Source organism: Ranitomeya imitator, chromosome 6, assembly GCF_032444005.1.
Source record: "Ranitomeya imitator isolate aRanImi1 chromosome 6, aRanImi1.pri, whole genome shotgun sequence".
In the NCBI taxonomy this organism is placed as follows: domain Eukaryota; kingdom Metazoa; phylum Chordata; class Amphibia; order Anura; family Dendrobatidae; genus Ranitomeya; species Ranitomeya imitator.
Window position 1 is genome coordinate 399,094,281 of NC_091287.1, and position 144,179 is coordinate 399,238,459.

Here is a 144,179-nt window from a genome sequence, read left to right on the forward strand (position 1 = left end):
TTTTAAATGAAAGTGGTATTCCCATCTCCAGGATCCTAAACCAATATGTAGTAGGTGTAATAATAATAATAATAGCAAATACATCCAACTGGAAATGTAGAATAATTCTTCTCTTTCACTATGTCGCTTACCCCATGTGCAGGCTATTGCAGTGGCTTAGGTATCCATGGTTACAACCACTAACAGCTAAGTAACTGACTAACTAACTATCACTATATGAGTGGGATAGGCTTTTAGAGATGGGAATACCTCTTTAAGTCATCTATATAGAATGACCATAAAGAATTTACAGAGGGAGTCCAAGCTGAACAGCCCCTTTAAGTGCAATTGTGCAATTCTTCAGTATTTTAGTGCCAATCACTATTGCTGAACTTGGGGTAAAAATGACGGGAGGAGAACCTCTCACTGACAAATTCACATTCTTAAAGGAGGGTCAGACAACAGCCGCAAACTCCTTCAAGCCCATACCCTGATACAGAAGTCACTGACAAAATGGTAGGGAATGTTTAATTCAAGTATATTATAAAAAGTGATTAGATTATTCAATTAGACATTTAGGCTGAAATTCAAATTTTGTTTCAGAACAACCCAGAACAAAGAATTCCGATCTTACACAATTATGCCATATCTACATGTGCCATAAATGTCAGATGTGTGCTCAAAATCTTGGACAATCACCGTTAAAGGGACTTTGTCAGCATAGAATGACTGATAACACCAAGTACAGGTGCTCGGTGCTTCACGATGGGGCCAATCATTTATACAGCTTCCCACCTGCTTGTTTTCCCTCAGTATCGTCACCCCATCTCATCTTTCATTGACAGCCCTGGCATGATAGAGCCTGAGAAGGATGGAGAAAGATGGAAAATAAGCAGGTGGGAAGGTGTCGTGTTGCCAAGGGTGCAGTACCACCGGCAATTACTGGAGGACGATCGTAGCTCACCTCCAGAGGAGTAGAGGTACTGCAACGGATGCCACCATGAGATGGCCAAAGAGAAGCCAAACTAACCGGGCCGTTAACAGCCGAGAGCGCGGTGCCAGAGACAGGAGATGGAAAGAGGAGTCAGGGTACTAGCCAGAGAGTCAGAGCCGGACGAGGGACGCAGTATTAAAAATGAGAGACGGGAGGCAGAGTCACATTATGAGCCAGTAAGTCAAAAGCTGGTCAGAGAGCGTAGTATCAAAAACAGGAAACAGGAGGCGGGGTTCAAAGTTCAAGCCGAGTCATACACTATAGGGAACTCAACAAACGAGTCAGGGATAAGGAATGGGTCAGACACCAATACAGGAAGTCAGAGGCAGAAGGATCACTAGGGAATAATGGGTCAGCTGCTCAAGCCGAGGACCAGAGCTATTGCTGACAAATAAATAAATAGCCACCCAAAAATCAAAGAGAGGCAGGAAAGGTTAACCCCTCCATGACCAGACCAGAGAAGGGAAGGCAGAAAGTAATCTCCAGGCTGGATCATGACAGTACCCCCCTCTCAATGGGGGGCCACAGGACCCCAGGCTTCCCTGGATACCGAGTGAGAAAGGCCTGGACCAACTGATCCACATGGACCGACCATCTCTTTTGCACTGTGCCAGAAATGCGTGGGAGATACGGCAATATTGATTTATCTCAAAACTTGGCAATTGGAATTCCTCCTGCAGTACCTCAAAGTTCTTGATTTTACCCTGGTTCATAAGTTGGCTGCCTCCCCCTTTGGTGAGTATGACACTATCGGCAGTGACTTTGGCAAGAATCGCTGATGTGAAAGTAGTCTTTTGCAGCAGATCCGGCAGTTTTTCTGCATCTGCCACATAACGGATCACTTATGGCAACACTGCGTTTGGCTTCATTCATTCCCTATGGGATTTGCGGCACTTGCCGTGATCTGGCAAATGCAATACCATACCTCCCAACTTTTGAAGAAGGGAAAAAGGTATAAAGTTTTGGCAAATTTTAGGCCACGCCTCTGACCACACCCATTTCACAACTAGTCACACCCATATCCATGTCCCAACCACACCCATTTAGCACTGCTAATCACACTGTTTCATATACAATAATTATAACAAAAAAAAATATGGCCACACAGTGCTCCACACTGTATAATGGCCACACATGATGCTCAATACTGTATAATGGCCACACATGATGCTCAATACTGTATAATGGCCACACAGTGCTCCATACTGTATAATGGCCACACATGATGCTCCATACTGTATGATAGCCACACATGATGCTCAATACTGTATAATGGCCGCACATGATGCTCCATACTGTATAATGCCCACACACAGTTCTCCATACTGTATAATGATCCCACATGATGCTCAATACTGTATAATGGCCACACATGATGCTCCATAGTGTATAATGGACACACATGATTGCTCCATACTGTGTAATGGCCACACATGATGCTACATACTGTATAATGGCCACACATGATGCTCAATACCGTATAATAGCCACACATGATGCTCAATACTGTATAATAGCTACACATGATGCTCCATACTGTATAAAGGCCACACATGATGCTCAATACTGTATAATAGCCACACATGATGCTCCACACTGTATAACGGCCACACATGATGCTACATACTGTATAGTGGCCATACATGATGCTCAATGCATACTGTATAATGGCTACACATGATGCTACATACTGTATAATGGCCACACATGATACTCAATACTGTCTAATAGCCACACATGATGCTCAATACTGTATAATAGCCACACATGATGCTCCATACTGTATAATGGCTACACATGATGCTCAATACTGTATAATAGCCACACATGTTGCTCCACACTGTGTAATGGCCACACATGATGCTCAATACTGTATAATGGCCACATATGATGCTCCATGCATACTGTATAATGGCCCACCCCCCACCCTGTATGCATGGCTCATCTCCCCCCCATGCATGGCTCATCGGCTCCCTGCTCCCATCATGCATGGCTCATCTCTGCCCCCTCTCCCTGTATGCATGGCTCATCTCCCCCCCTCCCAGGCTGTATGCATGGCTCATCTCCCCCTCCTCTCTGTATGCATGGCTCATCTCTCCCGACTCCCCCCTCCTGTATGAATGGCTCATCCCCCCTCCTGTATGCATCAGTGGCTCATCTCACCCCCTCCCTGTATGCGTGGCTCATCTCCCCCTCCCTGTATGCATGGGTGGCTCATCTTCCCCCCCCTGTATGTGTGGGTGGCTCATTTCCCCCTCCCTGTATGCATGGGTGGCTCATCTTCCCCCCCTGTATGCGTGGCTCATCTCCCCCTCCCTGTATGCATGGGTGGCTCTGGCTCATCTCCCATCCCCCCTGTATGCATGGCTCATCGGCTTCCATCTTGCATGGCTCGTCATCTCTCCCCCCTGGCCCATATGCGTGACTCATCTCCCCCTCCCTGTATGCGTGGGTGGCTCATCTTCCCCCCCTCCCTGTATGCGTGGCTCATGTCCCCCTCCCTGTATGCATGAGTGGCTCTGGCTCATCTCCCATCCCCCCTGTATGCATGGCTCATCGGCTCCCATCTTGCATAGCTCATCTCTCCCCCCTGGCCCCCTCCATGCATGGCTCACCGACTCCCCGCCATTCCCATCTTGTATGGCTCGGCTCCCCATCCTCCTTCATCCTCCCCCCATCCTCCCTGGCTGTCATCATACTCACCTTTTCCACACCGCGCAGAATGGAATCCTCCACCTCTGTCCCGGCGCAGCACCCTCGTCCTGTGTGAGCGGTCACATGGTACCGCTCATTAAGGTGATGAATATGCGTCCATATTCATCACCTTAATGAGCGGTACCACGTGACCGCTCACACAGGACGAGCTGCAGTCGCTGAGACCAGACCAGGAATCACTGGAGTAGGTGAGTATGAATCATACTGTATGATGTGACATGTCTTCAAGGAGGCAAGCAGGTGGGCGGGGTGGGGGCGGGGTTTAAGGTGACCCCGGCCCGGAATTTATAAAAAAAAAAACCTGCTCAGGTGCCGCCCCCCCGCATCGTCCCGCCATAGGCACATGTGTTATGATCTGGTGGTTTAGGAGCAACATGGAACGAGCTCTGAAGGACGTGGTAACTGTACTGACCGCAGTCCCTAAGCTCAACACAACACTAGAAGTAGCCGTGGAATGCTCCTAACTCTCCCTAGGCATCTCGTCACAGCCTAAGAGCTAACTACCCCTAAAGATAGAAGCAGAAAAGCTATCTTGCCTCAGAGAAAATCCCCAAAGGATAGATTAGCCCACCACAAATAATGACTGTGAGTGGAGAGGGAAAAGACATACACAGAATGAAACCAGGATGAGCACAGGAGGCCAGTCTAGCTAAATAGATAGGACAGGATGGAATACTGTGCGGTCAGTATAAAACACTACAAAAAATTCACGCAGAGTTTACAAAAATCTCCACACCTGACAGGCTGGGAAAACGGAGGGAAGACAGGAGGAGAATGAGCCTGAGAAAACGGACCAGACCGGAGCAGAAAAAGATCTGAACCAGACAGGGCCAAACGAAGGTACAAACTGCACACAACAATCAGGCACCTCCATTATGGAGGCGAGGCCTGATATAGCCCAAAAAAGTACCAGATTGGAGGAGACAGGAGCAGGGAGGGTCCGAAATGGTTAACTGGAGGAAGAAGTGCACGCCCGCGTCCTAAGGCGCATGTGTGGAGCAGGTACAGGACGGGAGGGAAGAGGAGCGCGCACCCTACGCCGAAATCCCCGAGCAGCAGGAAGAGGACGCGGGGAACCGGCGCGACACTGAGAACGGCGAGGAGAAATGGAGAGAGCGGGACTGATAGGAGAAGCGGCTGCAGCATCAGAGGAGGCTGGTATGACATGCAGCATTTAGTTGTATAGGATTGTTACCGGAATGGGGGTATATATAGAAACATGGGCAAACAACTAGCTATGAACCTATAAAGGAGAATCCCTCATAACAAGCTATTGCTCCATTATTACCTCCCAGATGCCGAGTGGCATTACCATCGCTGCTGAACAGCTAATCCATGCTACTTTCACTAGATCCTATAACGGTCAAGGATCTACCAAAGTTACGGTGCAGACAAAAGTGCAATAGTGCCAGTACCTGAGGGACCGATGTGTGATGCTGTCCTGGATCCAAAACGGCGGTGTCCCTTCACCTCGACGCGCGTTTCGCCGCCTGCTTCTTCCGGGGGCGTGTCAGGGTGAGGGACAGCTGACTCTTTATAGGATGCCCTGACCAATAGATTTGGTCGGCTGCGTGACGTCCATAGCGCATGACCGCGTCGCCTCTCTCGTATGTAAGTATAATCTTCCCCTCTCCACTCCCGACGCGCAGGCGCATACCACCTGCCCATCCAGATGAGCGTGGTGGGAAGATCACGAGAAGAGGAAGACTGCGCATGCGCATAACCACACAGCCGAGACTGATATGGCTCGATTTATTCCGTATAATATGACTTATAGAGCTGTCATATCGGCCTGACAGAGGGACTATTTGGTATGGTATAGTGGAGGAGGAAATATGAATATATGGGTATTATATATAGGAAAGTAAAATATATGACCAATCTGCTTGTGCATGGGATTATTAAAAGAGAAGTGCACAAAATAAAACGCAATGAAATAAAGTATGAACAAAGGACAGATAATTTACAACGAACGTGAAAGTGAATGAGTGTATCATTGTTAATTAATACCGCTACGGATTCCATAGTATCCAATGACATGATTGGTGCATGTGAAAACTTCATAATAGACGAAATTATGATAAAATATAATAAAGGTGAGTGTAAAATTTTAAAAGAGATAATACATGCCCAAACATATATAAAACCGCAAGAAGGGTGTTATTTGATACCGAATTGAAATATCCAGTAAAAGATATTGATAGTGCCAAAGTGATATAAAATATGATAATACATTACAAAAAGTGCTCGAGATGAAATTTATTGAAAAGTGAAAAAAACGTAAAGAAGATGTGTATACGATGCAGGAGTGAAATACTAAAAAAGAAATAATAAGGAATAGTAAATGGAAATATAAATGCAGTGAATACATGCCAGTATTGACATGTCATAGAAACTCATAATCCACATGCACAATATTATTATTATTATTATTATTATTTATTGTTATAGCGCCATTTATTCCATGGCGCTTTACATGTGAGGAGGGGTATACATAATGAAAACAAGTACAATAATCTTAAACAATACAAGTCATAACTGGTACAGGAGGAATGAGGACCCTGCCCGCGAGGGCTCACAATCTACAAGGGATGGGTGAGAATACAGTAGGTGAGGGTAGAGATGGTCATGCAGCGGTTTGGTCGATCGGTGGTAGCTGCAGGTTGTAGGCTTGTCTGAAGAGGTGGGTCTTCAGGTTCTTTTTGAAGGTTTCGATGGTAGGCGAGAGTCTGATGTGTTGTGGTAGAGGGTTCCAGAGTAGGGGTGATACGCGAGAGAAATCTTGTATACGATTGTGGGAAGAGGAGATAAGAGGGGAGTAGAGTAGGAGATCTTGTGAGGATCGGAGGTTGCGGGTAGGTAAGTACCGGGAGACGAGGTCACAGATGTATGGAGGAGACAGGTTGTGGATGGCTTTGTACGTCATGGTTAGGGTTTTGTAGTGGAGTCTCTGGGCAATGGGGAGCCAGTGAAGGGATTGACAGAGGGGAGATGCCGGGGAATAGCGGGGGGACAGGTGGATTAGTCGGGCAGCAGAGTTTAGAATAGATTGGAGGGGTGCGAGAGTGTTAGCGGGGAGGCCACAGAGCAGGAGGTTGCAGTAGTCAAGGCGAGAGATGATGAGGGTATGGACTAGGGTTTTTGCAGATTCATGGTTGAGGAATGAACGGATTCGTGAAATATTTTTGAGTTGCAGTCGGCAGGAAGTGGAAAGGGCTTGGATATGTGGTTTGAAGGAGAGATCAGCATCAAGGATTACCCCGAGGCAGCGAGCTTGTGGGACTGGGGAGAGTGGGCAGCCATTTACTGTAATTGATAGGTTCGTTGGGGGGGTCGCGTGAGATGGGGGAAAGATGATGAATTCTGTTTTGTCCATGTTAAGTTTCAAAAATCTAGCGGAGAAGAAGGATGAAATAGTGGACAGACATTGAGGGATTCTGGTTAGAAGGGAGGTGATATCTGGTCCAGAGATGTAGATCTGTGTGTCGTCAGCATAGAGGTGATACTGAAAGCCATGAGATTCTATGAGCTGTCCCAGGCCAAAGGTGTAAATGGAGAAGAGCAAGGGCCCAAGGACTGAACCTTGTGGGACTCCGACAGATAGAGGGCGAGGTGAGGAGGTGGTGTGTGAGTGGGAGACGCTGAATGTCCGGTCTGTTAGGTATGATGAGATCCAGGATAGGGCCAAGTCTGCGATGCCAAGGGATGAGAGGGTTTGTAATAATAGGGAATGGTCCACTGTGTCAAAGGCAGCCGACAGGTCGAGGAGGAGGAGGACAGAGTAGTGTCGCTTGCTCTTGGCGGTTAAGAGGTCATTGGTGACTTTAGTTAGGGCAGTTTCGGTGGAATGGTGTGACCGGAAGCCAGATTGTAGGCGGTCAAAGAGGGAGCAGGAAGAGAGATGGGAGGACAGTTCAAGGTAAACGTGTTGTTCCAGTAGTTTGGAGGCATAGGGGAGAAGTGATATAGGGCGATAGCTAGATACAGAGGATGGGTCAAGAGAGGGCTTTTTGAGGATAGGTGTGATGGAGGCATGTTTAAAGCTTGAGGGGAAAACACCAGTTGTTAGAGATAAGTTGAAGAGATGGGTTAGGGTTGGGATGAAGATTGTGGTGAGGTTTGGGATGAGGTGGGATGGGAGTGGGTCAAGTGCACAGGTGGTGAGATGTGATCTTGAGAGTAGAGTGGAGAGTTGATCTTCTGTAATGGTGGAGAAGTTGGTTTTGGAGGTGGAGGGCTGTGAAATCGGGAGGAAGAGCTCTGGGGTTTGTTGACCAAAACTGTCTCTAATGCTATCAATCTTCTGCTTGAAAAATGAGGCAAAGTCTTCAGCAGAGATAAGTGGGGAGGGAGGAGGTGCTGGGGGACGGAGGAGAGAATTGAAGGTGTTGAATAACTGTTTAGGGTTGTGAGAGAGGGAGGATATGAGAGATGAGAAGTAGGTTTGTTTAGCTGTGGCAAGTGTGGTCTTGAAAGTAGTGAGGGACTGTTTGAATGCGATGAAGTGCTCGTTAGAGTGGGATCTTTTCCATCTGCGCTCAGCAGCTCTGGAAGCTCGCCTAAGTTCTTTGGTCAGGCTGGTGTGCCAGGGCTGTCTGTTGATTTTGCGAGCTTTGGTATGTGTAAGTGGGGCAGCAGATTCCAAAGCTACAGCTATTGTGGTATTATATAGAGCAGCAGCGTCATCCGCATTGTGTATGGAACTTATGCCTGTGAGGGGGAGGAGGGATTCAGAGAATGAATGTAGGTCAAGATGTTTAATATTTCTGCGAGGGTGTGAAAGTTTGTGGGGTGGGGATTGTAGACATGGAGTGGAGAGAGATGAGAATGTGAGAAAGTTGTGGTCAGAGAGAGGAAGAGGTGAGTTAGAGAGGTTAGATAGAGAGCAGAGGCGGGTGAAGATGAGGTCCAGTGTGTGACCGTCTTTGTGAGTGGCTGCAGAAGACCATTGAGTGAGGCTGAAGGAGGAAGTGAGAGATAGAAGTTTAGTGGCAGCTGAGAGGGAAGTGTCAATGGGTATGTTGAAGTCGCCCATGATGATAGTGGGGATGTCCGCAGAAAGGAAATGAAGTAGCCAGGTGGTGAAGTGGTCAAAGAAGATGGTGGCTGGCCCTGGGGGGCGGTAAATGACAGCCAGTTGGAGGTTGGTGGGGGAATAGATGCGCATAGAGTGCACCTCAAAGGAAGGGAGGGTAACAGAGGGTGGCAGTGGGATTGGAGTGAAGGAGCAGTTATCTGACAGGAGAAAACCAACTCCTCCGCCATGTTTGCTGCTGGGGCGGGGTGTGTGGGAAAGGTGGAAGCCACCGTAAGAGAGTGCAGCAGGGGAGACTGAGTCAGAGGGGGTGAGCCAGGTTTCGGTGATGGCAAGGAAGGAAAGTTTGGTAGTAACAAAGAGATCATGGATGTAGGAGAGCTTGTTGCAGACAGAGCGAGCGTTCCACAGAGCTCCCGTTAGTGGGACTGGGGAAGCGGGGGCTGGGTGAATGGGTATTAGGTTAGAGAGGTTACGGAAGTTTGTGCTAGAGCGTGGATGGGAGGTAGAAATGATTGTGGGAATATGGTGAGGAGGACCAGGATTTGGAGAGATATCACCAGCAGTAAGAAGGAGCAGAGAAAGTGTTAGCAGGTGGGAGCAGGAGAGGGCTTGAGGGGGCTGTCTGTGCTTGGAGACAGAGGATTGTATGTTAAGGAACAGTTTGGAGGAGGAGGTGAGATGGATGGGGAGGATTGAAGAGGAGATGAACATTTCCTTACTAGGTGTAGGGATCAGGGGAGGTAGCAGAAAGTGAAGGATTATAGGAGTGAAAGTGAAAACAAACAGAAACATTCTTTTCAAAGACTGTGGCCAGTTACCTTCAGTTCCCTTCAGGTTCAATTCAGGTTTTAATTCTACTGTAATCCACACTTTTAAGGACACACTTCTAAGGGATCACACTGCAGACTGAAGTCCATGCAGACTTATACTATGCAATATATGGCAAACTAAGTGCGTTCAGGTGTGAAGCAGAGAGGAGTGGTCTCTGCTCATCTTGGTCAGAGAATTAAGGGTGGACCAGATGCATACAATCAGGCCTGAGTAAACAAGGTCATAAATAACACAGGGTATGCTGGGGTTAGCTGAAAAGCATACCATGAGAATGCTAGGAGCAGAGGAAAGTCTGTGTGGAAAGCTGGGTGATGTAATTATGTGCACTTCATAGACAGACAGCGCAGGGAAGCTGGCTGGATAGACATACCATGAGAATGCTAGGAGCAGAGGAAAGTCTGTGTGGAAAGCTGGGTGATGTAATTATGTGCACTTCATAGACAGACAGCGCAGGGAAGCTGGCTGGATAGACATACCATGAGAATGCTAGGAGCAGAGGAAAGTCTGTGTGGAAAGCTGGGTGATGTAATTATGTGCACTTCATAGACAGACAGCGCAGGGAAGCTGGCTGGATAGACATACCATGAGAATGCTAGGAGCAGAGGAAAGTCTGTGTGGAAAGCTGGGTGATGTAATTATGTGCACTTCATAGACAGACAGCGCAGGGAAGCTGGCTGGATAGACATACCATGAGAATGCTAGGAGCAGAGGAAAGTCTGTGTGGAAAGCTGGGTGATGTAATTATGTGCACTTCATAGACAGACAGCGCAGGGAAGCTGGCTGGATAGACATACCTGTTGGAAGAATAGAGATGCTTGTTAGAGTGCGATGGTGGCAGGTAGCAGGGCACAGTCTGTATACATCTTTCAGGTTTTAATTCTACTGTAATCCACACTTTTAAGGACACACTTCTAAGGGATCACACTGCAGACAATATAAAGTAGCACGATAAAAATTCCTTCCAGAGCAAAAGATTACATATTAGTACCTACTATACTGCATCCTCAGATCGGGTAGATTCAAATTAAGGGTAGTATGTCAAGTGATTCCCAAATGATTATGAGGAATTACATCAGACGGTAGATTCTCATTAGGAGCAATATATAAAATGACTCCCAAGCAATTATATAAATCTGGCTATTAGGAGCAGTGCCTAGTAAAAAGGCTATAAAGGCACTGCTTGCGTCGAGAAACACGTGATGGTGTCTCCGTAGCTTCTTTACATGCATCTGCATATTTCCCATAAGGGATGGGGGCAGTGTTCTGGAATCACTGCGTTGAGAAACACATGATGGTGTCTCCGCGGTGTTGGATGTTTTGGTCTCCCCGAGGCCAATCATCTGTGCCTTTATAGCCTTTTTACTAGGCACTGCTCCTAATAGCCAGATTCCTACTCCACACTGATGAGGGGCAAAAACCCCGAAGCAGCTGTCTGTGGATGGATACCATGCTTGGCATAGGTGGCTTTCCTTCATAGGATGCTGCCCTTCCCGTGGTTGTTCCTTCCTGGGGAAAGGCCTGGCTATTCACTGCTTGCGTCGAGAAACACGTGATGGTGTCTCCGCAGCTTCTTTACATGCATCTGCATATTTCCCATAAGGGATGGGGGCAGTGTTCTGGAATCACTGCGTTGAGAAACACGTGATGGTGTCTCCGCGGTGTTGGATGTTTTGGTCTCCCCGAGGCCAATCATCTGTGCCTTTATATCTCTTTATAAGAACATCATCATTCAACTCAAAAGATGGATATATTTGAACCCGCAGTCCTCTTTGGACAATTTTTTGGGTACAGTAATTTTCTAGCGAAGTCTTGTTCCACCAGAGTTTAATCTTCCGATGTAAAGCATTTTTGTATTTTTGCATTGTTTCTCTGTTATTGGGAGCGATATCATGTGAACCACCTGTGACACTCTGCTTAAAAATATTGGTAGCTTTGGAACACCAAGTACATTCCTTGGCCTTGAGGTCCATAGTGACCGGACAAAAAATCTGTTACAAAAACAGCAACATACCGTTAATTTAACCAAAATAGTCCAACTAATATACCATAAAAAGGCACTTCATTAATCCAATTTTTTCAAAATTTCCAATCCCATTTAGGATAGAAAATATCAAACAGATCCTTAATATAAAAAATAAAGTTTATTTAAATCCAGTTAAAAATTACACATATAGCAAGAGTATGTCACAGAAAGGGACATCACCGGAATCCAAAAAATATATATTACAGCATTAATAGCCAGCAAACATTATTACTAGACAATAGTATAGCTTATATATTAATATATCAGAGAAAAAATGTCACATTATAATTATTTCCACAACGTCAGTATTATCTAATCATGCACAACTTCTCAACAAAGTATTTTGGATCTGCACCATGTCACCTGTCACACTAACCTGTTGATCACCTTGCTTAGGACTCTGCCTTAAGAACTCTGCCGATTTGCTGTATATGTTTCAAGGACTTGTTTCATTGCAGGTCACTGCGGGTAACCAGTGTATAGTTTTGGGTGTTATTGCTGTGATACAAATACACTATTTGCACTAAAGAAACCTGTCTCTGTCTGTTCATTGCCCCATGCTACTAGAATCCTCGAGTTCCTACAATAGTATTACACTGTGAGTCTGGGCAACCTCCTTGGTAGTTACCTAGACTTAGGGGTTTCCCAACACCTTGGGAGTGGGAGGACAGGAGGGACAGTCCTTCTACCAATGTCTTGGAGCACCGCATTGAAAACAAAGTTTGCCTTCCCATCGACATCTCCTCTCCCTTTCCTTAAAGGTGATGGCCCCAACTTCCATGGGCTCAGCAGCTTGTGAGGATTCTGGCTTAACCGGAAGGAAAAGAGTCTCCCGTTGCATGACTCCTGTTTCCCGTAACCTCCAATCCATACAGACAGCCTGAGTCATGGGCCTCTTCCAGGGAGCTGGGAGGAGGATGAAGAGCCAGAGTGTCCTTTAAATGATCAGACAGTCCCCTCCGGAACTGTTACCTGAGTGCTGAGTCATTCCAGGACACCTCTGGGGACCATCGCCGAAATTCCGAACAGTACCATTCACCAGAGAGCTTTCCTTGAGATAGACCCATAATAGTGTCCTCTGCCAATCTGACTCGGTCTGGTTCGTCATCTTAGGGAAAACAATAGTCTGCAACCCTCCCTGGATGTGTGGAACTTATCCTTCTCAACAGAGAAAGTGTCAGGGTGTTGCACTAAAGGCTCAGGAGAGTGCAGAGAATTGTAAGTCACCTCACCAGCCATATTGACAGAAAGAGTCCCCCCCGGGCTATTTTAACTGTCCCAACCAGCTCCCTCTGCTTCTGAGAAGTAGCCATAGCCCTGTGCTCTACAGATAATTCCTGCATCATCTGAGTAAGGTTAGTCACTTGGTCCGCCAGAGTACGCAGCCGATCCATACCACAACACACAGTGAAGGGGAGAAGAAGAGATCCCTCAAAATTAGAATGGTCAGCGATAATGATGTGTTGCCAAGGGTGGAGTACCACCAGCAACCACCGGAGGACCACCGTAGCTCACCTCCAGAGGAGTAGAGGTGCAGCAACAGGTGCAACCACGAGATGGCCGAAGAGATGCCAAACTAACCGGGTCATTAACTGCCGAACGAGGAGCACGGTATCAAAAATGAGAGACGGGAGGCGGAGTCAGATTATGAGCCATTAAGTCAAAAGCCAGTCAGGGAGCGTAGTATCAAAAACGGGAAACAGAAGGCGGGGTTCAAAGTTCAAGCCGAGTCATACACTATAGGGAAATCACCAAACGAGTGAAAAGTCAGGGATAGGGTACGGGTCAGACACCAATACAGGAAGTCAGAGGCAGAAGGATCACTAGGGAATAACGGGTCAGCTGCTCAAGCCGAGGACTAGAACTATCGCTGACAAAGGCTGCCAGCAACAGCATCAATAAATAGCCACCCAAAAATCAAAGAGAGACAGGAAAGGTTAACCTCGCCATGACTAGACCGGAGAAGGGAAGGCAGAAAGTAAACTCCAGCCTGGATCATGACAGAAGGTGTATATAAATGATTGGCCCACCATGATCCGCCGAGCACCTTTACTTGGTTTCAATAGTCATTCTGTGTTGACAATGTCCCTTTAACTAGAAAAGAGTGCCCAGACCCTTGTCCTACCAAGGGAGCCAGTCTCTGGTTGTCAAGTGTAGCTCCTGTGAGTTCTAGGGTCAGGCCATCTTTATGTACTGTGAATCGCAAGTCTTTCATTTAGCCTGTGTGTTTTGTTCCTCATATTAAATGATCTTTGTTTCCTTTGGTGCTGAAGAGGTTAATGACTTTTTGTGTTCTGGTTAGAGACATGCAGCTCCATATCACAGTTGCTCCTGACCTGCTCATTTTCTCTCTCTATAAAACCTGGCCAGACCTTCTCATCCCTGCCTGTGAAAGTTTTACTTCCTGGCTTGCTGGAGTTGTTCTGAAGTTGGAGTTTGTACTTGCTGCTGGAGATTGTTGTCTGCTGTTTTGGGGTGAATGCTCCATTATCCAATTCCCATATGGTTTGTATCCTTCCCTGTCTAGCCTTGGTAAGTGTTTTGAATGTAAGTTGCTTTTTGCTATCCCTGTCTTGCGTGTATTTACATTAACACATCTGTCCCAAGCCTCCTGAGATAGGGGACAGCTTAGGACACTACCAGGAGCATAGTAAGGTCAGAGATTTGGGCCTCTCTTCCTTTAAGAGTACCATCGGGACAGGGATAGTTTGAGTCCTAGTTCCAGGGAAACTTTCAGGCTCCCCTTCCTTACCGGAGACCATCATAGTGTGACACATACACAGCCTGTGAACAAGAATGATATGCTGCAATAATATACACAGTCTGTGGACAGAAATTATGTGCTGCAATACAATATACAGCCTATAGACAGGAAGGATTTGCTGCAATACAATACACAGTATGTGGACAGGAATGATGTGCTGCAATACCATGCACAGGCCAATGGACAGGAATGATTTGCTGCAATACCATACACAGTCTGTAGACAGGAATGATGTGCTGCAATACCATAGACAGTCTGTGGAAAGGAATAATGTGTTGCAATACCATACACAGCCTATGGACCCGTTGAAGTGTCTTTCAAGCAAAACGACCGTCGTTCTTCCCCGCATTCCTCCTGCACCTGTCTGTCCCAGGAACTTTGTCCATAGACTTACTATGGTTTAATAAAAGACTTCGTTTATACAGCTCATGGGTGAGTGCTGCATCTTTTCTGCTTTTGCATTTGTTATATAGACAGGAATGACTTGCTGCAATACCATACACAGTTTGTGGACAGGAATGATGTGCTGCAATACCATACACAGCCTATGGACAGGAATGATGTGCTGCAGTAGCATACACAGCCTGTGGACAGGTGAGCTTGACTTCCAGCCTATTACCAGAGGGAAGATGACATTCCTACTCCCAAAGCTGCATTGATCTATTGCTAGTCTTTCTAAAAATTAAATGTGGAGGAACCACACCAATTATTTGATACAAGGGGTGTTCAATAAATATTTCCCCTGACTCACTTCTCTTTATCACAGGACACTGAAAATGCACATATGTAATGATATACCGTATATACTCGAGTATAAGCTGAGATTTTCAGCCCATTTTTTTGGGCTGAAAGTCCCCCTCTCGGCTTATACTCGAGTCATACCTGGGGGTCAGCAGGTGAGGGGGAGCGGGGGCTGTGTAATTATACTTACCTGCTCCCGGCGCGGTCCCTGGACGTCCCTGCTTCTTCCACCACTGCAGCTTCTTCCTGTACTGAGCGGCTACATGGTACCGCTCATTACAGAAATGAATATGTGGCTCCACCTCCCATAGAGGTGGAGCTGCATATTCATTATTGTATTACTGTATGAGCGGTAACGGTGACCGCTCCATACAGGAAGAAGATGCAGCGGTTGAAGAAGCAGGGACGCAGCGCCAGGAGCAGGTAAGTATACGGGGAGGGGGAGCACAGCGCTGCACAATATTTACCTGCTCCTCATTCCAGTGCGGCTCCGTCTTCAGCGTTCTCTGGTAGTGACGCTCAGGTCAGAGGGTGCGGTGACGTAGTCAGTGCGCGCCCTCTGCTGAACGTCAGTGCCGAAGACGGAGCCGCACGAGGAGCAGGTAAAAGTGCCGGGGTCCTGAGCGACGGAGAGGTGAGTATGTGATTTTTTTTTTTATGGCAGCAAAAGCAAATGGGGCAAGTAGCTGTGCAGAGAATCTATATGGGGCCATAACACTTGTGCAGCATTATATGGGGCAAGTGACTGTATGGAGCATCTTATGGGGCCATAACACTTGTGCAGCACTATATGGGGTAAGTGGCTGTGCGGAGCATCTGTATGGGGCCATAACACTTGTGCAGCACTTTATGGGGCAAGTGGCTGTGCGAAGCATCTTATGGGGCCATAACACTTGTGCAGCACTATATGGGGCAAGTGACTGTACGGAGCATCTTATGGGGCCATAACGCTTGTGCAGCACTATATAGGGCAAATATCTCTATGGAGCATATTATGGGGCCCTTATTACCCTTTATGCAGGATTATATGGGGCATATTTTAATATGGACCATCTAATGAGGCCCATCAAACTTTATGGAGCATTATATGGGGCTCCTGATTCAATATGGATATTCAAAAACACTTAACCTACTGATGTCTCAATTAATTTTACTTTTATTGGTATCTATTTTACTTTTGAAATTTACCGGTAGCTGCTGCATTTTCCACCCTAGGCTTATACTCGAGTCATTAAGTTTTCCCAGTTTTTTGTGGCAAAATTAGGGGGTCGGCTTATACTCGGTTCGGCTTATACTCGAGTATATACGGTAAGTCTCTATAGGTTAGGTGCCAATTTGCAGCTCAGAACTGATAACAGTTTTGAGTTAATAGTCAAGGGCGTACCATCCTTTGTCGCCAATGTGACGGGTGTAAGTTACTCTGTATCTGGGGTAAAGGTCTCGGTCGGGGTGACTTTCCATCAAGTGGTAGTCTATGTCTCTTCGATTGACAAAAATTTTGTTTATAATTTCCTACTCTTCAATAAAGACACAGCCTTTCTTTAAATTAAAGTCAACTATTTCTCCCTGCCGTAGTGGTCCCCTGTCTGCCCGAGGGATTTTATGGGTTCGGGCCTTTGCCTGCAGATTCCTTTCCTCATACTCTGCCTGCCGGACCAAGGACTGCTGTCTTTCCTGCTCCTCCCGCCATCTGCAGTGCTCCCGCCAGGTCAAGGTGGGGATTTCCCCCTGGAGCTCTATCATATTTGCCCCTGTTGGTCCCCCTATGAACACTACGAGTTTGATGTTTAACCCGGGGCTCACTGGTTGGAGATAATGGGGCTGTCATTTGGTTAAGGCTGCTGTCCCCTTGATCCCAGTGAAATTAACGAGTCGCTCCTCCGGATGTTGGAGTCAGCGGTAAGGGACCTACCAGGGTGTCATCTGGCGCAGAAACTGCATCGGGACTTGATGCCGGAGTACCCTTAGGGTCTGGTGACAATTCACCAAGGAACCCAAAACCCTGGTCGAGAGTGTGTAGCGGTGGAGGTGACTGGGGCCTAGCCACTGGTTCTTCCGCCACCAGGGTCAGGGCCGCACCCCTTACCTTCTCTTCCAGGGTGCCGGTTCTTCTCCCCTGCTCAGGACGGACGATGTTGCTGGCAGCTGCCCGGTAAGCTTTCCCCAGGAAGGCCTCCTTCCATCCTGTCACTGCCGCCAGCTGCATCCTCATGAGCTGACAGTGAGCGCCTCTCCTTCCATGCCTAGGAGGTCCAAATCCAATGCCGGTGGCTGAGAGGGATCATCTGAGGGTCGGCTGGGGGAGTCCTCCTGCTCCACCCAACGCATCGTTGCCTGTCCTCCGTTCCCTGCCATGTTGCTTTCCGGGTGTCCTGTGTCAGTTTCGTTTCCCGCAGGTTTGCTGTACCAAGCCCGTCTTCATGGGCGGTTCCTTGGTCTAAATGGGTGGTTTATTTTTCTCTTCTTCTCGTCATCCCAAACAAGGAGGAGGATCCCTTCAGTAGATGGACACACTTCCCCACATAATAGCATCGGTGAGTGGCGGTCATGACTTTCGCGCTGTTCTTCCAAACTCCACCCACGACAGCAAACCCTTCTCCTCCTGCACGCCACATGATGCTGTAATGGCAGCAATTTCTCAGTGCAACGATTTCTCAATTAAACATAGTCTATAGCGCACAGGACTCAGTTTGCTGGGTCGGTCCATCCTGTTCGTGATGCCAAAATGGAGTGCCCGCTAGGACCGTGGGATACTCGGTACCGGGACGGCACAGGGATGGCCGATGCTGCTTAAAGGGATCCGCTGGGGCTGAAGGTAATGCAGCTTAGATGGTTTTGCTCCCCACAGGTGGAGCAGAGGCCCCAGGGCTACCAGGACAGTCAATGAGGAGTTGTAGATGTTGGAGTGCAGGAAATAATTGTAGGACACAGGGTTTGTAGTCTCTTTACCTTTTAATTGCCAGTGCAGTCTGGGGCACAGGTTACAGGTGATCTTTGAAATCCGGACAGCCTGGAAGCGGTTCGGAATCTCCCTAGCCAGGTGGGGTTGGAAGCCTTCCTTTCTGTGCTGAATTCTGGGTTCTTGATGCATTAGCTCTCCTCAAGTCCCTCTCTCAATCTGTCCCTTAGGTGAAACACTGCCCGCATGGCAGGCAGCTCAAACCTTTTTACAGGTGTCCCTCTCTCGTGACGACTCCGGGCTGTGCCTTCGGGTGTTAGTTGTGGCCAGGAGACCTGCAATCTCCGGCCCTCCGGTTTATGCTGTGGGGCATACAGTTCCCACACAACCTTGGTCTCCGATTTCTTGTGCTCAATCCTGGGAGTGAGCTCAATCGTAGCTCCACTCCCAGTTTCTCTCCCACTTGCTTCCTCTCCCTTCACTGCCTCACACAGACTGACCTCTAACTCCTCCTCCAGACCAGAACTTATAGGGAATCTACCCTGCAACCGGGTCTAGAGCTTCCCCTTCTGGCCAGGAGTCAGGAAAGTGTTGTATGTGTTACCTGCTAAGGGGACTCCTTGTCACTTTCAGGCATGGCATCACCCTCACCGGGAGGCAGGCAATACTACTGTGATAACCGGATTTCTGGGGTATCACAACTGCACCATTACACCCCCACAATTTGCATACGGAGCACTGACATCATTTGATTGACCCCTGCAGCTGCGCTTACGTGCTGTCATTGCCAGCTTGCATCACTGGCTTCTGTCTATAGTACAGTACTGATCAGCCACCGCAGACCCAAGTCAGCACTAAGAGCAGAGTTGGGGCATATAAGAGTGCTCATTATGCAAATTGAGGGGGCATAATTGTGCAATGAACCCTTGGCCTCATCAAGAGTGCACCAAAGCCTATTTATTTGCATACAAAACATTTTTTATAGTTTTTTATTCCAAATAAACCATTAAAAGTTACGCTACAGGTATTTTTTTAAAAAAATACTAAGTCCACTACATACTTGTGGTTTTGTTAGCATTTTGGGGGGTGAGAGACTCCCTTTTAATTGACCCATTTCATCTTCTTTAGATGTATGCGCTCACTGTGATTTTCTAAATTAAAATCCATTTTTCAAGTACATTGAAAATCATACATTGCTGATATTTTAATCATGAATATTGTACTTGTCCCAATTGGTGATGCATAACTAGTGGATCGCCCCCACGTAAGGGCAATGGGGTACTCGGTACCGGGTCCTTCAGTTCCCTCAGCGAGGATGTCACGGTGGCCCGACCCGGACCGTAGCCCTATGAGGGGCGCCCAATAAAAGACAGAGTTCGTAGATAACGCTAGTGTTCGTGACGCCACCTGTGGTATTCGGTCAGGGTGACCGACGCTGCTTAGGGGTCCGATGGGGTGATGGAATGGCAGCTAGATGGTATACCTTCCCACAGGTGAAGTATATCCCCAGGGCTTCCCAGAAGTGTAGATGGTGATGGTGGATGGTGCAAGGCGCGGTGAATAACGAAAACACAATGGGTGTAGTCTCTTTACCTTTACTGAAGGCTTTAGCATCCACAGTCCAGAGTGCCGGATGACAGGGTAGGCAGAGTCCGGCCGGTCTGATCGCAATTCCAGAGTCCACTTATCCAGGTGGAAATCAGTAGCCTTCCCCTTGCGCACAGTAACGTGGTAGGTCCCTACTTGCATTAGCTACCATAAGGTCCTCACTCTTGTTACTTCTCTCTCTCTCTCTGTCCCCCAGATGGATAGGACATAACCCGTATGACGGTGGTGGCCTGAGGCTATTTTATAGGGACCCTAGTGTCGCCCCTCCTCCACGTTGCCACCTTGTCTGCTTAGGTGTTTAGGTCGGACAGCCAACTTGGAATCAACTGCCCTGCCAGTCTCTGAAGTAAAGCGTAGAGTCTATTACTTCCTCGGTGTTCCGGCCACCAGATCTGCGCTTCAGGTGGAGGCAGCCTGCTTCTAGCTGGTCTCCCACTGATGTTTTACTCCTGTTGCTATGACTTCTGTGCTCACTCACTACGGCACACTTCCTTTCATGTCCTTTCTTAGGAGGCTGTCGCATGGGTTGCAGGCGCAGCTCCGTGTCCTTCTTTCCCATTACTTGGGCCGAGCCCAGTCTGCTCCTCTCCTCTCCTTCTCCTTCCGACTCCTGACTCCGACTGCCTAACCAACACACCAGTTTTACCCTTTGTGAGAAGTGGCCTAGTACAGAGAACCCTTAGCTCCCCCTGGTGGACCGGCGTGTGAAGTGTGTGTGTGGCTGTGATACCTGGCAGGGTGAACTCCTTTGGTGCCATCAGACGTAACATCGCTCCCCCTGGTGGAAGAACGACATTACTGCAACGACCAGGACTCTGGGGCGCTGCACTAGACATACAGATAATAAGACTTTTCTGAGAACAAAACATTTTGAAACATAAATAAATTGCATGCAGTAAGCTTTCGTTGACATTATTTCAATTTGACAAATGTATTTTCCCACAAAATTTACGCCCAAGTTATGATTTAAGAAGAAAGAATGAAAATGACTTAAGATGACTGTGCCACTTCAGATATTGTGCCCTGTGGCATAATGCTAATTAGCTTGACTTGAAAAATTGCTTGAAAAGTTTACAAATCCATATTTTCTTTCATCATTGAGCTCTTTAAGCAGGAGAAGAAGTGCTGAAGCAACAATAATGAAATCATGTATGAATCTGTAGTATTTTAACGAAGCTGAAACAGACAGGGTGTGTTTCCTTAACAGCTTACTCATTCAGTACCAAATTAGGCAATTAATCCATATGCTGCAGCCTGTAAAGTATTGCAAAATTAGAGCGCAAAAACGTTCAAACATTTTCCTAAATAGTATTTTTTCAGGTATACACTATTTAAAAGGGTTGTCCGATGAAAATAAGTTATCACCTATCTGCAAGATAGGTCATAATTTACTTAAAGGGAACCTGACACCTGAATTTGGCGGGACCGGTTTTCGGTCATATGGGCGGAGTTTTCGGGTGTTTGATTCACCCTCTCCTTACCCGCTGGCTGCATGCTGGCCGCAATATTGGATTGAAGTTCATTCTCTGTCCTCCGTAGTACACGCCTGTGCAAGGCAAGATTGCCTTGCGCAGTCGTGTACCCTTTAAAATTGGGGTTCCGACCACCGCAACTCGCACCGATCAGCATCAGCAATGGGAATTTTTTAACCCAAATGGGGCTTCATTAATTCTCTATGAGGCTACCACAAAAAGCTGAGCCTAGCTTTCGACAGCCCCATAGGGCATGAATAGAGTGTTGGCAAAGCATACATACTGCCACTCCATTCTATTGGGGATAAAAATGCTGTGTTATTTCAATTGGTATGGGTCCCAGGGGTAGGACACCCTCCAATCATCAAGTTATCACCCATCCTATGAATAAATGATTACTTATTTTCACTGGATAACCATTTGAAACTTAGATGCAGAATGCAGATTTAGGATTCTTTCAAAAACTTGATTGTCTCACACGGATCACCACCACAAAGCTCTTATCACCAGTGGATGCTGTAACTGGGTCCACAACTGTAACTTCACAAATGCCTTTTTCTTAAGTGAATTGCGTTTCATACGCAAGGCTCAACACCTTCCCGCCAAAGCCTGTTTTCACCTTCTTGACCAGGCCAAATTTTTCAAATCTGACCACTGTCACTTTATGTGATAATAACCTTGGAATTCTTCAACATATCTCGGTGATTTTGTGACTGTTTTGCTGGGACACATCACGCTTCATGATATTCGTAAATTTCGGTTGTTATGATTTACGTTTATTAATGAAAATATCTAAAATGTGGCAAAAACTTTGAAAAATTAGCAAATTTTAAACTCTGATTTTTTTTTATGCCAGAGAAACAGATCATACCCCACAAAATAATGAATAAATGTCATTTACCACGTGTCTACTACTTTACGTCAGCAACAGTTAGCAAGTTACAAGAGTAAAAGTTTATCAACATTTTTTCAATGAAATTTACAAAACCTACATTTTTAGGGACCATTTCACTTTTGAAGTGACTTTGAGGGGCCTATATGTAAGATGTCAGCGTGTATGTCAATCTATATGCCAATATCCAATACCTAATATGTGGTTGGAAACTACTGACTGGGCACACAACATGGCTCAGAAGGGAAAAAGCCACATTTGGAGAACAATTTTTGCAGGAATAGATTGCGGAAGCAATAAGACATTAGGAGAGACCCTGAGGGTATGTGCACACGTTCAGGTTTTTTCACGTTTTTTTTCGCGATAAAAACGCATTACAAACTGCAGACATATGCATCCTATCATTTAGAATGCATTCTGCAATTTTTGTGCACATGATACGTTTTTTTCCACACAAAAAACGCATTGCGGTAAAAAACGCAGCATGTTCATTAATTTTGCGGATTTTCTACATTTTTCCCGCTATTCTATGCATTTGGGAAAAAAACACACCAAAAACGCGTCAAAAACGCGAAAAAAGCGCATGTGGATTTCTGGCAGAAATGTCCGGTTTTTGTCAGGAAATTTCTGCTAGAAAATCCTGACGTGTGCACATACCCTGAGATATCAAAACGGCAGAAACCCCAACAAGTGACCCCATTTTGAAAACTACACCTCTATAGGAATTCATCTAGAGGTGTAATGAGCATTTTAAACCCACAGGTGATTCAGAGAATTGTATAATATTGGTCTGCCCAAATGAAAATTTGCATTTTTTACACTAAAATGTTGCTTTTGCCCCAAGTTTTTAATTTTCAAAAGGACTATTAAGAGAAAGCGGATGATAGAATTTGTTACATAATTTCTCCTGAGTTTGCCAAGTTGGAAAGTACTTTCAGGCACAGTACAAAGCTTGGAAAAGAAGGAGTGCCATATTGAAGTGCAGATTTTGTTGGAATGGTTTGGGGGTGCCTTGTCACATTGGCAGAAGCAACCATAAATTTCCCTATTTTCCAAACTACAACCCTCAATTAATTTATCCAGGGGTGGAGTGAGTATATTGACACCACAAGACTTTCACAAAATGTTATATCATTGGGCAGTGAAATATTGTTTTAGCCCCAGACTTAACATTTTCACAGGGGAAAATAGGTAAAAGTTTTTGTTTTATAGAAAACTAAATTTGTTTTTGCATCACCATGTTCTGAGTGCTGAAAGAAAGAAATAATCCAAAACACAAGTGCTAGAATCTAGCTGGCATAGCCTAGAACCTTGCATAAGAACAAAATGAGCAAATACCCTGCAGTAAGTAAATCAGTAAATGGTAATAGTAGCTGGAAATGCTTTAGTATTAACTTTACACTATTTGGATCAAAAGCAATCCCACCGGGAGCAAGGTGTACCCAATCAGGATGGTCCTTGTTCTGAAAGCTGTAGCTGTTTTACTTTTCCATTGATGTAGCTGAGTGGGGGCTTGTTTTTTGGCAGGATGAGATGACTTTGTCAAGGAGACCATTTTCTATTTACATACGACTTTTTGATTGAGCTTGATATCTTACAGTGTTCACTATAGGCGTTAGACAGTGTGAGAGCTTTATAGATAAGGTTGTTCCATGTTCGGCAATACCAAATACTTTTTTAATTTATTTCTATTGTTACAGGAATATGAGTATTTATTGCTGTAATATTTTTCCATAAACTGTTTTGTTCTTTACAAGTTTTTTAAACTTTTTTCACTTAGTGCCTTTATGGGACTTGAACTTTTACTTTTCTGATCACTACGCTAATCCATTGCAATACACGTACTTATGACAGGGTCTAGCAGGCCACCATATCTGGCAGACCCGGAGGTCATTACTTGACCCCCAGCTGCCATTGCTTACATCAGCTCACTGCGATACCATTACAGGGTTGCTGATGGGGTGAAAGATGGAGCCCGTTCACTCTCTCAATCTACTAAATGCCATGATTGCTATTCATTGTGGCATTTAGAGGGTTAAACAGTGAGGGGTGGTGCAGACACTGGCCCTGGCCGTTTAAGGAGCTTGGCTGTCAACCAAGCTGAACTCCCGGTGATGATTGTGCATGCACAGATCTTGTCCCGCTATGTCCATTTGTAGGAAGTACATGCAAAACAGGACATACCAGTCAGTCCAATGTCAGGAAGGGGTTAATGAGGAGCTTGCAGGAATAAAATGCATCAAATTCATTAAAAGACGCACACCACTTAATAAAATAGATGTATCTTAACAGTGGCATATACCTCCCTTCACCTTACCAGAAATGTTACTCCAGTCAGTGACTGAAGTAGCGTTTTTAGTGTAAGAAACGTGATTTTTGATGGTCGGCTATAGTCACGCTCGGAGCTGGTCAAAAGTGGTTTGATTACGACAAAAGTCACAATAAATTTTAACAGCTCCATTTTGGAAAAAAAAATAAAATTTTTACTCTATCTTTCTGGTATAAACACTTCTATGGTTCGAGACCTATATCTTTATGTACTATTTTAGGTTGTTTTGTCGAGTGATGCTTATTTCTTACACCACTCCCTATTTTACCAATTCATTTTATTCCTGTATATTCTTGGACTATTGATCTGTAAGTTACCGTATGTCTAGTCAGTCCAACTCTGAAATGTATCACAGTAACATTAATAAAGGAACTGCTCTAATTGACACCACTACCTGTGATTCCTACTTTTCTAGGGGGCTAGCGCCTAACAAGGTGGTCATTGCTGTATTCACAGCTAAATTGGGTAAGCTGCTGTGACTGTGGTTTTATTCGAGTAAGGTGCTCGGATAAGTTTGTTTCAGACAGGAAAGCCTCTACTAAATATAGGAAAGGTGCAGTACAGTTAAGAAAAAATACACTGTATATAAATGCATACCATGGTCATCGGGGTCCTATCTGAACATTTCACTTGTGTACCAGGAGCTTTACCAGTGCACATGCCAAATATAAACTAAGACAAGGACGTACCTCAAATTAGTTGGAAATCATGGAGCCCATATGATGTCCTTGCACAAGACTCCTCTGTTACTGGGGTTTGCCCCTGAACCCCAATTATAAATGATCTTTTTGTATATAGTTGTCCTATTTCAACCTGTGCTACCACATTCACACGTGATATAAAAAGGCATTGGACTTCAACAAATGAATCTGCAGGATCTTTCTGTACTTGACACGGATGCTTGACACTCCCACAGGAGTCGAAATTATTTAGCTAGAGGCTACAACATTCTCTCTCCATTTGTTGGGAGTTGACAAGGGAATGAATCATTCACAGAAGTGGATGGAGCTTAGTGGTGCTGAGCCACAGCATGTTGCCCTAGCCTTTGATGCAGACTGGTTGGACTTGTTTCTGGATGACTGAGGAACCGGTTTGACGAGCTTCTTATGCCAGCAAATTCTGGTATCATTCCATGTTACACAGAATGTGAAAACCTGCCCAGCGAGTTGAATGAAAGGCATATTAGGATATCCTTTGCACATTGTATATATCCGAGGTATATCTTCACACACACTCACACCAGCAGGAGTTGTCCCAGGATGGTCCAGGATCCATCCCACCTAGAGTACCTAACCTAAGAGAGGTCGCCACCACTACAGCTGACAAACTAAACAGGTAGGTGTATTAATGATGGCTTTGTTTCTTTTTTTGCTGTAATATTATAATTTTGGATTTCTTTAATTTTTTTACTGTGGGCGAATGTAAACTAGTCTAGAGAACCATTATAAGAAGACTAGTAGATAGCATTCTGCATAAACATAAAAGGTGAGCCTTAATAATATTTATATTAATCTAATAATATCTTTTAATTTAATAACAACAAAATATAAATTCTACAAAAAGATAAGTGAATTAGGACCACTGCACACTTAAAAAAAAAAATCTTATTTTGTTCATATGACGACTGAGGAACAATGCAGCCTAACTAGCTAATGGCGAGCCCAGTCAATAAGACAGGTCCACAGCTGGGTAACTTATTAACCCCAAGACTTTCCTATTATGCCTGAGATGAACTACATAGAAAGGAATGAAGACAAGTTTTATCATGCTTGTGTGTTCTGAAACATTCTTTTGTATAGGAAAATTGGAATTTGCATATCATGTTTACCATGTAGAAAAATACAGATTTCCTAGAGACAGCTTTCTCACCCTTCATAAGCTGCCATGTGATAATCAGGAAAAATAGAGATCCTATAGAAGATGCCAGTATAATGCATATTAATCAGTATTGCTAATTGATTGCACTGAAATATTATATTAAATATTATATTAAAATAGAAATAATAAAATAACATTTTTTTCATACTTTTTTCAATTGTTAAAAAAGTAAAAATTACTAAGAATTTTACAAAACAATTATCACTGCAGTATATAAAATATTACACCAGTAATCTTATTGCAGATTTACATTTGAAGCATTCAAAATACTATAATAGTAAGTAATGTACAATAGACTGGGGATATGATACAAAAGACAAATAAGCTATTAATTGCTATTTTTTTTTTTCATACTGTGTTTATATTTTTTTCCATTGTGTAAAATAAAATAACAAGTAATTGATGGCATAATGACTTATAAAAAATGAGATGATCTTTCTTTAACTTATACATAGCCCATTGTTACACGTGGAGCACACTCGCTCATCACTATTTATACCACATCAACAAATAAAAAGATAAAAACGTGGTATTAATCAAAGTAACCAATGGCAGTGCATGCATTGTTGGACCTCGGATCCAGAGCAGCCCATGAATCGTGATATGTGGTATCACTAGAGTGGAGCCAATTGAGTAGGCATGGAATTGGCGGTCCGGTCATGTGACTGCCGCAATAGCCTGAATGAGATGTGACCGCATCGCACAGGAAGACTGGCATAAAGGCAGATTAGCAAGAACAAAAGAAAAAAATGAGGAGAACAGATAGGTCCACAGGGGAAAGTAGCAAATAGCTCTTGTACCATCAAGGAGAAATAAGAAACTATACCGTATAAATAAAAGAAAAATCACAAATACACATATCATTACATCAGCCTAGGAATTGTGTTATGTTAGATATACAAGAAAATAAAGATATATTCTAAAGAAAAATTCATATACATTAGACCACTGGTGTGAAGGAACGCGAGAGAGTAAATAATGAATCAATACATGGTAAATTCAGGTTTGCGTGTATATAAGAGTACATAATAAATATGTACATATCAATACAAGGTGGTGGTATATGATAGATACACATGTTCAATTCATAATGTAATTATGACATAATTTGCTCTAATATCCCATAGTATCTACCATTAAGAGAGAAAAATATACCGTAATTGGAGAAAAGTGTGAAAGGGAAGTGTGTGACGTGCATGCAGCAAAACAAAGCTTAGCCGAAGAGCCACATATATTTATATATATGTAACTAAATAAAATGATACAATACAGATAAATTTATATGAAAAATAAAATGATACAAAAGGGGTTATGATAGTTGCCCTTATTTGTTGTGAAAGAATATAAGTATGAAGTTTAAATAAACAACAAAAAATGACCATTACCTTTCAAAAGCTTTAACATTGTACAAACTTATGGAATGATGTTAAATTTAATAGATATATTTTACGTTGATAAGAAGTACATCCACTGGATTTCAGGGCATGCTGCGGATCTTCAAATCTATAGAAATGCCCATTATATTTTAGAATGCCAAGGGTTTCAATAAAAACAAATCCAAGGCAAACCCGCATGCAACACACAATTCTGCTATGTTTGGACATACAGATGCTGCCTGTCATTCATAAACTCCTGGACAGTTCACAAATGTAGAATTTTGTTCTCGGTTCCTGAAAAAGAAATGTTGGGTGTGATTTTATTTATATTAACATGGAAAAATGTGTACAAGTCACAATAAATGCTACCAATGCGTCCATTTCAGTATTGCACGCTATAGACATACAGAATATTACTTAGTTTGTAATTTATTATTGTTTTCCCATTCATCCAAATAAGAAAACGTTAGCTGTTCACCATGTTTGAATAAATTGCCTAGAAAACATTAAGTTAGTAACCCTGACAATAATACCCAATGTTACACCTACAAAGATCCTTAAAGGGACACTGTCACCTGAATTTGGAGGGAACAATCTTCAGCCATGGAGGCGGAGTTTTTGGGTGTTTGATTGCCTTGTGCAGGCATGTACTACGGAGGACAGAGAATGAACTTCAATCCAATATTGCAGACAGCATGCAGCCAGCGGGTAAGGAAAGGGTGAATCAAAAACCCCAAAACCTCGCCTCCATGGCTGACGATTGTTCCCTCCAAATTCAGGTGACAGTGTCCCTTTAAGGCCCCCATACTCATACTATCACGAACCTGCTGATATAGGAGGGTTTGTCCTACAATATAATGTGTAAGTGATTCCGAAACGCGTTGACATTAAACCAGCAGTTCTTCATCTCATCATGGCTTGTCATTTATCAGCAGCGCAGAATACTGACATCAGCCTTGGCACATTTGTATATATTTCCTTTGGAAGCTGCAGCGACTGTGTCTCACACAACCCCATAAGGTAAGGACCCTACACTTTATTTTCTCTTTATTACTTGGATAAGACCTCATTGCGTTTTTGCATTTTTTATCTGCCTCAATAAATGAAGTCGAGAGAAAGAAGGATCTGGCGTGTCCAATGTTGGATTGCAGATCCTTTTATTCTGTAAGAGCTGATGCCAGAAAAGCTGACTCCAAAGATGTGTGGCAGCGGTTTTCTCATGGAGAACGCATGGCAGTGCGAGTGCTCTTGTCTAAGGGAGTGTCAGTGGAGATAGCTGATTGCTGAACAATTGACCAAATCATTGTTCAACCGACAGCTATCTAAAGCGTATGGGAGTTGTAGACTTATCCCTTTAAATAAATTGCTGCTTTAGGCAATAATATTTCCGAGTTAGAAACACAATACGAATAAAAATTGCTGATTATGAGTTGACCTATGTGAGGATCCAGGTGTATCAGATTTAGCCTTGTTATACTCAGCTTGTAGTCTCTGATCCAATGTGATTTATGTAAGATTTTAATTAAAGTCTGCTATAGTTAAAAATATAGTTACTACGTCTGAGGTAGTGCATTTTGTGCAGACCTGCTGTGACCATGTATAGGAGCGGTGCAAACGGTAAACGTTGACATTTTAACTTACCTATTTGCCTATTCAGGGCGCATATCAGAATTACTGTTATATTTAACCTGTGGTCTCGGATTCAAAATGATTTAAGTAAGGTTTTAATGACTAATGCAGTAAGCTCTTTCCATAAATATGCATTTACAACGTCTGTCGTAGTAACCGTATAATTTGTTTTCACCAGCTGTGACCGTATGTAGGAGAGGTGCAAATTGCATATGTTAACTATTAACCTAAATTACCCGAAGCTGCAGCTGTCACATACACAGCTCATCATAATATAAAGCATTTCACCCAAAAGAGTACGAAGTGTATATTTGGTCAGAACAATATAAGGCGCATGTAAAATCTTCTATGTTGGAGGACACTGGATCACACTATGCATTTTCCCCACAGTACTGTTCTTCAGGCATTGTGGAATGGGGAGCATGGGAGCTGACTTACTATAGGTGTTTAGCTTTTAGACAGTGCTAACTAGACTAGATGATCTTAAAATGCATCAGATTTGTCGAAGTGGTATCTGTCACCTCTAGAAACATGATTTACCTGCATATATGGTGGTTTATCGTTTATATCATGCATGTCTGGCCTACCGGGCATTGGCTTCAGGGAGAAAAGGAAGTTATATTCTCCCAGCAGCCGCTTGCTTCCAGTTGTAGGGGTGGTGCAGGGAGCTGTCACATTGATTGACAGTCTCCTCTGCACACACACACTGCAGAGCAGGTTGTCAGTGTGGAAAAGATTACAGCCTCGTCCACTGTGTAGTGACTGGTGAACGTATCAGCTTTCTGCACCACCCCTATGCCTGGCAGTGAGAGGCTGCTGGGAGATAAAAACTTCTGGAGCAAGTGCTCCGGTAAGCCAGTCAAATATAGTTTAAACACTTTTAACCTGCAAATTGCCACTATATCTGCAGGTAAATAGCATTTCTGGAGGCGATGGGTATTCCCGTCTCCATTATCCTATCCCAATATGTAGCAGGTGTAATAATAATATTAGCAAATACCTCCAGTTAGAAATGTAGCATAGTTCTTCCAATAAGTTATGTCACTTCTGCCATATGCAGGGCATTGCAGTAGCTGTCTATGGTTACGACCACTAACAGCTGTCACTATACGATTGGTCGTAACCGTAGATACGTAAGTTACTGCAATGCCCTGCTCATGGGGTAAGTGACATCAGAAGAACCACGCTACATTTCTAATTGGAGGCATTTGCTATTATTGCTTCGCACTTGGATAACTTACTTAATGACTGTGGGATTTTCCGTTTTTGCGTTTCCGTTTTTTGCTCCCTCTCTTCCCAGAGCCATAACTTTTTTATTTTTCCGTTAATATGGCCATGTGAGAGCTTGTTTTTTGTGTAGCAAGCTGTACTTTCTACATCATTGATTTTACTATATTGTGTACTGGAAAATGGGAAAAAATTCTAAGTGCAGTTAAATTGAAAAAAAAAGTGCAATTCCACAAGTTTTTTTTTTTTTTACCATGTTCACTAAATGCTAAAACTGACCTGCCATTAAGATTCTCCAGGTCATTCCGAGTTCATATAGTAGTTAGAAACACGTGTGCACAACCGTATGAGGTGCACGGGTAGGTTCCCAAACCGTAATCAGCAAATAATACAAAACCCGGCACTCAACTTTGTGGTATGAAGAAATGAAAGATTTATTATCCCAAATCAGAAAACGTTTCGGTACCACAGCTGGACCTTCATCAGTAACGTTTACTGGGACAATGTATAGATTCAAGTGGCTATATGGCCTGCCCGGAGGTTGCTACCAATATAGTATTGGATATCCAGAGAGAAAAGTTACAGCCTATATAGGTGCTGTCATCGCGGCGTCCACCGCTGAATAGTGGCATAAAATAAAAATAAACATATACTCACCTAAGTCCTGGCTCCTGTGTATGGTGCACGCGGCAGCTTCCGGTCCCAGGGTTGGTATGACTATGAGCGCAGGACCTGTGATGACGTCGCGGTCACATGACCGTGACGTCATGGCAGGTCCTTCTCCCATAGCATCCTTAGCACCGGAACCTGCCGGCGGACAGGACGCGACGTCGGAGGATGAGAATAATGGGTTTTTTTTATTATTATTATTTGAAACATTAGATCGTTTTACTATTGATGCTGCATATGCAGCATCAATAGTAAAAACTTGGTCACACAGGGTTAATAGCTGCGTAACCGGAGTTCGTTATGCCGCGCTCCGGTAACGCTGGCATTAACCCTGTGTGAGGACTGACTGGATGACTGGAGGGGAGTATGGAGCGGGCACTGACTGCGGCGAGGAAAGAGCGGCCATATTGCCGCCGGACTGTGGCCATCGCTGATTGGTCGTGGCAATGGTCGTGGGCGTTTTGCCACGACCAATCAGCGACTTGGATTCCATGACAGACAGAGGCCGTGACCAATGAATATCCGTGACAGAATGACAGACGGAAGTGACCCTTAGACAATTATATAGTAGGATAATATATTTAATATTTAAAACACATAATTGTATTGCAAGACATGTAAGAAAACATAACATGAAGAGCAAACGCACCAAAACTTGTCAGATGACAAATGCACTCGTGCTGGACAGCCCGCCTGCTAATACTATGGGCGTGATCAATAGGTTGTTCAGACACTGTGCATCACATTTACCTGTGTGAATTGTGTCTTATGCAAGCCTTACCTGTGTTCATTTTTTCCACTAGGCAGCCAGCCCTTCTAATGTTTGGGCGAGTGGGTGGTTGCTCTCATCTGCACCTGTGCTGCTTTAGCATTTATTATCAGGGGCCTGCTACACCCTGCGAGTGCATTTGTCATCTGACAAGTTTTGGTGAGTTTGCTTTTCATGTTGTGTTTTTTTGAATTTTTCTATGTTAGCTGCAAGGCATGTAAGACAGTTTTTTCTTACATAATTAAACCAGATTTCTGGTGCATGTAACTTAGTAAATGAGTCCACATATTACTGTGTTCAAGAAATAATAAATTGTCATAAACCATAACATTCTGGGGCATTTATTTACTGTTATAAATCTAAAACAAAAAATCACAGGACATTACCAAGAGAAGCAATTGGTGCACACCCATCGGTCACCCCTACTGACATGGCCATTTTAGAAAATAACAATTGTACAGTGACATTTCTTAAAACTCTTTAATTGCTATATAAATAAATTAATTATTATTATTATGTATCCTGTCTGGGAAACTTCCCACCAGCTCTTCTTTGCTTAACCCCTTTCTGACCTCGGACGGGATAGTACGTCCGAGGTCAGATCCCCAGCTTTGATGCAGGGCTCCGCGGTGAGCCCGCATCAAAGCCGGGACATGTCAGCTGTTTTGAACAGCTGACATGTGCCCGTAATAGGCGCGGGCAGAATCGCGATCTGCCCGCACCTATTAACTAGTTAAATGCCGCTGTCAAACGCAGACAGCGGCATTTAACTACCGCTTCCGGCCGGGCGGCCGGAAATGACGTCATCGCCGACCCCCGTCACATGATCGGAGGTCAGCGATGCTTCTCCATTGTAACCATAGAGGTCCTTGGGACCTCTATGGTTACTGATCGCCGGTGGCTGTGAGCACCACCCTGTGGTCGGCGCTCACAGCACATCTGATTTTCTGCTACATAGCAGTGAACAGCAGATCGCTGCTATGTAGCAGAGGCGATCGCGCTGTGCCTGCTTCTAGCCTCCCATGGAGGCTATTGAAGCATGGCAAAAGTTAAAAAAAAAGTTAAAAAAAATGTGAAAAAAATAAAAAAATATAAAAGTTTAAATCACCCCCCTTTCGCCCCAATCAAAATAAATCAATAAAAAAAAATCAAATCTACGCATATTTGGTATCGCCGCGCTCAGAATTGCCCGATCTATCAACTAAAAAAAAGCATTAACCTGATCGCTAAACAGCGTAGCGAGAAAAAAATTCGAAACGCCAGAATTACGTTTTTTTGGTCGCCGCGATATTGCATTAAAATGCAATAACGGGCGATCAAAAGTACGTATCTGCACCAAAATGCTATCATTAAAAACGTAATCTCGGCACGCAAAAAATTCAACCGACCCCAGATCATGAAAAATGGAGACGCTACAGGTATCGGAAAATGGCACAATTTTTTTTTTTTTTTTTAGCAAAGTTTGGAATTTTTTTTCACCACTTAGGTAAAAAATAACCTAGACATGTTTGGTGTCTATGAACTCGTAATGTCCTGGAGAATCATAATATTAGGTCAGTTTTAGCATTTAGTGAACCTAGCAAAAAAGACAAACAAAAAACAAGTGTGGGATTGCACTTTTTTTGCAATTTCACCGCACTTGGAATTTTTTTCCCGTTTTCTAGTACACGACATGCTAAAACCAATGATGTCGTTCAAAAGTACAACTCGTCCCTCACATGGCCAAATTGACGGAAAAATAAAATAGTTATGGCTCTGGGAAGGAGAGGAGTGAAAAACGAACACGGAAAAACGAAAAATCCCAAGGTCATGAAGGGATTAATATGATTTGTTTCTCAAGATATGTAGAAAATTGGGATTAGGGATTTACTGCAAAGACCATGGATTTTTTCTTCTCTAAATTAACATTCTTATATATTGTGGTCATCTGGAAATATGGTGCAGCTTCTATGGATGACTGTCTCTGCTTTTCCCACACTTTTGCTGTCTAGGTGTGTTCTGCTCTTTACCTGTATTCAAGATGTTGTTCCAGTTTGTCCAGAAATTTTAAAAAATGTACAATGGCAGAAATGAATTATCGCAGCTCTCTGCAGCTGACATATAACATTACTAAGAACTATATGTACATTCAGATATTTATATAAGCCATTGTACAGACAAGAATGAAGTATGTGTGGTTTTAGGAGCTCAATAGCTTTCTAAGAGTTTGTCCTGTCACTTTTGACAATGCCTTACAGTAAGTCCAGTTTACATTTCTATACTGAAAACCTGGAACTTAATATTTTCAATCTGAAAGGGTTTAAATATTCAAAAAATGTATGTTTTCAGAAATGAGAACACTATCATGCAATTATATCTGCTTATCTTGAAATTATTATTTATTTATATAGCACCATTAATTCCATGGTGCTGTACATGAGAAGGGGTTAATTTAAAATACAGATATCACTTACAGTAAGCAAACTAACAATGACAGACTGGTACAGAGGGAAGAGGTCCCTGCCCTTGCGGGCTTACATTCTACAGGATTATGGGGAAGGAGACAGTAGGTCGAGGGTTGCAGGAGCTCCGATGGTGTTGCGGTGGCCGTGTGGTCTTTACAGGCTGTAAGCTTCCTTGAAGAGGTGGGTTCTCAGGTTTCTTTTGAAGGATCCAAAAGTAGTGGATAACCGGACGTGTTGGGGCACAGAATTCCAGAGGATGGGTGATATTCGGGAGAAGTCTTGGAGGCGGTTGAGGAGCGAATAATCGTGGATAAGAGGAGGAGGTCTTCAATTCAGCCATAAGATCGCACATTCGCATATTGCCATTAGTCCATCTATACCAGGGGTGCACAACCATTTTGGTCCGAGGGCCTCATTGTCAGATCAATCCCACTCCAATGGCTGCAATATTACTAGAAAATGATGTGCTACAAATATCTAATATGTGCTGGTTCCATGTAGAGCTCCCAGCTAACAGGAAGGTAGAGGTATCTTTCTCATGGGTTTGTGGTCCTGAAAGGAGACCATGCATTTAGCTCACTCCATTGTTATATATGCCAGATGCTGAATCAGTCGAGTGTTTCCCTTCTCCCCAAGACCACAATGAATAAAATAGCACTCGGCATGGCCTCTTCTTTATTATTATTTATATAGCACCATTAATTCCATGGTGCTGTACATGAGAAAGGGGTTACATACAGGGTTATATAGTTTACAGTAAACAAGTTTACAGTGACAGGCTGGTACAGAGGGGAGAGGACCCTGTCCTTGCGGACTCACATTCTTCTTCACCTCATTTACTGTGCTACAGGAGTCAGGACTGGATGGCTGTCCCACAAATGACCACACCAGTCACAAATACCTGTCCCGATGGTTCTACGCAACACTGGTCTTCTCCATGCCATGGAAAATACATATGACCAGGCACTATCATATCTATGAGCAGATGGTTAACGGCAGTGCAGAAGAGCATCATGGGCCACATAAGGCCCCCAGGTCACATGTTGTGCACACACTGATCTATACACTCAGTCGGCAGCACGGTGGCTCAGTAGTTAGCACTGGAGCCTTGCAGCACTGGGGTCCTGATTTCAAATCCCACCAAGGACAACATCTGCAAGCAGTCTATCTTCTCCCCGTGTTTGTGGGTTTCCTACCGCACTCCAAAGATACACTGATAAGAAATCTAGATTGTGAGCCCCATTGGGGACAGAGATGATGATGTCTGTAAAGCACTGCGGAATATGATGACGCTATATAAGCAAAACATAATAAATAGTTAACTGAAGTTGGCAATGGAATGTTTTGGTCTATTCCACCAAATCTCTTTTTCGAATACCAAATGTTTGCTTACCTGGATTATTTTTTTAATTACCGTGAGTAAACACGATAAAACGAGGACATAAGATTAGGATGGCTCTGGTCTGTTATTTTGCATATGCACTACCACATTTATTTCCCTAGGATTGAATTACCTTAAATTTGCATCTTGACAGGTTTAAGGATCTTATGAAAAAAAGATTGTTTTTTTAAGCAATTGCATGTCTGCTCTAATAAGAGTAAAATAATGGCATGGAAATTAGCTGTCAGTCCATTGTCTCCCTGAAACAGAAATATTCTATATGTAAAATTCCTGGTATGTATCAAGAGTCTTCAAAGTATAGTCCTCTTGTATTAAGAGCTCCCCATTGCATGACATATGGGGTGGAACTTTACTTGTGGAGATGTGACTCAATATATAGTGTGATTCTGGGGCAGGGCATTCTCCACCTAACGCTGTGCTTCACTATAGACAGTGATGCTGCCGTAATCCCCTAAAGACATTGCAGCGCTATCAGTCAACTAGCGGAGGGCGGCATTAGAGAGTGGAGCAGCAGGGCTCAGGCAATGGAAGCTGTCTCAACCTCATTAGCATCACTACAAAATGTTTTTTTCTCAAGAGGGAAACTACAAACACGGAGATATAAAGGTGTTGATTATCTTGTAAATATCAGCAGCTAAATGCACATGTATTATATATAGATGGAGAATTACTGACAGATTCCATTCAAACCAGTCCTAATCCAACAGTTTTATGGATGTACAAAGCTTTTATTGTTTTGAATATGTTAACATTTAAATGGAACCTTAAATATACTTTTAAAAAAATGGCATCTGAGCAAGGAGCACCTGCCCATTCAGAAACTTCCAGGCCAGAGAAGTGTGTGAAGGGGGCTGGCTGATGCAGAGAGGGAGATACTGTGTACAGGGACAGTATATAGAGACAGGACACGGTATACAGAGAGGAGACATGGTATACGGTGTACAGGGACAGTATATAGAGACAGGACACGGTATAGAGATTTCAAGAAACTGACCGTCACATCCAAAAGTTTGGATGCGACGGTCAGTTTTTTTAAATGTATTCTTTAGCCTTCTGATCGAGCACTCCGCCTCCTAGCCACAGGTGTTTTAATTACAGCAGGTCCAATACGCCTCCATAGAGAGAGAGAAATTTAGTCTAAGGCCGGGATCACACATGCGAGAAACACGTCCGTGTCTCGCATGTGGAAACGAAGCTCTGGTGCCGGCACTCCGGAGCGGAGCGTGCGGCTCCATGTGTTCCTATGCGGCCGCACGCTCTGCTCCACAGTGCCGGCGCCAGAGCTTCGTTTCCACATGCGAGACTCGGACGTGTTTCTCGCAAGTGAAAACAAGCCCTTAGAAGAGGTTTCACAGGTACCCATTCAGATGGAGACATTTATTCTCAGCGAGGAAAGGCAAGTGTAGGACCTGCTATAGGAGAGATGCCGTAAAGTCGCTACCAGGTACACATAAAATTGGCCATTTTTATGCGCTAAACGCTCTCATTTTTCATATTTCTAGTGCAGTAATGCAGTTCAATTTTCGTGTTTCCTGTTTGAATGTTTAAGGCTACGTTCACATTTGCGTTGTGCGCCGCTGCGTCGGCGACGCAACGCACAACGCAAACAAAAACGCAACAAAACGCACGCAAAAACGCTGCGTTTTGCGGCGCATGCGTCGTTTTTTTGCCAAAATTAGGACGCAAGAAAAATGCAACTTGTTGCGTTTTCTTGGCCCGACGCTTGCGGCAAAAAAAACCGCATGCGTCGCACAACGCATCACAAAAAGACGCATGCGTCCCCCCATGTTAAATATAGGGGCGCATGACGCATGCGTCGCCGCTGCGTCGCCTAACGCAAACCCGACGCAAACATGCATAACGCTAATGTGAACGTAGCCTTAGCGCTGCAGTGTGCTGCCTTATTTATTTAACGGTATACAGAGAGGGGGACATGGTATACAGCAGGGGTATCAAACTGCATTCCTCGAGGGCCTCAAACCATGCGTGTTTTCAAGATTTCCTTAGCATTGCACAAGGTGCTGGAATCATTCTCTGCAGGTGATTAAATTATCACCTGTGCAATGCAAGGAAATCCTGAAAACATGACCTGTTTGCAGCCCTCGAGGAATGCAGTTTGACACCCCTGGTATACAGGGACAGTATATAGAGACAGGACACGATATACAGAGAGGGGCACACGGTGTACAGGGACAGAATATAGAGACAGAACACAGTATACAAAGCAGGGGATATGGTGTACAGGGACAGTATATAGAGATAGGACGCGGTATACAGAGAGGGGGACATGGTATACAGGGACAGTATATAGAGACAGAACACAGTATACTGAGAGGGGGACATGGTATACAAAGCAGGGGATATGGTGTACAGGGACAGTTTATAGAGACAGGACACGGTGTACAGGGACAGTATATAGAGACAGAACACAGTATACAGAGAGGGGGACATGGTATGCAACGCAGGGGATATGGTGCACAGGGACAGTATATAGAGACAGGGTCCGGTATACAGAGAGGGGGACACTGTGTACAGGGACAGTATATAGACAGAACACAGTATAGAGAGGGGGACATGGTATACAAAGCAGGGGATATGGTGTACAGGGACAGTATATAGAGACAGGACACGAAATACAGTGAGGGGGACACGGTGTATAGGGACAGTATATAGACAGAACACAGTATACAGAGAGGGGGATACGGTGTACAGGGACAGTATATAGACAGGACAGTATACAGAGGGGGATACGGTGTACAGGGACAGTATATAGAGAGAACACAGTATACAGAGAGGGGCATACGGTGAACAGGAACAGTATATAGACAGGAAACATACAGAGAGGGGAACACGGTGTACAGGGACAGTATATAGACAGAACACAGTATACAGAAAGGGGGATACGGTGTACAGGGACAGTATGTAGAGCTAGAACACGGTATACAGAGAGGGGCATACGGTGTACAGGGACAGTATATAGACAGAACACAGTGTACAGAGAGGGGGATACGCTGTACAGGGACAGTATACAGAGAGGGGGACACGGTATACAGAGACAGTATATAGAGACAGAACAGTATACAGAAAGGGTGATACGGTGTACAGGGACAGTATGTAGAGCTAGAACACGGTATACAGAGAGGGGCATACGGTGTACAGGGACAGTATGTAGACAGAACACAGTATACAGAGAGGGGGATACGGTATAAAGTGACAGTATACAGAGAGGGACACTGTATACTGGGACAGGATATAGAGACAGGACACAGTATACAGAGAGGGGCACACGGTATACAGGGACAGTATATAGACAGAACACAGTAAACAGAGAGGGGGATACTGTGTTACAGGGACAGTATATAGAGACAGAACACAGTATACAGAAAGGGGAAAACGGTGTACAGGGACAGTATATAGACAGAACACAGTATACAGAGAGGGGGATACTGTGTTACAGGGACAGTATATAGAGACAAAACACAGTATACAGAAAGGGGGATACGGTGTACAGGGACAGTATGTAGAGACAGAACACAGTATACAGAGAGGGGAAAACGGTGTACAGGGACAGTATATAGACAGAACACAGTATACAGAGAGGGGGATACTGTGTTACAGGGACAGTATATAGAGACAGAACACAGTATACAGAAAGGGGGATATGGTGTACAGGGACAGTATGCAGAGACAGGACACGAAATACAGTGAGGGAGACACTGTGTACAGGGACAGTATATAGACAGAACACAGTATACAGAGAGGGCGACATGGTATACAAAGCAGGGGATATGGTGTACAGGGACAGTATATAGAGACAGAACACAGTATACAGAGAGGGGGATACGGTATAAAGTGACAGTATACAGAGAGGGACACTGTATACTGGGACAGGATATAGAGACAGGACACAGTATACAGAGAGGGGCACACGGTATACAGGGACAGTATATAGACAGAACACAGTATACAGAGAGGGGGATACTGTGTTACAGGGACAGTATATAGAGACAGAACACAGTATACAGAAAGGGGGATACGGTGTACAGGGACAGTATGTAGAGCTAGAACACGGTATACAGAGAGGGGTATACGGTGTACAGGGACAGTATATAGACAGAACACAGTGTACAGAGAGGGGGATACGATGTACAGGGACAGTATACAGAGAGGGGGACACGGTATACAGAGACAGTATATAGAGACAGAACAGTATACAGAAAGGGTGATACGGTGTACAGGGACAGTATGTAGAGCTAGAACACGGTATACAGAGAGGGGCATACGGTGTACAGGGACAGTATGTAGACAGAACACAGTATACAGAGAGGGGGATACGGTATAAAGTGACAGTATACAGAGAGGGACACTGTATACTGGGACAGGATATAGAGACAGGACACAGTATACAGAGAGGGGCACACGGTATACAGGGACAGTATGTAGAGACAGAACACAGTATACAGAGAGGGGGATACTGTGTTACAGGGACAGTATATAGAGACAGAACACAGTATACAGAAAGGGGAAAACGGTGTACAGGGACAGTATATAGACAGAACACAGTATACAGAGAGGGGGATACTGTGTTACAGGGACAGTATATAGAGACAAAAACAGTATACAGAAAGGGGGATACGGTGTACAGGGACAGTATGCAGAGACAGAACACAGTATACAGAGAGGGGAAAACGGTGTACAGGGACAGTATATAGACAGAACACAGTATACAGAGAGGGGGATACAGGGACAGTATATAGAGACAGAACACAGTATACAGAAAGGGGGATATGGTGTACAGGGACAGTATGCAGAGACAGGACACGAAATACAGTGAGGGGGACACTGTGTACAGGGACAGTATATAGACAGAACACAGTATACAGAGAGGGCGACATGGTATACAAAGCAGGGGATATGGTGTACAGGGACAGTATATAGAGACAGAACACAGTATACAGAGAGGGGGATACGGTATAAAGTGACAGTATACAGAGAGGGACACTGTATACTGGGACAGGATATAGAGACAGGACACAGTATACAGAGAGGGGCACACGGTATACAGGGACAGTATATAGACAGAACACAGTATACAGAGAGGGGGATACTGTGTTACAGGGACAGTATATAGAGACAGAACACAGTATACAGAGAGGGGGATACTGTGTTACAGGGACAGTATATAGAGACAGAACACAGTATACAGAGAGGGGGATATGGTGTACAGGGACAGTATGCAGAGACAGGACACGAAATACAGTGAGGGGGACACGGTGTACAGGGACAGTATATAGACAGAACACAGTATACAGAGAGGGCGACATGGTATACAAAGCAGGGGATATGGTGTACAGGGACAGTATATAGACAGAACACAGTATACAGAGAGGGGGATACGGTGTACAGGGACAGTATATAGAGACAGAACACTGCAGATAGACGCGGTATACAGACAGGACACACACTCCGCTACAGCGCACCGAGTCGCCGACTCGGGACCCGGACAGAACTGAGCGCAGTGCGCGCAGCGCCGGCATACAAATACATAGTACAGACCCGGCCCGCAGCAGGTCACGTGCCGTAGCTGAGGGCGGCGGGAGCGCGCACGTCACGCAATGCAGCTTCCTGCGCTTTGTATTTCCCGCCGCACATCAGCTGTGGATGACGAGCGGTGCCGTCCGTGCAGCGTGTAAGGTACGGGGGGAGCGTGCAGCGCTCTGTCAGGGGTGAGCTCTACAGTATTTTTCGGAAACTGTTCCCTGTGCGGACAGTGTATTCTTATTACGTAGTTTTGTAAACGGTGACCGTGCACCACCAGGGACAGTGAGGGCAGAGTCCTGTCGCTGTCTGAGGCCGCGAATCATGAATTATTACATAGTTACACATGTATGCTGCACTGTCTCTGTGCGTAGGACACACAGCATTGGTGACTGATGTCACATGACCATGTCTCCATCTGAGCATGTGCGCCCCCCTGCTATTAGCACATGCGCAGTGATTGCTTTTGCACTGTGGTTGCTTCTTGCTCCACTCTGTAATATACCATTATTGAACACAACGTATTAAAGCCACAGGCACCGAGCTCCGCACACTCCGCTCAGCTCCCAATCTGGCCAGGACGCACCATCTGGGCAATGCTGCCCCAAGACTGCCCTGGGATTTAACACCATTAAGGCTATTTTATAAATGTTGCGGCTCCTATCATCCCCTGACACGAGCAGGTTGGGGAAATTGAGTTTTAGCTTATGCCGCAAATCCATCCAAAAATCCTGTGCCAATTAGGTCAGCAAGCAGCAGTATTGTGCCCATCAGAATGGCGGCTATCGGTGGAAATAACAAACCGCATTGGAGGCAGTGGGGCCTCAGAGGCCGCTGGTGTCTATGTCGCTGACGGTAATGCTGTTCTGTTCCTTTGATGGAAGTGAATAATAGAATTGAGAAACACATCCGTACGTGCTGCACGTCTGAAATTGGCTGCACAGTAACCCACCATACACATGGGACACCCACCATAAATGTTACAAAGTTGCATTGGGTGAAAAAGTCACAAATCCATCAAGTTCAATCTATTATCTTCCTACATCCGTACATGGAGTGCACAGGTTCACACTACATCGGCTGCACAAATCCCACAGATTTTTGGGACCACTATACATATTGAAGGAGCCGCTGTGATCCTGTGGGACACATCTTTGGCTATATTTATGATAAGCGCTAATATTTAACTTACCGTTTTGCCTTGCACCGTATACATCCTGCACCTCTGTTCTCCGTTTCTGGGAATTCTAGCAGTAGAGACCTCACCTGGCAGATGGATTTTGTTGTCATGTAATTGGAGTACTATTTTGTATTAGTTGTGACTTCAAAAATATATTTTTTTACCCTAAATAGAGTATCAAAGAGTCTCCTGTATTTGCACCAGTGAGCAGCGCTATGTGATTGGAACCTGTAAGAGTGAGCGATCCACGTCGTCTGTCCTAAGATGAATATTTCGGGAAGCAGCTGTGGAAGTCCAAGCTCCACGGAGAGTGTGGCTCCTGGAGATTTATTTAAGGAACTGTGGACAAAGCTGAAGGAGTGTCATGACAAAGAGTTACAAGGTAACAAAACAGTATACCGCTAATCACACTACACTGATGGTAACTTGTGTTCAGAGTTTAAGCCTATCTAATTTGTATTGAATTGGTGATACGTACTTCAAAAAGTAATTTGGAGAGGTGGCTTCGCTATGGACATTGAAAAACTCAACTCTCATGAAAATTTTACAAATACACTGTTAGGGCTGGCGGAATGCACCGAATAAATATAAAGATAGTAAAAGGTGCGTTCGCAGCCCGGGGTCCACCATGCAGAGATGGAACCTGCTGCTAGGTAATGGCGGTACTATATGGCGGTACTACGCCAGAATAAATACGGGTTCCGTCACCCGGCATGAACTGATGCGAACTCTGTTGCTTCACAGAGTCGCGGGGAAACAAAGGAAATGCTGTGCCCCGTTAGCAGTCTCAGGGTACAGCAGATGGGCACTGGTGGGATCCCTGAAACTCACCCCCACTATGCTGGTAATTGATCTCGCTCTGACCCTCGGTGGCTTTTGAGCCCGCGCCTGAGGAGGCCCTGAATCAGATGCTGAGATCAAGCGGGAGTTCCCACCCTACACTGACTGGTTGTCAGAACGGATTAAAGATTACCGCACAGAGTGCGTACAGCGCCGCTCTGGCGGACGCCACTAACCACCCTAACTAGGGCTAGGAAAGCGCACCGATTGCGCACGGCGCCGCACTGGCGGTAGCTGCTGGTTTGACACAGTAGGATCGTGTTCTTGTGTCTCGGATAGCACTGTCAGGCGCTAGGTAGCTCTAACATTTGCGAACATTCAACAACACTAGGAATGGGAATGGTTAAGGAGCAATCACCAGAACAGTCATACATCCACACACACATGATAACAGGTTTATACTAGCGCATGGCCATGCGAACCTTTTATAGCGGAAGCTCTCCAGGACCTTCCTAGTGGTCCAATAGGAGCTGCTACAGGACCTGAGCATGTGACCCCCAACCTCCAATGGGAGGTCGTCCCTTGAGCATGCTCAGAAGAAGAAAAGCAGGACTTGGTCTCAGGAGCGCCCGCTCGCCGCTGATCAATACTGGTTACGATAGCTGAGCCTGGAAGGACAGCAGTAACCAGCCGCACAGTATCAGCTTGAGCCAGACACTGGGACCGACGTCTCTGCTGAGCAGGTTCCACAGCGGCTGGAGGAGAATGGGAGACCGCAGCGGAGATGGTTCGAGATTCCCCCTGTGCAGCGGCGGGAACTCGACACCTAACATACACATGTAAAAAAAACTATTAAAAACGCATGAAATTCACGACACTTTTGCAACATTTAAAAACGCTAACTAAAAATTGTCCACTGGACCTCAAAGATGCAGCGATGTTGTGTCAAACACCTTGTGACCATATAAAACTCTAAAGATCCATTAGTCCTACCGTGAGCGAGCGTTCCTAGGAATGCTGTGGCAGTGCAACAGACGGCTAATCTCCCAAAGAATGAGAAAAACGCTCATTTGTTGGGTGAAATAATCTGAGCTGCTCAAAAGAGCATCGTTCTGTGTAAAACAGGATCAACAATGTTGAGAACAAAGGTGACTGATTTGCACTGTACAATCTATTAAATCCTTCATGCTCCATAACGTACTATTCATGCAGGTTATCAAGGGCTTTGGAGCGGGCTCAGTAGCTAAGTCTGCTTCACACAGGGTAGATGCCGACTATATTATATATCGGTTATCAGCCTCTAATAGTAGCGTTCAGGCTCACTGATAACTTCTGTTAACCTCTTAATTGCCCCTGGAAATCACTGGCGGCAGCATTTAAGAGCTGCGATCCAGACCAGACATTAGTTCAATTGCCTATTGGCGTCCCCCTTCGAGGCGATCACATGGAGCAAATAGGCTGCTGTGACAGCCGGAGGCCGGCTGAGGATCAGTGCGCATCTGAACAGGCTTCTTTATTAAAGGGAACTTGTCAGGTTTTACGTGCAGCCTAAATCATGGGCAGCATGTATTAGCCACTGGAATGTCTATGCATTGATGAATTAAAGCGGCACTCACCATTTCCTAAATGTAAAGTCCTTTATTCCAATTCATGGGACATATATATATATATATATATATATATATATATATATATATATATATGTATGTGTGTGTGCACATAATAATAATAATAATAATAATAATAATAATAATTATTTATATACATACATACATACATACATACATACATACAATGTATTTTTTTTTAATAGTTGTTGCTGTTAAATGGGGGAGAGGCAACAACAAAAAAAAATATAAATAGTTTGATCATATCCTTGTATTAGCCATGCTTCATATTTAGTCACTTGTATAAGTAATTTTCTTTGCCTCTAACAGTAAATATTATTTTGCTTTTAGAACTTCTAATGAAAATTAACAAGTTGAAGACGCAGAGATGTTTGTAAGTGTTAACAGCAGGGAATCCCTTATACCCTGTAGTACAGTATCTGGATCCCTCCTGTCGTGCGATCCTTTTTATATACCATACATGTCATTTTTCTTACTGTATACAATTTACAGAACCTCAGAATCTCAGGGCGTGGTTGTCTCAGCAAGCAGCTGAACTACAGGCTCCAGCAACCTTCCTTCATGTGGGTCTCTATGCAGCATTTAGTGACTACAGAATGGATCTAGTGATCCGCAGTCTGTCCCTAGATAACTTATCTTTAGATTATAGATACAAGAAAATGCTATGTAACCTGGCAGACAGAAAATGTAATAATATCTGAATGAATAATTGATTGTAATAATCTACATTTAGGTAAATCTGGTGATTCTACACGTTTCACACGATGAAGTCAGTCCTACTGTCTGCGGATGATGAATATTACCAGAGCTCTTCGTTTGTGACTTAATGCATACCACACCAAATACCTTAATTATTGTTTGCTGGAGCCTCTTGACAAGCGTCCCATTGTAGATACAATGGCTGTATATAGGCATTCTTGTTCTCACTGACCCTTGTTGAATACCTGAGGTTTAATATTTCAGAGCTGATAACCAGTGCGACAATGAAAGCCTTATGTTTTTCCAAGCTTTCCCATTGAATCTAATGATCTCTGAGACTGGGTCACAAACCATGATTGCCAATGTAATTCTTTGCCAAATTGTCACTCCCTTTACATGCAGCATTCGGAGAAACATACTTAAATGTGGCTATTGACAACATTCTGCTGTATATGCTATCTTTCCTAATTTATAGTAAAATCAGCCTTGTGGGTAGTTAAAATTCTCTAGTGCTTGACACGCGTTAGGCTGAGGCTACACGGTGACTTCGACAAAATTAGCTCAGGCCAGAATCGCTTTGTACTGCTACATCGCAGCATAATGCAGGTGACTGGAGCTGCATTGCAACCCCAGGGTATCGAGGCTGCAACAAGCAAATCACAAAAATATGGATTCAGTCTCATTATTATTATTATTATTTTTTTTTTTACAACTTGCTTTTCATGCCGCCATGATGTTCTCCTGCATTACACTGCAATATAGCACTGGCACATAGCAATCTTTGCCAAATATTGGCACCAAATACATTGTCAAACCTCAGTCTTGATGGTATTTTTTTCCCCTATATTGTAAACCATGATGGGAGTTTGTTTGAATTATCATGATAAATTGCTTATATAGCAACTCCCCACTATACGGTAATAGAATCATAGAATGTTAGAGTTGGAAGGGACCTCCTGGGTCATCTCGTCCAACCCCCTGATATAACAGCATTGCTGTATAAGCAAGCTACATAATTCTTTAAGTTTATTGGGTCTACAAAAGAGCCTTTCTTAGCCCACTAACCTTTTAAGCAATTTGCTGATTTGACTATGTAATTGAAGAGATACAACATTTCTCACAATGCAGCATTGCATCTCATAAAACTGCATGTACTCTTCTTTAGCTAACTGAGCAAACCTTGAATTGTATGTGCATCATACAGCCGTAGCCAAAAGTTTTGAGGTTGACACAAATTTTGGATTTCATAAAGTTCGCTGCTTCCGTGTTTTTAGATCTTTCAGCCAGATGTTTCTATGGTTACTGAATTTTAAGCATTTCAGAAGTTTTTAATCTTTTACTGACAAATACATTACGTTTATGTAAAGTTTACTGTGTTGACCATTATCTTTCAAGACTTCTGCACTTCACTCTGACAGCTGAATATCCGCTTCTGGGCTAAATCCTAACTGATGACCCATTCTTGTCTAATCAGTGACTGAATTCTATGGTTTTGTTTGTCCTGCTTTTTGAGGGTTGGCTACAGGTTCTCAATGAGATTGAGATCTGGGAAGCTTTCTAAATATGAACTCAATGTTTTGTTCTTTGAGACACTTAGTTACGTCTGTAGCTGTGTGACAGTGGGCTCCATCATGCTGGAAAAAGCATTGTTTAATCACCATATTGCTCCTGTTAAAAGTTTCTATTCATTGCAGTGTTCTTTGGCAAAACTGTGAGTGAGCACACTCCATGGATGAAAGTCAACTCCACACATGAAAGATCTCGGGCTGCTTTACTGTTGGAATGACACAGGACTTATGGCAGCGCTCACCTTCTGCGGACAATCATGAGACTATTCATATGTTGGAGCTTTTCATCCCATGGATTAAGATCACTCACAATTTTGTCTAAGAACACTATCATGAGTAAATGGGATCTAACCATCCTCCAAGAACAACTTCTCACAACATTCAAGGACCAGTTTGGTGATGAATAATACTTTTTCCAGTTCACCACCTGACAGCACCATTGGAGGACGTCCTTCTTACCCTCAGTGGGACAGGAACAACAAGCGGTTAAAAGGACCCTCTCCACCCCACCCACCAGTGTTTTTCCTGTCCCACTGTGGATAGGAACGGCAAGCTTATCCTCCGACGGTGCTGTGCAGATGGTCGGGATTGGGGGGCCCAGCCTTTCCCTTCCCTGCCGCAAGATATCTGCGGCTGATACCTGCGATGGGGGGTCCCTCAGCCTCCCCAGTGTAGCGCTGCTCCTGGGGTCGGATCCGTTCCTCCATACTGGGGGCTCTCGGTCCAGGCGCCTGTTTGCTGGGGGGTGTATGCGGGGGCCATCTCCAACACGGCGGCCGATCCCAGCATGCGCTTCTCTCAGCACGGCAGCCGCTGCTGGCTCCAGGACCAGCGGCCTCGTCACTTCCGGTGCGACGAGCGCTGGACAGAGGGATGCCAGCGACGGCCTCAGGAGAGGCCTCCCAGCACGGTCAGACCGCGTGGGACGCGGTAAGGAGGGCAGGATCAACCAGGTAAAGAACAATATAAAAAGGGGGTATGTGGATTTATGTGGCGCCGGCCATCCTGATCAGGAGCACCCGGCTATTGTGCTTTTATAATGGAGGAATCCGGCAGACCTGAGGGGCCAGAGCTGTCACAGGGGCAAGTGAGTAGGCTATTCAAAGCCATACTACAATGCTTCCTGCCTATTCCCTCCCCCCCCCCCCCCCTTTCATTCGGTGATCTCTGTATATTTTAGGGAGAGCCTCCCAACCCCGCACCTGAAAAGAAAAAGACTGGGAAGAATAAATGTCCCATTTGCACAGCTAGATTCCCGGAGAACTGGTGGAGACCGCTCTGCAAGTCATGCACATCTAAGATCGTCGGCGAAGAACAGACATCATTATTAACTAATATGAGAGCAATGATACGTCAGGAGGTTCAGGCATCCATCTCGAGCCTGAATCTTCCCCAGACCAGCCAGACAAAACCGCAAACATCGTGGAAAAGACCGAGGGATTCCAGCCCTTCTTCTGACCAAGAAATACGGAGGGGTCAGATCAGGGAGAAAGGGAAGAACCATTAGGAAGAGGAAAGAAATATCTCTTCTCGGCAGCAGATATGGATGAACTCCTACATGCAGTATGTAACACCAAGCAGTTACAGGACACTCAGGAGGAAACCTCAATCCAAGATGAGATGTTTGGCGGTCTGCATGCTCAACTCACGAAAGTTTTCCCGGTTAATAATCATATTCGTTCCATGATATTAGAGGAATGGCAGGAGGTGGAGAAAAGGCTAGTGGTACCTAAAGACTTTAGACTCCGTTTACCTTATAATCCAGACGATATAAAGGTTTGGGATTAAGTTCCTAAGATAGATGTGCCATTAGCAAAAGTGGCAAAAAAGACGGCGATTCCGTTTGAAGACTCCTCCGCGTTGAAGGATCCGATGGATCGCAAAGCAGATGGACTGTTGAGGAGAACTTGGGAATCCTCGGCTGCAATAATACGTGTTAATATAGCAGCAACCTCGGTAGCCCGGTACATGCATTTATGGATGGACGATCTGGAAGAACATCTCAGGGCTAAGACTTCTAGAGATGTTATTCTCAAATCCCTACCATTACTAAAGCTGGCAACAGGTTTCATGGCGGACGCTTCGGTGGAATCTGTACGATTCACCGCCAGAAGCGAATCTTTATCCAATGCAGCCAGAAGAGCAATCTGGATAAAGACTTGGTCAGGCGATATTCAGTCAAAGACTAAACTTTGTGGGATTCCGTTTTCAGGGGATAAAGTGTTTGGGCTTATTCTAGACGACATATTAGAAAAAGCCTCAGACAAAAAGAAAGGGTTCCCTGAGGAAAATACTAAAAAATACCAGCCCTTTCGTAGATCCCGCCCTAGTCAGAAGACAGACTACAGGGGGAAAGGAAAGACTGGGAGATGGTCCTATCCCAAGGGTGGAAAAGGTAGAGACTCCATCTTCCAGGGTTCAGGTTCAGGGAAACCGAATAAATTACATCAGAGTGGGAGGTCGATTACAAAGGTTTCTGGGGGGGTTGGCAGAAAATATCCAAAAACCCTTGGAATCTGCAGGTGATTGCTCACGGTTACAAATTAGAATTCACCAGTCCTCTTCCAGAAAGGTTCGTAGTAACCAGATCTTCTCCCCTCTTTTACTCTCCTATGTGGGCAGACATCCAGGAGTTGTTAGAAATAGAAGCAATCTTCCCAGTACCCATCTTTTTATTTTCAATAAAAAACCATCGGGAGACTCCCGGACGATTATAAATCTGAAACCCCTGAACAAATGGATAAGATACAGGAGATTCAGGATGAAGTCCACAATACCTCTCATAGACAAGGACATGGTGATGTGCACCTTGGATCTAAAAAGTGCATACTACCATGTCCCAATACACGCTTGTTACCAGAAATTCCTGAGATTCGCCCTGACAACAGAGGGGTAGTTTATCACTTTCAATTCAAGTGTCTCCCATTCGGCCTATCCTCGGCCCCAATGATATTTACCAAACTAATGTCAGAAGTAGTCACCTATCTAAGGAATCAAGGTATTTCCATAGTACCATACCTGGACGACTTTTTGATAATGGCGAGGTCAGAGAGACTTCTCAAGATCGACCGCGACTTCACACTCTCCATTCTACAAGATCTGGGGTGGATAGTGAATTGGGAAAAGTCATGACTAGTTCAAAATTCCAGAATAACATTTTTGGGGGTCATATTAGATTCCAACACCAGAACATCTTTTCTACCAGAGGAAAGACAGAAGTCGTTAATCAAGAACATATACCGGTTCAGGAAAAGCACTCCCTCTATAAGGGAAGCAATGAGAGTCCTAGTCTCAATGACGGCCTGTATTCCCTGTGTGAAATGGAGCCAATTTCACTCACGGGGGTTACAGAAGCAAATCCTGAAATCTTGGAAAACAGAAGGCAAAATTCTCTGGAGAAGATGGTTCTTTCTCCTTCGGTAAAGAAGTCCCTAACGTGGTGGACCGTCCCGGAAAACCTGAAGGTGGGAGTTCCATGGATCCTCTATCCCTGTGTCACCGTTACCACAGACGCCAGTCAGTATGGATGGGGCGGACACATAGGAAGGACATACTACCAAGGGAACTGGATTCCAGAAGTGTCGGCCAGGTCATCAAACTTCAGAGAACTGTATGCAATTTGCAAAGTGCTCTACCAGGCCCAGTCTCAGGTCAGAAACAGACACGTGAGGATTCTGTCCGACAACGTAACAGCAGTGGCATTTCTGAGGCACCAGGGAGGCCCAAGACACCCATCTCTACAGCACTTGGCAGACCAGATTTTCAGATGGGCAGAAAAATCCGTCAAGTCCATCTCGGCAGTTCACCTGGAGGATGCCAAAAATCAGGTAGCAGATTTTCTAAGCAGAACGACAGTAGATCCCAGAGAATGGGAATTGAATCCAGAAGTGTTCAGCAATCTGTGCCAGCGGTGGGGGACGCGTCTAGTGGATCTCTTTGCCACCAGATCAAATGCAAAGGCCAGAGCATTTTTCTCTCTCAATCCTCTAGAGGGAGCAGCGGGAGTCAACGCACTGTCTCAACATTGGGATTTTCTGTACGCTTTTCCACTCCTGCCACTGATCTCGAGAACACTCAGGAAGATACGGGACGAAAGAGCAACTGTAATCCTGGTGGTTCCATTTTGGCCCAAGAGGAGCTGGTTTTCTCTTCTATCCAGAATGACGACAGAGACACCTATCCTCCTGCCGAAGAGGCAAGACCTTCTGTGCCAAGGTCCAGTGTTGCACAGCAATCCGGATTCACTACAGCGCTCTGCCTGGATCCTGAACGCCTGACTCTAAGATCCAAGAAGAGGTTATCACCACACTCCAGGCAAGCAGGAAACCGGTGACCTCTGCGATCTATAACAAGATCTGGAAGCAGTATTGTTCCTTCCTAGGAGAGATTCCTATAGATACCTCAAAACCAGACATTCCTAAAATCCTTGATTTTTTTTTTTTTTTTTTTTTACAACTTGGATTTAAAAAAGGCCTTTGGCCTAGTACTTTAAAAGTACAGATTTCGGCCCTTAGTGTGTTTTGACTCATCATTCGCCTCCCATCCTTGGATAGCAAGATTTGTTAGGGCCATACAAAGAATGAGACCTCTTGTGAGGAAATCGTCTCCTCCTTGGGACCTGAATTTGGTCCTTAATGCACTGTGCAGATCCCCATATTTACTATCAGAGGACATGGACATAGCCAATCTCTCTTTTAAAACAGCTTTCCTAGTGGCCATCACTTCAGCTAAGAGATTGGGGGAAATGCAGGCTCTATCCATACAGGATCCGTGACTCCGGATCTTTGACGACAGAATAGTCGTAAGACTTAATCCAGCCTTTCTCCCCAAGGTAGTCTCATCTACAAACATAAACCAAGAAGTAATTCTTCCCTCATTCTGCCAACACCCTAGAAACTCGAAGGAAGGGGTCTATCATAACCTTGACGTTAGAGAGACAGTTCTGAAATACCTAGGGGCGACTGAAAGTTGGAGATGAGACACAAACCTGTTCATACAGTATGGGGGAGCAAATAAAGGTTGTAAGGCAGCGAAGTCAACCATTGCTAGGTGGATTAAGACTACTGTAAACCCAGTGTATACAGCCCAGGGGAAGGATCCCCTAGATATCCTTAGAGCCCACTCGACCCGAGCTATTGCTACTTCATGGGCAGAGAAGGGGGTAGCTTCAGCAGAGCAGATCTGTAGGGCTGCGACTTGGACTAGTCTTTCTACTTTTGCCAGACACCATAAACTTAATGTCTCATCAGAGCAATTAGCTTTTGGTAGAAAAGTATTACATGCAGTAGTCCCACCCTAGGTGTCCATTCTTTGGTATTCCTCCAATGGTGCTGTCAGGTGGTGAACTGGAAAACAGTAATTAGACCTACCGGTAATTGTATTTCCAGTAATCCATCCTGACAGCACTACTAGTTCCCTCCCACTGCAAATTTGTATTAATAAACTAATGTGATGTAACATTGGTATAAAATTGTTGAATAAACTCTTTTTTGCATCCATCCAGATGTGGTACTTGGAAAATCACTGGTGGGTGGAGTGGGGAGGGTCCTTTTAACCGCTTGTTGTTCCTGTCCCACTGAGGGTAAGAAGGACGTCCTCCAATGGTGCTGTCAGGATGGATTCCTGGAAATACAATTACCGGTAGGTCTAATTACCGTTTTTCCAGCATGATGGAGACCATGTCCCAAGGCAAAAGTGATAACAAAGTGATTCAGTGAACAAAACGGTTAAATTTTTGGTCCATGGCCAGGAAACTACCAAGATCTCAATCCCATTGAGAACCTGAAGTTAATTCTCAAAAACCGAGTGGACCAACAGAAATGGTGCCAAGCACTGATTAGACGTGAATGAGTTGCCATTAGTCAGGATCTGGCTCAGAAATGGACAGCTATGCCAGGCTGAAGGGCAGTACTCTTGAAAAAATAAGGGACAACACTGTAAATATTAAGTCTTTACATAAAATTAATGTAATAAGTGTAGAAACTTATGAAATGCTTATAATTCTACTTAATTTACTGTAAAAACATCTAAAGGATTTAAAAACATTGAAACAACAAACTTGTGAAAATCAAAATTTATGTCCGTCTCAAAACATTTGGCCATGACTGTAGTTACCGAACCATATTCTATCATATGTTCCCATTTCCAACACGTTTTACCTTTCCCTCAATGCTGCAATTCGGGAAAGAAAATCAGCTCAACAGTCTGTTCTTATCCTAAACAGGGATGCTCAGAGACTTGAAGAATTTTACACTAAAAACCAACAGCTAAGAGAGCAGCAAAAGGCGCTACATGACACAATCAAAGTTCTTGAAGACAGGTAAAATAGTATGATTATTCCTGAGGTGTCTTGAAAATGTTTACAATAGGGCACATTTAAAAAAATTGTTTTGGTTTTATCATAAATATGCTTGGGCAATTGGTTAGTCATTTTTGTGTTTGAATTCAGTCGCATGACATTTTTTGGGTAGGGGGCTGTAAGATGCATCTTGGAAAAGGAATGTCCGAGAGATTAGCTTTTTCCTAAATTGTGGAAGGTTTTTAGGGGCTTCTTGTCGTCTGTGTTGTGGTTTTTGCTCAAAACTGAAACTACAACCAGTGCTGGATCTCATCAACTTGACTTACAATTGGTTCTTCAGGGTGACTGGCTTCTGGTGGAGCCTCCAATCGAGTAAATGCATGTTGTGAATATTCCACCTAGAAAATCAGCAGTACAGTACCGACTATAATGAGAATATAAAAATCTCATCTGCACATTTCATAAAATTTACATGCATAAACTGTCCATTCTTTGTGCGGAATTATTGGGTATGTCACCCTTTGCAATGCATAGGGTGATACCCTTGCTAAAATATTTAACCAAATCCCCATATAACATAAGTGGATTTTGCCAGGGAGGCGCTGCAGATAACACTTGAAGTGAAGCTTGTAGGTTTCTAATTCTAATCTCTGTGACTTTCCTGCTTTTTCTTCTGGCTGGGAGGTGTTACAGGCTCAATGTGTTCATCCTAATCACCATTCCTATCAATACTCACATCCTACCTGGCCTGAATAGTGAAAACTATGTGTAATGTTGGATATTGGTTTAAGATTATAAAATGCAATTACCGTAAAAAAGACTGGTTGTTTCTGTGTTATTAGAGCAGCAGGTAAGAGCAGATTCTGTACTTTCTGTGACTGACTTCTATGCTGATAATTTGATTTTTTTGCTCCCCTTTTAACAAGGTTACGGGCCGGGCTTTGTGATCGGTGTGCAGTAACAGAGGAGCACATGAGAAAAAAACAACTGGAATTTGAGAATATCAGACAACAAAACCTGAAACTAATTACAGAGCTCAGTGAGAACTTTTTCCTTTTCTTTGGTAGATTGCATTATACAGTGTAACATGTACCCTTATAAATACACTGTGTGCAGAATTATTAGGCAAGTTGTATTTTTAGAGGATTATTTTTATTATTGATCAACAACTATGTTCTCAATCAACCCAAAAGACTCATAAATATCAAAGCTTAATATTTTTGGAAGTTGGAGAGGTTGTTTTTTTAGATTTGGCTATCTTAGGAGAATATCTGTTTGTGCAGGTAACTCTTACTGTGCAGAATTACCGTATATACTTGAGTATAAGCCGACCCGAGTATAAGCCGACCCCCCTAATTTTGCCTCAAAAAACTGGGAAAACTTATTGACTCGAGTATAAGCCTAGGGTGGAAATGCAGCATTTACCGGTGAATTTCAAAAATAAAAATAGATCATTATTGCCCCATAGCTGTGCCATATAGTGCTCTGCACCGTTCATATTTCCCCATAGCTCTGCCATATAGTGCTCTGCACCGTTCATATTTCCCCATAGCTCTGCCATATAGTGCTCTGCACCGTTCATATTTCCCCATAGCTCTGCCATATAGTGCTCTGCACCGTTCATATTTCCCCATAGCTCTGCCATATAGTGCTCTGCACCGTTTATATTGCCCCATATCTGCCCCATATAGTGCTCTGCACTGTTCATATTGCTCCATATCTGCCCCATATAGTGCTCTGCACTGTTCATATTGCCCCATATCTGCCCCATATAGTGCTCTGCACTGTTCATATTGCCCCATATCTGCCCCATATAGTGCTCTGCACTTTTCATATTGCCCCATATCTGCCCCATATAGTGCTCTGCACTGTTCATATTGCCCCATATCTGCCCCATATAGTGCTTGCACCGTTCATATTTCCCCATAGCTCTGCCATATAGTGCTCTGCACCGTTCATATTTCCCCATAGCTCTGCCATATAGTGCTCTGCACCATTCATATTTCCCCATAGCTCTGCCATATAGTGCTCTGCACCGTTCATATTGCCCCATATCTGCCCCATATAGTGCTCTGCACCGTTCATATTGCCCCATATCTGCCCCATATAGTGCTCTGCACCGTTTATATTGCCCCATATCTGCCCCATATAGTGCTCTGCACCGTTCATATTGCCCCATATCTGCCCCATATAGTGCTCTGCACCGTTCATATTGCCCCATATTTGCCCCATATAGTGCTCTGCACTGTTCATATTGCTCCATATCTGTCCCATATAGTGCTCTGCACTGTTCATATTGCTCCATATCTTCCCCATATAGTGCTCTGCACCGTTCATATTGCCCCATATCTGCCCAATATAGTGCTCTGCACTGTTCATATTGCTCCATATCTGCCCCATATAGTGCTCTGCACTGTTCATATTGCCCCATATCTGCCCCATATAGTGCTCTGCACTGTTCATATTGCCCCATATCTGCCCCATATAGTGCTCTGCACTTTTCATATTGCCCCATATCTGCCCCATATAGTGCTCTGCACTGTTCATATTGCCCCATATCTGCCCCATATAGTGCTTGCACCGTTCATATTTCCCCATAGCTCTGCCATATAGTGCTCTGCACCGTTCATATTTCCCCATAGCTCTGCCATATAGTGCTCTGCACCATTCATATTTCCCCATAGCTCTGCCATATAGTGCTCTGCACCGTTCATATTGCCCCATATCTGCCCCATATAGTGCTCTGCACCGTTCATATTGCCCCATATCTGCCCCATATAGTGCTCTGCACCGTTTATATTGCCCCATATCTGCCCCATATAGTGCTCTGCACCGTTCATATTGCCCCATATCTGCCCCATATAGTGCTCTGCACCGTTCATATTGCCCCATATTTGCCCCATATAGTGCTCTGCACTGTTCATATTGCTCCATATCTGCCCCATATAGTGCTCTGCACTGTTCATATTGCTCCATATCTTCCCCATATAGTGCTCTGCACCGTTCATATTGCCCCATAGATGCTCGGTATAAATCTGTGCCGCTGCTGCTGCATTAAAAAAAAAAAAAAAAAAAAGCCATACTCACCTTTCTTGATTGCAGCTCCCAGCGTCCGGTCCCGGCGTCTACCCGCTCTGACTGATCAGGCAGAGGGCGCCGCGCACACTATATGCGTCATCGCGCCCTCTGACCTGAACAGTCAGAGCGAAGAGACGCCGGGAAGATGGAGCGACGCCCGGCGGCTGGAACGGGGATAGGCGAATATGCGATACTTACCTGGTCCTGGCGTCCGGCTCCTTCTCCCGGACAGCTGTCTTCGGTGCCGCAGCTTCTTTCTCTATCAGCGGTCACCGTTACCGCTGATTAGAGAAATGAATAGGCGGCTCCACCCCTATGGGAGGAGGAGCCGCTTATTCATTTCTCTAATGAGCGGTCCCACGTGACCGCTGAAGAGGAGAAGAAGCTGCAGCACAGAAGACCGTGGGATGGCAGGGGGAGCGCCAGGATCGCTGGGACTAGGTAAGTATACCTCTGCGCCCTCTCCCCCTCACCCGCCGACCCCACCGCTACCGTGACTCGAGTATAAGCCGAGAGGGGCACTTTCAGCCCAAAAATTTGGGCTGAAAATCTCGGCTTATACTCGAGTATATACGGTATTAGGCAACTTAATAAAAACCAAATATATTCCCATCTGACTTGTTTATTTCACCAGGTAAACCAATATAACGGCATAAAATTTAGAAATTAAACATTTCTGACGTGCAAAAACAAAACCCCCCAAAATTTGTGACGAATATAGCAAACCTTTCTTTATGATGACACTCAACAGCCTTCCATCCATAGATTGTCATTTGCTTGATCTGTTTACGATCAACATTGCGTGCAGCAGCCACCACAGCCTCCCCGCACTGTTCCGAGAGGTGTACTGTTTTGCCTCCCTGTAGATCTCACATTTTATGAGGGACCACAGGTTCTCTATGGGGTTCAGATCAGATCAGCAATGGGGCCATGTCATTATTTTTTCTTCTTTGAGACCTTTACTGGCCAGCCACGCTGTGGAGTAGTTGAAGGCATGTGATGGAGCATTGTCCTGCATGAAAATCATGTTTTCTTGAACGATACTGACTTCTTCCTGTACCACTGCTTGAAGACGTTGTCTTCCAGAAACTGGCAGTAGGTCTGGGAGTTGAGCTTCACTCTATCCTCAACCCGAAAAGGTCCCACAAGTTCATCTTTGATGATACCAGCCCATACCAGTACCCCACCTCCACCTTGCTGGCATCTGAGTCGGAGTGGAGCTCTCTGCCCTTTACTGATCCAGCCTCTGGCCCATCCATCTGGCCCATCAAGAGCCACTCTCATTTCATCAGTCCATAAAACCTTTGAAAAGTCAGTCTTAAGATATTTCTTGGCCCAGTCTTGACGTTTTATCTAATGTTTCTTGTTCAAAGGTGGTCGTTTTTCAGCCTTCCTTACATTGGCCATTTCCCTGAGTATCGCACACCTTGTGCTTTTTGTTACTTCAGTAACATTGCAGCTCTGAAATATGGCAAAACTGGTGGCAAATGGCATCTTTGTAGCTTCACGCTTGATTTTCCTCAATTCATGGGCAGTTATTTTGTGCCTTTTTTGCCCAACACGCTGCTTTCGACCCTGTTGGCTATTTGCCATGAAACACTTGATTGTTTGGTGATCACGCTTCTAAAGTTTGGCAATTTCAAGACTGCTGCATCCCTCTGCAAGAAATCTCACAATTTTGGACTTTTCAGAGCCCATCAAATCTCTCTTCTGACCCATTTTGCCAAAGGAAAGGAAGTTGCCTAATAATTAAGCACACGCTATGTAGGGTTTTAATGTCATTAGACAACACCCCTCCTCATTACAGAGATGCGCACTACCTGATTTACTTAATTGGTAGTTGGCTCTCAAGCCCGAACAGCTTGGCGTAGTACAACATGTATAAAAAGTATCATGTGATCAAAATACAACTTGCCTAATAATTCTGCACATAGTGTATATTATTAAATAATGTAATTTTAAAAAACATTTTATTTTCCTTTTTATGCCAGTTAGAAAATTCAAGATATGCTGCTGCCCATGTAACCAATAATGATCCTTAATAGTGATGAGTGACCGTGCTCGGATACGGTGTTATCTGAGCATGCTTGGGTGCTAATCGAGTATCTTCGGCGTGCTCAAAAACTATGTTCGAGTCATGGCATGTCTCGCAAGTGATCGACAGCCACAAATACATGCAGGGATTGCCTGCTAAGGACCACTAAAAAAAACATTTTAAATTGCGTTCCTATTTTTCTTTTTAGTTTTGTTTTATTTCTTACACTGTGCTCCCCCATAAAGATTCATAAGACCATTGGGAGTGAATTTTAACATATTGAAACATTTTTTTTTTATTGTTTATTTCCCATCTAATCAGGGTTTGTATATTAACTCCAGTCAAGCTAGGTTTACATTGCGTTAACAGCAGCCCGTTCAACACATGCGTTAACGGGCTGCTGTTAACGCAAATGCCGATATGTAATCACGCTACCGCAGATAGAGCTAGCATATGCTCTATCTGCGCTAGTAGTGACGGACCCGGAAACGCTGCAGCCCGCGTCCCAGGGTCTGTCACTCAATGACGGCATTTCCTAGCGCACGCCCATTGTGGGTTTCCGCTAGCGATACGTCCCACATTGGACTAAATGGCGGCGTAACACCGCGTTATGCTGCGGTGTAACGTAGTCCATCTAACGGACGCCTATAACGCAATGTGAACCCAGCCTTACAGGGGAAATTCAGCCTCAGCTGCACTGGAGAGCTGACAGTCCCCAGGACCCAGAAGCTCTGGCTCTTTCCCTAGATCTGGCAAATTATTTATTTTACTTTACAGACATCACTGTTGCAAACTAAATTATCTATCAATATTTTTGGATTGTGGGAGGAAACCCCACACAAACACATTCGTACAGATGCGGTCCTTTCCGGATTTGTACCCAAGACACCAGCACTGCAATGCTACACTTCTGACCACTGAGCCACCATGCGGCCCGATGACGTGATGGCTGGGTCTGGACAGCACTTCCTATCTTGTATACACAGTGCTCAGGAATGCATCATCTATGCTAGCAGCTTACTCCGCATTGACATTTTACATCACTGCAGAATAAAGTGTAGACTGCCTGGACACTTAAGGTCTATACATCATCCAGAACTGGTTAAGCTGTCCTGATGTTTATTTCAATAAATACTTGCTTGCACCTTAACATTGTCATCCTTTTATTTCTACTGGAAATGCATGATGAAATTATCAATGAGAAAATGCCATTCTCTCTCTTATCTGATACTGTACAATCACTGCTGACAGTTTCAGAATAATCTAGTTGATAATTGAATATAATAATGCCCTGATTTATTCATACATTGTCAACAGAAATATGATTTGAGGGACGGCACAATGCCGTTCAGAGCTAATGCTAGTTTTCCAGAATGTGCAGCAACATGTTTAATAATGTCTTTCTACAGTGGATGAGAAGATCACCTTGCAGGATGAAAACAAAAGGCTTTCTAAACAGCTTGAGCACATGCAGAAGGCGACTGAGTGAGTATTTTGTTCCAGTCTTACACATGAGTCATACATATAGGTAAATTATAGTGGTGTTGCCTAACTACACTTTTAAAATACGTGCAGATCTTAAAGGGGCTTTCTGGTACTTTGATATTAATGGCTCCACATTACTGTAGGTAATAATGTCAAAGTACCAGAAAATGTCTCCAAGCCTTTAGCTGCCTGGGATTTTGGAACTATTTTCTCACTTCTAATATACAAAATTGTCATTTTGTAAAAATAAATGAAAGCACTTAACATATGCATGATTTATCTGAAAGTAGTTACATGGCATAGTTTTTAATTGGTGCAATTTGTCGCAAAGTGTAACCTGAAAAAATTAATAAAACTGAATTTGACCAAAACAGAACCTTAGACGTACAACAATTAAAGTGAATGTTCAAAATGTGCAGCTCGCACATTCTACTTAACCTCCAGATGTCCATAAATTGAGTAAATATGATCTGTAGATTATTAACTACCTTTATAAGAAAAGGTCCCTCAATATGAGATAGTCTACGAGCACATACAATTGAAACCAGAAGTTTACATACATTATATAAAAAGACACATAGGCAGGTTTTCTCAATATCTGACATGAAATCAGATTAAACCTTAACCTTTTTAGGTGAATTAGGATTGCCATTATTATTATTATTATACATTTTTATAGCGACATTTATTCCATGGCGCTTTACCTGTGTTACCAGGTACATAAGGAGGGAGGACCCTGCCCGCGAGGGCTCACAGTCTGCAGGGGATGGGTGAGGATACACTAGGAGAGGGTAGAGCTAGTAGTGAGGTGGTTCAGTAGGTTGAGGATCACTGCAGGTTGTAGGCTTGTCGGAAGAGGTGGTCTTCATGTTCTTTTTAAAGGTTTCTATGGTAGGTGAGAGTCTGATGTGTTGTGGTAGAGAGTTCCAGAGTATGGGGGAAGCACGGGAGAAGTCTTGGATGCGGTTGTGGGAAGAAGAGATGAGAGGGGAGTAGAGAAGGATGTCTTGAGAGGATCGGAGGTTGCATGTAGGTAAGTACCGGGAGACCATGTCACAGATGTTTGGAGGAGACAGGTTGTGAATGGCTTTGTCATTGTCAGGGTTTTGTACTGGAGTCTCTGGGCTATAGGAAGCCAGTGAAGGGCTTGGCATAGGGGAGAGGCAGGGGAATAGTGGGGAGACGGGTAGATTAGTCGGGCAGCAGAGTATAGGATGGATTGGAGTGGTGCCAGAGAGTGGGAGGTTGCAGTAGTCAAGGAAGGGGATAAGGGAATGCACTAGTGTTTTTGTGGTGTTGCGGTCAAGGAATGCGCGGATCCAGGAGATATTTTTGAGTTTGAGACGGCAGGAGGAGGCAAGGGCTTGGATATGTGGCTTGAAAGAGAGGGCAGAGTTGAGGATCACCCCGAGGCACCGGGCGTATGGGACTGGAGAAAGCGAGCAGTCATTGACATTGATAGATGGGTCTGGTGGAGGGGTAGAGTGAGATGGGGGAAAGATGGTGAATTCTGTATTGTCCATGTTCAGTTTTAGAAAGCGAGCAGAAAAGAAGGCCGAGATAGCAGACAGACAGTGTGGGATTTTGGTAAGTAAGGAAATGAGGTCAGGTCCGCATAGGTAGATTTGCGTGTCATCGGCGTAGAGATGATACTGCATACCGTGGGATTCTATGAGCTGTCCCAGGCCGAAGGTGTAGATGGAGAAGAGTAGGGGTCCTAGAACTGAGCCTTGAGGAACACCGACAGACAAGGGGCGGAGTGAGGAGGTGGTGTGGGGGAGGGAGACACTGAATGTTCAGTCTGTCAGATATGACGAGATCCAGGATACGGCCAAGTCTGTGATGCCAAGAGATGAGAAGATCTGTAGCAGAAGGGAGTGGTCCACAGTGTCAGGAGAAGGAGGGCAGAGTAGTGTTTCTTGCTCTTGGCAGTTAGTAGGTCATTGGTGACTTTAGTTAGGGCAGTTTCAGTTGAGTGATGGGGTTGGAAGCAGGATTGTAACCGGTCAAAGAGGGAGCAGGAGGAGAGGTGGGAGGACAGTTCAAGATGGACATGTTGTTCCAGTAATTTTGAGGCATAAGGGACAAGAGATATCGGGCGATAGCTAGACACAGAGGATGGGTCGAGGGAGGGCTTTTTGAGGATGGGTGTGATCTTTGCATGTTTGAAGGATGAGGGGAAGACACCTGTTGAGTGAGAGGTTGAAGAGGTGTATTAGGGTTGGGATAAAGGTTAGGGATGAGGTGGGATGGGAGCGGGTCAAGTGTGCAAGTGGTGAGATGTGATCTTGACAGGAGGGGGAGAGCTGATCTTCTGCCATGGTGGAGAAGCTGGTGGAACAGGGTTGAGCAGCTAAGAGGGGCATTGGGCGCTGTGGGCCAAAGCTTTCTCTGATTGCATTGAACTTCTGTTTAAAGAAAGAGGCAAAGTCTTCAGCAGAAATGAGAGGGGAGGGAAAGGTGCGGGGGGACGGAGTAGAGAATTGAAAGTGTTGAAAAGCTGTTTAGGGTTGTGAGACAGTGAGGATATGAGATGAGAAGTAATTTTGTTTTGCGGCAGTGAGCGTGGACTTGAAGCTGGCGAGGGACTGCTTATATGCAGTGAAGTGGTCAGCAGAGCGGGATCGCTTCCATCTCCGCTTAGGCTGTTCTTAGGCTTCCAAGCTTCTCCCTTTTGCTACCAAACGGAACGATGGTCATTATGCCCAAAAAGTTCAATTTTAGTTTCATCAGACCACAGGACATGCCTCCAGAAATTAAGGTCTTTGCTCCTGTGTGCATTTGCAAACATTAATCTGTCTTTTTTAAGTTTCTTTTGGAGTAATGGCTTTTTCCTGACAGAATGGCCTTTTAGCCCATGTTGTCACAGTACTCGTTTCACTGTGGATATTGACACAATCTTACCAGCTTCCGCCATCATCTTCACAAGGTCTTTTGCTTTTGTCCTTGGGTTAATATTCACATGTGGAACCAAAGCATGTTCATCTCTAGGACACAGAACCCACCTCCTTCCTGAGTGGTATGGTGGCTGGACATTCCCATCGTGTTTGTACTTGCGTATAATTGTTCTTACAGATGAACGAGGCACCTTCAGGTATCTTGAAATTGTACCCAAGGATGAGCCAGACTTGTGCAAGTCCACAATTCTCTTCCTGATATCATGGCTGATTTCTTGAGACTTTACCATGATGCTACACAAAGAAGCATTGTGTTTCAGGTGTGCATTAAAATACATCCACAGGTGTGTGTCTAAATAACTAAGATGTGGCCAAAAAACTATCAGAAGCTTCCAGACACATGACATGATCGTATGGGTAGCACAGAATTGTTAAAAGGCATAGTAATCTTAGTGTATGTAAACTTTTTACTTTGCAGTAAGTAATAAAAAATGCCTTAAATCTATCGTTTTATGTATACAACCCATGTGCAGACTTAAGCGTGTCCATGGTTACAAACTTTGTGCAGTCTGACCCTGCAGTCTTGTGTAACCTTCCATCTGCACCTTCCATCTGCTCCTTCTTTGTTCTCTTGTCAGCTTTCCTGTGAGGATTTTCACCATTTACATTCGCCATTACTCATTTGGTAATCTGCAGTGAGTATGTAGTGTAAGCTCCTGCATCCTATACTGAGAACTACACATAGGTGAGACTTCTTGTGAATTCTTATGAGCAATCTTTTTGAATGCGACATGAAAAATGACAACTTTACATAAGGCTGGTAAAGATCGCCACACGGTGCAAGCTGTTTCTTCTATCATTCTAAAATGATTAATCCACACAGAAAATATATACATTGTCATCAGAATTTCCCTCTCTTGCGTGATCCTGTAACTGAAATATTCTTTAATGTTTAGGTCAGTAGGAAAGATACATGAAGAGGTTGCAGAAGATCATGGTGATGATGGCATTATTCCCGATTCACCAGCCAGTTCCTTTCCTCTAAATGTGGTCAGCAGGATGCGCAGAAAAAAATCAAGCAAAAATGTGCGGTATACAGAACACACACAGGATGAATCCAGTGCATCCGAATGTGCTAATAGTAAGTCAGATGCCTTCTTCTCTATATACAGGAAAGATAAATATCTTGGTACCGTGTTAGCCAGTAGATAGAAAAATATTAGAATTGAGAGTCCTCAGTGGTTGATACCTTTTAGGGTATGTGCACACGTTGCAGATTTGCCTGCTGATTTTTCTGCACTAAATCCGCATGTCTTGGCAGAAAACGCAGGTGCGTTTTTTGATGCGGTTTTGTATGCGTTTTTGAAAGCTAAATAAAGATGTATTATAGAACAAAAAAAAAAGATTTGTCATGTCTTGTCCAACCTCCTCTTTTACATTTGTCCAACCCACACTCCATTACACACATATATAGATAGATAGATACATAGACAGAAGGAATGAGATAGATATATGGATAGTTAGGCTACTTTCGCACATCAGGTTTTTGCCGTCAGGCACAATCCAGCGAGTTTTGAAAAAACGGATCCGTTTTTTTTTCCCCACCGGATCCGTTTATTTCTCAGAGTTGCATTAGCGACCAGATTGTGCCAGATGGCCACATTTTTCATCCGTTTTTTGCCGGATGTGTAAAAAAAAAACTTTCCACCGGACGGAGATGACATACCGAGGAAAGTTTTTTCTGTCCGGTGAAAAAACGCACAGCGACTGATCCGGCAAAAAAATGTATGAAACAGATGTGAAATGATGAATCCGGCCTCCGAATCCGGTTTTTCATGAATTTTTTTTCCATTGAAATCATGCACATTTTCCATTCTCTCTCTCTAAAAAACGGATCAGTTGCATCAGTTGTTCACTATTTGCAACGGATCTGTTTTTCCACAAATTCACCGGATTCTGGCTGACGGAAACAAACTGATGTGTGAAAGTAGCCTAACTATCCATATATCTATCTACATCTATCCATCAGGCAGGATCCGGCGAATTTTTGAAAAACCGGATCCGTTGTAAATAGTGAAAAACTGATGCAAATGATCCGTTTTTTGGGTTTTTTTTTGTTTTAGAGCGAGAGAATGAAAGATGTGCATGATTTCAATGGAAAAATGCATGAAAAAACGGATTTGGAGGCCAGATTCTTCATTTCACATCTCGGTTTCATACATTTTTTGCCGGATCCGTCGCTGTTCGTTTTTTCGACTGACAGAAAAACCGTTATTCTGTACGTTTTCTCCGTCCGCCGGAAACAGCTTTTCTGAAGGATCTGGCAAAAAAGTTATGAAACGTGTGGCCATCAGGCACAATCCGGCGCTAATACAACTCTATGAGAAAAAAACTCAAAACGCGCCGGATTGTGCCTGACGGCAAAAACCTGATGTGTGAAAGCAGCCAGATATATGGATAGATACATCTATGTATCTATAGATATATCTATCTATAAATATACCTATAGATCGAGAGATATATATATATATATAATGTGTGTGTATATATATATATTAGAAAGGCCGATGTTTCGTAATGAGCGTGTAATTAAAGAAAAAGGAAAAAAAGGCATGGGCTCCGTCTGCGCCAAAGGGGGAAAGCTGGGGGCCAATATTTGTAGCCTGGGAAGGGGTTAATACACATGGCTCCTCCCAGGCTATGAATATCAGCCCGTAGCTGTCTGCGTAGCCTTTACTGGCTATTAAAATAGGGGGACCTCCCCCCCCCCCCCCCCCATAGCCTAGAGAGGAGCCATGGATATTGGCCCCACCCCGGCTACAAATACCAGCCCGCAGCCGCCCCAGAAATGGCGCATCTGTGAGATGCGCCAATTCTAGCACTTAGCCCCTCTCTTCCCACTCCCGAGTAGCGGTGGGATATGGGGTAATAAGGGGTTAATGTCACCTTGCTATTTTAAGGTGACCGTTAATAATGGAGAGGTTAATAATGGAGAGGCGTCAATAAGAAGCCTATCTGTTATTAATCCTAGAGTAGTGAAAGAGTTAAAATAAATAAATAAATAAAGCCACATCCAGAAAAAGTATTTTATTATTCTTAATTTAACCATACTTACCATACTTGATCGCCTGCAAAAAGCGTAAAATAATAAACCGTATACTCCCTGTCCGACGCAGTCCAATTAATAACGAGTGTCCCATGACGATCTCCCCTGTACAACAGTGACATCGGGTAATGTCACTGCTCTATAGACCTTCAGTGACACACTGACAGGAGACAATGGCTCCTGCAGTGTATCACTGAGGTTACCTTAGTTCAGGGTCTCACTTTATGGCATTGCTGCTTTCTCACACAGCAGTGCCACAAGTGAGACTAGGGACTATTTTTTACAGTGGCGGAGGAATACAGTGAGGAAGGATATCTTCCCTGATTGTGTACCTGGAGCCCCTAGAGAGCGGTCGCATCAGCTGATGCTGCTGCTCTCCACGGGAGATCGTCGTGGGACACTTGTTTTTTATTGGATTTCTGCGGATCAGGGAGTATAGTGTTTGTTTATTATTTTAATATTTTTTACAGGTGACACTGGCTTTGGGGATCAAAGTGACAAGTGATGGTGAGTATGTACTCTGTTATATGTACTGTATGTCTATATGTATGTAGTATGTATGTTTTATGTATGTAGTATGTATGTTGTATATACATACATACTACATACATACAACATACATACTACATACATACTACATGCATACATAGTATGTATGTAGTATGTTGTATGTATGTAATATGATGCATGTAGTATGGTGTATGTATGTAGTATGAATGTTGTATGTATGTATGTATGTAGTATGTATGTTTGTGGTTTTTTTTTTTTACATTCAACACATTAGCCGGATGATGGGACTACTACTGTCCCATCATTGGCTGTGTCAATCACTGTCATTGTAGCAGGCATAGCCTGATGGGACTTGTAGTCCCATCGGACGATGCCTGCACACACACACAAAGACCCCCGGCAGACCCGCACAGAGCCCCCCGGCAGCCCTCACAGACGCCCCGGCAGCCCGCACAGAGCTTCGACAGGCCCGCACAGACCCCCCCGACGGGCCCGCACAGACCCCCCCACCCCCCCGCACACACAGACACGCACAGTCTCTACCCACACTCTTCCCCCCTCCCGATCTGCAGCGTTTCACCCACAGCTAAACCGCAGATCTTTTTTATATCTGCGGTTTTGCTGCGAAAGTGCCCGACTCAATGCAAGTCAATGGGTGCAGAAACGCTGCAGATCCGCACAAAGAATTGACATGCTGCGGAAAAAACAACGCTGCGTTGCCACTCATTTTTTTCCGCAGCATGTGCACAGCGGATTTGGTTTTCCATAGGTTTACATGGTACTGCAAACCGCACGAGAAACTGCTGCAGATCCGCAGCGTAAAAAACGCCGCGGATCCGCAGTAAAAACCGCAACGTGTGAACATAGCCTTAATGGCTAACTGAAAAGATGGTAACAAATTTCAAGCTTTCGAGACTACGCAGGTATCTTCATCAGGCACAGACTAAAGCAAACTCTGAAGAATCACATATTTATACACAACACATGTATAAATATGTGATTCTTCAGAATTTGCTATAGTCTGTGCCTGTTGAAGAGACCCGAGTAGTCTCGAAAGCTTGCAATTTGTTACCATCTTTTCAGTTAGCCATTAAAAGGTATCAACCACTGTGGACTCTGAATTCTAAATATTTTTCTTATCTATAGAAACTCTAGATTTATAAGAAAAGCTGACCTTTTCTGGCATGGTCTCCTCTTTTTGCCTGGTCGTCACCAATCAGTGACTGCATTGGAAGCCAACGTGTCCATTGCTGCATCAATTTGGTGCCAACCAACCAGGCAGGAAAAGAGGCTGCAGTCCCAGCCAGCAGGACGGTGGAGTGGTGGCCATCTGTAAGTGAGTATATTCTACTATTTAGAAACACTGCAGCTGTATGTAAATTAAAAGAAAGGTATTAAAAACTTTATCTTTTTAGTTTGTAAAATTCCTTTGGAATTTTACAGGACTGAGATTTTTGTTGTCATTGAATAGGAGGAGGATCATGAAACTGACACAGCTGCAACTTTGTCACCTTTTGGTAGTAATATATGTAAAGTCTAAAGAGGCGTTATCAGAGATTTGTCTTTTTGGAGGTGTGTTCTTTTTACCCTGTATGATGTTGACCAATCTTAAGCAGGCAGCAATATACAGGGGAAAAAGAACCCCCCCCCCCCCAAATAACTTGGAACAGTCTTTCTCTTGTGTGAGACATGAAATGACACAGTCCTGCTCTTCTTATTAGTCTCACTGCAGAGTGATTATAATTAATCACCTTTCATCTCATGGCAGTCAAGGTGGGTAGAGGAGAGTACAGCTGAGCTGACAGCAATGTGAGAGGCGAGCTGCATATGTGTCTGTAATGAAACCATTCTGTACTTTTCTCACAAATTGACTGCCCTGAGATGAAAGCTGAAAAGTGTTCATAATCCTATCTATTCTCCCAACACTTTGTAATCACACACCTCTCTGCATTGAGATCAGTGAGGAGAGCGGACTGTCTGTTGTTCCATGTCTCACACTTAGACATTTGCTGTAAGCTGTTGTGAGGACGTGTTCTTTTGTTTTTTTTTCCTCTGTATGTTGCTTTCAGCTTATGATTCCACATACAGGGAAAGAAGTACATGCTCCTATCAAAAAACTTCCCTTCAACTTAACATAACATAAATTTTAACACCTAAATGTTACAGGCTAATATATCCCCAATGGAGAGGAGAAATTACAAGCTCAAATATTTTATTCAGCTCTGCAGGCATTATTTCATGTGACAAGTTTAGCATGCCCAAACTGGTGAAAGGTCCTGTTTAGAGGGATTTTCTTATTTGAAAAGAAAACTTTAGATAGTCTTATCTGCTTCTGACAATAGAATATTGAGTAGAATACTGAGACACGTGGCTGAGACTAGTCGCATATATGGAAGTCGCATGTGTACAGTAATATGACCGCCCTCTGGCTTTGTGAATACAGGAGTAATGTGTCACAATCAGCAGCCAGCAGTCACAGTGGCTCTATCTTCTCCCAAGGGCTGTGGCTGTGTCTGACATCCAGCACTGGACCGTCCCTTGCTAGATTGCAGGAGTAGGATATTTACCGTAATCTTGCACCATAAATTTACGGCACTTGGGTCATTACAGGGATAAGATGGCTAAACAGCTATTTATTGTGACTAACATGTAAGAACAGCATCAATGAACATGCCCTTGACTGTGACTTGTCCGCTTTAAGAACAAAATATCTTTTCCCAGTTTAACCTGTATCAAATCTGTATTTCCACCCTATGCCTTACTCGGACATTGTTGTTTGTCGTCCTGTGCTGCCCTTTTTTTTTTCCACATTTAGGTGCTATGTGGTAAAAATAATGTTTAGGGTTTTTTTTACACCTCTCACATTTAGTTTTTAGTGCTTGATTTATTATTTTCCAAAATATAATCTCCATGGCGGTGTTGATGCATACAAGGAATTTGCTTAAGAAGTGTTTTTTTTTTTAAACTGGGGAGAAACCTGATTCATGCTGTAATGATGCTGTGAAAGACAGAGCTGAAGAAACACAAGCTCCTGTAGCCAGATCTCTAGACCGGTTCAAGCGTTCATTGAACTTGTGTATAGGAATAGCTTTACCACATAATGCAAATTATCAAGTGGAAACATTTAGATGAGTGTAAATATGATCACTTTGCTCAATGCAAATGAGATCTAAAAATACTTAGAACATTTGCCTGTAATAAAACGAAGTGGAATTTTGGTAGGCAAAGTCAACGGGAACACAGAATATTGTGCAGAAAGTGAACTGCAACATGATGTTACAGTGACTGATATAAAATAAAGTGAAGGTATATTGTTAATAAAGCTGATAGCTGCAAGTCCAGCTCCTCAATCCCTGATGATCAGCTACCAGGGGGACCCACGTAGGGCTAGTCATTTCTTCCAAGTGAGCGATTACCCTCTGAGGCTGTTAAGTTGTATGTTTGGCCTCCGTTTAACAAATAAGCCTGGAAAAGATTCTGATGTATATTTTAAACAGAGGCTCTGATGAATGCCTAATGGTGTCATTCGTCTTACATAGCCTAATATAGGATCCATTTAATGGAAACTAAATGGATTCCATTACAAAGTGCGGGACTACTTATGCCACTGATAGCCATATGTCACCCATAGTCTATTCATTTCTCTGATGCCAAACAGCAGGGTCTATACATTTTTATTGTTTAAAAAAAATGAAAGTGTTTTTTATTATACTGGGTCTCACTGAATGGAGTAGTATAGTGTGCTACACTGTTCCATCCTTTTTGTATACACTCCTCAGCATTGAAATTTCAACACCAAGTAGAAAATTCATATAATAATGAAACCACAGGCTCAATAGACATGATAGTAATATGCAAATGATGGAAACAAATTTTTCAAAACATCACAATTTATTTAGTACTGAGTATGATCGCCACATGCAGAAATACACGCAATTACACACTTTGATATATTATCAATGAGGGTATTGACCCCTTACTGACATCGGGCTTATTAGTACGCCGATGTCCGTATCCCCCAGGCTTTGATCTGGGCTCCGGCAGTGAGCCCACATCTTTCCGGGGACATGTCAGTTGTTCTGAACAGCTTACATGTGCCCGCAATAGCCACGGGTGATATCACAATCCACCCGAGGCTATTAACTAGTTAAATGCCGCTATCAAACTCTGACAGGAACCTAGACATGTTTGGTGTCTAAGAACTCGTAATGGAGAATCATAATGGCAGGTCAGTTTTAGCATTTAGTGAACCTAACAAAAAACCCAAACAAAAAACAAGTGTGGGATTGCACTTTTTTTGCAGTTTCACCGCACTTGGAATTTTTTCCCCGTTTTCTAGCACATAACATGGTAAAACCAATGGTGTAGTTCAAAAGTGCAACTCGTCCCGCAAAAAAATAAGCCCTCACATGGCCATATTGACGGGAAAATAAAAAAGTTACGGCTCTGGGATAGAGGGGAGCGAAAAACAAAAAACGCAAAACAGAAAAAAGCTCCGGTCATGAAGGGGTTAAAGGGAACCTGTCACCACTGAAAATGTGAACTTTATTCCCCCGAGTAGCAGTTATAGCCGCCGCTCTGTATACCACGATGACTGAAACCGCTCCCCCGACCCTGACTGACAGGTGGCCCCAATGCAGAACCATTGTCACTCAGGGGGAGGAGGGGGGGGCACACCGGCGCTGGTTCAGTCACTGCTCTGAGAATACAGACCTGCATCTGTAACCGTGCTCCCTACCCTGACTGACACTCCCTCTGCATTGAGGCTCAGCTGTCAGTCAGGGCCGGGGCCACGGTTACAGCCGGCGCTGCCCCCGTGACTCAGACAGGAACGCTGCTGGGGAGAATAAAGTGAATTTTCTCCCCACAGCATTGGGCTTACAGGCGCCGGGCAGCATTATAACGCTATTAATCTGCATATTAACCCCATATCTGCAGGTTAATGGCTTTTTTTTCTGGTGACCGGATCCCTTTAAGGCAGGGGTCCCCAACCTGTAGCTCGAGAGCCACATGTGGCTCGCGGGCCCGTGATGTGTGGCTCGTTGCCTGCCAGCTTGGTGCAATAGCACCAGGTGTAAAGAACTATTAAGAGCAGATGTCTAAATGGTGACTTTTCTGTGTAGCCCTGTATGGAAGAGCAGATCTGAATGGGGGTGAGATAGGAAACCGTTTTGCTTGGCGTACTGCCTTGGTGTGATTTCAGTGGAAAAGCTTTGGTTATCATTATACCGGTAATGGAGGCTCTCGGTGTCACTACTGTGAGAGGGAAGGAGCTGGTTGTGGCTCGCGACCCTCTCTCAGAGCTGAATGTGGCTTGTGACCCTCTTTCATAGCTGGATGCGGCTCTCAAGGTCAGAAAGGTTGGGGACCTCTGCTTTAAGGGTTGTCTGAGGAATGTTCTGCCACGCTGAATGCATTTGGGCACGTAATTCATCAAGATCTGTTGTTGGCAGCTCCCTTTGCAATTGCCTACCAATGACATGCCAGATATGCTTGATGTGAGACACGCCTGAAGACGCTGCAGGCCATAGTAGCACATTTAGGCCATACTGGCTGCTCACAGTAGTATGAGTAACATGCAGACCGGTGTTGTTGTATTGAGAAAAAGCTACTGGGACACTTTGGAGAAATGGCCGTACCACTGGTTTCACGACCAAATCAATGTACACAACCTCTTATTGTACCTGGAATAAAGACTAGAGGGGTCCAGCTACCGTACATTATAGTCCCTGGAGTAGGACCGGTTAGAACTTGCCTTAAGGCCTTTTCATTGTCTTCCCACCATATTCTCTAGACCAATCTCAGGACATTGTTGCATCCAAGACAAAAGCCAGACTGTTCCCTGAAGAGGGTAGACCTCTGTTCCAGCCTCAATTGCCATATTCCTCTGTTCCATGATAGCCTTTGAAGAGTGGTAACGTGAGGCCAGGAGATCACTGGTAACTGGACGTCCAGATCATAGCTCATTGTTGTGCAAATGCCTTCTGACGGTTTGCCTAGACAATGTTTAATACCTTACACTTGGTATATGTCATATTTTGCTAACAGTACAAGTGTCATGGAAACAGTGATACGGCCATTTCTACAAAGTTTCCACGGAGCCATTTTTCAACATGACAATGCCAGGCCGTATGTTGCACGTGCCTAAATGTGCTACAATGGCTTGCAGGGTCTCTGGACTTGTCTTACTTTGAGCACATATCAAACGTCTTTGGTCAGCATTTGCAAAGGAGCTGTGTTCCCAAGTGAATTCGGTGTGGGAGAATATTCCTCAGATAACCATTTATAACCTCTATGATAGCAGCCAAGACATGTGTGGGGATTTCTAATCGTGGTGTTCATACTCGATTCTAAAAATATCAAGATACTTTGAAATTTTTGTTTCCATATTTTCTTATTATTAACTTGTCAGTTGATTCTGTGATTTTCATAATTGCATTTTTCTTTCTTGGTTTTGCAATTTCAATTTTCAGAAGCAACTTGAACATCCATTTCTATTAGGAGCATTGTACACTAGTGATGAGCGAATATACTTGTTGCTCGAGATTTCCTGAGCACGCTCAGGGGGTCTCCGAGTATTTGTAAGTGCTCGGAGATTTAGTTTTTGTTGACGCAGCTGAATGATTTACATCTGTTAGCCAGCATAAGTACATGTGGGGGTTGCCTGGTTGCTAGGGAATTCCCACATGTAGTCAAGCTGGCTAACAGATGTAAATCATTCAGCTGCGGCGCTGAAAACTAAATCTCCGAGCACTAAAAAATACTCGGAGGACACCCGAACGTGCTCGGGAGTATATTCGCTCATCACTATTGTACACATTATAACGTTGTCTTTTGTCTTACATAATATAGAGCTAAACAGCAGACCTCCATTCATTGTGTAATTGTGTGCACACGTTCAGGATTTTTCGCGTTTTTTCGCTATAAAAACGCGATAAAAACGTTTAGAAACATCCCATCATTTATAATGCATTCCACAATTTTTGTGCATATGTTGCATTTTTTTCCGCGAAAAAAAACGCAGCATGTTCATCAATTTTGCGGATTCCCCACCATATTATTGCATCCCAGAACCTCCGGAAAAAAACACTAGAGAAACGCCTGTGGATTTCTTGCAGAAAATGTCCGGTTTTGTTCAGCAAATTTCTGCAAGAAATCCTGACGTGTGCACGTAGCCTAATGACTGCTGCCGAGAACAGCATCAGCTCCTATTCTCACATGACAAAACCTAAAACAAAGACAATGAGCAAATACCCTACAGTAAATAAATACCGTAAATGAGCTGGGTCTAGTAGGCCATGTTGATAGGGGTTGTTCTCATGAATACAATGTTCTTTTTGTAGAAATCAAACAAGTGCATAAAACTAGAGTATTAAAATATTGGTGGAATTGAGTAAGGTTTACGCTGATGGGAATGTGTCATTTTAGCATTTTTTTTTTTTTTTTTGTGGGTTTCTCTTTATTTATATCTTGTAGATTGTGAGCCCTCGCGGGCAGGGTCCTCATTCCTCCTGTACCAGTTATGACTTGTATTGTTTAAGATTATTGTACTTGTTTTCATTATGTATACCCCTCCTCACATGTAAAGCGCCATGGAATAAATGGCGCTATAACAATAAATAATAATAATAATAATTTATCTTTTTAATGTGTTGTGGCAGAAGGTATGACTGATTGATAAAATTCACTGATGCAGCTGAGCTGTTTTGCAGGCTCTGGAGCAAGATTATTTACATCCACCCAAATAAATAGAGGAAAAGGAGAGGCCATCTTGGTTGCTGATACTTGTCCATTACGGTTATCCCCTCTTCCTAGTAAGTATTCAACAGCAAATCAATGGCTAGATGTTACTATAGGTAGAGATATTTGTGTGGGTTTTGAAAAAAAAAACTTCTGTTTTTTAACTAATTAATTCCTGAATATTCTGGCTGAGTAATAAACCTTTGTCACAGTAGCTTAAAAATGCTTCACCATCTTGGCAGGTTTATAGAGAGTTTGTCAAGTTTACAGAACATTTCAAACTAACCACATAGCCTTGTAGAGGATGGCGCAACAAAAAATGTTTTTAGTCTTCCAATCCTTTTTTCTATTGCCCTAAAAATAATTCCATTGGTGTGGCTGAACACGTCGGTGCACCTTTCTGCCTACTTATCTAACATGCCACTGCGTTCTTCGTTAATTAGCAGTGCTGGCTTCTCAGAGTCAGCGCTGTCCGAAGGTTATCCCTTGTGCAGGGACAATGTGTGCATGTCAGAGGTTTATGTCAGTTTCTCCTCTCTGCTGACATTACTTGCTACACAGTGTGCTGGCGCAAGCGCACACATCACTCTCTCCTCGCTGCTGACATTGCTCGGTCATTGCTGTGTAGACAGGAAAAAGTGATGTGTGCTCTCCTGCACACTGTGCAGCAAGCGATGACCGTGCGCACACAACTGATCTTTATCTGTGCCATCATCAGACAGAGTTGGCTCCGGGAAAACCAGTGCTGTCAATCAGCATAGAAGAAGGTAATGGCATGCTAAGCATGTTGTGGAACAGTGCAACGAACAGTTAGTTTTTTTGGGGGGTGGGAGGATAACGTAATTGAAAACTAACAGAATAGTTTTTATTGTTGCCCCTTTTAAGGAAGTAAATAATGAGTATTCGGAATACAAAATTTGCACTGTGACGTCTTAGCAAATTAATAATGTATCTTTTAGTCTTTGTCCTAAATAAATGGATACCCAATTTTTTTTTAAACTGAGGGCATGATTTTCTTCTCTGTGTCCAATGGACCTATTTGTTTAAAAGTCCAATTTACTCTGTGTTTTGCCAATGGCAGTGGGGAAATCAAAGAACACCAAAATGAACTTGCCATGTCATGCGCTCTGACTGTCTACTAAGTGTAAGCAAAGAATTAATGGGAAACTTTCATTAGATTCATGCTACCCAAACCACAGGCAGCATTAATCAGACACTGGCTGCGTGATTGCAGAGTAATGCTGCGGCATTTTTGAGTAAACGTACTTGGAAGGGTCTCTGTCTCCACTGACTAGTCCACTACTGGATCTGGCGGGCTTCTCCCCTTCCAGTTGACAGACTCTCCCTATTTGTGTACATAAGGAAAGATCTGTCAGTCAAAAGTATCAGGGTTGGAAGAAACCCATCAGGGAATTCGGGTTTTGGAATTGCACATAATAATGTGTTTATAGGGTTATTTTTCACTTCTGAATTATTTTTATGTATCTGTAAATCAGTTGTATGCTATACGGTATAAAAAAAACTATTTTTTATTGGTAATTTACAAAATATCTTTAATTTGTGTTTCAACAGCAAAGCAGGAAGAGGGTGATTTTAATGCTGAGAAACCAGTTTTTAATTTAGCGGCTGTGGTAGCTGAAACCCTTGGCCTAGATGCTCATATAGAAGAATCTGTAAGTCATTGGTACATGTGTGCCAAAATTCTACTTTCTTCTGTTGTGTGTTAGACCATGTTAAAGGCGATAACCAGCTTTAAAATTAAAAAAAATATACCGTATTTTTCGCTTTGTAAGACGCTCTGGATTATAAGCTGCACCCCAAATTTTGAGGAGAAAAATAGAAAAAAAAGTTTTTTAATAAATTGGTGGTGCTTCTTATAATCCATGCATCTTATTGCTTACTGGGGGTGGTGGCTGCGGTGAAGCGAGGTCCCAGGGTCGCTGCTGGAGGAGGCAGGAGTGGAGCGTTGCTGCAGGCTGGGATGAGGGGGTTTGCAGGTGTCCTGTGCTGCGGGGGTGTCTCCGGTGATGCTGACATCTCCAGTGGTGTAGGGGGGCTCTGCCGACATTTTGTGAAAGGCCAGAGCCCCCCGGTATTTCGTCCATGCTTTCCTGTGCGGTGGACTTCGGGTAAATGGCTGCCGGGAGGCAGCGCAAGCGCAGATGGAGATCTCTGGACCAAGATCTCAAGAGATGAGATCTCAGTGCTGAAATCTCATCTCCCTGCGCATGCGCCGCCTCCCGGCAGCCATTTTCCCGAAATTCGTCGCACAGTAAAGCATGGACCAACTGCTGGGGGGGCTCTGGCCTTTCACAAAATGTCAGCAGAGCCGCCCGCAGCATCGGAGATGCCAGCATCACCCTGGGCAGCGGCAGACACCACCTCATCCCATCCTGCAATGGTACCGGTAAGCGGTATGTCCGCTTTGTAAGACACACCCCCATTTCCCCCCCTTGCGTGTGTTTGGGCTTTTTAGGAGTAATGTCATTTGAGGAAAATAAGCCACTTGTAATGCAACATGCCCAATATTTCTTTCTGCTCGCATCTCCTGTTGGATGACAGTCAGGACTCCACGAAAATAGTGCATACAGCCAGCTGGGGTTTTTTTTGTTTGTTTTTTGTTTCCATTTTTTAAATGTACTGTAATAATTATCATTAATGTCTACTGAAGTAGCATGCTTCTAACTCCATATTAATATCATGTAGTTGCATAAAAAAGAATGAACAAAAACTATAGAATCATATCCATACACTAAATACTTAATATACAGCCTCATTCCCAACATCCAATCATACCGGTCACCATGCTCATCACCCTCGCCCCCGATATGTCATTAAACAACACCCTATGCAGACATACGGTATATTTCTATTACCAACCACCATCCTCATACCTTATAAACTTTGTAACCACACCTCCGAGTCATATATTTATATTGTGGAATTTAATTATTGACTTTCTGCAGCCAGTGGAACATACATGGGACTTCTGTGGATTTCCATACCATTATAATTATTTTCCTAGCACTGAAAAATTAGAATTTAAAAAAAGGGTCTGTTGTAGGACCCATCAATAAGCTCATCAATAATACCCAGCAGGCACACTTTAGGGACAGCACTTTAGGGAATTCAAAGTGTTTGTGAAGAAGCAGAAGTTGCTCCGAATCAGACTGGAGTAAATTGAGTACATGAGGAAGCCCACCGCCTCTTGGCAATGATAACACAAATCAGAACCATCACAAACCTCTTCAACCTTTCTGAAGTATAATAAATTTTACTTAGAAATCTTGTCTGGATCGAACAGTCCCTAGCACCAATGACTAAGGAATAAAATGAACCTTCCTCATCTCCCCATTCCTCCAATGCAAAGTCCAGTGTATCTGCCACCCATTTCACATAAGCCTTATCATAAAGCTTGACCACAGATGGCTGGAGAAGAGAAAATATGCTTGTCAGAGGGGTATAGGTAAATCGGAGATCCCTAAGAGTTCCTCCAATTTTGAAAAGCCTAAGACGCTGGCGATGTTCCAAACCGCCTGATGGATTTGTATGTATAGGGACTTGGCAATATCAGGAACCCTTATCTGGTTTGGAAATCCTCAAGGGTTAGCAATTCAGAAGTATCTGAGAAAGTGACATCGAAGCTTACCCAGAGGACCACATCAGGCAGAGAATAAGATGAGGATTAAACCAGAGTGGCACCCTAGGTGACACTAATGGCATATCCAAGCCCCTCAATTTATTCTGTGCGATTTCCCACACGTTAGCCACTGTTTTATTAAGGTTTAGAGCTGATGAGTCTGCACTATATAGATATGTGGGTTTGTTAACCCTTCATAAGAACCCATCAATGCTAGTGCAGTGGTGGCGTTGCTCATATCAATATCTATCCACCAATGGGAGTACACTAAATAAGTGGAGCGCCCCCAGACACAGGGCCGCGGGGTACTCGGTACTGGTCCTCTCTGTCTCGGTTCTAGGGTTGTAAAGTAAGCTGCGGAGACACCATCACGTGTTTCTCAAGGCAAGCAATGAATAGTCAGGCCTTTCCCCGGGAAGGAACAACCACGGGAAGGGCAGCATCCAATAAAGGAAAACATCCAATAAAGGAAAACCAATGAAAGGGGTGATGAAAGTCAGCTAAGGTTTCGTGACGCCACCTGTGGTATTCAGTCAGGTCGACCGACACTGCTTGGGGTCCACTGGGGTGATGTGATGGCAGCTAGATGGTTTACCTTCCCACAGGTGAAGTATATCCCCAGGGCTTCTGAGTAGGATAGGTGGCGATGGTGTGAGGCGCAGTTAATAACGAGGACACAGGGTTGCAGTCTCTTTACCTTTTACTGAAGACTTCGGGATCCTCAATCCGGAGCACTGTTAACTGGGCTGTCTGAGACCGGCCGGTCCGAAGGCACATCCAGAGTTCCCTTTGCAGGTGGAAATCAGTGCCTACCACTAGCGCCTGTGTGTTGTAGTTCTACCCTGCTGAGCATTCGGGATAGTCCTCACAACTCTCGTGTTCGTTCTTTCTCTCTCTCTCTCTCTCTCTCTCTCTCTCTCTCTCTCTCTCTCTCTCTCTCTCTCTCTCTCTCTCTCTCTCTCTCTCTCTCTCTCTCCGTCCCCCAAGTTTATCTGGATAGGATGCACCCGTTTGACGGGAAAGCTCGTAGCTATTCTGGGACCCTAGAGACGCCCCTCTCCACGCTTGCCCCCTATGTCTTCTTAGGTGATGTATGGTAGACAGCCAACCTATAACTAACTGTCCTGCGGTATTTGAAGTAGTGCTTGGAATCAGTTACTTCCTCGGTGTTCTGGTCACCGGCTACGCGCCTCAGTAGGATGTTGCCGTTCTTGGGGCACGACTCCTACTGGCTCTCCTTTGTGCTTTGATCTCGTTTCTCACTTTTCCACAATATCCTTCTCTTCGTGTCCTTTCTTGGGATACCGCCGCAAGGTAGTGCAGGCGCGGATCTGTCACTTTCTACTCTTTCTGCTAGGCCCCTGTCAGGAACCCACCCCTGACAGGTCCTCCCTGGACTCTCCCAGGCTGCGTTCTGTCCTAACTTCCTATCCAACCCCCAGTTTTACCAGTGTGAGGAGTGGCCTAATACATAGTGCCTTTTGCTCCCCCTGGTGGCCAGAGGGTGAAGTGTAATGTGTGACTGTGATACCTGGTCAGATGAACTCCTTTAGTGCAATCAGACATAACATCACTCCCCTTAGTGGCAGAGCGACATTACTGCAACGACCAGGACACTGGGGCGCTGCATAAGCGGCCAGAAGGTAAAAGGATAAGGCTAAGTTCACATTGCGTTAAAGTAGCCCTTTCAACACATGCGTTAAATGGGCTGCGTTAATGCAAGTGCCGAAATGTGATCGCGCTAGCGCATAGAGCTAGCAGATGCTCTATCTGCGCTAGCGGTGACGGACCCGGAAACGCTGGAGCCTGTGTCCCAGGGTCCTTCACTCAATGACGGCACATCAATGACACCATTATGGGCCTGCACTAGCGATGCGTCCGACATAGGGATTAATGGCGGCGATAACAGACAGCGTTACAACGTGTTATACTGTGGTGTAACGCAGTTTGTCTAACGGACTGGGGAAACGTAAGTTAGGAGCCGCTAAGCCTCCGTGATGTATAGGCACTGCAAACTAGATAAGCTGATTCTATGGGACCCCCCTGCCAGTAGAAGGTTGAAATCAAACTTTCTGAGGGCGAAATGTTCATTTCATAATAATAACTGGGGGGGGGGGGGATGAAATAAATATATGAATTTGGGCAAATATATCATTTAATAAAAGAGATTAATGTGCCCAATCAGGGTTAGAGGGAGATGTTATTTGGACTTAAGTTGCCTACTTGCTCTGCTGTTAGAGGAGAAATGTGTAGTGAAATAAATTGATTTTGAGAAACATTAACCCCCAAATACTCATCCAGTGTTTTTCTAAGGTGTATGGATACCTATAGACTGCTACTGTGCATTAATTTAATTTGACTTTTGTAATCTTTATTACAAAAAAAGCAGGGATATATTTGATAAAGCCAAGCTGTGGCAGAGAACATGCCCCAACAAAGTGCAATTTACCCCGTTTGATGCAGAAATAAAATAATCACGATTTCCTGTTTTGCTTGTGCTTTTATTGAAGCAATCACAGAGAGTTCTAAGCAGTCCACGAACCCATGCAGGCGCTGTGCAGGCACTGAACAAGCAGGAGGATCTGTCTCCAAGACACAGTGAATTGGAGTAAGTCATGTGTGTTGATATTTTACTAACCCAGTAATCTGCTACTAAATTGTTTTCTCTTCCCTGCAGCTATTCTCTTCCCTTCTATGGCCATAATTTATCATTTTTTCTTTGCCATTATTGGAAGCTAGCACAATTTCTTAAGGCTTCCATACACATTATATTAACGTTGGCTGAACCCACCGATATTGTATGGGGTGCCAAACCACTGATGGTCGGTGAAGGTTTGGTTTGCGCATGTTCGATTTTGAACTGCCAATCACATTGTTCACGCAGAAGGAATCCACCGGCCAACATGTCAGCTGGCGGCTTTCTCCTAGAGCCACACAGGTGCTCAAGCGAACGAGCGCTCCTATGTATGGGAGTGTCAGCTGAGATGGCTCTCGGCCGATTGCTTCATTCTGCTGGTAGTCATCTAATGTGTATGGCCATTTTATTTTCTACTGTGTTTGGAAAAGTGATGTATGGTTGTGCTAGTTTTGCAGTTCATGCACTGCTTTGATGTGCCTCCTGTGTGATACTATGTGTTGTGTTGCTCTCTCACTTTCCTTCTGTGGGAGTTACGGAAACAGCCAAGCAGTGCTGGTTGTAAGTGCGGGTCCCAGAGGTACTGAGTGTAATTTTGTGTGAAGTTTCAGATAGCAGCTCAGCAGAGAATAAATGTAGTATTAAATTAATGGCAGCCATGCAATACTTACTAACACCAAGTTGGCTAAACATTGAGCTGTGCCTCTGGCTATTTGGGAAGTAAGGGGAACATGTGCATGTGGGAGACAGCCTGTATGGCTTCCATGTATCCTAATAGACCGTATGGACTGTGGTTATGCAGTTAGCACCACCTGTGTAATCTGCACAGACAATTGGACCGATAAGGAAAATAATCAGAGCAGACATTGTAATTAGTGATGAGCGAGTATACTCGTTGCTCGGGTGGTCTCTGAGTATTTGTAACTGCTTAGAGATTTAGTTTTCATCGCCGCAGCTGAATGATTTTTATAGCTACTTGCCAGCTTGAATACATATGGGGATTTCCTAGCAACCAAGCAACCCCCACATATACTCAGGCTGGCTAGTAGCTGTAAATCATTCAGCTGCGGCACTAAATCTACGAACACTAACAAATACTCGGAGGTCACCCGGGCAACGAGTATACTTCGCTCATCACTAATTGTAATCTATATTTGTCAGTGTGTTATATTACTTCTCATGTTTTTGTTGCTTTCAGCTAAAGAAACCATTTAGGGCTGCAGACATGTAAATTAATGTTCTCTAGATAATATGTACATAAACTGGGTGAAAACTAAAGATTGATGATTTTGCTTATTAACTATTTAATTATTCCTGAAGTGCAACATTCTTTGATTTGGGCTCTGCCTGAAACTCCATGGCTGTGAGACAGAGTTTAATCTTAAATACTGCAACCTTTTACAGCAGGTCAGATCTCTCTCTCTCATATTCTTGAGCTCTCTGTATACATACCTTTTAGTATCTTGACTTTATTCCTTTGTGATTGCAACTCCTTTTCTATATAAATTTCTTTTTTTATTTAAATGACTCATGAAGACCAGATCTTTGTTAGCACAGTTTTCAATTACAGGACACTTTTTTTTATATATATATATATATATATATATATATATATATATATATATATATATATATATATATATATATATATATATATATATATATATATATATATATATAACTCTTGTTTTCATAATTTTGATGCTATTTATTTTGCACGCTTGATTTTTTTTCCCCCCAAAACTTAGATTTTTTTTTTAAAAAAGCCATAATATAAAACTGAATTCCTAAATGTCTTCGTTGTAGTGTCGGTGTATTGTGTGTGTTTCTGTATGTATTACTAAGCGTTTATGCTGTCACAATGCAACTTGGGCTAATTTTTTTTCTTTGGCACAGATTCACTGAGAATATGCAGAATAATTCACATGAGTTGGAGTGGGACCCACAGCAGATTTCACCTGTGTTTGGGATGGCCACTTCCAAAATGGAGACCACTTGCAAAACCGATAATAGCGCTTCTCACCAACCATCCTCATATTCTAACAAAGCTGCCGTCCATGTATTGTGCAAGGCAGAAGACTCTTCTGTGGTGACCACACGCTGCCACAGGACAGAAATGGACTCTGTAATTAGCTCTGGCAGCAAACCGTCCTCAGGCAGGAAACCAACTGACTCCGTAATCACTGGAGTAAGCACCAATGGTGCTTTTCTGAGCAAAGATCATGTGGACCGTGAGGTCTATAAGCAAAACAGATCTAGCAAACGGAGAAAGGTGGAAAGTGAAGGCAACGCAAAATGTGAAATTGCATCTGTTAATAAAGAGAATGATTTTCCGGTAAAAAATGGCACAAAAGATGTTTCCTTCGACAAGCCCCTGGATCTGTCAGACAGGTTTTCTGGATGCCCCCAGGAGAAAGGGCAAGAAAATCCTAGAAACAAGGTGAAACAAGCTACTATACAGGAAACCTTAAAACGTGGTGCCAGAAGTAACTCCTCTATGGGACATCATTTTCAGGGGAGTTATTTACAAACTAATGACGAAACTTCACATCAAACAGGAGACGGTAAAAAGACAAGAAAAGGCGAGAGTGCGGAGCTCCAGGAACAGGATGATGTTGAGGATGACTGCCAGCTGTTTGAAGACACAGAGGTATTTTTTTGTTCTTTTTCCATGTTCTGCACCCTTGAATAGATGTTTGTACAGTAGCTGCTATCACCGAAATACTGTTTTTCAATGATTTTTGGGCAGTCTTTATAAAATCATATAATACTGTGTAATTTACAATGCGTGACTTTGATTTTCTTCCAGTGACTTACACTGTATTTTATCTCTGCCTCTTAACAAAATGGCTACAGGTGAATATTTATATGGATTTTTACTGCTGATTTAGCAGAGCCTAAGGGTATGTTCAGGTTTTTAAATACAGTTTTTAGATTCAAAGCCAAGAGAAGATTAAAAAATAAAAGTAGAAGTCTCAGACTTTCCTGTTATATGTGTCACATTATGTCTTAACTGCAGCTCCAGTTTATAGACCCAAATAAAGGCTGTACCTGTAGGTCTCATTCAGACTTCCATGATTTTTCATATATGCAAAAAAAAAAAAACAAGTTTGAGTTTCATTAGGAACCAATATTCTTCAGTGTTTGGTTGTTTTATTTTTTCAGTGTTGCATCAGTGATTTTCACTTATGAAAAAATAGATTAAAGGGAACCCGTCATGTGAGGAAGTTGAAGTCCCCTAAGAGGACTTAAAAGTAGTTGAAAAAAATTTTCTTTATTTTTTTACAAAAGTATACAAGCGCGGCGATACTTAATATGTTTAAAGGGAACCTGTCATATACAAATGTGGGATTAGTCTGCAGGTTAATAGTGTTCTGACATCGTGCGGCACCCGCACTGAGAGCCCCCCTGCCGGTAGAAAATGAACTTGCCAAGAACGTGTTTAGAGCTGCCGCTCTCTATGCTCTGAGCGGTGACTGAAACCGTTCCTGCACCAACCGTGTGAAGCCAAACCCTGTCAGTGGGACATTCTGATAAAGGCTCAATCCCCCTCAGCATGTCACGAGCGTCTGCAGATCACTCTGGACATGGCAAGCACTACTGCAATACACCTTAGCATCGGTGTGAGTTGAGGATAAGTAGTATGAGGGAAACTTCGGATGATTTTCGAACGCTAATTGCGTTCTAAGACACGGCTACCAAAGACGCAGTTAGCGTTCGAAATGTGTCTGGCATTTTCCTCACACCCCTTATAGCCAACTCACATTATGCTAAGGTGTATGCGGTAGTTCTTGGCATGTTTTAAAAGAAACAATAAAACTTAATGGATTTTATGGACTGATGCTGGATTCTTCCTTTTCTTGCTACTATAATTGACATCTGGTAGAGTTGTGATCCTGTGCTTTGCACAGTGAAACTCACATGGACTTTCCACCAAGGGTGAGGTGATATTGCTTTTTCTAAACTGTAGCTCACTGTGGACACCTTTTCTTGTCTAGGCTGGATCATCAACAGTTCGAAGTCGTCTCTGAACCCGGTACAATGCATAGTTTTCCTGGGAATTCTGTTCCACACCGCGCAGGCATGCATCTTTTTGCCTGAAGAAATGTATTCAGCCATACTACACAGGACTTACTCTCTGAGGTCCCTCCCCATGCTCTATCCTGATCTGCATGAGCATACTGGTCCGTATGGTAGCCTCAATTAAAGCACTCCTATTCACTCAGTTTCACACACGCCCCTACAGCTCTTTCTCTTATCAAGATGGAAAAAGTCCTCTTGCTCCCTGGACTGGCTTGTCACGCTTCCGTCACAGATCAAGAGGATCCTGGAATGGTGGAGATGCTTCCCTCTTGTCCTTTGCAGAAGATTCTTTCTGCCAAGTTGTAACAACAGATGCCAGTCGACTCAGTTGGAGACCTAACAGTCCAGGGTCAATGGAACGCTCAGGAATTGTCCCTTGCCATCAATCTTCCTTTCTCTTCTTCACTGGCAGAATCTTCTCTCTGGCCGTGGACAACTGGGCCACCAAGTGTCTCAGCCGAGAGGGCCTCGCAGTGGGAAAATGGTCGCTGAATCCGTCATTCTTCGACGAGATCTGCCTCAGATGGGGAATTCCCGATGTTGATCTGATGGCGTCCAGACAGAAACACAAGGTTACCTGGTTTGTATCCAGATCTTGCAATTCCCTAGCGGTTGCCTCCCACATGCTGGTGATCTCCTGGTCCCAGTTCTCCCTTTCATACCTGTTCCTCCTCTGACACTGATAACCAGGGTCTTCAAGAAGATCAAAGCGGAAGGAGTGCCCGTCATACCTGTCCCTCCAGATTGGCCTAGAAGATCTTGGTATGCAGAAATAATCAATCTCCTCGTTGATGCTCCTTGGAAATTTCTGGATCTTCCAGATCGTCTTGCAGGTCCCTCTTTTCCACCAGAGTTCTTAGTCATTCAATTTAATGGAATAGCTGTTGAAGACGTGTTACTGATGTCTGCTGGTTTCTAAAAATCAGATCATTCAAACCATGATTCGGGCGAAGAAGCCTTCTTCCTCTCACATTTACTGCCATATGTGGAAGGCCTTCTTCTGCTGGTGCAAAGCCAACCATGCTGCCCCCATGGTTTTTGCTCTGCCATCTCGTTTAGCCTTTTTGCAATTGGACCTTGAATCTGGCCTGTTCCCTCAAGGGTCAGGTCTCTGCGCTTTCCATTCTGTTTCAGAAGAATCTGGCTTCTCGTCCTCAGATCAGGACTTTCCTTCAGGGTGTAGCACATTCTGTTCCCCCTTACCGACACCCAGTAGAGCCTTAAGACCTTAGCTTAGTTCTGGATGTCCTTCAGGAGTCCCCATTTGAACCGCTACAAGAAATCTCTCTCTCCTTCCTCTCCTGGAAGGTTGCCTTCCTGGTAGCTATCTCCTCAATCAGACGAGTGGCCAAACTCACAGCTCTTTCTTGCCATTCCCCCTACTTGGGTTTTCACCAGGACAAAGTGGTCCTGCGTCAGGTTCTGTCCTTTCTTCCTAAGGTATTTTCCTTCTTTCACCTCAATAAAGACATCATTATTCAGAATTCTAAGGTCCTCACAGAGGCCTCCCTGCTTCAAGATCTACCATTGCCCACTGGATCCGTTCTGCCATTTTGGAAGCCTATCAGATAAGGGACAGAGCACTTCCACTCAGGCATGACTCTCTCCTCTCTCGCAGTGGGGCCTTCCTGGGCTGTCCACCACCAGACATTGGCTTTGCAAAGCTGCTATATAGTTTTCCATTCATACCTTTGCAAAGTTCTACAGACTTCACATCTACGCATCGTTGTATGCGAACCTCTGTAGAAAGGTCCTGCAGGCAACAGTGTCCCGAGCTCAGACTTGAGGGTACTGTCCTTTAGCCCACCCTTGGTACTGCTTTTGGACGTCCCATGGTTTCCTGTGTCCCTCATTGAGGGGATAGAGAAATGAAGATTGTGGGTACTCACAAATCTTTCTCTGAGCCTTCAATGGGGCACACAGCACCTGCTCTTGTATAAAGTTATCTTAGTTCTGGTATATTGTTTTGAGCTATGTTTTTGCCTTTATGTTGCTTCTCCTCGGCTTTCTCACAAACTCCGTGCCAGTTGGTGGGGTCTACACTGCTGGGTAGGAGCTAACTTTTTTTTTTTCCCATGGTATCCGCCTCCTAGTGACAGCAGCATACCCTCATGGTTTCTTAGGTTCCCCAATGAAGGCTCAAAGAAAGAGATTTTATGATGAGTTCCCAAAATCTTCATTTTCATCTCGGCAGTGGGGCTCTCAGAGTAGGCACCACACAGTGCCAGAACGCTCGCTAGAAACCTGCAGGTTAATAGTGTTATTTTACATAACCGGTTCCCTTTAAAGGGAACCTGTCACCCCGTTTTTTGAGATTGAGCTATAAATACTGTTAAATAGGGCCTGCGCTGTGCGTTACTATAGTGTATGTAGTGTACCCCGATTCCCCATGTATGCTGAGAAATACATTACCAAAGTCGCCGTTTTCGCCTGTCAATCAGGCTGGTCTGGTCAGGTGGGCGTGTTCACAGCGCTCTTTTCTTCCCCAGCTTTCCGTTGGTGGCGTAGTGGTGTGCGCATGTCCAGAGTTCCGACTTCCCTGCGCCCACGTGAAGACACAGCGCGCGATCTGCGCTGTAATCCCTTGCATCGGTGGGGGCGGCCATCTTCCTGGGGCCGCGCGTGCGCAGATGGAGTGCTCTGCTGCACGGGGCTTCAGGAAAATGGCCGCGGGCAGCCGCGCGTGCGCATTAGAGATCGCGGCGGCCATTTTCCCAAAGCCGAGATGCAAACTAACAAAATAGTCCTTCAATCGGCTCCATCAACAGACAGTGTCTGAAAATAATGAAACAAAGCGGGAAAAAAACTTTTTTTTTGTACAGTATTTTTTTTCCATAATAAAAATAGATGCAAGTTTGGTATCGATGCAATCAGACTGACCTGGACAATGATGTTTCCAGGCCCATTTGGAATTTTCTTTTCCTTTTTCAGTACATTATTAATTAAATGAATGATGCAATTCAAAAATACCACTTGTTTCACAAAAAGCAAGTGTTATGGCTCTTGAGAGAAGGCAAGTTAAAAATGAACGTTCAAAAATGAAAAATTCCCTGGTCCTTAACCCCTTCACGACCTGTGACATGTATACATCATATGTTGTTTCCCCACATGTTTTCCCGCACATGGCAACTGATTTCATCAGTTGACTTTTGCAGCCAACAGCCGCTGGTGGAACCGCTATTCACCCGCAGCTGTGAACATGTTAAATGTTGCTGTCAATCCGTGGAAGCGTGTCATTAATCCTGTCCATCGGCGCTCTTGTCACAAGATCACAAGGCGCCGATTTGTTGGCATGATAATCTGGAGTCTGTAGGGGACCCCTGTGGTTATCATTGCCGAACTGCTATTAGCACTGCCTTATGACTTGAGCCCTGCTTTGTGTACCATAGGTGATCGGAATATCACAGCTTCAAGTCTATGGAGACTTTTGAAGCAAGTGGAAAGTAGGAAAAAAAATGTAACCCCTTAACGACTGCCGATATGCCTTTTAAGTGCAGCAGTTAAGGGTACTTATGCCTCAGCGCCGCTTTTTTAACGGCGCTGAGAAATAAGTGTAAAGTCCCCCCAGAGTCGGAATTTCTCTGGGGTCTCGGCTACCGAGGGTAGCTGAGACCCCAGAGAACATGATTTAAGTCGTTTTTTACTGACCCCAGAGTTGCGATCGCCATTATTAACGGAATAATGGTGACCACAAAAAAAAGTCCAATTTCTCCTCTGATGTGATCGCACATCAGAGGAGAGAGAAATGGGGTCCCCTATCCCCCCTGTACCTCCGTTGTCCCTGGAACCCCTTGTGAAGTCCCCCGGGCCGCCGGCATCTTCTTCCGGGAGAAAATGGCGGGCGCATGTGCAGTGCACCCCGTCGAGATCTGCCAGCTGGCACCCGGCAACAATAGGAAATTTTTCCTATTGGCTCATTTTGGTCACTGTGATAGATCGTAAAATAGTAAATCAAACCCCCCTTTATCACGCACTTAGATAGGTAAAAATAATAAAATTTTAAAAATGTATTTATTTCTATCTTTCCACTAGGTTTAGGGTGGGGCTAAAGTTGGAGTTAGGGTGGGGGCTAGGGTTGTGGCTATGGTTGGAATTAGGGATATGGCTAGGGTTGTAGTTAGAATTGGTGGGTTCCACTGTTTAGCTTCATCAGGGGGTCTCCAAATGCGACATGGCGTCACCATTGATTCCAGCCAAATTTTGCGTTCAAATAGTCAAACGGTGCTCCCTCCCTTCTGAGCCCTGCCATGTCCCCAAACAGTGGCTTTCCCCCACATACAGGGTATTGGCGTACTCAGTAGAAATTGTACAACCAATTTTGTGGTCCATTTTTTCCTGATACCCTTGTGAAAATAAAAAGAAATTGGTTCCAAAGTAAATTTTTTGTGAAAAAGGGAAAATGTTAATTTTTTTCCTTCCACATTGCTTAAGTTCTCGTGAAGCACCTGAAGTGTTAATAAACTTATTGAATGTGGGTTTGCGCACCTTGAGGGGTGCAGTTTTTGGAATAGTGTCACTTTTGGATATTTTTTGTTATGTTGACCCCCCCCCCCCCCAAACTCACTTCAAACGTGAGGCGGTCCCTAAAAAAATTGTTTTGTCAGATAAATGAGAAATCGCTGGTCAACTTTTAACCCTTATAACGACCTAACAAAAAAAATTGTTTCCAAAATTGAGCTGATCAAAAGTTGACATGTGGGAAATGTTATTTATTAACTATTTTGTGTGACACCACTCTGTTTTAAGTGTACAAAAATTAAAATTTGAAAATTGCCAAATGTTTGCCAAATTTCGTTTTTTTTCATAAATAAACGCAAGTTATATCTAAGAAATTTTACCACTAACATGAAGTACAATTCTCATAACCAGTGGGATCCATTGAAGCATTCTAGAGCTATAACTTCATAAATATACAAAAAAGGTTGCACTCTATCGTGCAATAGCATGTCTAATATGAAATATATGAAATATGAATAGCAAAATGGCTTTTGAACATTAGGAAAATATTTAAGAGACGCTTTGCACAGAATTTGATATAATCAAATAGTGTGAGCCCATCAACCAGTCGTCAAGGTGGTCTCATAAAACTGATGGGTCCCTGACCCCCCCTGTCCAAATGTGAACACTTACCAAAGGCCAATGTCTGTATGCCTGGGTTAATGTGGACAGCTCTGTTCAGTAAAGCCTATATATGAGTTGGCCGGGACCAAGTGTGATGAGATGCAATTAAAAACCACATGGTGATGAGAGGAGTGCGCAGTCAGTAAGCTAACATAGAAATGACAAAAAAAGACTCGCACATCCAAACTAGTGTGAATAGGTGCATACCAGGAGCAGCTACCTCCATACATAAATATACAAAAAAGGTTGCACTCAATCGTGCAAAAGCATGTCTAATATGAAATATATGAAATATGAATAGCAAAATGGCTTTTGAACATTAGGAAAATATTTAAGAGACTCTTTGCACAGAATTTGATATAATCAAATAGTGTGAGCCCATCAACCAGTCGTCAAGGTGGTCTCATAAAACTGATGGGTCCCTGACCCCCCTGTCCAAAAGTGACACTGGTCAGAATTGTAAAAATTGGCTTGGTCATTAGGTACCAAATTGGCTCTGTCACTAAGGGGTTAAAAATATTTAGAAATTTAACAATATAAAAGTTGAAAACACCCCCTTTTTGCCCCATTCAAAATAAAACAAAAAAATGCACATTGGGCGTTTCTTAATGCGGCAATACCAAATCTATCAAAATATAAAAATAATTAATCAGATCAGTTAAATGTGTAACGAGAAAAAAAGTCTAAACGCCAGAATTGCGGTTTATGGTCGCCACAACATTGCAGTAACAGAATTTCCAAACATCGATCCTACACCACATGAGTATCAATAAAAACGTCAGCTCGGCATGCAAAAAATAAGCCCTCACCCAGCCACAGATCCCTAAAAATGGAGACGTCGTGTCTCGTAAAATGTAGAATTATAATTGCGGGTCAGTTTTAGCATTTAGTAAACATGGTTAATAAAAAACAAAACCAATTGTGGAGTTGCCTTTTTTTTTTTTAAATTTCACAGCACTTTAATTTTTTTTTCCCGTTTTCCAGTACACAATATGGTAAAACCAATGGTGTAGTTGAAAAGTACAACTCGTCCCGCAAAAAAATTAGCCCTCACTTGGCCATATTGATGATAAAATGAAAAAGTTATTGCTCTGAGAAGAAAAGGCGCAAAAAACTGAAACTGAAAAGCCCAAGGTCATGGAGGGGTTAGGATTAGTCACAGACTGCAATCTGATGGCAATATTTACTGTCCATGATTTTCACAGACCCATAGATTTGCATAGATAATTTTGTTTTGCAAATCTGATTGAAAAAAACAAACAACTTTACATGTTTCCATGATTTGTTGTGGACACTCGGTGTACAAAAAACATGGACATGTGAACAGTTCCATGATGTTCGTTCTTCGTAGTCAAAGTTGACCATGACATCGGGGTTAGAAGAGAATTAGTAGTTATGGGTCCGGAGTGGCTGATGAGTCCAATCCGGACCCTGAAGGTTCGCCCACATACTTGACATAAGGAAGCAGATGTAGTCAGTACGCCAGATACTACTTGTGCGTTGCGGACAGCACGCTTTCTTTTTGCATCAGATTTTCCTATCTTCAGCTACACATGCTCCTGAGGTGATCCTGCCCCGCCAAACTGGACGATCCAGGGCAAGCTCTTCCCATTCATTGGTGTTGACTTCCAGGTTTTTGAGAGACACCTTAAGGCAGTCTTTATAGCGCTTCTTCTGCCCCCCAACTGCTCGCATTCCTTGGCACAGTTCTCCATACAGCAGTTGTTTTGGTAGTCGGCTGTCAAGCATTCTGACCACATGTCCAGCCCACCTGGCTTGGACTTTCAGCAGGAGAGTGTAAACGCTGCAGAGCCCAGTTTGTTCCAGAATTGCCGTGTCCGGGACATTGTCTTGCCACCTGATGTGGAGGAGTCTACGGAGGCAACTCATGTGAAAATGATTAAACTTTTTAGCATGCCGGCTGTAGATTGTCCAGGTCTCGCTAGCATAGAGAAGTGTGGTGAGGACCACCGCGCAGTAGATCTTCAGCTTGGTGGTAAGGCTAAGTCCCCTTCGTTCCCAGATGTTCTTACGGAGTCTCCAGAAGGCGGCACTAGCTTTGGCAATTCTGTTATTAACCTCTGCATCTATGGTTACTTCACAGCTGCCTAAGTAGGTGAAGTTATCGACTGCTTTGGGGTTTTGCTCCTTCACCGTGATATGTGGCTCCTTGTATAGTTTCCCTGGAACAGGTTGATACATGACTTCGGTTTTTCTAATGTTGATCTCGAGACCAAAACTATCGGAGGCTTGCAAAAAGCAGTCCATTTCATGCTGCAGCTGCTGTTAATAATTCATGGATAACAGTCTCATACACTTTCGTAACTGCCTTCAGGCGTTTTGGGTTGAATAGCTTGCCATCAGTCCTGTACCCAACCTGGATTCCATCTTCACAGTTGTTAAAGGCATCACTTAACATTGCAGAAAATAGCATACTGAACAGGATTGGAGCAAGTACACAACCTTGTTTTACGCCGTTTGTTACTGGGAAAGCCTCAGATTCGTCTCCATCGTTCAGAACCTTCATCATCATGCCATCATGGAACTGCCAGACGATTGAGATGAACTTGCTCGGGCAGCCGAATTTTGCCATGATCTTCCACAGACCGTCTCTACTGACTGTGTCGAAAGCCTTGGTCAAATCAACAAAAGTTACATAAAGGTCACGGTGTTGCTCCTGGCACTTTTCCTGAAGTTGACGTGCTGCAAAGACAATATCTACTGTTCCACATTTAGCACGGAAACTAAACTGGCTTTCGGGTAATAGGCCTTGCTCAAGGTGATGTAAAACAGGGGTGTCAAACTGCATTCCTCGAGGGCTATAAACAGGTCATGTTTTCAGGATTTCCTTATACTGCACAGGTGATAATTTAATCACCTACACAAATAATGAGTTGGTGATTAAATTATCTCCTTTGCAGTACAAGGAAATCCTGAAAACATGACCTGTTTACAGCCCTCGAGGAATGCAGTTTGACACCCCTGATGTAAAAGACGGTTGAGCAAGAGACAAGCCAATATCTTTCCTGCAGTGGACAGAATGGAGATGCCTCGATAGTTGTCACAAGATTGGCAATTACCTTTCCTCTTGTATATGTGAATTATGTTGCTGTTGCAGAACCTGTTCCTTTTTCCACGTATACTGGAATAGTTTGGTCACCGTTTGCATCAGAGCAGGGCCGCCAGCTTTATATACAGTACCTCAGCAGTATAGCATCCTTTCCGGGTGCATTTCCACAAGAAAGTTGTTTTACTGCTTTCCTGACTTCATCTCCACTTGGAAGAACATCAAGATCCTTGTTTATTTCTACCTGGGGCAGGCAAGCAATAGCCTCGTCATTGATATTGGCAGGGCAATTGAGAATATTATTAAAGTGCTCAGCCCACCGTTCCAGAATTTGTTTCTTTTCTGTTAGCAGCAAGCTTGATGTCTGGGGTCCATATACAGCTTTGAGTGCATCATAGAAGCGTTTCTGGTCATGGGTATCTGCATAGCCCTGAATTTCATCAGCCTTCTTGCTAAACCAGTTATCCTGCATCTCGCGTAGCTTGACCTGTACCTTTCTTTTTATGTTGGTAAAGGCATCTTTCTTAGCTAGCGACGTGGGGTCATTTTGATACACCTTGTACCGCTGATGTTTCTCTTCTAGGGGTGTCTTTATTTCCTTGTCCTTTTCGTCGAACCAATCTTGATTATTTCTGGCTACTGATCCGAGATGCTCCAGAGCAGTATTATAAACAGCATCTCTCAGAATCGTCCACTTTTCCTCAACGCGGGTCCCCTCTGCCTGCAACATCTCCCTGCAATTCTTTTATTTTGCAGCTTATAGACATTCAGCCTCTTTGTCGTTTTCTGCCCTTTGGATCTCCTCGCAGGCAGGATGCGGAGCCTGCACTTAGACACAATGAGGCGATGGTCAGTCCAGCAGTCTGCACCGCACATGGCCCTTGTCACTCTAAAGGTACCTTCACACATAACGATATTGTTAACGATATCGTTGCTTTTTGTGACGTAGCAACGATATCGTTAATGAAATCGTTATGTGTGACAGCGACCAACGATCAGGCCCCTGCTGGGAGATCGTTGGTCGCTGAATAAAGTCCAGAACTTTATTTCGTCGCTGGATCTCCCGTGGACATCGCTGGATCGGCGTGTGTGACACCGATCCAGCGATGTCTTCACTGGTAACCAGGGTAAACATCGGGTAACTAAGCGCAGGGCCGCGCTTAGTAACCCGATGTTTACCCTGGTTACCATCCTAAAAGTAAAAAAAAACAAACACTACATACTTACCTACAGCCGTCTGTCCTCCAGCGCTGTGCTCTGCTCTCCTCCTGTACTGGCTGTGAGCGTTGGTCAGCCGGAAAGCAGAGCGGTGACGTCACCGCTCTGCTTTCCGGCCGCTGTGCTCACAGACAGTACAGGAGGAGAGCAGAGCACAGCGCTGGAGGACAGACGGCTGTAGGTAAGTATGTAGTGTTTGTTTTTTTTTACTTTTAGGATGGTAACCAGGGTAAACATCGGGTTACTAAGCGCGGCCCTGCGCTTAGTTACCCGATGTTTACCCTGGTTACCGGCATCGTTGGTCGCTGGAGAGCTGTCTGTGTGACAGCTCTCCAGCGACCAAACAGCGACGCTGCAGCGATCCGGATCGTTGTCGGTATCGCTGCAGCGTCGCTTAATGTGAAGGGGCCCTAAAGTCCATCTCATCCCTTTTCCTGGCAATGATGTAATTAATGAGATGCGAATGCCTCGAGCGTGGGTGCATCCATGATGTCTTTTTGCGTGTGGGTAAATGGAATAGGGTGTTGGTGATGACAAGGGTATGTGTGGCACATATCTTGAGGAGCAGCAGGCCATTACTGTTACACTTGCCAGTGCTGTATCTCCCAATGACCCCTTCCCAGTTTTGATGGTCTGTTCCCACTCTGGCATTAAAGTCTCCAAGTATAATAAGCTTGTCTGCCTGTGGAGTTGCTGAAATAAGTGTTTCAAGTTCATCATAGAACTTCTCTTTAATATCATCCGGGTTAGTCATAGTAGGAGCATAGGCACTGATCAGAGTTGCATGTTTCTTGTTTGTAAGTGGGAGCTGAAATGCCCTCAGACGGTCGTTGATACCCTCCGGAAGCATGGTAAGTTTACGAACAAGATGAGTTTTGATAGCAAATCTCACACCTGCTTCTCGTTTTCCAGTGCTGCCTCGGCCACTCCAGAAAAACGTATATCCACCACTATGCTCTGTCAAGTGACCCTTGTCTGCTTGGCGTGTTTCGCTGAGAGCTGCTATATCAACCTTGTAATGAGCTAGCTCCCTAGCAACCAATGCCGTTCTTCTCTCTGGTCTATCTGCCTTAGTATTATCCAGCAGAGTTCTCACATTCCCTGTGCCAAGGTTGAGTACCATAATTTTCTTTTTCTTTATCGTGTGTCGACCACTGTATGGGAAACCCGCCAGCTGCGGTAGGCTGGCCAGGTGAAATGAAGCAGACTATGTTTGAGGCACCCTTTCTAACCCCGTCCTTGATTGAGGTGAGCAGAGTGATCCTGAACAGGACTGCTCAGACACCCAGGAGGCTGCCGAACTCCACTGCTGCTTCGATCCAGTGGGGAGCGACCATATGGCCTGGGCCGCCTGCGTGCAGGTTCATGACTACAGTTTCCAGTGATTCCACACCTGCAGCTTTGCCACTCTACTATCGCCATAGGACTTTAGATACGCAGTGGTTGAAGTCATGACTTGCGCTTGACTGGGATTAAAGTAAGGAAGAGTTGTGCAGTCGTCAACCTCACTCGCCCGTACCTATCTAGCCTCAGTGGCAAGAACTAGGCGAGACAACTAGAGATAGGTCAGGGTGCAGTGGATGGCCAGCAGTGTCCTATATGTGCCTCGCTGCGCCCTCTCAGCGCTCCACAATGCTGTGCTGGGAATTGCTTGTCTGTCTGTTGAATTTTGAATGGTTTCTTCCACACAGTCTGCCATATCCAGTCTTCACATGCAAGGGTAGGCAAACTCTTGAAAATCACCGTAGGTCTCAAAAAAACCAACGGCTACCCTCACCTGGTTTGGCCCGCCTGCTGAGGCGGTGTTCCGGGGTGCACCCGCTGCTAGCAGCTACTTAGAGGTACAGGTGAGAGTTGAGCATTAGATGAGGACCAAAGAAGGAAGAGCTGTCCAGAAAGGACACGGCAAGCCCTCCACCAGGTGTGCTACTTCTATCTACACTCCTAGAACAGTTCCATAGACTTTAATGGATACATGTTTTATTCTATCTGATAGAAAACACGTAATTCACGGACATCTGAATGAGGACTGCAATTTAAATATTACTTATAATGGTGACATATAATGACTTTATTTGATTCTTGATTAATTATATGGTTATTTATTAAATATCCAGCAACTTTAACCCTTCTTTTCAGGAAACTGGATTCCACGTGCCAAAAAGGCCTGGTAGATCAGTGCACAGAGGTAGCAAGCAAGCATCTGTACTGCAGCCGAATCCTCACATTCTTCAATCCAGAGACACAGAGAAAGGTATACCATGCTTACATCTAGTCCTCGGTCTCTTTATCGGAACTATCTGTGTGATCTTTATTGTGGTCATTTGCCAAGGATTCTAGTTTTCAGTAAGACATGAATGCTGTGCTAATTATGGAAGGTTTTTGGAAAGTACCCGTATACACTAGAATATAAGCCGAGGCCCCTAATATAGCCACAAAAAACTGGGAAAACTTATTGACTCGAGTATAAGCTGCCTCTGATCACTGCTGTGTAATCTCTGAAATATTGTGGTCAATCATGTGACAACAGCATTTAAATAACTCATCTTGGTGGAGCGTCTGATCGTGCGTTGTATTTGCAAAATACCTTGACAGCCGTGGCTACCTGAACATCCCTCTTGGTTCTTCTTGCCTGGTAGAAAAATGTTGCTATTGCTAACTGACTTGGGGTTGTACCTTTGTGGTCTCCTGCATAACCCAGTACATGCCTTTAGGAATTTAAGGGAACTTAACTATTACAGACCTATCCAAATAAATTGCCAACATTGCCCCTTAATCCAGTCAAATGCAAAAATGACCAAAACGTATGACCCAAATCTGTTTGCTCTCTTTTACACTGGGGGCAGCAATCCTTTGATCTAAGACCCATCCTGTGAAATACTCTTGGGGTTATATAGAATCTGTGTAGAAGAAACAATTGTTGAACTTTTGTGCTACATTAACCTTCAGAAGCCACTCCAAAACATCCTCACACTCTTCCAAAGACATACGACCCACATCCCTCTTCCATCTAGAATTAACCAGTTCCATGGGCTCTCCCAAATTTTTCATTAACAGAGATTTGTAACTATAGCTAGAAGTACATGATCCAATATTCCATTAGATGAGATGGAGAGGTCAGTGATCCCTCCTTATCCCTAAGGCTATGTGCACACGTATTCTGGTCCACTGCAGGTTTTTCCGCAGCGGATTTGATAAATCCACAGTGCAAAACCGCTGCGGATTTACCGCGGTTTTTCTGCGGATTTCACTGCGGTTTTACAACTGCGGATTTCTATTGGAGCAGTTGTAAAACTGCTGCGGAATCCACAGAAAGAAGTGACATGCTGCGGAATGTAAACCGCTGCGTTTCCGCACGTTTTTTTCCGCAGCATGTGCACACAGATTTTTGTTTCCCATAGGTTTACATTGTACTGTAAACTCATGGGAAACTGCTGCTGAAACAGTGCGGATCCGCAGCAAAATCCGCATCGTGTGCACATAGCCTTACAGGTCATAATTGTAAAAATTTGTAGAAATCAGTATTACACAGGTTGAACTCCTGTTTCATATCTTCACATGTGCAGAATTGGCCTTCCTAGAATAATTGATACACACATTTCAAACCCTGAAACACATATTCAACCAACTAATGGTACAAAAGTGACTAGAAAGATATTTTGATAATAAAATAATTATTTTATTTAAATACAAAATGTTAAAAAGCTGAAATTTAAAAGACCGGGGAAAAGGGGAAAGAGAAAAACCTCCAAAAAATTCCAGGGAATGGTACAGATGAGATGGAATAGATGATAAACACTGCAAATTCTAGAGCTAGATGTAATTTAGCCTGCTAGGTGAGAAAAAAAAAAGTTAAATTACACCTGTGCGAGGATGCACTTGCAGCAGCTTTCACTGGGCCGTGCTACAACAAGGAAAAAATGTGTGACAATATGGAAAATAGGTGCTAATGGCCGGATGCGTACATTTTCAGCAACTTGCACAAAAAACCACGCTACAACAAGGAAAAAAATGTTGGACTATATGAAAAATGAGTGCTATTGATAATAGAGCCTGCATTGAAAGAAATGAACCGAGTATGGCATAAATCCCTAATCGGTGAAACCGCTATAAAACGTACAGAAAGTTATGTCCTCTCATTGCCGCTAGTATTGATTACAAAGCCCTCTTAAAGTGAACATGTATCCATATTGTGGCTATGGCAAGATGCATGCACAGAAAATGAGAAATAAAGCCATAGTGGCAAATGATGACTGCATAGAAAATGCTGTTACCTGTAAATGAACGCTGAATGACATGCAGTGTTGAAAGAGCCTGTACCATCTTTTCTGTGCGCGCATCTTGCCATAGCCACAATATGGATACATGTTAAGAGGGCTTTATTATCAATACTAGCAGCAATGAGAGGACATAACTTTCTGGACATTTTATAGCAGTTTCATTCAGATCATTCAGCTGCGGCAAGGAAACCTAAATCTCTGAGCAGTCACAGATACTCGGAGACCACCCGAGCATGCTCTGTGAAAACCCGAGCAACGAGTATACTCGCTCATCACTAATCTTTATAGCTATCATCTGAAAATAAAAAAAAATAATGTAAGAAGATATGGGAAGGGGTGCATGGGAAAATCTAGCTGTCTGATGTTCCATGACGGATCCGCGTCTGACAGGTATCGTGTTGTGCTGAGTATGTGTTTGATATGGTTGAAAAAAGGCTCCTTTGTTTCATCAAGATGCTTCTGCATGATAACGACTGTGAAGACGTGACATAATTGTCTGCCGTAAGTAGAAGTAATAGAAAGAAGGCTTCTTCCGGCCACAATACCTGTTCTCTGCTTTTGCTCACCTTTAGCTGTAAATGCAGTCACGGGATTGATTTAGCCTTTACACTGATCATAGAACAATAAAAAAGCCAAATTCTGGCATTAAAAAGTCTCCAATTATGACGCTCCTCATATGTACGCTATAATTTGTGACGTCCGACATAGCTGTTTGACAAGTAAAATATTAATACCAGCTGGTAATTTATTCATTTATAAGAGGAATAACAGAGGATCATTGGAGAGTTCTAACCAAACATGCTCCAGAATTATTATTTTATTGGAAATGCAAGAATTTGCTAAAACCATAATGTCTAAAAAGTGGTAGATTTCAATTAGAACAACCCAAAATGACTTATTTCACTGGATGTGTAACGGTCAAAGCATCTTAATAAAGACATTTTTCTGTGAATGTTCTAGATCAGTGGTGGGTAATTAATTTTTCCACAGTGCAGAGAGAGCTGTACCAATTGGCTGAACTTAATTGTGCTCAATATTAATTTTCGCTGCAGTCAATCACTTAACTGCTCTGATCGTTGTTTAATGCAGCAGTCTAAGGTCATTTGAAGGGTTTTATTCAATAGTGAACATCCCCTTTATGAGTGGGTTTACACATTATGATTAGGTAATTGATATGCATTTTTTCAATGCAGAATAAAATATATTTGGGACTCATGCACATGTGACAGAAGTCATACAATCATCCCAAATGTGCATGAGGCCCAATAATCTTTTCACCCACCCAGCTCAAATAAGCGATTTTGGAATGGTATGAGACACATGTCCCACAGCTGTTGGACAGCCACAGCACATGCAGGGATTACCATATCCCAGCACGGTTTCTCTTCACTATTGCATACTATGGACAATACCATGTGCTGCTCAAGGAAGGCTGGAAAGGGCCAGCATATTCCCAAGGTCTGTGATACAAAATAATCTTATCTGAGATGTTAATGGAAAAAAAATTCTCCAGCGACAAATCATTAGGTAAGTAAAATTTTATTTATAAATAATTAAAAACAACGATAACATAGCAGGCCTGACTCCAAGAAACAATGTCACAACCTACACGTTTCAGCGTATAGTCTTAATCCTGGTTATAGAAAGTGAACACACACCAGCATTATATACACACACGATTTCCGATCATGTGGTAATAACATCCAATCATAAAATGGTAATTTTTATTAAGCAAAACTTAAAATAAAATAAAATCTAATACAATTTATTTTCAGTGTTATTTTTAGGTTTATGTTCTGTTTTGTTTAATAAAAATTACCATTTTATGATTGGAGGTTATTACCACGTGATCAGAAATCAGGTGTATATAATGTAGGTGTGTATTCACTTTCTACACTGTGTGCAGAATTATTAGGCAAGTTGTATTTTGATCACATGATACTTTTTATACATGTTGTCCTATTCCAAGCTGTTCAGGCTTCAGAGCCAACTACCAATTAAGTAAATCAGGTGATGTGCATCTCTGTAATGAGGAGGGGTGTTGTCTAATGACATCAAAACCCTATATAAGGTGTACTTAATTATTAGGCAACTTCCTTTCCTTTGGCAAAATGGGTCAGAAGAGAGATTTGACGGCCTCTGAAAAGTCCAAAATTGTAAGATGTTTTGCAGAGGGATGCAGCAGTCTTGAAATTGCCAAACTTTTGAAGCATGATCACCGAACAATCAAGCGTTTCATGGCAAATAGGCAACAGGGTCGCAAGAAGCGTGTTGGGCAAAAAAGGCGCAAAATAACTGCCCATGAATTGAGGAAAATCAAGCGTGAAGCTGCCAAGATGCCATTTGCCACCAGTTTTGCCATATTTCAGAGCTGCAACGTTACTGGAGAAACAAAAAGCACAAGGTGTGCGATACTCAGGGAAATGGCCAAGGTAAGGAAGGCTGAAAAACGACCACCCTTGAACAAGAAACATAAGATAAAACGTCAAGACTGGGCCAAGAAATATCTTAAGACTGACTTTTGAAAGGTTTTATGGACTGATGAAATGTGAGTGACTCTTGATGGGCCAGATGGATGGGCCAGAGGCTGGATCAGTAAAGGGCAGAGAGCTCCACTCCGACTCAGATGCCAGCAAGGTGGACGTGGGGTACTGGTATGGGCTGGTATCATCAAAGATAAACTTGTGGGATCTTTTCGGGTTGAGGATAGAGTGAAATTCAACTCCCAGACCTACTGCCAGTTTCTGGAAGACAACGTCTTCAAGCAGTGGTACAGGAAGAAGTCGGTATCGTTTAAGAAAAACATGATTTTCATGCAGGACAATGCTCCATCACATGCATCTAACTACTTCACAGCGTGGCTGGCCAGTAAAGGTCTCAAAGAAGAAAAAATAATGACATGGCCCCCTTGTTCACCTGATCTGAACCCCATAGAGAACCTGTGGTCGGACCCCTCATAAAATGTGAGATCTACAGGGAGGGTAAACAGTCCACCTCTCGGAACAGTGTCTGGGAGGCTGTGGTGGCTGCTGCACGCAATGTTCATCGTAACAGATCAAGCAACTGACAGAATCTATGGATGGAAGGCTGCTGAGTGTCATCATAAAGAAAGGTGGCTATATTGGTCACTAATTTTGGGGGGGGGGGGTTGTTTTTGCATGTCAGAAATGTTTATTTCTAAATTTTGTGCATTTATATTGGTTTACCTGGTGAAAATAAACAAGTGAGATGGGAATATATTTGGTTTTTATTAAGTTGCCTAATAACTTTGCACAGTAATAGTTACCTGCACAAACAGATATCCTCCTAAGATAGCCAAATCTAAAAAAAAAAAAAAAACACTCCAACTTCACTCCAACTAATAAAAATAATCCTCTAAAATACAACTTGTCTAATAATTCTGCACACAGTCTATAGCTGTGATTAAGGCTATACGCCAAAACACGTAGGTTGTGGCACTATTTCCTGCAGTCTGGCCTGCTATGTTATCTTTTTTATTTTTTTCTAAATAAAAAACTGATTTTCCTTACCTAAGGATTAATTGCTGAATAATTTCTTCTGTTTACGTGCTGCGTGCAGCCCCAAGCTGGATTTCTCCATGCGCTGTTAGTTCCCGTGGCACAGGTGTTACTTCTGCTGGTGAGCTGACTTCATTCCCCTTTATCTGAGATGTTGGTTATCTCATGGAAGTTCTACAATATATAGACTTTATCAAACTTCTTTTGTGTCTAGTCTTAAGATGACTTTATAATTCTCATTGCATTCTCTCATAAGATGAAACAATAATTTCAGTAATGTATTCTCCTTAAGACCTAGCTTCTGTACAGAACGTGCAGTGGAGCATTGACCCAGGAGCAGACCTTTCCCAGTATAAAATGGACAACACTATTGTTGATGACAAGGTAAGAAGAAAATGTATATTAAAGGGGTTATCCACGATTTGGACAACCCCTTCGCAATCATTATATTTTCCCCCATGTAAAATGACAATTATACTACCTTCTGGTGTACGCACCGCTCATGTGATGTCGGCTCCTGGGGCTCACATGACTTTATTACGTCCCATGAGACCTGCAGCCAGTCAGTGGCCACCTCACGCTCTCTTCAAGCAAAACTGACATCTGGAGGAAGTTACGGAGTAGCAGCTGTCACTTCTTCTGGGTGTCCGTTTTGTCTGAAGGAAATATAAGTGAAGCGGCTATTGATTGGCTGCAGGGCTCACGTGACATAATAGGAGACCTGACTAGTGATGAGCGAATACACACGTTACTCGAGATTTCCTGAGCACGCTGAATGATTTACATCTGTTAGCCAGCATAAGTACATGTGGGGATTCCCTAGCAACCAGGCAACCCCCACATGTACTTATGCTGGCTAGCAGATGTAAATCATTCAGCTGCAGCAATAAAAACAATCTCCAAGCACTAAAAAATACTCGGAGGACCCCCGAGCGTGCTCGAGAAATCTCGAGTAACGAGTATATTCGCTCATCACTAGACCTCACATCTCATGGATGGCACCCACACCAGATGGGAGTATAATATATTGTATTCAGGCAGTATGAATAAATATAATGTGTTGTCTTTGGCCAGGATGGGGGCCATGTAAATCCTGAGTTTGAAGATATGGATTATACCTATGTCAGTGAAAGTATGCTATTAAAGCTGAAGAATCCGGACACCAATGACAGTCCACGTAAGTCACTCTGGTCTGCATGTGTTGCTCTCATAGATACCTGACAGAAGAGCTAATTGCTTTGGTAATGTCTTGTCTTGCAGATAAGGAAAGTAAAAAGCATGACAGTTTTTCAGAAATGTTTGACAAAACAGAATGTGATGCATACATATCATATGCCCAAGGACCAAGCCCTTCCCAGAGGTTGGACTTTGAGGAAGACCCTGATGGATCTACACTCCTCAAAAAAGTGGACATATCTGGAAGAGGTCAGAGATTCCCATCATGGCTGCTCATTTATATGGACAGAGTTATTATTGAATCAGAAACTATTCCACAGCTTTTGTGTAGTAATGTGTTTAGCAATTTGCCTTATCGAGGTAATCAAGGGATTGAAAATCACAGCCCATACGATTGTATATTGCGGTGAGGTGTGTACATATATTAGCTTTAACGTTAAAACAACTACCCTTGAGAAAGCACGTGATTGGCGAAACGCGCGTCGGGGCATCCCTGCAGCGGCATCTATTATGGGTAAGCATTACATTGTATGTACTTGTCACTGTGCCACATAGGTTTAGGCAAATTTAGCTCGTTTTTTGTCCGGGTTTTCATACATTAGATTAGGACCTTAAAGGATACTTTGGATGAGCTTCCTTTGTTGGACGGGAGAGAAATATATATTGATATAACATTAATATGCTTTCCATAAGACATATGTATATATTGTTTGCTGCAGGAATTTTTCTGAGTCTTTTTGACATCCTCACTTTGTATTTTTTTGTATTGTTTTTAATGGCTTTTCAATAAACTGTATTGATTTTATTACATTTTTTTGTGTGTTATAGTGGTCTGTGAGTGCTCTGATGCACTCATATTTTGGTAGTAGTACCTAGTAATGTGTAGGTCCCCCCTCATGCCACAAAAATAACTGATCTGTTCAGGCATGAAGGTGTTCTGTGGAATAGGGCACCAAGATGATAACCGCAAATCCTTTAAGTCCTGTCCTTTAGATGGGTTTGAGTTTTCCAAGCTGCAATGTGGGGCTTCCAGGGATCTGAAGCATACCCCACGGATGCACCATCGGACTGAGATCTGGAAAATTTAGATGTCAAGTGAACACCCTGAATTCTTTAGGTTCTTCACACCATACCTGAATAATTTCTATAGTGTGGCAGGATGTATGTTGTCATGAAAATTAAATGAAAATTAGTGTAATTGAGAACAGTTAAACAAGTTGAGGATGAAATGATCTCTAAAAGTCCCAAGGGTAAAGATAACACATTTCCTTTGTATTTTAGGCAAAAAATATCAAGTATATATATTTTATTTTTTACATTTTAAAAATTACAAAAAGGAAAATGGGCAAAAGTATGTTCACCCTGCATGGTTAGTACCTAGTAGCACCCCCTTTTGCAATTATCACAGCTTGTAAGTACTTTTTCTAGCCAGCCAAGAGTCTTTCAATTCTCCCAGTTCTGTGAAATTCCTGGGTAGTCTTGCATGCACTGCTATTTTGAGGTCTAGCCACAAATTTTCAATGATGTTCAGATCAGGGAACTGTGAGGGCCATTGTAAAACCTTCAACCCGCTAATTTGGGGTAGTCTATTGTGGATTTTGATGTGTGTTTCGGATCATTATCCATTTTTTAAGCCATCCTATTTTCAACGTCCGATTTTTTTTTTTTTTTTTTTTTTTTTTTTTTTTTTTTTTTACAGATGGTGGTATTTTTGCTTCAACAATTTGTTGAAATTTCATTGAATCCATCCTTCCCTCTACCTGTGAATAAATATATATATATATATATATAAATATATATATATATATATATATATATATATACATACATATAATATATATATACATATGTATATATAAAAAAAAAATAATATATATATATATATATATATATATATATATATATATATATATATATATATATATATATATATATATATATATATATATATATATATATATATATAATTTTGCCAAAAATACAAAGGAAATCTGTCATCTTTAACTTTAGGCCTTTTAGAGGCTCTATAGAAATCATTTCATCTTCAGCTTGCTTAACTGTTCACATTAACAAGAATTTTGACCGGGGGTGCCCAAACCTTTACATGCCACTGTAGATGTCATAACTTTCCTAGTTAAACAACTCCCACACACCCAATCATCCACATCATGTAAAACAAAATGGTTAATTGGGCTATGCTAATTTTTTTTTTTCATAGTTCCATGCTCCAATGTTGATTATTTACCCCAATTTCGCCCTGTGATGCATTGGTACTGGGCATGGATTTCATGTTTTGGTAATAATGCTGTTTTGTTTAGGGAACCAAGGCACAGGAGAAGCTTATCAGAAGCAGAAGGCATATGTGGAGCCCTATGTACAGGGTGCTGAAAGGTAAGTCTATGGATATGGACATAAGCCATTGTAATTACTGGTACATCCTACATTTGATGCCTGTGCATTGGGTTCAGGAACTGTCGACATTTGCCTGTAACTGCAGCAATCGCGGGTTAAGCTTTTATCACTTCTGTTAACCCTTCAAATAGCTGGCAGTCTCTGACAAGGGCATTTAGCATGTGGTGGAAGCCGCCTTATCCCCACGTTCTCCCCCTAAACATAAATCCCTTATGTTGCAACTACAGGGTGTTTATGGGTTGTTATGGCAGTTGGGGGCTTCCATGACTGACGCATTGGTACTCCATGTAGGAGACAGTCAGTTGAACTATATACTTCAATTCTGTGGTAATGTAGTATATTGCACAAGCAATCAGATGATCACAGATTTGAGTGCCTCAAAGGGGGCTGAAAAACAAGGAGATAAAAATTAAAATTATCCTTCTTTCTTTCCTATGCTTTAAAATAAAGAAATAAACATGTTTCGCTACATTCGTAAAAGACCAATCTATCAAAATAGAAAATTAACTCGTACAGTTAAAACCAAAAAGAGAAAAAAAATCAAAACTCTAGCATTGCAGGTTTTTGGGTCACCGCATATACAAAGCAATCAAAACGCATGTACCAAAATGGTACCAGTAAAAATGTCATACCGCCACAAAAAAAACTATTTTCTTCCATTTTCCAGTACATTTCATGGTAAAATAATTGTGTTTTTAAAAACTGCTATTTGTTACTAAAAGAGACCAAGCCATCATTTGGCTATATCGACAAAAAAATAAAAAAAGGTGTCTTGGAAAGAGAGGTAGGAAAAAAACAGAAACTTGCCTAGCCATGAAGGGGTTAAAGTAAACCTGTCACCAATATTTCACCACATAAACTGCCTACCTTTACAAAAACAAACGTTTATATGGTTCTTCTCTCATAAAGGACTATAAGCGCATTTGAACAGTAAAATAATCAGTTTGTGTCCTGTCCGATGCAGAGGGCGAGGGTGCTAATTGTCTCTACAAGCTGCACTGATCAGGTGCGATTTGAGTCGTGATTTATATATGTCCAAGGATGATATATCTCGGATTGATGAAGGTAATTAAAGGGAACCTGACAGCTAATACATGCTGCCCAATCCACAGACAGCTTGTATCAGGCACTGTCTGTATGATCTCAGTTATAATTTATTAGCCATGTGGCTAAGTACTACTGTACAGCCACATATGGGATATTTCCACATTCAGCAGAAATTGTGGGACTGATTTTGATGCCATTTTTACCCATTTCACAGTATGAAAGTGTAAAATCTGTGGCTAAAACAACATTTTGGTGGTAAAAATGTAATTGTTTTTTCTTCACTGCAGAATGGTATAAAATTCTGTAACACACCTGTGGTGTCAATGTGATCACTGCACCGCTAGATGAATTCATTGAGAGGTATAATTTGTAAAATGGTGTCACTTATGAGGAGCTTTGCTGTTCTGGCACCTCAGGGCAACGGCTGATGAATACTCCCATCAGCCGCTCCTCCTCATTGTTATTAGTGGCAGCAGGCATTGGCTGATGGGAGTAATAGTCCCATCAGCCAACGCCAATGACCGGAGGTAAACTTTATACCTCCATTCACAGCTGATGATTTCACCACCGATCAGAAGCGGTGTTTGCCGCGCTGTCATGCCCATGACGGTGTGGCAAACACTGGATGTTCAGGCCCCTCATTCAAGTGAATGAGGTCTGGGTTCAGGTCCAGGTAGTGTTTTGGTACCCGAACTTTTTGTAATTGTTCGGCTGAACCCGCCGAACCTGAAAATCCAGATGTCCATCCATCTCTAGTTGTCACCTATTCAAAAAAAAATCAAATGCATGCAGACAATCACTTGATGCCCTCAGGACTAAGTACGGGAAGCTCAGGGCAGGTGTTTTCTTTTTAACTATGTGATATCCACCTGGAGTAGAAGTAAACTGCACTCTGAGGCCACTCACACGGATTCTGGTCACTATTTTGCATCGCAATTTATAAGTCAAAGCCAGGAGTGGCGCCTACACTGAGAAAGTACTGTACATTGGAACATTTTGCACGTCTTCTGTGTATTTCACTCACTCCATATTTTTGCTTACAAATGTCTATGCAAAATACACAAGTGTGAAAGGGGCCCAAATCTTCACCTAGTCAAAAACGTATTCTTGATCTTGAGCTGTGGAAAAAAAATATGAGAACAGAGTAATGAAGGCAATATGGCTTCTCATGAAAACAACCCTACTCACCCTGTCATGTGCTGTCCTGTACAGTGCCAAATACAGCACAGAATAAAGCGCTAATCTGAGGTATGGAAGGTTCAATATAGCCACATTGAGATCAAAGTGAACAACATTACTGTTCGATACTTCTCAGGAGCCTCATAATGCAGCAGTATTCATGAGGTCTCATCACCACAATCGTCATTTCATCGCTGTCAGTATTTCTATTATGTGTAGGTTTCTTTATTTCTATTGTGTATTTATATTGTGCGTAAACATGCTAAAATGTGTTTAGAGGTTGTATTAATGAACAGTCACTGAGTTTCATACATTTTATACTGTGAGTCTAAATTTACTTTGCTATTACATTAGTCTTGATATAGTATACCATGCCTTACCAGCTGTGCAGCTTGTGTCTGTCCAATCTTGAAGGAGATCTCAATGGATGTTATGAAGGCCACCTTTTGATCCTTCTGTTGAATGTCAGTCTGTAGGTTGTAGTATTTCATGAATAAAACGGCAGAGATCAGAGCTTCTTCCGATCTCTATCAATAGACAACCATAATCTCAAGTCGCAGCCAAACAGTCTAGTTACACAGTATAAGAAGGGGCAGATCAGATCCTACATGTAAGTCCATTGGCGGGAACAGTTAAAGCATTGTCTTAATAAAGAAGGTAAAAATACTAAGAACAAGCATATCCAAAAAATATAGGTCCTGTGTATTATGTTGTCTAGTCTCTTAACTGTTTTCTAGTCTCTTAATGTGTGTTCGTTTTTTGTTTTTTTTCATTAATAGGAAAAATTCCACAGTGGATTTTCCTCATATCGAGGTTGTACGAAACAAGGAAGAGAGGAGGAAATTACTGGGGCACACTTGTAAAGAATGTGAACTGGTAACTTCACAGACTGCTTCTGCCTAATGATCAAGCATATTTCTTACTGATATTTTGCAAAAAATATACAAGGATTACTAGTATTTAAAGGGAACTTGTCACCAAGAAAATGCAGTTCTTTGATCCTATAGGTAGTCCTATGTAGTGGGGGGTCCTATTAGTGACTGACAGCTTTCTTTATATAAGTGTGCTTATAGAGACAGCTGTCAGTCACTGATGGGACCACCGGCTGGATCGAAAATCGCAGAAACAACAAATGATTAAAACATGGGTTATACTGAACAAAACGATATAATCAATCTGCTCCTATCCCCCTGCTTTTTAACATAATGCCTGCAGATTGGACAGCATTTTATGGTGGTAAGTCCCCTTTAATATTCATTATCGTCTGTGTTGAATTATTTATACTTTTATTATAAAACTAGATGGCAGCCCGATTCTAAAGAATCGGGAGTCTAGAATCCATATATACTTTATTTATTCAAATGTAAGAATAATACAATTAATAAATAATAGTAAGAAAGAACAAAAAATGGCTGCACTTACCAGCTCTTGACAATTCTTGTTATTTAAGAAATTGCTGGGCAATAATGGACAATGTCCTTATGTGGCAAGTAATAGAGCAATATACCCAATGTGGCAAAGAAGAGGTTAATAAACGGCAGTCTCTCAGTATAACAGTCAGTGAATAATAGGCAGTATATGGAGAAAACACCAAACAAAAGTTCAAAATTGGTGTGAAAATGTCACTGAACCACTTCACAACTAAATATATATAGTTTTGGTAAATGGTATTATCATTTTTTTGACGAAATTCGGCAGGAGCTTGAAGAGCAACGTCACTGGGCCCGCCTCCACGCAGTAGAAACTTGCTGTGAGGTAAAAATTCAAAAATCACACCAAAATGGCGGGCGGAGTGTGTCACAGTACGGCACGTTTCTGATTGGTCGCTCGCAGCAGGCGGCAACCAATCAGACACTGGACACTGTTGACGTCACTTAGCTCCGGACATTAGCTCCGGACATTAGCTCCGCACATTAGCTCCGCACATTAGCTCCGGACATTAGCTCCGGACATTAGCTCCGGACAGGAAGTTGGCACAAATTGCAGGAAGTAGTATTCTAGGCAATTATATATTAGATATCACTTTTTTTAATTACAAATATTTTTTATAATTAAAATGAAACTTTAGAAGCCATGTGGTTATTGCTAATGCTGATCTGAATTCTCAAAATATTTAAGTAGGTGTATAACTGTTAATATTATCTTCTACCCGTACCCTTTTATCAGTACTATGCAGACCTCCCAGAAGAAGAGAGAGCTAAGAAATTGGCAACTTGCTCTAGGCACAGATTTCGGTACATCCCACCCAGCACCCCAGAGAACTTCTGGGAAGTAGGGTTTCCTTCTACCCAGACCTGCAAAGATAGAGGTTAGAGATTTTTTTTCTTCAAGTATCATCATTTATACTGTCAAAATACATAGTTACACATACATAATGCATCAAGTCAGTGACATAAATTCAGCAGCCACTGGAACTCCTACGTCACTGACTTGAATTATGATGAGGACTGGGGACACAGTGAAAACACTGGCTCCTGTGATAAAACAGGCAGGGAATTGTGTCCTCTCAGAAAGTAGCAGCTGTGAGCCCCTGCTGTTTCGTCTGTGTACTCATTTATAAGTGACATGCTTTCACCCATGGCCAGGAGCTGTGGTATGCATGGTTGGACATAGTAAATAGTATATAGCACAGCCACATTTATAAGATTATCTCAGAACAGGAACATTTTTTAACACATCTGATTGTGGAACTTATTGTTATTCCAAGATCTATTGATTTACTTTGTAAGATATTAGAATGTTAAATGGGTTTTCCAAGGAATAAACTTCTCATATACTGACAGCTAGCAGAGTTCTTGAAATCATTCAATATTTTAAACAACACAACAAGAATAGCTGCGCAACTTTCAATCATATAATGATTCATCTTTATTTTCATGAAACAGGATAACCCTTCTCTCAACAATGTGGTTGTCTGTAGTGCGTACATTATCTATTGCACAAATGCAAAATTGAATTAATTGAGTTATGTCTGCAGGGAATGGAGATTGAAGGCATTTTTTATGAATCAAGGTTAACTTGAAATTCTTTGAAATTCTTTTTTTTCTAAACGAATTATGGTTAGTGATAATCAGTTTAGCATCTTGCAAGGACATTTTAGCACCATATACAAAGTCCAGTGGCAGTTTTAGCCAAGGCTTTGGATAATTATTATGCTTTTTTTTCTAAAGGTTACATAAAAGAGCAGATGTCTCCTTGTCAGCGGCCACGGAGAAGACAACCATACAATGCAATGTTTTCCACAAAAGGCAAAGAACAGAAAACTTAATGTATATTACTCCTCTCAAATTGTGGTCACAGACTAAAGCAGATTTTGCTTTAAGTACAATCAAGCATTTTTATACCTGCGTTTTTTTGCTACTAGGTAGAAGAAAATAAAGCTGTATATGTTTAACTGATATTTAAACCTTTTATACCTATGTAACTGTTGCCCTACTGTGTTGCCCTACTATGATGCACGCGGTAGGTTATGTAGATGTGTATATATAAACAGCTTCTGTATGGCTGTAATTTCATCTAATTTTCTGCTAAGCACACAGTTTGACAACAATTCTTGGTTTGTGTTTGTTTGAAAGAAAATGCAAAAATATTTAATATGTATATTTTTTACTTTTCTGAATATGGAATAGATGTTCATTATATTTTAGCACCTTTTGATCAGTTGGGTGCTTTGTTTGCACTTCGAAAAATGATTGCTTAGAAATGATCTGTAATTAATAAATTTGTGAGATACATTGCTTCACATGTGGGGTTTTTTGTGTTTTTTTATTGACTGCTTGGCATCTAAAAGTTCAGGACACAATGGACAAAACCAACGAAATGAATGGTTTATGAGTCCTATGGCAGAATGTCTTACTAGAGAAATCATGCTCGTAAACCCTTTTTTCACTCATTTTGTATATCCTAAAGCGGCATGCCTGAAGGATTTCCAGGTCCTGCTCCAGAATACATAATCTTTCTCAAACCTTAAAGTTAAAACCTTAAAGTGATGTCCTGTGATTAAAGAAATTTTGTTCTGCTCAAATGATGGCTTATGCAGGGTTACTATGGGCAAATAATGTAACAGACAAAGGCCCGGATTCATCAAGACCGATTTCCTACAACTTTTATGCCCTTGCCATCTCTATGATGGAACTGTACGACAGATGGCAGTAAATCACTTGCATACTTAACATTCAGATGTGTCCTATTGCGAGGGCATCTCTTGTGAACAGCGCTCATCAGGGCAACAGACAGATTTTCAATTTGACTCCGGTCTGGCTTCTGACTGAACCATTCCAAAACTTTGTTGTTGTTCTAGTGAAGCTATTCTTTTGTTGATTTGAAGGTATGCTTGGGGTCGTTGTCATGCTGTAAGTCACCTATCATCTTCGTCAAACTTTGGAATTATGGCCAAAAAGTTCAACTTTTGGTCATGTTTTCCCACATGCTTTTGGCAGATTTGATGTAGATTTTGGTAAACCATAAATGGGCTTGATATTTTTCTTTGTAAGAAAAGACTTCCATCTTAATACGGGAGATTGTTGTCACGTGGAGTGATAAAAAAATAAAGTGCACCAAATACACACAAATATGTGAGGTATTGGTCAATATTTTGGCCAATATATGCAAGCTCACAAACCAACTCCAAGGGTCCTTACGCTTGCGAGTCCTAACACTAAACTTGGTAGCAAAGCCACAGAAGAGGATACAAATGTATACTAAGCAGTCACCCCCTCCACCATGAACTAGTAAGTTGTGATTGGCTGTCTATTTAGTATTTTGCACCTGTGTTTTGCAACATCTTTGCTATATGGGTTGGCTGCATCTTGTAGTGCATTTGTTCAGAGACCTGGGCAGGTAAGCGGTGCTGCCCCTTCTTCAGCTGTATTTTTGAATTTTTGGAGGATTTTTAGTCCTCTTCTGTGGCTTTGCTACTAAGTTTAGTATTAGGACTCGCAAGCGTGAGGACCCTTGGCGTTGGGTGCGAGCTTGCATATCTTGGCCAAAATATCGACCAATACCTCGCATATTTATATATATTTTGTGCACTTTATTTTTCATGGTGCAGCCAAGCCCAGCACATTAGGTCTTGTATACAGGGGTATCTACATGGGATGTATTGAGAGAGTGCTGGCCAGCCCATCTAATCGAATTGTATGGGCGTGACTAATAGGCTGTGAATCAGACACTATATATTACCTGCATGTGAACAGCGCCCTATACAGGCCTCTATTGTGCAAATGTATACCAAGCAGTCACCCCCTCCATGAACTGGTAGGTTGTGAATGGCTGTCTATTTAGTATTTTGCACCTGTTTTTCCAACATCTTTGCTATATGGGTTGGCTGCATCCTCTTTTAGCGCTCTTCCGTGGTTTTGCTACTAAGTTTTTTTTTTTTTTTGTTTTTTTAAACTTTTTATTGAAAGATTCCACAGAATAAGATAACAAACATATGACAATGTAGTATAAAGTCAAAATAATCTGTATAATCACCGTTCACATTGACATAGATATGACATCACACTTTCAATAATAAGGTAAACAAATGAAACCTGGCATTCAGCACAATGTACTCTACCAGGCATTACACCTCCTAACCAACAGATTCTTTATAAGAGTTGTAAACTCGTACCAGGTCAAATAATAGACACATATTATTAAGCCTATACAAATCATCACTTTCATGTCTTGAAGAGGGATCTATATCAGGGACTGTATCGCAAGATGGAGGAGACCATAACTTTAGGAGCCAAGAGCGTCAAGGGTGAGTCACACCACCTTTCCCAAATCTTATGGAACTTCTGGGGACATCCTCTGTTTCTATCTAATATGTTTTCATAAGGAATTATATCATTCACTAGTTTCTTCCAATGATTAATCGAAGGAGATTTCCCCCATCCACCTCAACACTACAGCTTGCCTAGCCATAAATAGAACTACCCAAAGAATTATTCTATCATGGTGGAACCACATTTCCTCATCTACGTCACCCAGGATGCACAACTCCGGACTACATTCGATCGATATCCCAATTATGCGCTCCAATGTACCTATGACATCACTCCAATATCTTCATATAATTCTACAGTTCCAAATAAGGTGCCAGAAATCAGCTCCCGATTCCCCACAACTATGACATTCATCAGTTGCCCCTATACCAAATTTATGTAATCTACTTGTGGTCAGATAGGATTGGTGAAGAATATACAATTGTATTAATTTATTTGAAGCTGATGACACCATTGCATGTGCCTCTAGGGGCATTGTTCCACTGATTATCAGTGATAGAGGGTATTAAGTGTCGTCACTTACTTTCTACAGCGAGCGAGAGTTAAACAAAAAGGTATAAAGAGAGGATATCACACCTGTGGGTCCTTGAGTTGACTACACTCCTATCAATGGTCATCGATATCATGACTAAGGATGCTCAGTCACCAGTTGATTATCGCATTTTCCCCTCTGTTATTGCTGATGTTTTTATCTTCCACCGAGCCCATTTTCCAAGTGAATAAAGAAAAGGTTTTTTCTCAATTGCCTTTCATTGGGGGACTGTTGTGAATTCTGTTATCGAACTCCCTCCTGTGGTCATGAATGGTACTTCGGCGAGTTCTGTCCATGGACTCCCTCTGGTGGCTGTGAGTGGAGCTGCTGCTTCTGAGGTTCCTTCCACAGGTGACGTAGTTTAGTCTTTGGCTGGCTGCTCTATTTAACTCCACTCAGATCGTTACTCCATGCCAGCTGTCAATGTTCTTGTACTGGTTCAGTTCGCTCCTGGATCTTTCTGGTTACCTGTCTACTCCAGCAGAAGCTAAGTCCCTGCTAGTTAATTATTTGTTCTTTGTTTCCTTGTCCAGCTTGCTATCATGATTTTGTCTCGCTAGCTGGAAGCTCTGGGATGCAGAGTGGCACCTCCGCACCGTGAGTCGGTGCGGAGGTCTTTTTGCACACTCTGCGTGGTCTTTTTGTAGTTTTTTGTGCTGATCGCAAAGATACCTTTCCTATCCTCAGTCTGTTTAGTAAATCTGGCCTCCCTTTGCTGAAACCTGTTTCATTTCTGTGTTTGTGACTTTCATCTTAACTCACAGTCAATATATGTGGGGGGCTGCCTTTTCCTTTGGGGAATTTCTCTGAGGCAAGGTAGGCTTTATTTTCTGTCTCTAGGGCTAGTTAGCTCTTAGGCTGTGAAGAGGCGTCTAGGCCTAGTTAGGTACGCTCCACGGCTATATCTAGTTGTGTGATAGGATTAGGGGTTGCGGTCAGCAGAGCTCCCACTTCCCAGAGCTTGTCCTGTGTGAGTTTAACCATCAGGTCGTTCCGGGTGCTTCTAACCACCAGGTCCATAACAGTACAGCTGGCCCAAAGTATTAATGCATCTCAATAGGGGGATAAGAGAAGTTCTGAGACCATTTTTTTTCTCTGCAGTGTGTTTTGTCTTTCTTTTCCCCTTAACCTCTGGGTGGTTCAGGACACAGGTGTAGATATGGACATTCAAGGTCTGTCCTCTTGTGTGGATCATCTCAGTGCAAGGGTACAAAACATTCAAGATTTTGTGGTTCAGAATCCGATGTTAGAGCCTAGAATTCCAATTCCTGATTTGTTTTCTGGGGATAGATCTAAGTTCCTGAATTTCAAAAATAATTGTAAACTGTTTCTAGCTTTGAAACCCGCTCCTCTGGTGACCCCGTTCAACAAGTAAAAATCATTGTTTCTTTGTTGCGTGGTGACCCTCAAGACTGGGCATTTTCCCTTGCGCCAGGAGATCCTGCATTGCGTGATGTAGATGCGTTTTTTCTGGCACTTGGATTGCTTTATGATGAACCTAATTCAGTGGATCAGGCAGAGAAAATCTTGCTGGCTTTGTGTCAGGGTCAGGATGAAGCGGAGGTGTATTGTCAGAAGTTTAGAAAGTGGTCTGTGCTTACTCAGTGGAATGAGTGTGCCCTGGCGGCAATTTTCAGAATGGGTCTTTCTGAAGCCCTTAAGGATGTCATGGTGGGATTTCCCATGCCTGCTGGTCTGAATGAGTCTATGTCCTTGGCCATTCAGATCGATCGGCGCTTGCGTGAGCGCAAAGCTGTGCACCATTTGGCGGTATTCTCTGAGCATAGGCCTGAGCCTATGCAATGTGATAGGACTTTGACCAGAGCTGAACGGCAAGAACACAGACGTCGGAATGGACTGTGTTTTTACTGTGGTGATTCCACTCATGCGATCTCCGATTTTCCTAAGCGCACTAAGCGGTTCGCTAGGTCTGCCACCATTGGTACGGTACAGTCAAAATTTCTTTTGTCCGTTACTCTGACTTGCTCTTTGTCGTCCTATTCTGTTATGGCATTTGTGGATTCAGGCGCTGCCCTGAATTTGATGGACTTGGAGTTTGCCAGGCGCTGTGGTTTTTTCTTGGAGCCCTTGCAGTATCCTATTCCATTGAGAGGAATTGATGCTACGCCTTTGGCCAAGAATAAGCCTCAGTACTGGACTCAATTGACCATGTGCTTGGCTCCTGCTCATCAGGAGGATATTCGCTTTTTGGTGTTGCATAATCTGCATGATGTGGTCGTTTTGGGGTTGCCATGGCTACAGGTCCATAATCCAGTATTGGATTGGAAATCTATGTCTGTGTCTGGCTGGGGTTGTCAGGGGGTACTGTTATGACCTGGTGGTTAGGAGCACCTGGAATGACCTGATAGTTAAACCTCATACAGGACGAGCTCTGGAATATGGGAACTCTGCTGACCGCAAGCCCTAATCCTATCACACACACTAGAAATAGCCGTGGAGCGCTCCTGACCAGACCTAGGCGCCTCGTCACAGCCTAAGAACTATCTTGCCCTAGAGATAGAAAATAAAGACTACCTTGCCTCAGAGAAATTCCCCAAAGGTAAGGAAGCCCCCCACATATATTGACTGTGAGTAAAGATGAAAGTCACAAACGCAGAAATGAAATAAGTTTCAGCAAAGGGAGACCAGACTTACTAAATAGACAGAGGATAGGAAAGGTAACTTTGCGATCAGCACAAAAACCTACAAAAGACCACGCAGTGTGCAAAAAAGACCTCCGCACCGACTCACGGTGCGGAGGGACCACTCTGCATCCCAGAGCTTCCAGCTAGCAAGACAAAATCATGATAACCAACTGGACAAGAAAACAGTAAACAAATAATGACTATCAGGAACTTAGCTTCTGAAGGAGAAGGCAGGTCACCAGAGAGATCCAGGAGCGAACTGAACAAATGCAAAAACATTGACAGCTGGCATGGAGTAACGATCTGAGAGGAGTTAAATAGAGCAGCCAACCAAAGGATAAACCACGTCACTTGTGTAAGGAACCTCAGAAGCCGCAGCTTCACTCATAGCCACCAGAGGGAGCCCATAGACAGAACTCGCCGAAGTACCATTCACGACCACAGGAGGGAGCTCGACAACAGAATTCACAACAGTACCCCCCCCCCCCCTTGAGGAGGGGTCACCGAACCCTCACCAGAGCCCCCAGGCCGATCAGGATGAGCCAAATGAAAGGCACGAACTAGATCGGCAGCATGAACATCAGAGGCAAAAACCCAGGAATTATCTTCCTGACCATAACCCTTCCACTTGACCAGGTACTGAAGTTTCCGTCTCGAAACACGAGAATCCAAAATCTTCTCCACCACATACTCCAACTCCCCCCCCCCCCCCCCCCAACCAACACCGGGGCAGGGGGATCAACGGAGGGAACCACAGGAGCCACGTATCTCCGCAACAACGACCTATGGAACACATTATGGATGGCAAAAGAAGCTGGAAGGTCCAAACGAAATGACACAGGGTTAAGAACTTCAGAAATCTTATAAGGCCCAATGAAACGAGGCTTAAACTTAGGAGAGGAAACCTTCATAGGAACGTGACGAGATGACAACCAAACCAAATCCCCAACACGAAGTCGGGGACCAACACAACGCCGGCGGTTAGCGAAACGTTGAGCCTTCTCCTGGGACAATGTCAAATTGTCCACCACATGAGTCCAAATCCGCTGCAACCTGTCCACCACCGCATCCACACCAGGACAGTCCGAAGGCTCAACCTGCCCTGAAGAGAAACGAGGATGGAAACCAGAATTACAGAAAAAAGGAGAAACTAAAGTAGCCGAGCTGGCCCGATTATTGAGGGCGAACTAAGCCAAAGGCAAGAAGGACACCCAATCATCCTGATCAGCAGAAACAAAGCATCTCAGATATGTCTCCAAAGTCTGATTAGTTCGTTCGGTTTGGCCATTAGTCTGAGGATGGAAAGCCGAAGAAAAAGACAAATCAATGCCCATCTTAGCGCAAAAGGACCGCCAAAACCTCGAAACAAACTGGGAACCTCTGTCCGAGACGATGTTCTCTGGAATGCCATGCAAGCGAACCACATGCTGGAAAAACAATGGCACCAAATCAGAGGAGGAAGGCAATTTAGATAAGGGTACCAAATGGACCATCTTAGAGAAGCGATCACAAACCACCCAAATGACCGACATCCTTTGAGAAACGGGGAGATCTGAAATAAAATCCATGGAAATATGCGTCCAGGGCCTCTTTGGAATCGGCAAGGGCAAAAGCAACCCACTGGCACGAGAACAGCAGGGCTTAGCCCGAGCACAAGTCCCACAGGACTGCACAAAAGAACGCACATCCCGTGACAAAGAAGGCCACCAAAAGGATCTAGCCACCAAATCTCTGGTACCAAAGATTCCAGGATGACCAGCCAACACTGAACAATGAATCTCAGAGATAACTCTACTAGTCCATCTATCAGGGACAGTTTCTCCGTAGGACAACGGTCAGGTCTATCAGCCTGAAACTTTTGCAGCACACGCCGCAAATCAGGGGAAATGGCAGACAAAATTACCCCTTTAAGAATACCCGCCGGCTCCGGAACACCCGGAGAGTCAGGCACAAAACTCCTTGACAGGGCGTCAGCCTTCACATTCTTAGATCCCGGAAGGTATGAAACCACAAAATCAAAACGGGAGAAAAATAGCGACCATCGAGCCTGTCTAGGATTCAACTGTTTGGCAGACTCGAGATAAGTCAAATTCTTGTGATCCGTCAAGACCACCACGCGATGTTTAGCTCCTTCAAGCCAATGTCGCCACTCCTCGAATGCCCACTTCATGGCCAACAACTCCCGATTGCCCACATCATAATTGCGCTCAGCAGGCGAGAATTTTCTAGAAAAGAAGGCACAAGGTTTCATCACCGAGCCATCAGAACTTCTTTGCGACAAAACAGCCCCTGCTCCAATTTCTGAAGCATCAACCTCAACCTGAAACGGGAGCGAAACATCTGGCTGGCACAACACAGGGGCAGAAGCAAAACGTCGCTTCAACTCCTGAAAAGCCTCTACAGCCGCAGAGGACCAATTGACCACATCAGCACCTTTCTTGGTCAAATCAGTCAACGGTTTAGCAACACTGGAAAAATTAGCGATGAAGCGACGATAAAAATTAGCAAAGCCCAGGAACTTCTGCAAGCTCTTCACAGATGTCGGCTGAGTCCAATCGTAAATGGCCTGAACTTTAACAGGGTCCATCTCGATAGTAGAAGGGGAAAAAATGAAACCCAAAAATGAAACCTTCTGAACTCCAAAGAGACACTTTGACCCCTTCACAAACAAGGAATTCGCACGAAGGACCTGGAACACCATTCTGACCTGCTTCACATGAGACTCCCAATCATCCGAAAAGACCAAAATGTCATCCAAATATACAGTCATGAATCTATCCAGGTACTCTCGGAAGATGTCATGCATAAAGGACTGAAACACAGATGGAGCATTAGAAAGCCCGAATGGCATAACCAGGTACTCAAAATGGCCCTCGGGCGTATTAAATGCTGTTTTCCATTCATCGCCCTGTTTAATTCGCACAAGATTATACGCCCCTCGAAGATCTATCTTGGTGAACCAACTAGCCCCCTTAATCCGAGCAAACAAATCAGACAGCAACGGCAAAGGGTACTGAAATTTGACTGTGATCTTATTAAGAAGGCGGTAATCAATACAAGGTCTCAAAGAACCATCCTTCCTGGCCACAAAAAAGAACCCTGCTCCCAACGGTGATGACGACGGGCGAATATGACCTTTCTCCAAGGATTCCTTTATATAACTCCTCATAGCGGCGTGCTCTGGCACAGATAAATTAAACAGTCGGCCCTTAGGAAACTTACTACCAGGAATCAAATTAATAGCACAATCGCAATCCCTATGAGGAGGTAGGGCACTGGATTTGGGCTCATCAAATACATCCCGGTAGTCTGACAAAAACTCAGGGACTTCAGAAGGAGTGGAAGGCGAAATTGACAGCAATGGAACATCACCATGTACCCTGTTGTGAATTCTGTTGTCGAGCTCCCTCCTGTGGTCGTGAATGGTACTTCGGCGAGTTCTGTCTATGGGCTCCCTCTGGTGGCTATGAGTGAAGCTGCGGCTTCTGAGGTTCCTTACACAGGTGACGTGGTTTATCCTTTGGTTGGCTGCTCTATTTAACTCCTCTCAGATCATTACTCCATGCCAGCTGTCAATGTATTTGCATTTGTTCAGTTCGCTCCTGGATCTCTCTGGTGACCTGCCTTCTCCTGCAGAAGCTAAGTTCCTGATAGTCATTATTTGTTTACTGTTTTCTTGTCCAGTTGGTTATCATGGTTTTGTCTTGCTAGCTGGAAGCTCTGGGATGCAGAGTGGTCCCTCCGCACCGTGAGTCGGTGCGGAGGTCTTTTTTGCACACTGCGTGGTCTTTTGTAGGTTTTTGTGCTGATTGCAAAGTTACCTTTCCTATCCTCTGTCTATTTAGTAAGTCTGGCCTCCCTTTGCTGAAACTTGTTTCATTTCAGCGTTTGTGACTTTCATCTTTACTCACAGTCAATATATGTGGGGGGCTTCCTTACCTTTGGGGAAATTCTCTGAGGCAAGGTAGGCTTTATTTTCTATCTCTAGGGCTAGATAGTTCTTAGGCTGTGACGAGGCGCCTAGGTCTGGTCAGGAGCGCTCCACGGCTATTTCTAGTGTGTGTGATAGGATTAGGGCTTGCGGTCAGCAGAGTTCCCACATTCCAGAGCTCGTCCTGTATGAGGTTTAACTATCAGGTCATTCCAGGTGCTCCTAACCACCAGGTCATAACAGTACAGCTGGTCCCCTTGAGGAGGGGTCACTGAACCCTCACCAGAGCAATTTTGAAATATCTTTTTTTTTTTCCCCTTTTTCTTCCTTCTTCTTTTCCCTTTTCCTTTTCTTCCCTCATCTTCCCCTTTCCCTTTTTTTTTTTTTAAAATGCATGAAAACGTTTTACAATACATGAAGAGACTATCAATAATGGAACATTAATTCATTCCTTCTATTTAGACCATTAAGAAACCTAGTGCCAAGGTTAAAAATCCAAAAAGCCTCCCTGTTTAACAACATTCTCTGAATGTCACCTCCTCGTGAAGGTTTTTTTTTTATTTTCTCAATCCCTGTTACTCTCAATGATATTGTACTGCGAGAATGGTGATCAATAAAATGTTTGGCTGCTGCTGAAACAGTGCGACTATTATTTAAAGTACAGGAGATATCGTATAGATGTTCTGATATCCGATTTTTCAGTTTTCTAGTTGTACAGCCAATATATGTTTTTATCGCAGTCAACGCAATCAATCTTATATATAACACATTTTGTGTTGCAGTTAATAAAGCTTTGAATTTTGTGCAGGCTATTATTTTCTGCGGTGCCAAATGATTTAGTGGTCACCAGGTGTTTGCACGTAGTGCAATTAGTCACATTACATTTGTAGCTCCCTGTACACTTGAGCCATGTGCTACTGCGTTTTTGAGACAATAAATTATTGGGAGACAATTTGTTACCAAGAGTAGGTGCTCTTCTGGCTACAATATTACACCCTTCACTCAATATTTGGGAGAGAATGAGATCTTCATATAAGATAGGGATGGCTTTATTTATAATAGTTTTAATTTTATTAAATTGTGGGCTGAATTGTAAACAAACGAATGGTTTATTCATGACACTGTTTTTATTAATTAATTTCTTTGGCGTTGGTTTTAAACAATTGTTTGGGGGATTTGTCCCTGAACACATAGGGTTACTTTGCGATTTTGTATCGTTATTTACTAGATGTAACGCTCTATTCAGCATCCAATTTGGATATCCACGATGATGGAATTTCTTACAGGATTTTACAAGATCGTTTTGAAGTTCAGCATTATTGTTACAATTTCGTTTTAACCTAGTGAATTCACCTACAGGGATGGATTTGACAGTATGTTTGGGATGGCTACTTCGGGCATGTAGGATGGTATTGCCTGCTAATGGTTTAATATAGGTTCTTGTGGAAATTAATTTGTTGGGAACACCTGTTAATTCCAAATCCAGAAAGGAAATTTTGGTTTCAGCATGGACATATGTAAATTTTAAATTGAAATTATTATTGTTAATGTAAATCAGAAAATCCTGTATGGCAGATACATCGCCTTGCCAAATAATGAGCGTATCGTCGATGTATCTGCCATACCAATGGATGAACGAAGAAAAAACATTGGAGGTGGAAAACAAAAATAAATGTTCCCAGTGCGCCATAACCAGGTTGGCCAATGAAGGTGAGAATTTGGCCCCCATTGCTACTCCGGTACATTGTAAATAATACTCAGAATCAAATGAGAAAAAATTATGAGTTAACAAAAAGAATGTGACTTGTAAAATAAAAATGATAAGATCCAGGGAGTATGAACTATAATTGTTTAAGTGGAATTGTAATGCCGACATGGCTACGCTGTGTGGAATACACGTATACAGCGAAACTATGTCGCAGCTAAGCCAGGTATAACCTGATTTCCACTCTTTGTGTGTTAGAATATCAAGAATGTCCTTTGTGTCCCTAATATACCCTGGAATTCTTTGGACCAATGGTTGAAGCAAAGAGTCCAGCCACTGGCCCAAGAATTCATTTATTGATCCTATACTTGAGACTATGGGTCTCATTGGGGGAAATTTTGCGTGCTTATGAATTTTGGGCAATCCGTATAGAATAGGTGTCACAGGGTGAGGGACTTGTAAGAAATTAGCCTGTTTATTGGTTAGAACTCCCAAAGAGACCCCTTCTTCGATCATTTTATCAATTTTTTGTTTAAACAGATTAGTAGGGTCCGAAGATAATTTTTTGTAAACATTCCCATCAGAAATTAACTTCAAAATTTCACTTTTATAATCTAGGGAGTTCATGATGACAATCACACCCCCTTTGTCACTGTTCTTAATGACTATATCATCCATGTCTTTTATATCTTTAATGGCCTGTCGATGCTTTTTTGATAAATTATTATTGTAATTATTAGATGGAATATTATTCTTAAGAATTTTAAGTTCCCGTTCAACCACTTCCTGAAACCTATTCATGCAATCCGCACGTGATTGAATAGGATAAAAAAACGGATTTTTGGTCTTAAAGTTGTCTGATTGATTAATACAAGTATTATTTCCTATGTCAAATCCCTGTAGTTCTTGTAAGGTTATTAAAGAGACCTGCTCATGAAAGTCCAGTGCATGGAACTCATTTTCCACCATATTATCAACCGTATTTTCATTTTCCAAATGATCCGCATGTTCATCTGACCAAAAATGTTTTTTCAATGTAAGATTGCGGATAAATTTATTAATATCTAATATGGTTGAAAATAAATCAAAATTCTGATCAGGTACGAAATTAAGTCCATAAGTCAATAACTGTAATTGTTCCTGTGAAAAAAGTTTTGACGATAAATTAATCACATTAGCACTTATCTCGTCATGCCTTTCCTGCGGCGGGTCTGCATGCCAGAATTGTTTTCTATGCTTCCGCCCGCCGCGCCTTGTGCGTTTTTTGATTTAGTCAGTTGTCTGGCAGAACTACACCCAGCGGACTCATTGAGGGAATTATCAGAAGCACTGAAGGTAAAGTCATCAGATTCCCCTTCTCTTGAGCTGAAACTTACATATCGTTTGTTCTGCCGTTTTTTTATAATTAGACTGTCTCAAAATAGATCTTGGGGTTCTAAAAGAACTCTCCCCTTCATTCCAGTTATAAACTTTGTTAGACGTGTAGTCACCTAAATCACGTTGAAATTTGCGCTTTTTTCTTTGAATAATTTCATCTTCTAATGCTGTTATATCCTCTTGGATTTTTTTATAAAAGTCGCTTGTCTCAACAGTGATGTTCATAGAATTCAGGGCTTACTTAGTGCTCTCAATTTCTTTTTGTATGTCCGAGAGTTTTGTTTCTTCATATTTAATAATGAGGCGCATAAGGTTTAGTGAGCAAGTGCTGAGTATTTGATTCCATTCATCAGAGAATAATTGTCCAAAATCTGTGGTTGCTTTCTTCTTAATCCGAAGACCTCTAGGAATCATGTCTTTTGTAACATAGTTCTGGAGGGTGGTAAAATCCCACCATACCCTAGTTTCCTGGGTCATGATTTTTTGCAGCTGAGACCACATGTTGGAGACATCAGGGGTTAAATCAATTCCCTCAGGTGAGCCCGAGAAAACCTTGGCAGCTTTTTGCATGCGGTTTCTGGCCAAGTCTGTCATCTTGCAGTAAAAAGATGTATGGTGTGACAAAAGTAGATCAAAACCTCGATAAATTTTAGGTGCACCTAATTATTCAAAGCAAAAAGCGCAAATTTCAACGTGATTTAGGTGACTACACGTCTAACAAAGTTTATAACTGGAATGAAGGGGAGAGTTCTTTTAGAACCCCAAGATCTATTTTGAGACAGTCTAATTATAAAAAACGGCAGAACAAACGATATGTAAGTTTCAGCTCAAGAGAAGGGGAATCTGATGACTATACCTTCAGTGCTTCTGATAATTCCCTCAATGAGTCCGCTGGGTGTAGTTCTGCCAGACAACTGACTAAATCAAAAAACGCACAAGGCGCGGCGGGCGGAAGCATAGAAAACAATTCTGGCATGCATACCTTTTATGAAGAGGTAAGCTATAGGCTGGACCACGGTGAGTCATTGGACGTGGTATATCTCGATTTTTCCAAAGCGTTTGATACCGTGCCGCACAAGAGGTTGGTACACAAAATGAGAATGCTTGGTCTGGGGGAAATTGTGTGTAAATGGGTTAGTAACTGGCTTAGTGATAGAAAGCAGAGGGTGGTTATAAATGGTATAGTCTCTAACTGGGTCGCTGTGACCAGTGGGGTACCGCAGGGGTCAGTATTGGGACCTGTTCTCTTCAACATATTCATTAATGATCTGGTAGAAGGTTTACACAGTAAAATATCGATATTTGCAGATGATACAAAACTATGTAAAGCAGTTAATACAAGAGAAGATAGTATTCTGCTACAGATGGATCTGGATAAGTTGGAAACTTGGGCTGAAAGGTGGCAGATGAGGTTTAACAATGATAAATGTAAGGTTATACACATGGGAAGAAGGAATCAATGTCACCATTACACACTGAATGGGAAACCACTGGGTAAATCTGACAGGGAGAAGGACTTGGGGATCCTAGTTAATGATAAACTTACCTGGAGCAGCCAGTGCCAGGCAGCAGCTGCCAAGGCAAACAGGATCATGGGGTGCATTAAAAGAGGTCTGGATACACATGATGAGAGCATTATACTGCCTCTGTACAAATCCCTAGTTAGACCGCACATGGAGTACTGTGTCCAGTTTTGGGCACCGGTGCTCAGGAAGGATATAATGGAACTAGAGAGAGTACAAAGGAGGGCAACAAAATTAATAAAGGGGATGGGAGAACTACAATACCCAGATAGATTAGCGAAATTAGGATTATTTAGTCTAGAAAAAAGACGACTGAGGGGCGATCTAATAACCATGTATAAGTATATAAGGGGACAATACAAATATCTCGCTGAGGATCTGTTTATACCAAGGAAGGTGACGGGCACAAGGGGGCATTCTTTGCGTCTGGAGGAGAGAAGGTTTTTCCACCAACATAGAAGAGGATTCTTTACTGTTAGGGCAGTGAGAATCTGGAATTGCTTGCCTGAGGAGGTGGTGATGGCGAACTCAGTCGAGGGGTTCAAAAGAGGCCTGGATGTCTTCCTGGAGCAGAACAATATTGTATCATACAATTAGGTTCTGTAGAAGGACGTAGATCTGGGGATTTATTATGATGGAATATAGGCTGAACTGGATGGACAAATGTCTTTTTTCGGCCTTACTAACTATGTTACTATGTTACCCGCCGCAGGAAAGGCATGACGAGATAAGTGCTAATGTGATTAATTTATCGTCAAAACTTTTTTCACAGGAACAATTACAGTTATTGACTTATGGACTTAATTTCGTACCTGATCAGAATTTTGATTTATTTTCAACCATATTAGATATTAATAAATTTATCCGCAATCTTACATTGAAAAAACATTTTTGGTCAGATGAACATGCGGATCATTTGGAAAATGAAAATACGGTTGATAATATGGTGGAAAATGAGTTCCATGCACTGGACTTTCATGAGCAGGTCTCTTTAATAACCTTACAAGAACTACAGGGATTTGACATAGGAAATAATACTTGTATTAATCAATCAGACAACTTTAAGACCAAAAATCCGTTTTTTTATCCTATTCAATCACGTGCGGATTGCATGAATAGGTTTCAGGAAGTGGTTGAACGGGAACTTAAAATTCTTAAGAATAATATTCCATCTAATAATTACAATAATAATTTATCAAAAAAGCATCGACAGGCCATTAAAGATATAAAAGACATGGATGATATAGTCATTAAGAACAGTGACAAAGGGGGTGTGATTGTCATCATGAACTCCCTAGATTATAAAAGTGAAATTTTGAAGTTAATTTCTGATGGGAATGTTTACAAAAAATTATCTTCGGACCCTACTAATCTGTTTAAACAAAAAATTGATAAAATGATCGAAGAAGGGGTCTCTTTGGGAGTTCTAACCAATAAACAGGCTAATTTCTTACAAGTCCCTCACCCTGTGACACCTATTCTATACGGATTGCCCAAAATTCATAAGCACGCAAAATTTCCCCCAATGAGACCCATAGTCTCAAGTATAGGATCAATAAATGAATTCTTGGGCCAGTGGCTGGACTCTTTGCTTCAACCATTGGTCCAAAGAATTCCAGGGTATATTAGGGACACAAAGGACATTCTTGATATTCTAACACACAAAGAGTGGAAATCAGGTTATACCTGGCTTAGCTGCGACATAGTTTCGCTGTATACGTGTATTCCACACAGCGTAGCCATGTCGGCATTACAATTCCACTTAAACAATTATAGTTCATACTCCCTGGATCTTATCATTTTTATTTTACAAGTCACATTCTTTTTGTTAACTCATAATTTTTTCTCATTTGATTCTGAGTATTATTTACAATGTACCGGAGTAGCAATGGGGGCCAAATTCTCACCTTCATTGGCCAACCTGGTTATGGCGCACTGGGAACATTTATTTTTGTTTTCCACCTCCAATGTTTTTTCTTCGTTCATCCATTGGTATGGCAGATACATCGACGATACGCTCATTATTTGGCAAGGCGATGTATCTGCCATACAGGATTTTCTGATTTACATTAACAATAATAATTTCAATTTAAAATTTACATATGTCCATGCTGAAACCAAAATTTCCTTTCTGGATTTGGAATTAACAGGTGTTCCCAACAAATTAATTTCCACAAGAACCTATATTAAACCATTAGCAGGCAATACCATCCTACATGCCCGAAGTAGCCATCCCAAACATACTGTCAAATCCATCCCTGTAGGTGAATTCACTAGGTTAAAACGAAATTGTAACAATAATGCTGAACTTCAAAACGATCTTGTAAAATCCTGTAAGAAATTCCATCATCGTGGATATCCAAATTGGATGCTGAATAGAGCGTTACATCTAGTAAATAACGATACAAAATCGCAAAGTAACCCTATGTGTTCAGGGACAAATCCCCCAAACAATTGTTTAAAACCAACGCCAAAGAAATTAATTAATAAAAACAGTGTCATGAATAAACCATTCGTTTGTTTACAATTCAGCCCACAATTTAATAAAATTAAAACTATTATAAATAAAGCCATCCCTATCTTATATGAAGATCTCATTCTCTCCCAAATATTGAGTGAAGGGTGTAATATTGTAGCCAGAAGAGCACCTACTCTTGGTAACAAATTGTCTCCCAATAATTTTTTGTCTCAAAAACGCAGTAGCACATGGCTCAAGTGTACAGGGAGCTACAAATGTAATGTGACTAATTGCACTACGTGCAAACACCTGGTGACCACTAAATCATTTGGCACCGCAGAAAATAATAGCCTGCACAAAATTCAAAGCTTTATTAACTGCAACACAAAATGTGTTATATATAAGATTGATTGCGTTGACTGCGATAAAACATATATTGGCTGTACAACTAGAAAACTGAAAAATCGGATATCAGAACATCTATACGATATCTCCTGTACTTTAAATAATAGTCGCACTGTTTCAGCAGCAGCCAAACATTTTATTGATCACCATTCTCGCAGTACAATATCATTGAGAGTAACAGGGATTGAGAAAATAAAAAAAAAACCTTCACGAGGAGGTGACATTCAGAGAATGTTGTTAAACAGGGAGGCTTTTTGGATTTTTAACCTTGGCACTAGGTTTCTTAATGGTCTAAATAGAAGGAATGAATTAATGTTCCATTATTGATAGTCTCTTCATGTATTGTAAAACGTTTTCATGCATTTTAAAAAAAAAAAAAGGGAAAGGGGAAGATGAGGGAAGAAAAGGAAAAGGGAAAAGAAGAAGGAAGAAAAAGGGGAAGAAAAAAAAAGATATTTCAAAATTTTTTTTTTCAATTTTTCATTTTTCAATCTTATTTTTTGCTATTTTTGTATTTTTTGCATTAACTTTAGAAATATTGTATGTGTGTTTTTCTATATGTTTATGTGTATTTAATTGTTAGTTTTGCACAAATTTACGCATTTTATATAGAGGTCCATTGTTAGTATTTAGGACCTTCGGGTCATGTGAGGACTTACTATCATTTTATTGGTTCCTGGTTCTTTTTATACCTGAGGAATCAGTGAGTAGATCAGCTGTGATAAAGACCGCTGTGTCGGTCGAAACGCGTAGCCTACCTCGCATGTGCTATGGTGCTGTCCCAGGAGTTGTTTCACTATTTTAAAAGTTGAAATAAATTTTCATGATTTTACTGAAGCTGGAACCATTCTCTTTTCGTTTATGGAATCCTACTGCGTCTTGTCAGGACGAAGTTCCGGGCTTCTTGCAATGATCGGTGAGCTGGCTTTTGCCGTATATTCTGTTTATACTGAAATTTGACTGTGATCTTATTAAGGAGGCGGTAATCAATACAAGGTCTCGGTGACCCCTCCTCAAGGGGGGGGGTACTGTTGTGAATTCTGTTGTCGAGCTCCATCCTGTGGTCGTGAATGGTACTTCGGCGAGTTCTGTCTATGGGCTCCCTCTGGTGGCTATGAGTGAAGTTGAAAGTCACAAACGCAGAAATGAAACTTGTTTCATTTCAGCGTTTGTGACTTTCATCTTTACTCACAGTCAATATATGTGGGGGGCTTCCTTACCTTTGGGGAATTTCTCTGAGGCAAGGTAGGCTTTATTTTCTATCTCTAGGGCTAGATAGTTCTTAGGCTGTGACGAGGCGCCTAGGTCTGGTCAGGAGCGCTCCACGGCTATTTCTAGTGTGTGTGCTCTGGTGAGGGTTCAGTGACCCCTCCTCAAGGGGACCAGCTGTACTGTTATGACCTGGTGGTTAGGAGCACCTGGAATGACCTGATAGTTAAACCTCATACAGGACGAGCTCTGGAATGTGGGAACTCTGCTGACCGCAAGCCCTAATCCTATCACACACACTAGAAATAGCCGTGGAGCGCTCCTGACCAGACCTAGGCGCCTCGTCACAGCCTAAGAACTATCTAGCCCTAGAGATAGAAAATAAAGCCTACCTTGCCTCAGAGAATTTCCCCAAAGGTAAGGAAGCCCCCCACATATATTGACTGTGAGTAAAGATGAAAGTCACAAACGCTGAAATGAAACAAGTTTCAGCAAAGGGAGGCCAGACTTACTAAATAGACAGAGGATAGGAAAGGTAACTTTGCAATCAGCACAAAAACCTACAAAAGACCACGCAGTGTGCAAAAAAGACCTCCGCACCGACTCACGGTGCGGAGGGACCACTCTGCATCCCAGAGCTTCCAGCTAGCAAGACAAAACCATGATAACCAACTGGACAAGAAAACAGTAAACAAATAATGACTATCAGGAACTTAGCTTCTGCAGGAGAAGGCAGGTCACCAGAGAGATCCAGGAGCGAACTGAACAAATGCAAATACATTGACAGCTGGCATGGAGTAATGATCTGAGAGGAGTTAAATAGAGCAGCCAACCAAAGGATAAACCACGTCACCTGTGTAAGGAACCTCAGAAGCCGCAGCTTCACTCATAGCCACCAGAGGGAGCCCATAGACAGAACTCGCCGAAGTACCATTCACGACCACAGGAGGGAGCTCGACAACAGAATTCACAACAGGGTACATGGTGATGTTCCATTGCTGTCAATTTCGCCTTCCACTCCTTCTGAAGTCCCTGAGTTTTTGTCAGACTACCGGGATGTATTTGATGAGCCCAAATCCAGTGCCCTACCTCCTCATAGGGATTGCGATTGTGCTATTAATTTGATTCCTGGTAGTAAGTTTCCTAAGGGCCGACTGTTTAATTTATCTGTGCCAGAGCACGCCGCTATGAGGAGTTATATAAAGGAATCCTTGGAGAAAGGTCATATTCGCCCGTCGTCATCACCGTTGGGAGCAGGGTTCTTTTTTGTGGCCAGGAAGGATGGTTCTTTGAGACCTTGTATTGATTACCGCCTTCTTAATAAGATCACAGTCAAATTTCAGTACCCTTTGCCGTTGCTGTCTGATTTGTTTGCTCGGATTAAGGGGGCTAGTTGGTTCACCAAGATAGATCTTCGAGGGGCGTATAATCTTGTGCGAATTAAACAGGGCGATGAATGGAAAACAGCATTTAATACGCCCGAGGGCCATTTTGAGTACCTGGTTATGCCATTCGGGCTTTCTAATGCTCCATCTGTGTTTCAGTCCTTTATGCATGACATCTTCCGAGAGTACCTGGATAGATTCATGATTGTATATTTGGATGATATTTTGGTCTTTACGGATGATTGGGAGTCTCATGTGAAGCAGGTCAGCATGGTGTTCCAGGTTCTTCGTGCGAATTCCTTGTTTGTGAAGGGGTCTAAATGTCTCTTTGGAGTTCAGAAGGTTTCATTTTTGGGTTTCATTTTTTCCCCTTCTACTATCGAGATGGACCCTGTTAAAGTTCAGGCCATTTATGATTGGACTCAGCTGACATCTGTGAAGAGCCTGCAGAAGTTCCTGGGCTTTGCTAATTTTTACCGTCGCTTCATCGCTAATTTTTCCAGTGTTGCTAAACCGTTGACTGATTTGACCAAGAAAGGTGCTGATGTGGTCAATTGGTCCTCTGCGGCTGTAGAGGTTTTTCAGGAGTTGAAGCGTCGTTTTTCTTCTGCTCCTGTCTTGTGCCAGCCAGATGTTTCGCTCCCGTTTCAGGTCGAGGTTGATGCTTCTGAGATTGGAGCAGGGGCGGTTTTGTCGCAAAGAAGTTCTGATGGCTCGGTGATGAAACCATGTGCCTTCTTTTCTAGGAAATTCTCGCCTGCTGAGCGCAATTATGATGTTGGCAATCGAGAGTTGTTGGCCATGAAGTGGGCATTCGAGGAGTGGCGACATTGGCTTGAAGGAGCCAAGCATCGCGTGGTGGTCTTCACGGATCACAAGAATTTGACTTATCTCGAGTCTGCCAAACGGTTGAATCCTAGACAGGCTCGATGGTCGCTATTTTTCTCCCGTTTTGATTTTGTGGTTTCGTACCTTCCGGGCTCTAAGAATGTGAAGGCTGATGCCCTGTCAAGGAGTTTTGTGCCTGACTCTCCGGGTGTTCCTGAGCCGGCGGGTATTCTCAAAGAGGGGGTAATTTTGTCTGCCATCTCCCCTGATTTGCGATGGGTGCTGCAGAAGTTTCAGGCTGATAGACCTGACCATTATCCAGCGGAGAAACTGTTTGTCCCTGATAGATGGACTAGTAGAGTTATCTCTGAGGTTCATTGTTCGGTGTTGGCTGGTAATCTTGGAATCTTTGGTACCAGAGATTTGGTGGCTAGATCCTTTTGGTGGCCTTCTTTGTCACGGGATGTGCGTTCTTTTGTGCAGTCCTGTGGGACTTGTGCTCGGGCTAAGCCCTGCTGATCTCGTGCCAGTGGGTTGCTTTTGCCGGTCCCGAAGAGGCCCTGGACGCATATTTCCATGGATTTTATTTCAGATCTCCCTGTCTCTCAAAGGATGTCGGTCATTTGGGTGGTTTGTGATCGCTTCTCTAAGATGGTCCATTTGGTACCCTTGTCTAAATTGCCTTCCTCCTCTGATTTGGTGCCATTGTTTTTCCAGTATGTGGTTCGTTTGCATGGCATTCCGGAGAACATCGTCTCGGACAGAGGTTCTCAGTTTGTTTCGAGGTTTTGGCGGTCCTTTTGTGCTAAAATGGGCATTGATTTGTCTTTTTCTTCGGCTTTCCATCCTCAGACAAATGGCCAAACCGAACGAACTAATCAGACTTTGGAAACATATCTGAGATGCTTTGTTTCTGCTGATCAGGATGATTGGGTGTCCTTCTTGCCTTTGGCTGAGTTCACCCTTAATAATCGGGCCAGCTCGGCTACTTTGGTTTCGCCTTTTTTCTGTAATTCTGGTTTCCATCCTCGTTTCTCTTCAGGGCAGGTTGAGCCTTTGGACTGTCCTGGTGTGGATACTGTGGTGGACAGGTTGCAGCAGATTTGGACTCATGTGGTGGACAATTTGACATTGTCCCAGGAGAAGGCTCAACGTTTCGCTAACCGCCGGCGCTGTGTTGGTCCCCGACTTCGTGTTGGGGATTTGGTTTGGTTGTCGTCTCGTTATGTTCCTATGAAGGTTTCCTCTCCTAAGTTTAAGCCTCGTTTCATTGGTCCGTATAAGATTTCTGAAGTTCTCAATCCTGTGTCATTTCGTTTGGCCCTTCCAGCTTCTTTTGCCATCTATAATGTGTTCCATAGGTCGTTATTGCGGAGATACGTGGCGCCTATGGTTCCCCCCGTTGATCCTCCTGCCCCGGTGTTGGTCGAGGGGGAGTTGGAGTATGTGGTGGAGAAGATTTTGGATTCTCGTATTTCGAGACGGAAACTCCAGTACCTGGTCAAGTGGAAGGGTTATGGTCAGGAAGATAATTCCTGGGTTTTTGCCTCTGATGTTCATGCTGCCGATCTAGTTCATGCCCTTCATTTGGCTCATCCTGATCGGCCTGGGGGCTCTGGTGAGGGTTCGGTGACCCCTCCTCAAGGGGGGGGTACTGTTGTGAATTCTGTTATCGAACTCCCTCCTGTGGTCATGAATGGTACTTCGGCGAGTTCTGTCCATGGACTCCCTCTGGTGGCTGTGAGTGGAGCTGCTGCTTCTGAGGTTTCTTCCACAGGTGACGTAGTTTAGTCTTTGGCTGGCTGCTTCATTTAACTTCACTCAGATCGTTACTCCATGCCAGCTGTCAATGTTCTTGTACTGGTTCAGTTCGCTCCTGGATCTTTCTGGTTACCTGTCTACTCCAGCAGAAGCTAAGTCCCTGCTAGTTAATTATTTGTTCTTTGTTTTCTTGTCCAGCTTGCTATCATGATTTTGTCTCGCTAGCTGGAAGCTCTGGGATGCAGAGTGGCACCTCCGCACCGTGAGTCCGTGCGGAGGTCTTTTTGCACACTCTGCGTGGTCTTTTTGTAGTTTTTTGTGCTGATCGCAAAGATACCTTTCCTATCCTCAGTCTGTTTAGTAAGTCTGGCCTCCCTTTGCTGAAACCTGTTTCATTTCTGTGTTTGTGACTTTCATCTTAACTCACAGTCAATATATGTGGGGGGCTGCCTTTTCCTTTGGGGAATTTCTCTGAGGCAAGGTAGGCTTTATTTTCTGTCTCTAGGGCTAGTTAGCTCTTAGGCTGTGAAGAGGTGTCTAGGCCTAGTTAGGTACGCTCCACGGCTATTTCTAGTTGTGTGATAGGATTAGGGGTTGCGGTCAGCAGAGCTCCCACTTCCCAGAGCTTGTCCTGTGTGAGTTTAACCATCAGGTCGTTCCGGGTGCTCCTAACCACCAGGTCCATAACAGGGGACACAGGAACCATGGGTGTATGCTGCTGCCACTAGGAGGCTGACACTATGCAAATAAAAAAGTTAGCTCCTCCTCTGCAGTGTACACCCCACCGACAGGACAGGAAGTAGGATATTCAGTTTAGCTTAGTGTCAGTAGGAGGTGGACACAGGTCTTTCATTAGACCCTTATCTACCTCAATGTGCGTCGTTTTCTTTCACTCTTTGAGTGTTTGAATCTGTTAATCTGTGGAGCGCTGTGGAATTTGTTGGCGCTATATAGATAAAGTTTATTATTATATTATTATTCTTTCTCTTTTACACGTTGCTTCTACTGCTTTCTCACTAACTGAATATCCTACCTCCTGTCGGTAGGGTGTACACTGCAGAGGAGGAGCTAACTTTTTTATTTGCATAGTGTCAGCCTCCTAGTGGCAGCAGCATACACTCATGATTCCTGTGTCCCCCAATGAAGGCTCTGAGAAACAGATTTTACGGTAAGCAACCAAAAATCCTGTTTTCACTGTCTCGTTGAGCTGGATTCTTCTTCTTTTTTTTTTTATATTCCTCAATGCCCTGACATAGCAGTTTCGTGCTCCGAGCTTCCAAGGATGTCGATTATGGTGAGCTGGACTTTGTTTCATTCCATCCAAAAAGTGCATGAGATGATCCTCTGCATTATTGAGTCCATCCCGAATTAAGCAATGATTTGAGTAACGTAGTTGACCAGCTAGACAATACAAATATAAGTTGGGGACCGCATATCCACCCTGATTTTTGGGCGTCTGCAGGGATCCAAAACTTAATTTAGGTCTTGATGGACCCCATATAAGTGCTGCCATCATGCTATGCATTTTCCTGAAGAAACTGTTAGGGACACTTAATGATGTGTGTTCCAGCATATATAAGCACTTGGGAAGAATTATCATTTTAATTAATTCAATTCTGCCCGCCACAGATGAGGGAAGTCAGGACCATATCTCAAACCTTTTCCTCATCATATCTCCCAAAGGGTATATATTATCTTTAAGGACTCCAATCGGATTTTGATTAATTATGATGCCTAAATACTTAAATTTATGTACTACCTGTAAACCACATAGCACATGTACAGTTATGTTATCTATTAACGGCATGATCACAGATTTACTCCAATTAATTTTAAGACCAGACAATTCCCCAAAGCAATTGATAAGGTCAATTGCCCTTGAAAGAGATTGCTCTATTTTATCCAGGAAGAGTACCAGATCAAAGGCATATAGTCCCACCTTATCCACCCTAGAATTTATATTGATTCCCTCCACCACAGGATCATGTCTAATCCCAAGTGCAATTGGTTCAATCGCAAGAGCAAAGAGCATTGGGGATAGTGGGCAGCCCTGTCTAGTTCCCCTACCCAGGTCAAAATACTCCGATAACAAGACATTAACAAGGATATTAGCCCTTTGCATATAATAAAGTAGTCCAATCCACCTGCAAAATTTGTCTGAGGAACAAAATTCCAGAAGCACACGTTGCAAAAATGTCCACTCCATTGAATCAAAAGCTTTTGCAGTATCTAAAGAGGCTATCGCCCAAGACTTCTTATACTTGTGTCCTATCTGTGTCAGAACCTGCACCCTTCTAATATTAGAGGTGGATCTTCCTGGCATAAAGCCAGATTGATCTTCATGTACTATGCATAGTATTACTGCTTTAAATGTATTAGCTATAAGTTTAGTGAGTATTTTATAGTCTGTATTAAGCAGAGATATGGGACGATAAGAGCCACACTCAGCAGGTTTACCTGGCTTTGGTATTACCACTATAGTGGCATCATAAAAGGATTGGGGGAGCGAGTGTCTTGCAAGTGCTTCAAAAAGGGTCTGCAGCAGAACTGTCCCTATCTGATCTAGATCTATTTTACATAGTTCTATGAGCATGCCATCAGGGCCCGGAGTCTTCCCATTAGAGAGAGACATGACTGTTTCCCGAATTTCCTCCAACGTGATCTCTCTATCCAAGAACGCCCGATCCTCACAAGAAAGTTTGGGAAACTCTATGGTCTAAGTACTCATCAATTTCTGTTATAGTATGATTCATTTGAGAGTCATATAACTCTGTAAAATATTCTTCGTATCTGTTTGCAATTTGGTCACATTTAAGCAGCGGAGTTCCCTCCCTTCTATTAATGGCCAGAATGAGTGGGGACATTTGATTTTGTTGGACTATGTATGCCAAGAATTTACTCGACTGGTTACCTAATTCAAAATAAGTCTGTTGAGAGAAAAAAGTTTTCTCTGGGCTTTCTCCTGTAAATGTGTCAGGTATTCCCTCCCCTTATCAAGCCATTTATGCAATGAATCATCAGAGGGGTTATTGATATATTCAACTTAAAACAATTTACATTCCTCAGCAAGTCTTTGCTCCCCAATACAGAATTCCCTTTTAATATTTCAAATCATAGACCTAACACATCCCCTCAAATATGCTTTAAGTGTATCCCAACACTACTAATCTATCAGGCAAATCCGCATGGTCTGTTATAAACACCTCTAATTGGTCTACTATTCTCTTGTTCCCCTATAACGGATAACCAAAATGGATGTATGCGGAACCTCTTGGGTCTGTTAATGCCGCCTAAATGAAGGCACATCACCAATGGAGCATGATCTGACACCGCCCTAGGAAGGTACTCAATTTCACGCAGATCAGATAGTACGGCATTATTTCCAAATGCATGATCAATTCTGGATGAACAGCAAACAGCTGTCGTATAACAGGAGAATTCCTTCTTAAAAGTATGCTGCTATCTCCACAAATCAACCCAGCCCATCTCCGTTATAAAAGCCTCCAACATAGTAGTGTCCTGGCTACTAGGCCTAGAGTTTGCAGCACTCAATCTATCCAAATAGATGTTAAGAACCATATTAAAATCACCCATGCATAAGATCTTATCAGGATACAAAAATCGCAGCCTGCTGAAGTACATCCATTCTAGCCAGTGGCGGGTTATAAATATTAAGCAATACATAAGGCACCATATCTGTAAATGCATAAATAAAAATAAATCTAACTTTTCTCTTAACCATTTGAACCAACCAACGCAAAGACCTATGTATCATAATGGCCACCCCCCTAGAATAGGACGTGTGTGTAGCATGCTTCTGCCATTGTATCCAAGGTTTACTCATTGTAGTGTTAGGTGGGTTTCTTCAAGACATTATCTTTGCTATTAAGTTTAATTTTGAAAACAAACAAATGCCCAATTATAGGAGAGTATTAACATTTGTGCAACCACATCACTTTAGTTTTATTATTTTCCACTTCAAAATTATTTCATTTTTTCTCAATAGATTTGTAAATATTATTGGTGAAAAAGGGATAAAAAGTTCTGAAATTATTCTTCTTGGTAGAATTTTTTTACGTTACAAAAATCTTGCATTTTTTACAGGGCTGTGTGGACTTTTAATACACACAATATCTTGTAATGCCTATTCTAGTGCATTTACTTTTCTCACCATTTCTATTTAATATATTACAATTAGTGATGAGCGAATATACTCGTTACTCGAGATTTACCGAGCATGCTTGGGTGTACTCCGAGTGTTTTTTAGTGCCCGGAGATTTAGTTTTCATCGCCTCAGCTGAATGATTTACAGCTTTTAGCCAGCATAAGTACATGTGGGGTTTGCCTGGTTGCTAGGGAATCCCCACATGTAATCAAGCTGGCTAGTAGCTGTAAATCGTTCAGCTGCGGCGAAAAAAACGAAATCTCAGAGCACTAAAAAATACTCGGAGGACACCCGAGCGTGCTCGCGAAATCTCGAGTAACGAGTATATTCGCTCATTAATTACAATGCCTCTTTCCATGCGCTTTTTAATTTCTCTGCATTTATGGCTCATAACATCTGCTTATATAGACTGTAGAGCTTTTAATATTTACACTATAGACAAGTGAATACTTTGACCATATCATAATTTTTATGCATATTTGTGAACTCCAAGCTGAATAAACTTCAAGGCTTATTAGATGAAGCAGATCAGGTGTGTATTTGTCTTATGATTAGTGATGAGCAAATATACTCGGTACTCGAGATTTCCTGAGCATGCTTGGGTGTCCTCCCGAGTATTTTTTAGTGCTCAGAGATTTAGTTTTCCTCACCGCAGCTGAATGATTTACATCTGTTAGCCAGCATAAGTACATGTGGGGTTGCCTGGTTTCTAGGGAATCCTCACATGTAATCAAGCTGGCTAACAGATGTAAATCACTCAGCTGCGGCGCTGAAAACTAAATCTCCGAGCACTAAAAAATACTCGGAGGACACCCGAGCGTGCTCGGGAAATCTCAAGTACCAAGTATATTCGCTCAACACTAGTTATGATGTTTGGTATGGCCTAAGGATATCACCACCCTTTATCAAGGTGTGGAGAATTATTAGGCAGCTTGTTTTCCTCTGGTAAAATGGGCCAAAAAGATACAACTGACTTTAAAAAATCAAAAATTGTTACAAGTCTTACAGAGGTATGCATCAGTCTTGTAATTGCTAGGATATTGGGACGTGAACAAAGAACCATCAAAAGTGTTGTTGCAAGTAGACAACATGATTGCTCCATTGCGTGTATTGAAATCCTCTACCAGAACTTGGCTTGGCTGCCAGTAAGCTTGGCTGCCAGTAAAGGCCTTAAATTACTACATAATACTGATATGATGACCTTCATAACCTGACCTAAACCATACTGAAAACCTCTAGACCTTTCTTTCATAGGAGCGTTAAGGTAAAGGAAAACTGTACACCTCTGAACATTGTCTGTGAGCCTGTGGTTGGTGCTGCCCAAAAAAAGTTGATTGTCAACAAATTTAAAATCTGACAGACTCCATGGATGGAATGCTTATGATTGCTTTTTTTGTCAGTTTTTTTTATTTTAAATGTCATACGTATTTTTGTACATTTTGAGTTGTTTGGTTACTATTCTCACTTTAAGAGATGAAAATGAACAATTGAGATGGGAAAATTTAAGTTTTTCATTTAGGTGCTCAATAATTCTACACACGTACTGTAGATATTCTCTGAAGAAAGACAAAACCTCACTTTTCCTTTCTTAAATATTCAGGTTTATTTTCTTTTTGGATTGACTGACAGCACTGGTAGATGTTCAATAATTAAAATTAGTCAATAAAAATACCAATTGCCTTTATCACATACTATATTTCTAATACAGTTTGAATATTATACTCTTTGGGCTTTTTTTCACTGCATCTTGATTTTACGAAATATAATGTTATAGTATTACTAGCAAATTAAAAGTAAATATTTTTGCAAAAGGTAGACAAAGAAATGGGCATATACAGTTTATACACTATACAGTAACAGTCAAAAGTTTGGACACACCTATTTATGCAGTGGTTATCCTTGTTATTATTGGACTGCCCCTGCAAAACGCAACTTATGATCGCAAGGAATTTTTGAAGATTTCACAAATTAATTCTTGATGAGGCATACCTGTTCACTAGAAGCCATTCAAGAAGACTTCCTGATGAAGTTGCTTGAGAGAACGACATGGGGGAGTGTAAAGCTGTCATCAGAAAAAAAGTGGGGCATTTTGAAGAATGTAGGATTTAAAGAGAACCCATCATCAGGATTTTATGCCCCCACCACATACTTATGTGTATGTAAAAGTGTTTTAATACTGACTTAAATCCTTACCTTTCTTGCACAAACTTATTTTGTTGTTTTAGAGAAATGCATAGTGGAAATTGTCTGCTAATGAGTTGCATGTTCGGTGGGTGGGCCCTGCACTTACAGCTCTCCTGCCTCTCTCCCTTTTCCCCACTAGTTGCCTACTTCAATATGTTTTTCGGAATGGTTTTGCTCCCTTAAGTCTGAACCTACAACGTGCCCATTCCAATAAGAACAAGCAAAACCAATGCATAGGTGTGTCTAAACATATGATGGGTGCTGAACATGTGTTACTATCTGTCAGCATTACAGCAGAAATCATGAGCACGGCACGGTGGCGCAGTGGTTAGCACTGCAGCCTTGCAGCGCTGGGGTCCTGGGTTCTAATCCCACCCAGGACAACATCTGCAAAGAGTTTGTATGGGTTTGCGTGGGTTTCCTCCGGGCACTCCGGTTTCCTCCCACATTCCAAAGACTTACTGATAGGGAATCTAGATTGTGAGCCCCATCGGGGACAGTGATGATAATGTGTGCAAAACTGTAAAGCGCTGCGGAATATGTTAGCGCTATATAAAAATAAAGATTATTATTATTATTATTATTTATACATAGTTTTGTGGGAAAAGATTGTAACTAGTACTCCTGCTCATGCTGGACTTATTTATAAATAAATATTGTATAGGGAAGAGCTGAAAAATATTTCTTGCCTACAATGCATGGAGTTCAGAGCTGAACATTGTGCCATGCATTTGGATAACAATCATCACATGAATAGTTGTTCCCCGTTTCTGCTGTGAACTCCTTCAATCATGCTTTACAAAGATTGTCAGGCTCAGATCTCCAACATATCACAATGTAAGTACGTGAGTGCTAGCATTGTCTACAGGAGTGATGAACAACCTTTTCGGTCTAAAGAGCACGATATTGGCACTTATTGGCAGGACAGGACATCCCAGCAAAAGCCAGATGGGTGGGTCTGTGCGTGGGCCGCATTGTCTGTTGCACCTTGCACTGTTGACCCCTTCATGACCCAGCCTATTTTGACCTTAATGACCTGGCCATTTTTTGCATTTCTGACCAGTGTCACTTCATGAGGTAATAACTCAGGAACGTTCAACAGATCGTAGCGATTCTGAGAATGTTTTTTCGTGACATATTGGGCTTCATGTTAGTAATAAATTTAGGTCGATAATTTTTGTGTTTATTTGTGAAAAAAATGGAAATTCGGCGAAAATTTTGAAAATTTCACAATTTTCAAATTTTTTATTTTTATTCTCTTAAGCCAGAGAGTTATGTGACACAAAATAGTTAATAAATAACATTACCCACATGTCTACTTTACATCAGCACAATTTTGGAAACAACATTTTTTTGCTAGGAAGTTATAAGGGTTAAAATTTGACCAGCGATTTCTCATTTTTACAGCAAAATTTACAAAACCATTTTTTCAGGAAACACCTCACATTTGAAGTCAGTTTGAGGGGTCTATATGACTGAAAATACCCCAAAGTGACACCATTCTAAAAACTGCACCCCTCAAGGTGCCCAAAACCACATTCAATAAGTTTATTAACCCTTCAGGTGTTTCACAGTAGCGGAAGCAACATGGAAGGAAAAAATGAACATTTACTTTTTAGTCACAAAAATGATCTTTTAGCAACAATTTTTTTATTTTACCAAGGGTAAAAGAAGAAACTGGACCCCGAAAGTTGTGGTCCAATTTGTCCTTGGTACGTCGATACCCCATATGTGGGGGGGGACCACCGTTTGGGCGCACGACAGCGCTCGGAAAGGAAGGAGCGCCATTTGACTTTTTGAATGAAAAGTTGGCTCCAATCTTTAGCGGACACCATGTCGCGTTTGGAGAGCCCCTGTGTGCCTAAACATTGGAGTTCCCTCACAAGTGACCCCACTTTGGAAACTAGACCCCCCCAAGGAACTTATCTAGATGCATAGTGAGCACTTTAAACTGTCAAGTGCTTCACAAATTGATCTGTAAAAATGAAAAAGTACTTTTTTTCACAAAAATGTTATTTTAGCCTCAATTTTTTCATTTTCACATGGGCAACAGGATAAAATGGATCCTAAAATTTGTTGGGCAATGTCTCCTTAGTACGCCGATACCCCATATGTGGGGGTAAACTACTGTTTGGGCACACGGCAGGGTTCGGAAGGGAAGGAGTGCCATTTGACTTTTTGAATGGACAATTAGCTCCAATCGTTAGCGGACACCATGTCTCGTTTGGAGAGCCCGTGTGTGCCTAAACATTGGAGCTCCCCCACAAGTGACCCCGTTTTGGAAACTAGACCCCCAAGGAACTTATCTAGATGTGTGGTGAGCACTTTGAACCCCGTGAAAAAAGCCGTGGGAAAAAAAAAATTTCTTTCCTCAAAAATGATTTTTTTAGCCCGCAATTTTTTATTTTCACAAGGGTGACAGGAGTAATTGGACCCCAAAAGTTCTTGTCCAGTTTGTCCTGAGTATGCTGATACCCCATATGTGGGGGGGAACCACTGTTTGGGCACACGTCAGGGCTCGGAAGGGAAGTAGTGACGTTTTGAAATGCAGACTTTGATGGAATGGTCTGCGGGCATCACGTTGCGTTTGCAGAGCCACTGATGTGCCTAAACAGTAGAAATGCCCACAAGTGACCCCATTTTGGAAACTAACCCCCCCAAGGAACTTATCTAGATGTGTGGTGAGCACTTTGAACCCCCAAGTGCTTCACAGAAGTTTATAACGCAGAGCCGTGAAAATAAAATATCACTTTTCTTTCCTCAAAAATTATTTTTTAGCCCACAATTTTTTATTTTCACAAGGGTAACAGGAGAAATTCGACCCCAAAAGTTGTCCAGTTTGCCTTGAGTACGCTAATACGCCATATTAGGGGGGGAACCACTGTTTGGGCACACGTCGGGGTTCGTAAGGGAGGGAGCACCAGTTGACTTTTTGAACGCAAGATTGGCTGGAATCAATAGTCGCGCCATATCACGATTGGAGACCCCCTGATGTGCCTAAACAGTGAAAACCACTCAATTCTGACTCCAACACTATCCCCAATACATCCCTAACACTAGTCTCAACTCTAACCATGATCCTAATCACAACCCTAACCCCAACACACCCCTAACCCCAACACACCCCTAACCCTAATCCCAACCCTAACCACAACCCTAATCTCAACCATAACCTTAACCACAAGCCTAACCCTAACCCCAACACACCCCTAATCTTAACCCTAAATCCAACCCTAATCCTAATTCCAACCCTAACTCTAAATCCAATCCTAAGGTTATGTGCCCACTTTACGGATTTGTGTGCGAAGTTTTCCGCACCATTTTTTAAAAATCTGCAGGTAAAACGCACTGCGTTTAACCTGTGGATTTACCGCTGATTTCCAGTGTTTTTTGTGCGGATTTCACCAACGGATTCCTATACAGGAATTGACATGCTGCAGAAAATACTGAGCATGCATATTAGTCCTTATAAATACTGAGCGGTATTTTCCGCACCATGGACACAGCGGATTTGGTTTTCCATAGGTTTACATGGTACTGTAAACATGATGGAAAACTGCTACGAATCCGCAGCGGCCAATCCGCTGCGGATCTGCATCCAAATCCGCACCATGTGCACATAGCCTAATTCTAATCCTAATTCTAACTGTAACCCTAACCCTAATTGCAACCCTAACCGCAACCCTAACCCTAGTTCTAACCCTAATCCCTAGTTCTAACCCTAGTGGAAAAATAAAAATAAATATATTTTCTTTGTTTTATTATGTTCCCTACCTATGGGGGTGATAAAGGGGGGGGGGTATTTACTGTTTTTTTATTTTGATCACTGTGATATGATATATCACAGTGATCAAAATGAGTGAATGAATCTGCCGGCCGGCAGATTCGGTGGGCGCGCTGCGCATGCGCCCACCATTTTGGAAGATGTCGGTGCCCATGCAGAAGACGGACGACACCGGGAGGGACACCGGCGGTCGGTAAGTATGAGGGGGTGGGATCGGAGCACGGGGTTGGGATCAGAGCAGAGGACAGGATGGAAGGGAGGAGAGCTGTGGCGGGGGCAGATCGTGGTCTCCAGCCATGGCCGATGATATTGCAGCATCGGCCATGGCTGGATTGTAATATTTCACCAATTTTCATTGGTGAAATATTACGATTGCTCTAATTGAAAGTGAAAGTGAAACGTCACTTTCAACAGCTAATCAGAGCGATCGTAGCCAAGGGGGGGGGGCAAAGCTCCCCCCCCCCCCGGGCTCAAGTACCACTCCCCCTGTCCCTGCAGGTCGGGTGAAATTTCAGTTAACCCTTTCACCCGATCTGCAAGGATGCGATCCTCACATGACGCCACATAGGCACCACAGGTCGGATTGGCACCGACTTTCATGATGCCTACGTGGCATCACAGGTCGGGAAGGGGTTAACAGTCTCGGTGTCCTCAGGAGCTTGCAGCAGTCACTTAATCCAGCAAGTTTCAGGTTCTTAGAGGCCAGCACCACACAAGGGATATCGGGCGGTGTAATGACATTAATGCATTGCACTGTCCGCATCTTCTACAAGACATGATAGAAGAAGGCTGTGGGGACAGAGAGCCTGGATATGGTAAGTATAATATTTTGGGGCTGGTGTGGGGCCCCGTTTTGCCTGTGCACTCCATTATAGGGGACCTGCCTTAAGGCATGGTGTGGTTGGGAAGTAGGATGCCT

At 43.0% G+C, this 144,179-nt stretch overlaps 1 protein-coding gene across 4 annotated transcripts; it reads left to right on the forward strand.

Annotated features, from left to right (window-relative positions):
- Positions 1-25,483: 25,483 nt before the first annotated feature.
- RBBP8 (RB binding protein 8, endonuclease) lies at positions 25,484-111,339 on the forward strand. 4 transcript variants are annotated; one of them, XM_069731189.1, is made up of 20 exons: positions 25,484-25,620; positions 28,475-28,559; positions 42,571-42,779; positions 45,136-45,178; positions 53,296-53,391; positions 54,297-54,409; positions 59,893-59,968; positions 63,822-64,006; positions 74,194-74,295; positions 75,794-75,894; positions 80,372-80,469; positions 82,393-83,146; positions 96,125-96,239; positions 102,076-102,167; positions 102,858-102,960; positions 103,044-103,208; positions 105,278-105,350; positions 108,377-108,473; positions 109,764-109,905; positions 110,768-111,339. In XM_069731189.1, exons 3-20 carry the CDS (start codon positions 42,662-42,664, stop codon positions 110,863-110,865), a joined length of 2,571 nt encoding a protein of 856 aa, XP_069587290.1. In that variant the 5' UTR covers positions 25,484-25,620; positions 28,475-28,559; positions 42,571-42,661; the 3' UTR covers positions 110,866-111,339. The 4 variants fall into 4 exon arrangements, with proteins under 4 accessions (XP_069587290.1, XP_069587289.1, XP_069587292.1 ...); XM_069731188.1 differs by having other exon boundaries at positions 25,500-25,620; positions 28,472-28,559; XM_069731191.1 differs by lacking the exons at positions 25,484-25,620; positions 28,475-28,559 and adding an exon at positions 31,868-31,992.
- Positions 111,340-144,179: the final 32,840 nt, after the last annotated feature.

Excerpts from the sequence above, each read along its gene's own strand:
- RBBP8 (XM_069731189.1), top strand. The coding sequence starts at position 42,662 with ATGAATATTTCGGGAAGCAGCTGTGGAAGTCCAAGCTCCACGGAGAGT. Across the intron at positions 42,780-45,135 it reads TCATGACAAAGAGTTACAAG|AACTTCTAATGAAAATTAAC; the intron begins GTAACAAAACAG and ends TTTTGCTTTTAG. Across the intron at positions 103,209-105,277 it reads AGTGGACATATCTGGAAGAG|GGAACCAAGGCACAGGAGAA; the intron begins GTCAGAGATTCC and ends TGTTTTGTTTAG.